We start from the raw sequence: 125,346 nt of genomic DNA, 5'->3' as shown, positions 1-125,346 counted from the left end.
GACTTGTGATGCGAGATCACAACAAATAAGCTGTCTGATCTTTAAATGGCTTTCCCTTGAGCACATTTTCTCCAAGATAAATTATGCATATGCTAGCACTGAATTGTAGTCTGGCTTTGTCCTTTGTTGTAAACCACAGATTAAAAATGCTTCCAAAAATTTCAGGTTCTAGATGGTATTACAATTTGTATTCTTATTCTATACAAATTAGTCTTTTCCAGTCCTCATGTCCTGAAACCCTCAAATGTTGAAGGAAAGAACATACAAAGGAAGTACATCTATATATAATACATTCTTACACCTTTAAAACTAAGGTCTCTTTATTGTATATATATTTTTTATATATGTATATGTATCTTTAGAACAAAGTTTCTTATTCTTACCCAGGAAATTTCACACTGCTTGTCAGAGGACTCATGTTTTCTGATAAAAGCATAAAGATGGCTAAGCAAATTGAAACAATCAAAAACCGGTGTATTCAGCAGAGAGGGAAACAGTTAACGTGTGTAAAACTTTGTATAGAAGGTTCTGGATGACATGTTGGTGAGGGGTTCTTGTTATAGCTGTACAGGCATGATTATGTAGCAGTTTCACCCGTTAGCTTTCAGTGTGCTGGGGCTGATTGCGCTGAGAGACCATTAATACCAGGATGCCATTTGGCAGCTGCCTCTCCTGCTCCCAGAACAATAGCAGACGTTCCCCGCATTGTACACCTGACACGGCAAATACTCTTTCAAAGGGTTTGCTGTTCCCTGTCTAGCATGGAGCCTTGTCTTGACTCATTCCTTGAGTCCCTGGAAGGAAAAAAAAAAGGAAGAAGGTGATAAAAATAAAAGGCACCCCTGTTGCACAGGAATAGAAGCTGCTGGCACCTAGAGTAGATGCATAACACCATCTTATTTCTCTGTGAATCTTTCCTCCTGCCACTTTTGTTTTGCCATATGACCTCCTGGACACCACTGTGAAATGGAGCAAGTGCAACCTGGTTTGAATTTTAATTTAGACCAGAAGTGGGACATCTTGGATAGAACATAGAACTGGAAAAGTGTCGGAGAGGCACAACAAAGATGGTGAAAGGTGTGGAACAGCTTCAATATCAAGACCAACTAAGTAAGCTAGAAGCCTTCACTCTACAAGAGGAATGGCGAGGGGCAGGGAGGATTAGAGATCTGTGCAATCATTAGCAGCCTGGAGTTGGCCAAAGACCATTGGTTTTGTTTACTCTCCCTTCCAATACAAGTATTTTGGGAGCATCTAATGAAACAGAAGAAGCCAGATCAGAAAAAAACAAAGACAGTAGCCCCTCACGGGTGGGTTGTTGAGCTCCTTGCCAAAGGATGTTGTAGAACTGTAGTAAAAGTTGAAGTTGATTCTGATGGTGTTTGGACAAATTTAAGGAAGAGAAACGTAATGCATGTAAATAAGTAGCTAGGTAGGAATGAAATCTAGCTCTGGATGTTTCTGAGCTGACAGTGGTTGGAAGCCGGGAGACTATGATGCAGATTTGCTGTGTGTGCTTGCCCTTTAGTCTGTCCCAGTATGGCTATTCTTAGAATTTTATCAGTATAGTATTTCAAGAAGCACACAGAGAAAATATCAGTTGCTGAACTGAGTTGAGATAGCCTGGTCTGTCCAGCAGAGATGTCGAAAGGGCTATCAAGGGCAGGATACCCAAATGGAGAAGCACAGCACAGATGGAGGAAGTGAATTAGTGAAGGGAAGCAAGAAGAAAGGGCTAAAGAAGATGTAAGCTGAGGAAACATCAGAATGCAAAGTTTAACACTTGGTACATTTCTGGCTAAAAAGTGGGAGGCAGAAATGCCACTGCTCTGAAGTGTCACGTCCTTCACCAACTTACCAAATCCAGCACTTCCCGCAGCTGGGCTGATTGTGCCAAAGCAATAAACATTTTAATAAGCAATGGACTTCTGTAGCTTTAACTCTGACTTTCCATGGCCGACTTGTATTGTACTGAGCAAGAAACTCAAAGACCTGATAAAAGGCAGTAGTAATCAAACTGGTGATTTACTGAAAGTTAATTGACAGGAGGAAACAGGAGCTGCCATGCTGAACCTGACCTGATATCAATCTACCTCAGACTCTCATCTCTAAGATGGTCGAGCACCAGTCCTCTGGGGAAATTATAAAAATGCAGTAATGAGATCTTCTGATCCCAAAACTATGTATAGATACTTTTGATATTGTTGTAAGATCTGAAGTAGACAGTTCAGTATTTCTTCTGTTTTATGTTACTGGAAACTAGATTGCTTAATTTACCATATGATAGTTTTTTTGTCCCATCATGATAAATTCTTGGCTCCAATGACATCCTCTGAGAGTAAATTTCATGATCTAATTATGCATAGTGCAAAACTTCAGTTTGGTGTCAGTTTTAAATTTGTCATCTTCTAATTTCATTATCAGCTTGCTTGGTTTTATGTTTGAAGTCAGGAGAACAGAGTTTCCAGTCTTTCTCCTCTATGATATGAATTTCTTTATAGCTTTGCATCATCATCTGCTTCCATTTTTGCTCACACAGGTAGAGTCTCTTTATATTGACACGCTGACAGTAGTGGACAAGTCATCTGCCATTTAATTAATTTATGCCAGACAAGCAGACCACAAACTAGCACCTCAGTAAAGCATATTTCCTTGCCATCGTATTTGTCTGGAGAGAGAAATCCTTGATTACCAAACTGAAATGTATCAAGTATGTAACATAACATTCGCGCTGCATAGTCATACTACTTTGTACTGCGCAAACACTATTAGCAAAATACTTTTGTAAGTTATTCCATGATAACGTCACCTTTTGGAACCATGTAATAGAGTGAGTACATGGGTCTGGCAGAGCCTGATTTATATGTGAAGCCAAATTGAATGGTGTTTTTGTATTCTCCACAGCAACCTCATCACAGATGTAACTATAACACTTTCTCATAGCACTTAGACCAGACATCTGCACAGCAAACACGATTAGAAGCTGAGATAAATAAATTCCTGAAATCCCTTGATGGAATGACCCTTCATTTGGATGTTCTACACAGATTTTTCCAAACTGACAGATTATAAACCCTGGTCTTTTTCCGGAAGAGGCAGAAACTGAAGGTTTCGAATCCATAGTCCAGGGGTTCTGCTGAATTGGCAAAGTGAGCTCTCCTACACACTTCAGCTGGCTCTAAGAAGGTCACAGTGCTGATAGGAATCCCCGAGGTACATGTTACCTGTGCTAAGACCCAGTCTCTGACAAAATAAAATAATCCCGGGGTAGGGATGCAACTTTGCTGGGCAATATGACAACCTGAACAACTGGGAGTTCCTTATATTCTCTCACTGTATTCACAGGGCAGTTATTGAACTTAGGTCACTGAATATTTGGGGTGTCACACAACCTCTCATGTAACATGCTTGCAGAACTGAAAGCAGTTTTCAAGTTAGGGAAGGGGCAGGGCACAGAGGGTAAGAGCCACAGGGCAAACCCAGCAATCAAAGTTCATCAGCCAATAACAAAGCCCCAGCACTCTGGTAAGTGTTTGTAAGACATCAGCGTTTCCAAGGCCCATAGAGGCAAAAGCTTTGGTTGGAGATGAAAATAATCTCTGCATTGTTTTGAACTGCTGTGCAACAGGGCTCCTCCCCCAAATCCCACCCTACCCCCCAACTGAGGCGGTCAGACTTCTTGGAATACCAAACACAATGGGAACAGCTGAATGACTTCCTCCACTCTGGTGGCAACTGGACAGTTAGATGTATCCCATCTGAGCAGTTCATTTCGTCTCCAGTGAAGGCGCATTACTGAATTTGTCATTGGCCTGGGCATTGATTGGTGATAGGAAGTGCAAGTGCATAGTACTAAGTCAGCAACCTCTCAACTTCTAAACAACATATTTCTGTTTCCCTCATGCGTTTTGATGGGCTTGCCAACAATCAACCTCAACATGCCTTACAGGGCTTAATTAGTCAAAGGATGGATATTATTAAAAAGCTGTTTCTCACTGTCATTATGCAATCTAGTGTAGAAAATTTGGAAATTTTCGCTTGGTATTCCCCACTTCATTGTAGATGCTTTAATTATATCTTTGGCTTTTGCTTCTTTTGTACACCACGTGCTACTGAACAAACAGAGGAATCAACAGGTGGTGGTGTGAAAACCAAGTCAGGCAATCTCATGGATCACTTGTTGTCTAACTGAGCTTGAAAAATTATTTTACATATGGAAACACCCACTGGGTAAATTTCTCATGGAGTCTGCCAGGTGTATTCTTAAGGCAATGCCAATTGGTATCAATAAATTTGAAAGAAAATATGAAATAATTGCTGCTTGCATAAGGGATGGTTTGCAGTCCATGTTTAAGGTGAAGACCTTTTACTTTAAAAGACATGGGGTTTGGTAATAAAGGCAATAACCTCTGGTCTGCTATCAAGAAAGTAACTTTTTAGTGGAAGACAAAACATACGCTTAGTTAGCATTCAGCTGAAGCAATATAACTAGAGAGGAAAAGAAAAAACCAAGGAAGTAGGAAGCAGCAAACTGCTGGCATTCAGGAAGAACTGAGCTTGTATCTTCTATTTCTGGATCTAATATTTTAAATAAGGCTATCTTCTGTGGGTTTTTTAAGATAAAAGAGCGGCATTTTTTATTTTTATAATACTGGTTTTCTTATGCATGCTGCTTGTTACATTATAATTGGCACAATTTTAAGTTTAAACTGTCAATATAACAATGGAGCATACGTGATTTACAACATCACAGCCTGCATATGAATAATAGATACTTCAAGCACACCTATCCTAAGCTTTTGAGTTCAGGTCAGGGTTGCAGTTCTGGAGTGGACACTTGATGTCTTACCCACCATACTTTGCTTTGCATCACAGAGTTGTCTTGGAGCACATGGATGCGAGTCCTTTCATGTGAAACAGAACTGCAAGAGGCACTTCAGCCCCTAAAAGAACACTCACATAATAGGACAAGCTTAGTGCTAGTCTGAAATTTAACTCCAAAATGCAACATAGGTAAGGTAGGTCTCTAAATGCTCCGTCTCAAAGCCATGAGCTAAAAGATTTGGATTCCCTTGTGCAAGCCAAGAAGCATGCAGGTAAAGCAGAACAGGCAAAGCAGGTAGTTCTACATAGCTAGGCAATAGGTCTAAACGGAATTATGGTTGAAATCTTTATCTTTTTCCATTATGGGGTCATTCATTTAATTTCATGCTGTGGGAAGGCTCCTCCATTCAGCAGCAGAGTCCAAAACTCATTTCCCTGAAGCAGGGACACTTAAGTTGCGAAGAATGAGTTGGGCATGCTATGTTAAAACTTACTCAAAAGAGAACAGATTGGGTGGTTGAAATTCTTGATTAATTCTTTTTATATGATCCTGATGGCTGGAGGCTACATGAGTTCTGACTAGTGATAAGAATAATTTAAAAACCAACAAACAAACAAAAAAAAACCCTACAGAGAGTGTAGCTAACAACTGGAAAACTTACCAGGGTGTGTGATAGATTCTTCATAACTTAAGACTTTAAATCAGGGAAAGTAATTTGAAAAAAAGATGCTGTAACTCAAAGAATTGTATCAGTTTGAAACAGCAGGTAGCACATCCTGCTCATGACACGAGAGCATTATGCCTTTGAGATCAGAACAGAAACTAGCAACACAGACATGGGGTTGACCTCAAGGAAATAAACTCAGCCAGGTGTGTCCTGATTTACCACATGAACCGGGCTGATGAGGCTTAATATTGTCACAGCTGCCTAGTGCACAGGGCCCAGGAGGCAGAGGGCAAGAGGCACCAAGACAAAAAGGTCAGAGTCTTAAGGATCCCTCCTCTTGTCATTAGAGACCACACAGGACCCTCCAGAGCCATTTCTTTAAAGCAAACAAGCTCCAAGTGTTGTGTTTACCAAAGGCGGGCATGCCATTTCTCTCATGTCAGGAATCCCATACACCACCAAGAGCAATCCTGTGGTAAGGAGGCAGTATTAGTCAGGATCTTACTGAGAGCCAGAGGAGACAACACCCACCACTTACCAACCCTGTACTTGATGGGCTCCTGGACAGTTTGCTATGAGTAGAAATATCAGTGCTTATTAAACCTGCTCATATAAAGGAATTAAGTAGGAGCTGTGATTATGGATTTCCTGTAGTTTGAATTTAATAATTATGTTCTCTTATTGAGGCACATTTTTAGGGTAAATTCTGTTTATTTTGTCTCCATGTAGAAGGCATTGCACTGTGTTTAATGAGGAAAATAATGGTTTTGGAATGCAGTTAATCACAGGGGAAAAAAAGCATCAGAAAAATTAGTGGAAAACACATGTAAATGGAGAGGGAAACATTACTTTCTGTGGTTCATCAGTACTTATTTCAAATACTGATTTGTTTACTCTGTTTGCATAGAGGAAAGTAGAAACTAAACAAAATTCTGGTACTCAACTCCTTCCAGACAGGACCAAACAAGTAATACAGTACATTTTCTTTTGAAAAAAGCACTGAATGCATGCTTAGATAGCAGATGAATTTAAAGAATCAAAGTTGCCTATGCTTAATTACCTGAGCAGTTTTGCTTCACAGCACCACTTTAATCCAGAGCACAAGAGATTAGACTGAGCAGCTGCTCAGTGTTTTGTTCAGAGCAGTGCTTGAGTAATAGTAAGAAAGATGTGGGGCTGCACTGAACGTGCTCCTTTCTTCCTGGAGTTTTCTATGGGGTTGGCAATGTAGAAGCCCGTAAAGTACTCTCATAATGTCCTGGTCACATAAGAGAACATTATTCTTCCCATGATAGAAATATGGACCTAAACAGTAAAGGATTGCATCTTTTTTCTTCCCGGTCTAAGATGTCATACCATTATATACAGCCCTTTACATATTCAGAATGTATTTTCCACTGACTTAGCAGTACTTGTGAGTAGCCAGCACTTCAGCAGCAGATCAGTCCTTAAGGCTACCTGCATGATTGGAAATCGTTAAGGATTAACGATTAACGATTTAACGTGTTTAAGGATTTCATCAGCAGAGAAAATAACCTGTAGCCAGACCAAAAAAGTCAACCAGCAATGCTTATTTAACGATGATTTTATTTTACAGGATACAAATTTCTTTTAAAGTACTCAACAGGAATTAAAGTGCTTAATTTTTACAACTCTCCACCCACCTTATGACCAAATATACATATATTACAGAAAATATATACAATATATGCAAATTTTTTACATTCATATATTTCTTGTCCACTTGCATTTGCACAACTTACAATGGCATTTATATTTCACCTTTTTAATATTCCTCACTTTATTGCAAAACCAGAACAAATTTACACCTCTTCCAAATATTAGCATTTTTTAAAAAATAAGTGTCGTCTTAATTAAAACCAGAAATGTTTCCCTAATGAAGGGGAATTACAGCGTGTAGCCTATAATTCTGATGTTGAACATTACAGCTGTTCTAGCTCCCACTAAAATTAATGTATTAATCTGCTTTGAGGGCTACAGAATAGAGAACGTGCCAATAGAAAAAAAAAACCCAATACTTCTATTGCAAACTGTTCCCGACGTGCAACAAATTTGGCTTCTTTCTTAAAAACACTAGGGCACATGAATGCAAAAATGCTTTGACACAGTTCCCTCCTTTCTGCACGTCTTCCCCATAAATAGTTAATGAATCTACAAGTATGAACTATAAACTGAAGAAGGTTGGTGTTATGCAGTGGCTGAAAACATGTTTTATTCAATGAAAACTGCCTGAAGATTTTAGTAGAGAAAAAACACATTCTACATTCACTTGTGCTTCTAGTTTCTTAGATTCACTTCCAGGAAGAGGAAGGGGTCAAAGCAAAATGCCATAGTCGAGTCTGGGAAGAAGCTTAATAATGATGTTTTAAAGGAAGCAGACTGAATGCCTTACTGAATTTAGCGTGTTATGGTTTTGTTTTTTTTAAATTAGGCTGAAATAATAAACATGCCACAAAAGTAGATCTACTTCTCTCGATTTTTTCTTCTGAAAAGCATACTCACCCCCATCGATATACATTATATTTTGAATGCAGCACAGTGTATTTTTTGATTGTAAAATACTGCTTGAAAACAGGTCATCTGATTTATAGTCTCAAATATATAAATACACATATATACATATACACACACATACATATGTGTATATATACACACATATGCAATCATTAATTAGTTATTTCTGTTAAAAGGAAAGGATAGAGGAAACAATCTGACTAGCAGATTAAAACTCCTATCCAAGGAACGTACTTCACTACAGTCCCATGGGTCAGAACCAGCTAGGTAAACTCCTCATACCAGTAGGGCCACAGACTAGAGGAAAAACAAAAACCACGTAACTCAACATATTTCATTTCAGATTTCAAGTAACAGTAAACCACAGACTAAGAATGATGCCCATTTCACCAATGGATTTATCTTAAGGATCATCAATTCTGCCACAGAATTATTTCTCTTCAGCCATTTATTTTTGGATTATGTATTTCCAAGCTGTTTACGTTCACCCCTACATCAACTATCTCCAGCTGAAACCCCTGTGAAGTGCAGCTGAGCACTGTGATTCCAGACGAGACATAGTATGTCAGCAGCTCTCTCGCTGGTGAAATCTTGATTTTCCACAAGTCTCTTTATATAATGTAAGGCAAACTCTACATGAATTTAAATTGCTAAAGGTGTAATAGCTCCAGCAGGTCTATGTTAGTTTATACCAGCTAAAGATCTCTAAACAGATTTATGGAGAAAGCTCCTTTTTTATTGCTTATCTTTACATGGAATGTTTATTTCTTTCTTGAAAGCCTTTCCTTCAGTATACAGAAGCACTACCTTGTGTTCATGCTATTTAATCTTGTCTTGAAAAGCTGACCAGTTTTTATATTAGCAATGTGATTGGATGTAGGTTCAAAAGAAACCAACAAAACCCAAAGAACCTTCTTTTCCACATCTTTCCCACTTATTTTTATATATGCATCTGTGTTTTTTTTCCTCCTGACTCCACTTGGAACTCTTTAGAGCATACTTCTATAACATCATCTAAAATTTACTCAGGTGGTAGCACATTTATTCTACATTTAATCAGTTCCTTGGCTTCATCCATAATTTAAAAATATGAAGAATAAAAATCCTCTTTTCTATTAAAGGGATTTAGAATCTTTGACGAGCTTTGTAAAGCACTTTCAGATGGTTTTGCTTAAAAAGGTGCCACTAGACATTACATGCAATTGAAGTGGTTTAATAGTCTACGCCAAATAGAAGAGAATGTTTTCTTTTCTCAGTATCTATTTTGCACGTAACAATTAAATACATTTTTGAATAAGCAAAACTACTCAGTGTAAAGGGATTTGAAAGTATTAGATGCTATAGATTTTACAGCAGTTCTTCAACCAAGCAGGAGTACCCGATACCAGAAAACAATTTTTAGAGGGTCTGGAAGAATGGTGCAGACACGCAGATGTCACGATAATATTTTTCCCCTATCACGGAAAAAATAGTGTAAGTCATTTTGAAATATATATTAGTATGTTCCAAACAAATGTCATGATAAAATTAAACCATTGTTCTGGTTGAACAGAGATAAAAATGCCAAAATAACTTTTGATCTGCTTTGAACTGCACAGAAGACCCATCACTTTTAAAGTGAGAAACAAGCATTTCTTAAACACAAGAATGGCAAAGCTTAAATAATTCAGGAGAGCCATTCACATATGTTCATGTTTTATGAATGAATGCTCAGTTATAGTTTTATTCCTTACACACAGCTTTATACTAATACATTTAATGCCTTCTAACAAAAATTTAAAAAAAAAAGAAAAAAAGAGGATTTAATAGCTGAAATGGGAACAGCCCATGCCTTGTTAGAATGATGGTTTTAATGTGACTGCTTTGGCCGTGACACTTATGCCACAGCAGTTACTACTTTGAATTTGTTCCTCTGTGGTCATAATTCACAATTTAAAGAAAAATTTTTGGATGCTGTAAGAGGAGCTTGTCTGTGGGGAATGGAGTGAAACAGAGTGGTTAAATCTAGAAGCAACTCCTCCATCTTCTGATTTCCTTTAATATTGGCAGTACATACTTTTCCAACAAAATACACAAAGAACCATACATTTGAATGCCAAGAGATTCTGACTCAGAAGAGAACAATTCCAACCAACCAAAGAATTGATTATGAAAACATGAAATAGGTTTCACTAGGGTAAATAAAATATCCCATGCTATATAAACTTTAACGGCTGAGAGCAAACATGAGGCTAACATTCAAATAAATAACTCCCAATGCTATCTTCATTTCAAATTTTTGTTTATGCCCAGATGCAGGGCTTCGTCTGGGAGATGATGAAATCACTCAAGCAGCTTCAGATACTCAATACCACTATAACAACAAGGCAGCCCAGACATTGCTTCTAATTGCTTCCCTAATCATTTAGCTGGAATAGGTCTTCCTACTTGGCTCAGAATTAAGTTTGCAGGAGCTTAGAAAACAGAACGTACTACATGATTACAGTCATACCATATTGCTATTTTCAGAATAGCTCAGTCTTATCTGGGGACACTTTTAAGGCAACTTCTCCCCTTACACTCAACAATCTGAACATGGAAAACAATGTTTTTATATATTAGGATGTGGTAAGATGACCCTCAAGATTCCACAATTGCACTTGAGGCCCTTTTAGATGATACCCACTTTCAGGAGGTGACCATGAAAGAAAGTTAGCCATGGAGAGTTCTTCTTGTTCACTTGAATGTTCCCCTGTCCCTCGCCAAGGTATAGACAAAACAACACGTACTAGCTAGGGGGACACATGCAAAGATTTGACGGTACTCACCAGCATAAATAAAGTGGGCTTGAGCCCATGAAGATAAATATAGCTGACCGTGGAAATAACTTAAAATCTCTTAAAGAATTACAGAAGAGCTTGCACATCAGATAAAAGTAAAACTAGGGTTACACCCATAATAATCTGGACACATGGAGCACCCAAGAAAGAATTCAGAACTGACATGCACAAAGTCAGTTGTAGAGTTAGTACTCTGCAATGCCACATCCTGATAATTAGTAACACTAGCATTAAGCTTTGAAGTCTAAAGGTCATGGTAGGCTGGATTTGTGCAGATGAGAGCAAAATCCAGCCCACTAACATTAAGTTGCATGACATTCTTCTTACCGAAGAATGGTAGACACTGTGTACTCACGTATGCTTGACACTAAAAACCGGGGTTACTTTAACAATCTTTCGTTAAATGCTACATAAGTATTTTTTTTCCCTTATAGTGTCTCATAAAGAGTAAAGTGGGAGTGGAGTTCAGCAAATACTTTGTCTAGAAAACTCATTACAAAAAAGTGGCAATTTAAATCTGCCCTCCTGTTACTAACAAAACTGGACTCGAACCCGAGCTCTTCAGCCTAACATGATTTAAAACACAGATTGCAGTTATATTGAGAAGTAAGACTCCTGAGTGTTCTTACGACAAGTTGGTTGTAGAAGTTACATATTTTCCTTCCTTTGAGGGGTCAGAAAAGGAAAGATGGCCCTGATTTTAATTGTCTGCTGGATAGTAAATCACTATCTCTGAATTTGTCTTATTTCATCCAAGGATGTTACAGTAAAAATTTTAGGGAGGTCATTTGCCTCTATGTATAAAAACCCTGATAGTAATGGAAGTTTGAAAGGGACTTAATGCTGTAGAGCCCCCAAGTCCTTATTCCCATAAGTGGAATGTAAATAATGTCAGCTAATGCATCTTGAGATTTGCAGGCTCAGGCCTCGTGCTAGATTCATGTAAAGCAGATACCACTTTACAATAATAATCCTTGAAGATTGTTGTCATACGTAAGTATTACGGTATCTAATCTGCAAAAGTTAAAAGATTTAAGTTCAAAATGTTCTTTTGTTCCAATAACCATAGCAGCAACAATGCACATTCCCAGAAGGTTACTAGAATCTGTTGCTTTTCTCAAACCACATACTGGATTTTAGGAATTAACTACTTTGCTGTTAAAAGATAACAGTGATAAGATACTGAAGAAAAGTGACTACTCTTAAACACAACTGGAACTTATTTGTCCATTGCATGCCACTCATATTACTGCTATTTTTTAATGCATCAAAATATCAAGATCATTAAGTGTCAGCTGTTAAAACAAATCACTGAGCAGTATTTGTTAATTTAGGACTGTGTTTAATTTCAAATAGAAAACATGCTTTTAAAATAAATTATTCACTAATAGGAATGCAGTATCATGAAAGCAAAAATCAGGTACTGTACATTTTTAATACTGTACATATATTATATATTGTTTTGTCATATTTTAGGTATTCATTTCTAGATTGAAAAATCATTAGATTGTTCCCTCGATGAACTGAAACTTTAAAAGCCAAAATACCTGTGAAATCAATTTGCATTAGAGACACATGAATACAACATATGTACAGAGCTGTGGAATCCAATCTATAAACTACATACATTAAACCAAACTGTCCCTGCATACTTAAGTACAGATCTATTTTGGCAATGTGGAGGTATATCTTTTATCCTGTTGCAAGTCCTAACATTTAAGTAGGAAGCTTCAGTATTTGCATTCTTAATGAAAGTAGCAAACGTTAAACAAAAAGCATCTGGATTTAAAAAAAATTGCATCACAACAAACAAGTGGTACAGTAAAGTTAATTAAGGATTTTTAATAGCATTCACATTTTTCTAAAAAGTCTCTGAAATGGACCTGTACATCACTTTTATTGACAGAACATAAATATAAGAAAAAGATCCCTAAAAAGACAAGAATTGTTCCGAAACATAAAGTGCTAAGATGTGTATGGTAGTAATAAGTTTCTTTTTTTTTTTTCCTTGATTGAACAAAGAAAGGTTAACACAAAGGTTAACCATAAATTCAATTGAAATCTTTTAAAAATACCATGTCTTCTTGAGCTTCAGCATTCAGATGTTTTAGAAGAGGAACTCAAATCTTCTAAATTCACTTGCAGTTCATTTTGACATTCTGGTGTCTCACCTTTGACAGCTAAATGGATAACTTTTAGCCATTTCTGTTTTAGTTCCTCATTGTCTGCAGCAAAGCTGTGCACAGACTTAGACTGGGTCAGTTTGAAGCTGTGTGGGAGGTCAGCACTTCTTGGAGCATCATCTACTGTGTAGCCCAGAAGCGGAATTGTAGCCAGAGCTTTAACATCCTAAGAAGGAAAAGTTCTTGATTAGGAAGGAAAAAACCACTTGGGTCTCTCCTCCATTCCCAAGCTATTTGACTTCTTTTCCTCCGATGTCAGTGACAATAATTACTAAAATCTTTTCCGTTTTCTCTGTACATACCTGTGGAGCACCATACATGTACAGCACAAGAGCTTCCTGTTTAGGTATAACACACCATGCTTTCTGCCAGGGCTTTGATTTTTCCATGTACTGAAGAAAGCTACATATGACACTATTTCCAGACACTTCCGCAGATTCAATCTAGGAGACAGTATAAAGCATAAAAAGGAAAACAAACTTTCCTTAAATAGAGACTAAAAACATACAGAAGAGAAAAGCAGAAGTTCATCACCATTTGTATCAAATCTTGGATAGCATCTGCAAAAACGCTTGAGCAAATACCCAAGTAAGATCATGAAGGACTGGATTTATGGACAATATTTATCTATTACATACATACAATCACAACGTGTACTCCCTTAACATGTGTAATCTGTTCCTTCTTTCATGAGTAATTTTGGATTATATACTTTTAGATCACTCAACTTCATTTTGCCACCACAGCTAGCCTTTCTCTGTATCTTAGAATCTACAAGTGTCTGATTTCTAAAACAACATCATGTTAGGCATCCAAGTGCTACTGACTATCCAGTATGACAACTACTCTATTTTGCCAGTCAAAATATTATGACAGAAATGTGTTTGCATCTGATCCTAAGAATAACATTAAGAATGCAAGCACTAATCCTAGAGAAAAGGTTAGACGAATTGCTTAAAATCTGAAGACAGAGTGACACGCTACTCGGGTTAAAGAGTGATCCTGAGAAGAACAGAAAGAACACAAATTGATTATGTGTTAAAATTTCCTTGCATCATTTTTTTCCCTCTCCCAGTAGTGATGCTGTCTGGATGCTGCAACGTGGTACCAACCACTCCACTGTCAGGAGATCCATCATGCAGACAGACATAAGAGACACTGTAGCTCCTTCAGCTACCTTAAGAAGGCCACCATGCCAAGAAACAGCAGACTCTTGACTATAAGGTAAGCTAGTGGAGTTCTGTGCCCCTTACTCTTTCTCACTGAAGAGAATGTAGTCAAGTGTAGTCAAGCCAACATGGATTACAAACTGTATATGGAATTACAATCTTATATTTGCGGACTCTTTCTGTTGGTATTTAGCTCAAGGGTCAATCCTTCTGTGCTACATCCCAAGATAAATACATGTCTGGACAAAGTTAGGATGATATTTCTCTACTGTATGTCAGGCATTTTAAAAGGGCCTAAACAGGAGAATTTAAGAAATGTGAAGGTTGATTGCATTAATAAGATGCCTATTTCTCCCCCGATCATAAGAGAAACATGGATCTTTATTGTCTGATTGAGACCTTGAATTTATAGATGTAAAAAGCTGAGAGCAACTTGAGGACTTAAAGGTACATTGTATACACTGATCAAAACAGCATCTTGCTACTGAGACTCTGAATAGCAAAATTCTCCCCCATTCCCCCTCTCCTCCATCCTCAGTTCTTTCAGCTGGGGTATATGTTTTCAAGAATCATTGTAGTAGCAGTGGATTTTGTTGCTACGACAGCTTAAGTGCAGAAGAAGAAAACTGAATATTTATAAAGAAAGGTAGTGTTTTATCCCGTTAGCTGATATAACTGGAAAGAATCAAACAAGCTAAGGTTCATAATTCCCCCTTTAAAAAAAAAAACTGTTGAAGTAACAAAGTAGTGTTGTAACAGATGAATGGTGAAATCCAAAATCTATTTGATGGTATGAATTTGGTCCGCATGCTTTTTATTTCTCAAACAGAAAACAGCCTTGCAAGAATGCTACCATTTTTCACCTACTGATGAGCCAGAATTGTTTGCAACTATGCACAGATAGTATTTTTAATTGACATACCTCCAAGATGCCTTTCTTCTTCTTTTCTTCACTGTCTGTACAACCGGTTATAACGTGATAGCAGTCCTTACAGACTTTGTTCAGTTTATTGCCGTCATACTCGAGATGTGTCTTATAATCAGAACATTTCCAGCAAACCACCTTAGAAACAAAAAAGATAAGCAAACATATGAAATTTAAGTATTTATAAAACTTTATGGAAACAGAATTTAATTTAAAAATAATAATATATCTAATTGCTAATATTTTGTTTAATTATACAGAACAGGAAAGATAATTGCTTTATGATGCTATTATGTCAACTGTAACTTATTGAAAAATAATTATTTTTCCAGATTTGTGCCACTGCTTCTTACCTAGAAGTGCTTTTTACTATTTACCTGGTGGGAACTTTGTACAAAAATCACATTAGGCTTTCAATTTGTCTGTAGGTTGAAGTTAGGAATAGAATGAGAATATACCACCAACCATGCCACAGGAAGAAAATCCTCCAGTTTCTTTAGATGCCAACCTGAAAAGGTACACTTACCATTTTGTTTTCTACAAAGCCTCAGAAATGTACAACTGAGATGTACTTTTAAAGATTAAAGAATTAATAAAATCAGAAATTGTTAATTTTTTGTAACCTAAGAAATATTAAATTTACAATTTCAGACTCTGTTCCTGAGTACACAGAATACATAAGCCAATGTCACACTGTCTTTTGTCTTTTCACAAAATCATAGATAAAACAGATATGCAAGAAGAGCTGACAGAAGTTCTTTCATTAGAAGTATTTTTCCACAGAAATGTTCTTTCAGGGGAAAGAGATGTCCTGCATAAAAAGTGTAAGTGCAATTATTTCAAGAAAGGTAGACAAATGGACTTGAACGACTCAAGCACCTGAACAAAATTTTCTGTGGACCAGGGCTCTGCCGTACTAATCTAGATCACTACCTTCAGTTAGTATCTCTAGAGAACACTGTTTAAGTATTGCCAATTAGTCACTGCTGGTAAGACACTGTCATTGACCCAAAATAATTCCCATGAAAAAAAAATGTTTTAAAATTAAAGTGGAAAGAGATGCAATAGAACTACAGCAAAGTAGTTAGGAGTCTAAACAAAAGGAAGAATAAGAAGGAAGGGCACGATCTTAAGATTAAGGGTGTGATCTTAAGATTAGTGGAGTTTTAAGACAAAATGATGGGGGGGAAAAAAACCCCAGATGACAACTGTATAATCAATACAGAGCTTCTGAAAAAGTCTCTAGTCTCCTGCAAAGCACAAAAACAGTGCTGTGAATGCAGTAAGCGTTCATACCACATAAAACCATTAGAAATAATACAAGATAACCTGTAAAACAAAAATTAAGCCTGGGCTTGCACTACCACCTGCTGGAGAAAGGCATAGCTGCTGGATGGCAAGTAAAGCAAGCACAGTATGTTTGCTCTTTTACTAATTTCTGAAAACTCTCAAGTCATACCACTGCCTCATAGTCACCTGCAAGTGGTACACGTTACCACACATGGAAAGCAGCCATAATATCCTCTCCTCTTCCTAACCTTTGCTCCTTCCCTGATGCTTCATGCATGTTCACACAGTTACACACTGAACCCAGCTGGGAAGAGCTCCAAGTTAACCCATTTAAAAAGTTTTAACTGCAGGTCTTCGTGGTCTTCTCGCAAAGAGGAGAGAGAAGGTAGCAGGACAGGAAGAGGAGGCAGCCAGTGCCACCGGAGGTAACGCTGGCTTATGCCAGTTTAACATGGTCTTGGAACTTGAGATCAGTGGAGGCTGCTTAGGAGTAACAGGGGCTGCTCTGTATGTCCAGGGGCTTGGGACACTTCACACAAACATGCATCGTCCTCTGCTGTAAATTACTTCCAAATTTACCATGACAACTAAAGCAGACAGAGGATCCTATGTGGTATGCCATACACAGCTTCTGCTTTCAGCCGCAAGCACAGCAACAAACTCTGCCGCATAACAAGCGGCCACCAGCTGTAGGTGCTTACACCCGTTCCCAAGCCTGCACACCAGCTACAGCAGCTAGGGTTTTGCACTCACATGGCCACATGCTCGGCAGTGGTGCCTTCTCCTTGTCAGCGCATTAAAGGGCTCCTTGCATTTCATGCACATGGTTACTTCGTTGTCTCGTATCCACCTTGGCGCTCTCTTCCCAAGCTCAGCATTCTGAAGGGGAGCAGGGGGAGGACGGGAGGATTAAAAAAGCCAGTATAAAAAGTTGCACAATGCTTTAAATAGAGAAAATAATTATTCTCTTCCTCTGGAAAGGAAATGGCAAAACACAGCTCAAGATGCATTTTGAAATCTATACAAGAAATAACAAAGAACCCAGTCAAAAATCATTATGCGTCACTGAAAGGGTAATCTGTTATGCATTTCAAGAAGAAAAGAGGCTTGTTTATAAGATTTGGCATTATGAAGAAAAACAATTACCAACAAGATGACTATTTTGTAATTCTGCTATAAGAATGATGAGCTGGAAAACAAAGCTTCTGTCAAATGTTTTCCAGTTATTGAAGAACAAAATGGCTACTAAGAAGGTTACAAAGGAATAACAGCAACTTACAGAAACCTCAACAGGCATGTCTTCATATTCTTTAGCAATAGCGTTTCTGAAAGTTTCATTCCTCTGCTGAAAAGCTTCTATAGTATTCTGAAGCGCCTGAGGAAACAATGGAGAAACTCCTCAAACCCAGTACACTTAAAACGGACTGTCTGCATTCCGACCATTTATTGATTAGCAGAGACAAGCTAAAGCCAGAAAATACAAATTTTACTTCTTTTGATTGCTTCAGTGAAAAAGTATTTATAAAATAAAGAATGTAGAATAATTTACCTTTATCCATTCTTCCTTATCTTGTTCAGAACTAAAAGAAATATTTGACACATTAGTCTGGTACGCATAATCTTACTATCAACAACTTCTTGCAAATGCCAAGCTTCTGAAGTAAATCTTAGGAATTTTAATTAAAACAATACTAACTTTAACTCTCCAACTTAAAAAAAAAACCCAAACCACAAAACAAAACAAAAAACCCACCAAAACCAACCAACCAAAAACCAGCCCAAACCACCACACCAAAACTAAAAGAAAACCAGAAAAAAAGCCCCAGAAAAGCATGACTTCAGGCGTTACAAGATTGCAACCACTAAGCAGTGAATTCAAGCTGAAAGGTAAATGTAAATGTATTTAAAAGTAGTAATAATTTTTGCATTGTTAGCCTTTTTTTTTTCCAGAACAGGATAGAGAGGAAAAGACAACAATGCAAAATTTAGGTGTAGGTGGTTTTTTTTCTCCTCTCATTTCAGGCACTGCTAAGTTCACATGCTAACACACATTTCTCTTGCGTATATCTTAGATCTTCCTCCCTCCCCAATAAAAGTAATTTCCTTTGTTAGTGGTGGTGTTTAAACTTATGTCTAGTGGCAAGAAGAGTATCCAATCAAAACAAAAGGAAAAACATGATTTAATATTATAAAGCGAACAGCAGAAATTTCCCTTCTGTGCATTAGGGCAGATACAGATGCCTTAAGTACAGATGAGATACACAGACAAGATACAGACAAGACAGAGATAAGAAAGGAGGCATATTCAATTCTGATCTTGTGTGACAGCTTTGTCTTTAAAAACGTATCAGCAGGACTCTGACATTCCACTCTCTGGAAAAATGTCTTACATCACAACTAATAGTACTATTAGAAACTACTGGCCAGTGTTGGTAACAAATACAGTTTATCTGCAAACTCTAAGTCAGAAAGATGAGAATTAGCACCACAGTATATCTGGCTCTTCAAACATGGCTCCGTCCTTGGATCGTGTTGTGGAAAAAAACCCCACAACTTCTGTAGCCATGCAATATCACCTGTGCAAAATTTTATATTTCTATGGATTGCTGTGAAGGATGTGAAACAGAGCTTTTACAGCATCTCAATAAAAATGGCCCCTCACATGTTGTTTTACAGTATTAGTATAACTAAGCAAGCAGAATCTTAAGCAATTATTTCCCTTTCCCACCTACCATCTGCATATGAGGCAGAAGAAACCTGTCTAAACAGCCAAAATAATTCTCCCTACCTGACTACATTAAAAAACAAAAGTTGGGCTACTAAATGTCATACCAGACGAGCAACCTCTCAAATAAATAATCTACCAGCTGTTTAAAACCAGTGGTTGACAATGTACTCAAATAGTGTTCTGAAAAATAATTCAATAGAAGCCTACTAGTTAAAAAAAACAAAACCCCAAGGGTAACCTAAACTTTACAACACTGTTCACACAAGCTCATGAATCAAGGACATTAAGGTATAGGGTACATAAAATAGTCATACATTAATCGAGATTATTCCAATATAATTGAATAAGATCTTGTTTGGTACTTACTCCTTCACAATTTTGTACAAACAATGTGTTCTAAAAATGTTTGTAACACAGAATACAAAACATGAAAACATGTTCTTCTCACACCCAAAATAAACTAATGCAATAAATTTTTAACTACTGATAATTCAGGAAAGTTGACAGAGTAAACCCACTTTGTTGCATCATTTTTCTTCCAATTAAAAAGTACTTCACAAACAGTACAGCAAGACACCACCTCTCACCATTAAAATGGGCATATGGTATAACAACTTGCCAAATACTTAGCAAGATATCATACAGCAATTTATAGTCGATATCGTTAATAGCTAAAAACATGCCCCAAAAGTCTTGCAGAGCTTAGCTGAAAGCTTTTTCTTGACATTTTTCAAAGTATATATTTAATTTCAAATTCAATGATAGTGGAGGTAAATTTCCATATGCTGTTATATTTCTATATTCACTGCTGTTACTCTCATTAAATATTACAAGTTTTTTTCCATAAAGGAAAGCAGCTTGCAAGCTCATTCGCTAGCAAGCTTTGGTTTGTCCCCGAATACGTGGTGTCAACGCAGAACTGTATCTACCATGGACATCCTCCTGCTTACTTAATCCTTGCCTCTCCGCAATGAAATCCTGACTGTTAACAATAGGATCTTTAAGCAGGTCCAAACGGAGAGGTGGAGCACCCTACTTTACTTGAAGTGGGGCAGTGTACACAGGGAAGGTTTAGTCTAGCAATGCAAAAAGCAGCAACGGGAAGGTAACCCAGCAAGAGATGGATAGGAGGACTAATAAGGGAAGCAGAAAAGTGCCAGTCAGAAAAGTGCAATTGGAGGAAAAGGACCCAAGAACTAACAGGAGAACTTGCCTTCCAGAGTAAGGTTGATACCTGGGACTGGAAGAAAACAAGTAGACTGGAAACAGGCCTGAGGGACGGAGGAAAGCAGGTGCCCATCTAACACTGTAGAAACCTATTTTCTGTGGATATACCCCCACTGGGGGTGGAGAGTTTTGTTGGGTGGACGTGCCCTGAGGTAAACAGACCCATTTTTACCAGAGTGGCTCAGGTACCAGAGGCAGCAGCACTGCCCAGAGATTAACACACTCAGTGTCCCAAAACACGTAAGTCGGACAGACTGCTTTTGCGTTAGTTAGGTACGCTGCTTTCAGTTTTCCAGCCAGCCCATTCACCGCTGCCTGGGGTATTTCTGCAAGGTAAGGCAATGCTCTATATATTGTAGATGCATATCCTATTCCAAGAGATTCTTAGACTGATATTTTATGGTTTTGGCAGCCTAGGCTATTTTCAAAACACTGGTATTAAGATGAAGCCCACTCCCACTGCATCTTTCTCCAAACCTATCAGTCCGATCTTTTGTTTGCATGTATATCATCCTCCAAAAATTACATAAAAAGACTTTGCTTACCTGGCCTGCAATTCCAGTGTTCGCTCTTTTCCAGACACTTGAAAAGTGTGTGGATATTCTTCATTATGGGTTTCTATAATCTTCATACCATCTATGCCAACCCTGGTCCTAACTGAGAACTTCGATCCTACCAAGCTGAATTTGGGGACGCAGTAGAGCAACATATTGTTAAACTGGAAAAAAACAAGCAAACACACACACAAGGCTTTGCGTTAACAAAACCACAGATACAGAGATCTGAGACAATATCACTGAGCTGGACTCTGGGTGAGAAAGCAGGTTCTTTCCTGCTTAGCTGATGTATGAGAAGACCAAAGTTCTCATGCAAGACAAATCCTTTTTCTTATTTATTTAGAAATTACATTAAAGTATAGCTTTAGTGGATATAAGAATAATTGCTCTGTTGATACAGCAGTCTTCACAGCGTTTATTACCAACTGTACTCAGACTGGATATTGTAAACCTTCTGTTAGGAAAAACCCCATTCTTATGCCCCAATTCTGCAAAAACTACTCTAAATGGCAGAATAAGAACTCTTTTATTCAGTGTATACATTTATATTTACCCTGTACCAAAAACAGTTTTATAGAAGTTGTAACTAATATTATTTGAGGACATTATTTGTCTGTTCTCCAAGATAGAACGTTTCTGTTTTAGTTTTCATTCACAGAAACCCTCAATATCGGGGCGGGGGGAGCCCAAAACATGAGCAGGACAAAGATATATTCCTTTATTAAAGATTAGACCTTTAAATAATGTTTAAATGTCTAAAGCCCAAGCCTAGAAGCAGTTATTAGATCTATAGTGTTTCATTTTCTTGCACTTTTCCCCTCAGATTTTCTCACAATTTTGAAAAAGAAACTCACTTCAGTTAAATCATGTTTCACAGAAATCCTGTCTAGCCTACTGTCTAGTCTGTATCACAGATATAGCACATTTGAACTTGTCACCTTTCATATGCAGTGCATATCATGTTAATCAGCTGCCTAGTCCCATTTGAGGTCTTACTATTCAGTGGTTTCTCCTTTTGTTTGAAGCACAGACAAGCAGGAGTTGTGCCTCAACAACCCATTACTACTCTTTATTAACCAGAATACATGCAATGCCAGAGGCCCATAAGCAAAAATTTATCAGCAATTTTTAATGCACGGAACTACAACAGACCTTTTTCAAGGGAGTTGTACCGGGGCAGAGCTGTAGATTGTTAGTTCCAAGACACGGGCGCCTGACAAGAGGATGACCTGACACAATAGCAAGGTCCCCCAGGACTGTCAGACTTACTGGAACCTCAACACACACAATCTATCAGGACTAAAATCCTAAGCTTTTACATTTCAGTTTCATGAGAATGTCAAAGTTCTTGTGCTCTAGGACCTGTATTTATAATCAGCAGCCACTTATTTAAAAGTGAGTTGCTGGCCACTGGTTCCATTTATTTAAAGACTTCTTCTAAATGGTGTTTTCAAGCCTTCCTGTAAGCCGTATAAGGTTTACTCATGCTCTCATATCACTAGTGGAAAGGCACTGACACCAGCCAGAGAAGATTTGTCTCTTTCTTTGGTAGTTCTTGCAAGTCTGGAAAGGTACACAACCACTCCTGCAAACACAGGCCACCATACTTACTAGGAAAAGATACCGTTCTTGAGCAGATGTATTGCGAGCAGCAAGTTTAAGGATCTGTCCTTCTTTTATCAGTTCATTTGAAGGGTTCACAATGTCTTCCTCTTCTCCCAGCATCTCGTATATCTCTAACAATTTCTTTAGATTCTCCTATAAAGTGAAAAAACAGTTATAAACCTTATTAATTAAAAGCATAGATCTTTAAGCATGTTTAAATGAAATTATGGGAGCATGCGTAAGCCTGGAGAATGTTAGCTTTGAAAAGTATATATACGTGGTACGTATGGTCAGCCATGCAGGTTGATTGACATAGTTGATACAGTAACAAGTACTTTTAGAAATGTTTTCTCCATGATAATTTAAAAAATGGAGTTATACATACAACCTGCATTATTTTTTTGTCCAAAATATCTCACCTACTTAACGAAGGACCTATCATGCCAGCCCAATACGGTAAAGGAACAGTAACTACTCTCTACAAACATTAACTTTCCACTGACAGAAACATATGAAACAAGGTTAAGAGTCCAGCATAGGGTCAGCTATTTGAGCCAGGAGAGGAACCTAGTCTGTCCCATTTTCCACTTGAAAGAATTAGGTGCAGTGCCAAATTTTGTCAGTTGTTCCCAGGAACTGTATAAATACATTAAGTAGGAGGAATTACTTGGACCCAGGAAACCCATTTTTGCTATTTTAAGGAAGATTTGCAATTCATACTCCTAGCTTCACCAAACACTCAAATATAATATGTTAAAAAATGAACAAGGGAACAAGAATCATTTACCATTTTTCTTATTGCACTATTGGAGTGACTTGCTGCGGTGGATATAATTTCCAGGGATTCTAGACAGAAGAAAAAGAACAAAGTAAACCCAAAAAGTTGCGTTTTTACATATTTATTAATTCCACAGAAGAAAAATGGATCATTCTACAAAATTATATTTGTCATTTTTATGTAAATTACAACACTATAATAAATGTCTTGTATTAGCTATAAAAACTAACCAAGGTGAAGTGGAAAGCATATGAAAGTCAGCTAGCAAAAAGATATTATAATCTGGAAAAATCAGAAGAGAATTATCACGGATTACTTTAGAGTTTCAGCACTTAGAATTTTTTGTGACATGAACAGTCATGGTTCTCTCTCCTCTTTTCCCCAAAGTAGTCTAGTATGTTATTCTGTTTTTTAGTTAAAACAGCTCACATTACAAATATTTACAGTAATGGTACTAACAATTAAATATTTCAGAAAATTATCTGGCAAGTAATTTTGAACAATCCGTGGAAATAGTGTGAACTGTTATTGCGTAAATAGAGAGGGGAATGAATATTAAAATGGGCTGTTCTTTTTCCCTACAGGAGCTTAAAAATACAGTAAACTCCACTTTTTTTTTTTTGTTTTTTTTTTTTTTTTTACAAGAGGCATACTTTCCAACAAAAATACCAACAAAAAAGGAAAGAAAAAACAACACAACCCCCAAACATCTGCAAAGCAAACAAATCAAAACCTGTGTGCTCTTCCAAAACTAAAGTAAAACCTATGTACTCTAGGAGGAGAATACTAAAGGTTTTACAGTTTTTATATTAACTTCATCTCTATTCAAAGAGATTTTTTTCAAAGAATCCTGCAACTCCACTGAAGAAATTCTGTCATTCTTTTCAGAGGCACTTTGCTTCTTCACTTTATTTTTCCTGAAAATATCTTTAATTTACAGTCTCCTCTTACTAATATCTTATTGCAGCTCTTTTAATGGCTAGAAGATACTTACTTTCAGCATCTTTCCAGTCTAGGGAATCCTGAGGCAATTTCCTTAGGTAGTCCTTTAGAAGCATCTCATAGCGTGGAATACGTTGTACTGGTTCTAGCATGTGATGTTGCAATGTCAAATTTCCACACACTTTTTCTTTCTAAAAAATTTAAGCATATTTCAATGTAGTAGGCAAAAATGTTGTTAGAATATAGTAAAATAAAAAATATGATTGATAAAGCAGAAGTAATGTAATTTCAAACACCCATGATAGAGCTTCTGAAAGAAAACTACACCAAACCCAGTAATTAGAAATTCTTTCCTAAAAATAATTGTAAAAAGAGTTTTCTAAGTATCCAGTAGAATTCATAAAGTCCTACCAAAAAACCTTCGTTTTGTAATAACTCAGACAAAAGCATTACAACTGAATTAACAAGAACCATTCATGACCATGTATTAGAAAACAACTCTTAAAATATATCTCTATAGATCGTTTATCTATCTGAGAAGGGAGTGCTTTCTTTGAGTTTCATTTATAATGTAAACCCCCTCAACTATGTTTTAAGATGCACATTCGTTTCCATAGTCTTAGATGCAATTAAAAGATTACATTAAAATACACGTAGTTGTCTTCCCTGGCTTAGAATCACAAGATCCTATACAGCAGTAAAACTTAAGCAGAAATAACTTATCCTATTTCTAAGCTGCTCAGTCTGCAGTAGGAAGACACATACCTGCCAATTCACAGAGAAACCTACAGGAGCACTAGAGAGTATAAAATACACCTTTGAAAAGAATGGTGCATTGCTTATCTGCTAAGCTTTCATTACCTTTTGTGGCTCAGCTTTTAGGATTATATACTCACTTCCAAAGCGTAGCGCTCTGCATAACAGCACTGGTGTGAGCCAGCAGAATACTTACAGATTCAGTGCAAGGATCTATAGTTGCACTGATAGGTCACTTTAACTTAAAACAGTATTTATTTCTGGTATCTACAACAAAACGTAGTATTCTTTTAGTCTTCACACATTTCAATCTCTATACTTTGGTCCTCTGTGCTACATTGGAAAGGCTGGATTTGTGTGGGTATTTGTGCACATGTGAAGGGAGAAGATACAGAATGCAGTATGAAGCGGACAAAACCAACAACCCTCTGTTCTAAGGGATTTGGTATTTCATCTTCTCTTTAATCCTTTTTTTTCGCCCACAAACCTACATATTTTTATACATGCTTGTATTACTCGGAGATCTACATTATTCTCCCCATTACCTGAATGTCCTGAATAATGAATTTGAATTGAGGTGACCGTTCAGTCCACGTTTTCACCAGTTCCATCGCGTTATCAAAATTCTTCACATACTCCCCGTACATCTTGAGGAAAGGAGCCAACTTTTGCAGAATATCTCCAATTCTGGGGGTGGTAGTCCTGCAAAGTAAAAGGGTGGAATCTCAGAGCAAACAGGAAAGAAAAAAAGTCACACAAGGTCGTAAAACGGTTTCAAGCGTTTAACAGAGAATCCTTCTGTTTGGGATTGCCTCATACAGAGTTCCGACGTCACCATTAAAACTGACCTGAGTTAACATGGAAAGATTGTTTGTTTCCTCTTTGATCAGAATGATAGGTCACGTAGAGCACTAAAGAAAGAAAAGCTATCTATAATTAAAAACTTGAAAGGCTTTGTTTACAAAACATGACAATTTATTTGCAGTTTCTTAGAACTACATTATCTTCTTCTGAGCTCTCTAAATATCTAAATATCACTCTCTAAATATCTAACCTGTAGTTCTGAGGACTAAATCTGTACTGTAGAGCTTCCCTTCTATGCCTTATATAAATAAATGTATTCAAAACTTTTAAAAATAATTTCTTATCTAAGAAAAACCTATGAAGTAGGAAGAATCCCTTGGATTCTAGTCTTTTGTGAGAACTTTCCCACATCTTTCCCAATTATTGATAGCATCTGCAAATAAAACAGAACAGTAAAGAAACTGATGGAGAGGCAGAGAGAAGCTGCACTCTCAATGCACACAAAGAAGGTGGAACAGCACACATGCATCTCTGAGAACTACAATATGAGACGCATTTCATTTTCAAGGACAGATTCAGAAACTCAGTACCTCTGGATTTCTGAAAGTCTGAAAACAACGTTGTGGTAGTAGTCTAAAGCAAAGCAATCTACTGCAATTACTTCAGCAGCCTACTACAACACACCACTTCTCCAAGAGAAAAGCTGTGCAGAAAGGAAAAGTTATTTGAATAATGACTATTACCAGGAGTAGCAAAGGCTGGTCCAGCTCCAGCTCCCTCTGGGGGCAGAAGGTACCTATGTACCACCTGACAGAGGTCTGAGCTACTGCTGGGCCTGGCAACTAGACAAGGGGACAAGACAACGTGGGAACTTGGTCTCCGAAATAACCAAGGTTCTCCACCCTTAATTAGCTTGACGTATTTGTTCAACCACTCTACATGCAAGCAGACGCACACACTTTCAAAGGCAAGCTAGCAATTTAAAACAAAATCCCACTCCTTTGATTCACTGAATGCTATTTCCCTGGATTGTCATTTTATTGCAGTGTAGCAGCATATTTTTCAACTGAAAATAAAATACAAATCATGCCAATTCCAACAGAACCGAAGAAAATGTGAATATATTTTTAAAGGTCACCAAAAAAAAAAAAAGCCCACAGACATTAAAGTTTTCTGATAAATTTAACAGATAATTATAAAATTTTGCAATTAAAAGAAAAACCAAACCACCTTAAAGCAGAAAACAATACTTCTACTTAACTGTTTCACAACTATTACCAGAGAGCCATTAAAAGAAAAAAAAATCTCGCAACTTTTGTAAACCGAGAATTAAAAACAGTTTGCTATGCCTGCTCCTTGGATACCTATGGCTGCTTATTCGCACAGAGCACTGCAATTTCACTGCCTCTGAAGATTCAAAGTTTTCAGAACTACTTTTCATGCAAGGCCCTTATATGTCCAAAGACTTTCAGGCTGTAAAAGTGCAAATTCATCATCATTTCAGGTAAGAAAGAGAAGGTCCACGTTGCACAAAGAGCTCCAGAAGAACATGGAAGACACGGGAAAGTCTCAGAAAACAGAACCTTCCGAGAACAGTGTCCTTCCTTGATGGACTTCAAGTATAGATAGTTAGTTCATCTCATATTCAAACACTACGTGCACCACAAGCCAAAATACAAAGTTCTACTGAACGCCATCAGGTCCAGGACAGTTACTGTTCTCTTTGAGAGACAATGAGAGAGAGAACTATTACCATGGACTCAAATCAGCACTGCGCTACTGCCGGACAACAAAGATAGCATCATTACATGGGCCAAGAAATAGGACTTCACATTGTAATGTAGGTACAGAAACACTTCATATTTCTGTGTTATCAGACCATGAGGGTATTCATATTTGCATTCTAAAAACTCAGCGGTGAAACAGCTGACCTACTAATCATGATTTGCAGCATCTTATTTAAAAGTGTCACGGCTGCAGAAAACTAAAAAGGTCTGTAAAAATCACAGCACAGCAAAGGTGACTACAGAACAGCTGCTTTCTCTTCCAATATACAAACTAACAGGCATCCAACAAAACTGAAAGTTGCAGTTGCAAAGCAAAACAAACTGTATGAGGAGGTCAGCTCTGTAATTGCCACAGATTCCAACAATTTGTCTTGAAAGAGTGAAATAATTTCTTCACCAGCCCCACCCCCGCCACAGGTTACCACACTGTGTTCTTCTGTTCTTCCCCAGGTATCTGCTATTGGTCATTCTTGGGTGAAAAAGACAGAGCTAGATAGGTATTTTATTTGTTGCGGGATCATCGTTATGCTCTTTTCATGGGAAATATATTGCAACAAGGCTGTTTCCAATTTTTTCAAGCCATATGTTTTAAAAGAGATATTCAGCTCCAGCTGTTGCTCAACTCATTCAAAATGCATCTACCAGACGATTTCATTTCTACCTGATAAACTTAGATTCACGCTGCCTTTTCTTCTAAGAAAGCAGAATCTGCCTCTGATTGGCTTTCCCAGTTGTGAAACTATATAATTTTCACCTTAAGTTTTCAAAACAAACCACAGCTCAGGGAACGTGTCAGAAGTTTCTAATCCAACTATTTTTACTGGAAGCTCAAGAACAATAGAAGAAGTGCACAAACCTACCAATAGAACATAAACTTAAGTATTTTCTATGTCCAATTAAGGGAACTGCTGAAGAAAGTGAACTCTCTGGCAGAAGCTGTTGTGCCAGACAGTTTCAGAGACTGGTGATGGGGACAGAAAACTATCCCAGATTTTTCTTCCAGCATTGATCAGAAATTGTTCTCTCCAACTGCACCCTTTCTTTTAACTCCTCCCAAAAGCATAACATTTTAAGGACGTTTAATCAGGCTGTCTCAGGTACAGCACAAAGGTTGTTTCCAAGCAATGTGGGAATGATAATGTCCTTATAATGCAATTTATTAGTTTTGCACTAAATAGTCAATGCTTATCTGCAAAAGCACTTTTCAACCTTTGGAGCTATGTAATTATACACACGTTGTTAGTGTGCCATTTAGCATTTTGCAAGTACATAAGGTAGTGCAACCCATCTGTGCTCTATAAAAAGTGTCTAGAGCAAAATTTTAAGAGCACAACACAAATTTAATTTCAAATATATACAGGACCGACTTAATGTAGTGTAAGCTGCTTTTTAAACGTCATTGGACTAAGTTAAACTCCACTTCTTATGAATATGCACTCTATTTTAATCCAGGCGTTCGTATTTCCTATCAGACTTTTTCAACTAATCAGAGGAAAAAGGTGGATTTACCTTACACAGTTTTTCTGCAAGGAATATAAGTCAAGGTATGAACTTTGCTACATTCCACGATGCTTCATTTTTATTTACTTTCTTGCATTATAGACTATGCAGGGCTACCATGTGTTTGTGCATGGTAACGATCCTATTTTAAGAGAATTATCATTTTAAAGGGGAATCATCCTACAACATCAGGAGGTACATAGCTTGTCTAAAGCACCACTGCGTGGCCTGAGATTTTTTCATATATGTCACAAGAATACATAATTTCTTATTTTTTAGTGTGATTTTTGACAGTTAAGGTGTTTTATGGAAGGGTAACTGGAAATGATATCTAGACAAACACTAGAATTCCTCACAATAAACCCCTGGTAACGTGGAATACAGCAACCAAACAGGTGCTGAGAGGGAGCAACTGGATGAAACAATATTCATAAGTTTTTATTGTTCGGGTTTGGTTTTGTTTGTTTGTTTTTTAAATGAGGTTTCCTCTTTTCCCAAGTAAATTAGGGAACCAGCAATGGTTTGGGATTTATTTTTTTTTTTTTTTGAGAATTACATCAGAGACCAAAATACATGGCTGTGTTTTAATATCTCCAGAATAGTATACACCAAGGCAGGAGAAAGATACTACAATAGTACATGGTCACTGCAAATTATATTTACACCTCAGCTATCCTTGCTAGCTCCAAACAGAGGTCCTATCAAGAAAAGCTGAGGAAAAGATGTCCCCGAAACATTCCTGACCTGGGTGTGGATTTCAAATAGAAAACCAATACACAGAAAAACAAAAACATATCCCACCTTTTCACAGAAACCAATAATGACAAAGGTTACTGTGCAACAAGTGTAGCACAAAACACATACGTGTTGTTTATCTTGATTTTGTATTCTGTGCAATGTAGCATGTAATTTCAGTCTGAACCCTTAATTCAGCAAGGGATTTAATCGTGAGTAATCTCACCAGCTTCAGCAAGAGTCGTGTTCTTTATTTTGAGCAAATGACGCAAGTCCTCTACTGAGTCAGATCCTGATGAAGAGCGGAAGAGCAGATGTTCTCCTTCCCACAGTACTTCCTGGGCCTGAAGCACTTAATTATGAAAGTACCTTCCCTACCTCAACCCTGTGACAGAGTTTCTACAGACATGGTTTTAGTAGTATATTAAGCAGGGAATTGCCTCTTACCATTCTTGCATTCTTTTCTCAAGTTCTGGAAGTAAGAATTTACTGTGGAAGGCATTAATCGATGAAATATTAGAAAAGATTTTGTTAATCACTTCAGCTGGAAATGAACCTCTGTTGGCTTCTTCAAGGAGTCTGGAATAGAATACCTGCAATACAGAAGAAGAGCCCCAAACCTATCAGCCTATTATCTTTAATCAGTGGAAGACCACCTATCCACCCCTCCTACTGCAACTGAGGTAGGATTAATATTTCAATAATACAGACAGGTAATGACAAACTCATTGTCTTTCCCTCACCAGAAGTTAAAAGCTTCTCCTCCCCTTACACCCCAATTTTTTTTCTCTTGAGCCAGGAAAGCACTGTAGGTGGAGCAGACATAACGAAAAGTCAAACTGGAGTAGTGCCATATTGGGATTGACTCCAGGCATCCTGTCTGTTTTAACAGCTACATCATCTCAGCTTTCCCAGTCTTCCAGTTGTATATTTCACTCTTGCTTTCTCTTCAGTTAGCAGGATGTCTGATCAACATTAGCCCAACTGTTCTCCTTGTACGCTCTATCCCCTTATCCTTTTGAAACGACTGTAGTTGGCAGACTATGAGTGATCTCCACATACCATTTAAAGCACTAAAGGGGCCTAGTTCTCACTGGACTCTACTATGGTCTCTTTAAAAAATATAAATTCTTTCCTCATCAGTGGGCTCTACCTGACAACGTGCAGCTATAAAATGGCTAGAGACATGTGAAGCTGTTAATATGCACATCACGTAACAGTGCTTATGGGGAGCTTTGGTCCCTCTATCTCTTTCTCCCATGCTTGAACAGACTGCTTCTCCCTAGAAAGGGCTTCAAAAATTTGGGAAAGTGCTTGGGAAAAAGAAAAGTCTCTGAAGACAAAGTTTAATAATCCGAACCGAGACATAAGTGCCTTAAAAGGAAAAAAGCCATAGACTTTCACATATACTTTAAAACATACTAACTTTGCTGCATCTCGGAGAGGACTGTTTGTTAATTTTGACAAGTTACTTTGAAGACTTCAAAGATTACATAACTTTTTAACCAACTTGAGAAATGTAACAGTCCCTTCCCAGTCTTCTGCTTTCCTCTCATTAGCAGCAATTGAGCAGCTGTGCTTGAAACTCATTTTTCAGAACTGTCCAGGTATTCGGAAAACGGGCATAAGAGCAATGCACTTATGATCGCATCACAGAAAATAATTGTACATTACCCATCAGAAAAACTTATGAATGATGTTTACCTTTTTTATTTTTAAACTTATCTAAATCAAAGCCTTTTTTTTTGTTGCAATACTTTGTCTTTTGAAACACACTTCACACCCCTCCCCACGTGGGTCAGCCAGGTGAATCTGCTTTCATGAGGATGATTACTTAGATCCCCAAGCAATCTGAACAGTTATTATATCGTTTCAGGCTTCTTACTTTTTCCTCAACTCTTTGTACAAGCTTTATGCATTAGACATGAGAAATTTAAACAGCAATGTCTGAGAAAAATATACTGGAGTAAGGCAATGCATAGCTATAGGTATCCTTGCAAAATGGATGTAGGTGTTAGTGAGAAAGTAAACAAGGCTTAAAAACGAAAATCTCAAGAATTACAGATTTTCACATTTAAGAAATATCAGTCTGAGTCTACAGAGCACAACAATTCAAACCTTTCCTTGCAGAAAAGTAATTTCTGTTCACTTCAACAGGGTTTAGTCTAAACATACAGTGGGGAAAAGAGGACATATACAGTTTAGAACGGGCATCTTTCTAGGTTCTTTGGCACTAATTTAAAATTCTGTTCAGGTGGCTCAAAGATTTGAAAGATTTAGTAATTTTCTAGTGGGCAGGTGATTTCAATATTATAAAATGATACTATTCTTGTCCCTGTTTGCAGAAGCCAAGAAATGAGTGAGCATCACATTTCCGTCCCCTTTGTTAGAAGGGCTACTAGCATGAGGTTTGCATTACTATTGCTTACGGTAACACTTACACACAGAGAACCTATTGCATTAATATCCACAATGTTCTAATACTTTTATAAATCTAGTGTTCTTAAAATAGAAACATAGGCAAAGTCATGTGGCAGCTGCAAATGGCTGACTGAAAAAGTCAGCAAAACCTGAAAAAAATATACGACCTTTTTATGTAATTTATATACACCCTTATGCACAGCCATTCAAGTGAACTCAAGGCAAGAAAATAAAAACAAATTCAAGAAAAATGTACCCCATCTAGGAGGTCAAGTCGGCTAACATAGGCTTTTTCTGTTTGCAGAAGTTCACTGGCAATTTTGTGCCGTTTCTGTTCATCTGTCTCCTGGAGAAAAATAAGAAGAACTTTTAGGTTACTGGAGAAAACATAATTCAACACTTAAAAAAAAAGTTGAAACACCATACGATTACCTTGCAGCCCAAAATGCAACTGGAATCCAAGTTTCACATTTAGTAATAATCAGCCCATTTTGGAAAATAAAAACTTTCCAGTGGTTTAATCAAGAAATACATAAGTCAGGGGAGGATAAAAATCAAACTGCTGACTAAAACTCAAAGCCTAAACCATTTAGTATTTCTCAGTTTTTACATGTATCTTTGCCAAAGCACCAACTCCCTACTTAACAGCTCAGCTCACATCCTGGTAATTGAGTACCACTGACCTTTCAGAGCTGGAAGAACTGATTTGCAGAATAAGAGGGAACAGATGGGATTAGTCAGTGTTCACCCCCACCCCCGTTTCAAAAGTTATTTGAACTGCATGTTCACTGCATGCCAAAATTATTGAAAAATACTGTACAAGATGTTTTATGTTCATCAATACACTCATTGATGATTAATTTTTGACTGCCATTAGAAGGCTCCTTCGCTAGGTCTTTATGGAAGTCACTTTTTAGTCTTAAGGGAAGTTTTAACTTGAAAGTCTTTCATTCCGCAAAATCTCTTTTTGATTCTTCTGCTGAATGGAAAATTAAAACGTTCATTCAATTTTCAATATTAAACTAAATATGTTAGAATATAAAATTGTGAGTCGCTATGAGAAGTTACTGCTAAGTGAACAATAAGAGCACAACCTTCTAAAAATATTAAAACATTAGGGAAATGCCTCACGCTCACAAGTGTCAGATTCAACAAAATGACACTTCCGTTACAAGATTTTTCTTCCAGATTTAGTGCCAGTGCTGAAAAGTGTTCACATCTGATGCCATTCCTAAGTAAATGGCAGTCTTATCGCGGCACTTATGGGAAAGCGGTAATTTTCTAGACAAACCGTAGAAAGCCTTCCTGAAAAAAATAGAGGGTAGAGCTTGAAAGAGTTATTTCTGATTTCAAATCACACACTGCTTTCCACAAGAGTACGATAAACATTTGCAAGTACATTGATAAAGATGGTTTGCAGAATACTGAATGCTAAAGTACAGGCTTTTCATTGAAAGGACTTCAGTGGCTTTTTTCCCCTTTTCAGTATTCAATAAGTATTCCAGATCTGAACACATTTCAGCTCTAATCGGCAGTGTTAACAGTCACACTGCTATACGGCAAGCCTCCTCCCTAAATACAGGCTTTCATTAGTGACTTCAAAGCTGTTCATTACATCTGTTTAAATCAGCATAGCAACCACAGTAACCTCCAGAACAGCATTTTTAAGTGCTGTCAAGAGGTGTTGCAGGGAGCTGAAGGATTAGCTATTACTGTGACAGCAGACCATTTAGCGCTAGCCGTTTGCAAGGGATCTCACATGTGGAATTGAGGCACAAAACCATGGAGGCTACTGATTCCTCAGCAATTTTTTTTCTCTCTCTCCCCAAAGCCCCACTTTCTCCCTGAAGCACTGCTACAGAACCAAGCCATAGTTTTCAGAAAATTACCTGAACTAATCAAGAAAGGCAAAAATCATGCATAGCAAACTTTAAGATATCACACAAAATGAGCAATTCAGGAAAAGCATTCAATCCTTGCTCCTGGGTCAGGGCAAATCCCTCTTACTCTCCCACTACACCCCATCCCCAGCTTTCCCATCCTCTCAGTATCAACCTTACACATCTTCCTAATTCTTGAACCTCAGGCTCCTTTCTACATCAATCACACCACCTGACTCAGGAATCTTCTATATGGGAAAAAATACATGCCACAGATGAGTTATCTTTTAATCACAGTAGCGCGTTCCTATTCCACCATAAGAACACCCACCTACAGGTTTAGATCAGTGCAAGAATAACACAAAACGGTATTGCTAGTTTTCTTTTAGGGAAGCCCTCAGTTTCCCACCTCACCAGCTCAATATTTGCCCAGCTGTGTTTTCTGCTCCTAGCTCCATCCCCCACCCTACTCATTCTCCCACTTCAATTTCTTATCTACAGTCCCATCCAAAGAAAAGCACCCGGTTTCCACGAGGTCACTCCAGCTTCCTTCCTGCTGGGAACAGCAGGTCACAGGCCATTTTGCTAATCACGGCATCTGTGTGCTGTGGAGCTTTCCTTGACGGAAGTGGCAGCCACTTGTCCTGAGCACATAGGGCAAACTGGGACCAGATGCATGCGTGGGCATATGGGTCCTGGCAGCACCACGCTACGCAGCAAGGCATATTTGGTGGAAAGACTCGCCACTGCAAAAAGCCAGTGCTGCAGCTGGTGTAAACAAAATTTCCTGCTGTCAGGGGATTCACCAGCAGCCATCCCAGCTCTGCCATGGCACACACCATGCTGCGCTGCTACTTTACCCCCAGCTGCCCACCCACCCCTCTTTGGAGCAGGCATTCAGAGAGCAGCCAAGCTACTGGCTCAGGGCAGGCAGACCCTGAGAAGGGGATCAGGTCCTGCAGACCAAATTTGGCTATTCAGAATAGCAGGAAGCAACTCTTATAATTTGGAAATAAATCTGAATGATGTTTTGAGACAGTGAGAATGAGATGGAGCCATTTGTTATTAGAGCTGTTCAACAAAACAGCCTTGAAAAACCTTGTAGAGATAATGGGGGCAAATTCTTAAAAGAAAAAACTTTAAAATCCATGGAAAACGTTAAGTTAGTATTCAACTTCTGAGAACTTCAGTGCTTCCCTGAAGAACTACTATATCAAATCTAATAATTAACAGTAAAAAGGGATTTCAATTCTCTTTTAAGTTACAAGTTAAGCTTTATTTTCATTTATTAACCATAAATGCACACATCTTATCACAAGTAGGATAATAAGATAATAGAAATGAAAGAAATGGGCACATTTTTTTCTGGAGAAGTTTTAAATTTATCTCCTACAATTTCTTTATGCTTTTAGTACCTCACTATTTATACTGGGTTCTTTGTAGTTAACAGAAAATACTGAGAAAAAAACTTCCTACAAGCTATACCTGGACACCTACTCTATCACTTTAAGCATAACTTCTCAATGATTTCAGGGAACATTTCAAACTTCTGTGACAATCTGTACCACGTAGCAACTCAACATACATACAAAACCAAACAGAAATGATCAGTGTGACATACAGAGAACGTTCACATTAGAGGTGCAGGATTTCAACTGCTGGTGAAAATACCACAAGTGTGAGACAGCAGTAGGTGGATCGGGCAGGACTGCAAACTTGTATCTCTATATGGGTGCCTGCAGTAAGTATTTCACCTGGGCCTAATTACATATTTGTTAGCAAAACGCTGCACATACTTAGACTTATTACATTAGTGTGGATGCTTGAGAAATAAAAGCAAGTAATTTTTACTTAAGTTGTTCTTGAACCCTGAAATTAAGAAGAGGTATGAAAAATGCTGCTGAGAGCATGAACTTTTTGCATCTGTGTTCATATTTCCTAACATTGTTTTTCCGTTGTCCTAAACTTGCAAAAATTATGCTAATTTAAAGCAAGTTTTACATAAACCTAAATCCCAATATAGCCGTAACTTACTATCCAAACCTAACAGGAGCCATCTCCTATTGAGAAAGCTATACCTACCAACACAATAGTGATGCTGTATATGATTCACTCCTATTTAGGTATAGCCCTTGCGTAAGGGGCTTTTCAGTAATACATTAAGCAACACAGACAGGGAGATGGAACAGTTCATGCTGGAGATCATCTCCAGGCATGTAGAGGAAAAGAAGGCTTTTGGAAGTAATCAACATGGATTCACTAAGGGAAGATCATGCTTGACCAATCTGATCACTTTCTACAATGCTGTGACTGGCTGGGTCAATGAAGGGTAAACAACATCCACTGCTCTCCTCAACTTCAGCAAGGCTTTCAACACTGTCTGCCATAACAACCTCATAGGTAAGCTTCAGAAGTGTGGGTTAGATGAGTAGACAGCAAGGTGGATTGAGAACTGGCTGAACGGCAGAGCTCAGAGGGTCATGATCAATGGGGGAGAGTCTGGTTGGAGGCCCATAACTAGCGGTGTTCCCCAGGGGTCTGTGCTGAGGCTAGTTCTGTTCAACCTATTCATCAATGACCTGGACGAAGGGATAGAGTGTAATCTCACCAAGTTCACTGATGATACCAAGCTGGGAGGAGTGGCTGGTACACCAGAAGGCTGTGCTGCCATTCAGAAAGACCTGGACATGCTGGAGAGCTGGGCTGAGGGGAACCTCATGAAATTCAACAAGGGCAAGGTCCTGCACCTGGGGAGGAACAACCCCCTGCACCAGTACAGGTTGGGGGCTGACCTGCTGCAAAGCAGCTCTGCTGAGAAGGACCTGAGAGTGCTGCTGGACAGCAGGTTGATCATGAGACAGCAATGTCCCAAGAAGGCCAAAGGTACCACTGGGTGCATTAAAAGGAGCGTGGCCGGCAGGTCGAGGGAGGTTATTCTCCCCCTCTACTGCACCCTAGTGAGGCCACATCTGGAGTACTGTGTCTAGTTCTGGGCTCCCCAGTTCAAGAAAGAGAGGGGATTACTGGAGAGAGTCCAGCAGAGAGCTATGAAGATGATCAGGGGACTGAAGCACCTCTCTCACAAGGAAAGGCTGAGACCCCTGGGTTTGTTTAGCCTAGAGAAGAAAAGACTAAGGGGGCATCTCATCAATACTTACAAATATCTAAAGGCCGGGTGTCAAGACGATGGGGCCGGACTCTTCTCAGTAGTGCCCAATGACAGGACAAGGGGCAATGAGCACAAACTGGAACACAGGAATTTCCACCCGAATATGAAGAAAAACTTCTTTACTTTGAGGGTGACAGAGCAGTGGAACAGGCTGCCCAGAGAGGTTGCAGAGTCTCCTTTTCTGGAAATACTCAAAAACCCCCTGGATGCATTCCTGTGCACCTTGCTCTGGGTGTGCCTGCTCGAGCAGGGGGGTTGGACAAGATGATCTCCAGAGGTCCCTTCCAACCCCTACCATTCTGTGATTCTGAGAGATGTAGAATATGAACAAATATAATTTAATCAATGTGCTTGGTTGTTTGTAATGATGAGTTTCATCTAAAGTAACAGAGTGGGTTTTTCTTTTCTAAAATTATTCATGTCATAGCTGCTTCATGCTTTCTTCCCTAAGTATTGGGAATATAAATGTAAATTTCCAGGATAATTCAAGATTTCCTTTAGTCTCTTAAGCCCTCAGTTTCTTAAATCAAGGAAAGCACTAAATTTTGCAAGACCTGCAATGAAAATCCTGAATGCTACCATCACCTTCTGGTATATTAACTCTATACAACAGTCTACTGCACACATGATGGGTGAGTTTCTTGCATGGCAGCCAAGAAAAGCAGTAAAGATACTGGTATCCCTAAAGATGCATTAGTTTCAAGAGGATTTAAACATTTATATCGGGTGCTAAAGATATAAAACTTTGTCCATGATTTACTGTTGCTAAAGACAACCATAAAATTGTACAGCCAGAAAGAAGCTGGTAGAACCTCGAGTGTTGCAACAGTAAAAAATTTCTTGGCAGAAAGTCAACTTAGCAACAAAGGTTCACCCTATCTAATCAAAACTTCACCTTACATTTAGAAATATACCACCTCCACCAAGTTTTGCATCTGAAACAACAGAGCACCCAGTATTGCCATTAATAGGAGACATGAAGTAAGGACTTAAATAAAGATGCGTAATGGAATCTTCTGCATCTGCGACATGCATGCAGTCTATATCCTTATCTCCTACCAGTCTCACAACAAATACCGAAGCATTTGTCTTCTCATCTTCAGTTAGCTCTAGCAGCAGATTTCTCACAAGATGTTATTCAGGAAGTTAATTGATTGGGATGTTCTTATACTATTTAGCCTCCGCATTTTAGGCAAACCAAATTTTATAACAGAAGGTGCTTCTGCTGCAAGGCAGGAAACTTTTAATTGTGTTTTTGCTTGTGATATTGGTGGTTTGTGACTTTCAAACTAGTTCAGTAAATAAGAGGAGTAATACATACTCTACTCTGGTCATTTAGGGAAAAAGTTTCCAAACACTGCCAAATTTAGTAATTTCTGTCTCAGCTTTTCCAGAAACTGTAAAAATCTGGCTTTAGTCAGATCTACAGTGATAAGGGGGAAAAAATAATTCTAAGAGCAACATTATTTCAAAATAAGCTTTCTTTTCCAAGTCTAAAAAGTAATTTCTGCTCTGGTTTTCCATCATTCATCAATTCAATTCACCTTTTCCAGCAGTGGACTTAATTCACTTCTGCTGTAGAAGTATGCATTTACAAAGAGAGAGCACCACTTTATTCCTTGAATTAGGGAATACAGCATGCAAGAGACAAAGAAGATAGTTTGCATCAGTATAAATATATATATATATATATATCGGACGCATAATTTAAAGTTTGTCTATGACTCACATGCATCTGCTCCTATTGCTTTTACTCAATTGTACCCACACTTGCTTAATTAAAAAGGGCAGGAGAGTACTGTTAGCAGTGCAGTGAAACTTCAACTGGACTGCATCCCAGTTTTAAGACTCTTTACTAAGTGGGTGCTTACCAAAATCACAGACTGTCTAAATGCTCTTCTTTCCAATGCCTGCTTGGTCACAGAAACAGCTTAAAGCTCTACCTGTTCCTCATCACCCTCCCCCTATTCCAGACAGCATGGCAAGCAGCTACTTAGAGCTCCACAGGACTGATTTCAATCTATATGTTGTATTAATACAAACTAAATCAGTGCTTGATTTTGCAAAGCGTGGCCCTTAGATCAGTCAGTGGTAGACGTGCTTCTTAATCTCACTAGGCTAAAGGGGATGTCCTTGTATTGCAATCAAGCTGGTGCCTCAGGAAGTGCTGCTGTGACCCAGTTCAGTTTTACAGGTTCAGTTCTCCACCGATGCTGACTTAAGAGTCATCCTGCATAGGTTTGGGTTGTTCCGGTTTTTTTACCCTCCAAGCACCAGCAAACAATGCATCTAGTAACAGTTATGCTATACCTCACAATTTGACTCCTGGTCAATACAGGACAGATAACACATGTTGGTCCCAGCAACTCAGAGACAGATTTTGATGAGATGACTTCCATTGGCATTTGCCCAGTTCCTTCCTGGACTTTACAACAGGACTCCCTCCCATTTCTGCTTTTTCCTGAAAATCCTGCCAGCACCTTGCCACATGACTTGGATTCAAGCTTAACACCATGGCCCACGGAGCATTCTGCGCTTTATTGGTGCAGAGGGGGGAAACAGGCATTACCAAACAGGAGACAGAAACATAATGAGAGGTGTGGCAGGTTAAAGTGCCTTGGATCATGACCAGGCTTATGTTTAGATGGGAATCATAACGTTCATTCATGAACAGCAAAAACAACTCCTAAAACAACCAAGAAAACCCCCACACCCCAACACCTTCTTGTTATTACCTGGGATATTTTACCCTGTAATACACAAGAATCTGAGACCCACCTTTCCCCCACACAGAATTTACCCTCAAGCATGTATGTTTGTGACCCCTAGCTAACCAAACTGAAGGGCTTGGAGCGGTCTGTAGTTAACTGACGCAGGTGTACTCCTGACAAGCAGTGAAGGGCTTTATCAGCGCTAAGCTGTTTGGCTCTGCAGTGAAGAGAAAGGCTGGGAGGGTCCAGCCCAGCCCCCTCCGCCACAACTCACACGTAGCATGGCTGCACCAGAACTGTTAATGACGTTCACTCGTCATCAGTGCTTCAGTACAAGAAGGCAAACTGCACAATCAAACTTTTAGAAGTGGAAATATGCACAATTTTTCAGCAATTAATTTTCCCAAGATAGATTTTCTTCCACCCACTTATTTCCATTAATTATTTAAAACCTTATAAGGAAGCTCAAATTCATCATGGTCTAAGTTCTCCTTGCTAACAAGGCATATATTTAGCATACCCCGAACCTTGCATCTATCTGATAGCTAGCAGACTGCCACAGCTTTGACGTGACAACTACATCCAAGTTAAGGATTCACACGATGGTTCTGCGTGAAGCCCTATCGCTGTAGTTTACTATACATGGAATTTTATTTTATATACACCACTGACGTGTCTATTGTAGTCTGGCACAGCTGAAGCATAGCGCTAAACACGTACACATATTTCAGATTTGCCTTGTTTTTTTTAAACCTCAGATAGTCAATGGGAAAAAGGAAACCAGATGGGAAAAGGAAAGCAAAACTTTTTTTGCTCCTGTCTTTTTTTCAGAAAAAAAATAGCCACAAGGTTTTCAGCTTTCTGACCTGCTCTTATTTTTGTAAATAAAAACCTAGAGAAAATACACAAAGTAGTAATATGGCAAGAACAAGACCATTTCTCTTTTTACCTTTGTTTCTACAGGTTGATCTTGCTTACTGATTTCCTCAGCTGGTTCTTCCTTCACATTAGTAGTAATTTCTAGAGTTTCATTTTCAGACGGGAGCAGTGTATCACTGCTTGGAGTCCTGTAGCAGCTGTTAAGCATCTGTCCTTCACAGGCAGTCATACTTTGCAGTGACTCTCCAGAAGTACTTTCTCTCTCCCCATTTATCAAGCTGCTGTTGACGGCATTATCCGGAACCAGGGTGGACATAGCAGAGCCATGATCAGGTAATCTCCTGTCCTCATCTTCCGTCCGGTTTTGTGCTACGACTCCATTGGCCGTGTGTAACGGTGCAACCTGAGTTTTGTTGGTATTACTGTTTCCCTGTTTTTGTAGTGGGTGCTGGGGAAGGAGTTTTGGCTGAGGTGATGGTGTTGACCCATATATTCCTTGAGATTTAGAAATGTGGAGAACAGAGGAATCTTTCTTCAGATCACTAGGATTTAATGGGCTACAAATACCAAACGAAACAAAAATGAGAGAAAAGTCAAACACAGCCTTATAGCAAATCCCTGGTATGGGGAGTAGGAGAGTTGCACCATATAACCAACTCCTCACAAACCATTTTTTCCTGTGTTAATATTAGGAAATTCAGGCCATCAAGACTTGAACTGCATTATTCCATTAAAAACATGCAAACATGCATTTCTTACTAGAAACCCAGAGTGCCTTCCACATTGATTCATCACATACTCTTGTGTTGAATCTCATTTTTAAAATGGAAAACAGTATGATTAGCTACATGCATCAGACAAGGAAACTGAGACACTGATACATGAAACAACTTGCCCAAAATGTCCCAGAAGATTATTGGCAGAAATGGAGAAAGACTCAGAGTCTCTCAAGTCCCAGCCTAATGCTTAAATAACAAGCAGCCTGTTCCCTAATTGCCCTTTAATTATACAAAATGCATGAAACACATCCAAGAACATTTAGCATCCCTTTCCTTAGTTCAGCATATTGCAGGAGCTTTAAGCTCTTATCCCATTTCTTCCCCCAGTTTCCTTATTTAGCAGTGTCCTTTCATCATGCTGCATCTTTTCTCAAGGTTCTTTTCCCCACTGTATTTTATCTGCAGTTAAAACATATGTTATCCCTTGTTTGTACCTTTCACTATCTCTTCCTCTATTTTATTTTTGAGATTTTGAATTTTAGATTAACATAAATGTTAGCCTACTCTGTAAAAGTGTTTGGCTTCATTACAGTTAAAAAAATAATAATCATTGGAACCAAAATAAAACCTATACATTTTTGTCTGAAGTACATTTAACAAGCCATATTCAACTTGAAAATGATACCATGACTATCCTCTAACATATCGTTCCTGGTATGGACCATTTATCTTCTGGGAATATGAAGACTGCTTATAAATTGTATGTTTCCACAAATATTGTAAGCATATTCTGTACTTTCTCACACAGAGCTCAAAAATATCTTACACTAGTTTCAACTTCTTCCATAGTATAACAAAAAAATTAAATTAGTTTTCCTTTAGTTGTGTAAAGATTATGCCTTTTTTTAAAAATAAGCCTAACTACACAATATAATTAATTTACATTTTTCTACTGCATGCACACAGCAAAGAGGTTTAACTAACTTTTTGCCATGCCTACATGTTTGTGGGCTCTACAGACTAATGAAAATATGTTATCATAATTGACAATCACAGTTTGCCGTTCATGAACGTGCTACCCAGTCATTTGAAGACCAATAATTACAAGTGAAGGTCACCTTCACGGAAGACACATTTTGTGAGCTGAGCTCATTTAAAAAACAGGAATTACCTTCACGACCACAGCAGGATATTCCAGAACTTGGCGTGCTAATTATGGAAGCTTCTAATAAGCAGAGATCATCAATTTGAGAAGTTAATAATTGGGCAAATATTGTTGGGTGTATTTAATTAATTATGTTGGCCAAAGAGCAACTCAGCTTCCCTTACTCCCCCCAAAACAAAAATGCCTTTAGTTTTAGAAGTCTACAAATAAGGAAGTTTTCATTGCTCTCTCTATAGTTTCCTTTATTTGCTTAATATTGAAAGAGTTCCTGTACAAACCATCAGGCATGCCTAGGAGGTAGAAATGGAGGACTTATTTGTGTAGGGCACAATGAACCTGAGAAGTTTCCTTTCAGAAAGGAAAAAATATGTTTTTCTAGGGATATGACACTGTTAAAAAGACTTGGATGATGCTTTGGAGGAAGAATGGCAAACAAAGTGATAACAGAATGGGAGACCTGAGCTAGAAGAATTCACAGGACCTCCAGTGCTGCAGTAATTTCTTTTTCCCATCTTTTTGCAGCTGTCATGACAGCAGTGCAATTAAGTCTCTGCCTAATGACAGAAATTTCTTGCAGAGGAAGCTTTGAAATCATTTCTATTCCACTAGACAAACGTACTTTTGCAATGCTCAGCTGCTTCTCTATGAAGGATTACATTTCCCCCATCTTGAGGGGAAATTCTTTCAAAGAAATTTTAACACTCTGGCTCCTCAGAAGGATGTGCTCTGTTGTACATCATGCATTCATTCCCACAGGGGGCATCCCTTCAGAACATCAGTATCCTCAGGAAACACAAGAAAGCCACATTCAAAACTTGCAACACTCAACTGCCGCTGGGCTGTTTCTTGAGCTGTTCTTCTGTCATGGACTTTCTGGAAGGTCACTCTCTTTACACAGTGCGGATATATTTGTAAGCTCTGTTTCAGAGCTTATAATGCTTGTCACACACATCTAATAGAAGACACACAAGTAACACTGTTTTGTGAAAGCACAGTTCACTGTGGCTCGTGTTTATCAAGGTTGCAAATGTTTCCTGTAAAAGGCAGTATCAAAACTTAAAACCATCAAGCTATCCCACCAAAATCACTAAGGACCACAAAGCAAACACTTCACTGAATGTATGCCATACCAGTACAAATAACTCATACCATTCACCCTCTTCAGGGGAATATTCTGAAGAGGTTATGTCAGTATAAAAGGAAAAGTTAGTAAAAACGGAAATCCTATTTGCTTATAGAAGTAAATGGGCTTTTTTTGCAGCAGTGAAAGAATTCAAGAGTAGCGCCAAAATTTTGTTCTAAGAGCAGCACTTACTTCAAATTGTCAGCATTTTTTAGAATGTTTTAGAAGTGCTACAAGTTATTTTGTTTCTTGGGTTTTTTGTTTTTTAAAAAAAGTTAAGACTAGCACCCTATGAAAAAGCACACCTTGTACAGGCCAAATACACAATCGACTTGCACTGTTTCAAAATACGTGCAGTTTTGCCATCAACTCCTCTGGCAGGGATCAGTTTGAGCCCTACCTCAGTATCAACTTTCTTCCTCACAGGTTCAAGTTCCAATAATCCACACAAAACAGAGTGACAAACCAATTCAAATTCTATTACATACCTGCCTCCCTCGAAACGATTGATGAGATCTGACACTTTACTGGACTTTTCCTTTGTGACACTAGAAACAGGGGTGTGTGTCTCTTCCTCCATTCTTGGTTTCTGATTTGATAAAGCTTTATGCCTAGGGGTTTGGTATGTAAGAGGTGACACCTTCTGCAGATAAATTGGCTTTGGAGGCACTGCAAACAACAAAAACAACAACAATCAATCACTCACAAACTGTTTCTTTGAACTGCCAGAACATATGTGATATTTCTGCATAAGAACTTACTACAGTAATGAAGAAGAGATGCTCTTGGCTTTACTTAACCTTAAAGTTGTTACATCAATACAAGGACTTCACACAGTTTTTTATGCACTGTCTGGTATCAGGCATCTTGTTATATTTCTTGGGTAAAAGCTGAACCACATGCTACTTTAACAAGCTAGAAAATTGGGGGACATTCTTGTTTGGCTGTTTTTTATAGTGCATTGTAGTAAATGCATACGTGTAAATGCAGTTTTTATCGTAAAAAAGAATTCAGCATAATCAGAGGATCTAGCCGTGCTGCGGAGCTCAAGAGAGATTTAAATTGCTGCCCCAAAACTCTGCTGCTCTCATTCTTTACCTTCTCCCTTGTGACTTCAGTAATAACAGTTAGTAGAAAAGGTATTTGCCTTCAGCTTTGAGCATTCTTTACTCACTGAACCTTTGTCAGTTTATACTGCTAAAAACCTTGCCCCTGTAAATATTTTTTATTCTTCTGGCTTTCTCCCCATTCCTACCATAAGTCCTGCTAATCAGATTGTTAATGATCAGCCACTGTTTCATGCAGCAGTGCCTAGAACGCAAAAGACAAGGTGACACGTAGAGCAACTAAAGTCAAAAGTGCTGGGGGATCCTTAAATTAACTTTTGTCCCTTTAGGCAACCACGCAGCATTTGTTGGCAGCAAAAGCACTTCACAGACAGGCCCTGAATATGTTCCACTATCAGAGCAACATAATTCTGGCTGCATCAAAAAGAGAGACTTAACAGAGTTGTGTTCTTGGGAGTGAAGGACTTTTCCATTCATCCCCACACACGTTCCCAAAACATATTGTGGGGAGAAGTGAAAGCATTTGATATGGAAGTGGAAAATAAAGACTATATCTGTCCTTTAATAAAAGGCAGGCACAAATGGGCAGCAGTAGGCAATGCACTGCCAGTGGAACCGGTGGCCGCAAGGGCTCGGCCACTGCTCCACAGGCACCCTGCTCCGGTGTGCCATGGGCACTGGACTCTCATAACTACACAGACCTGCCAGGGAGCAAACATGAAGGGAAGGAGGACAGGAACTGACATTAAGAATCACATGCAACTCTCACGGTAGGGAAAAAAAAGAAAAAAAAGCACTAGTACAGGATACACAACAGATGGATGTGAAAAAGCCATGCTCCTCACATCGTTGACTCTAGAATAGCTTCCTGACTTACCCCAGCAAACCTGTGCACCACAAGAGCTAACTTAAATCCTATCAACTGACACTTGAAGGTGTTGAAAAAATTATTGCAAATATACTATCACAGACTAGGACAAACTTGAAGGACCACTTAGTTGATTTAAGATGACTTTCCATGTCTACTTTACATTAAATTTATAGAAGGTAATATTTATCAGTGCTTCCAATAATCTAATTGCACTTAGGAGGGCTTGTAATGATAGCTGCAGTCTGAAATTACCATGAGCAATTCTATGAAGAAATGAATGTACCACAAAAAGCTCAAGACTTCAATCGCATCAACTACAGTTGATGATAAATGAAATAACCAGAGGGAGAAGGAAGAGAATTACTGTAGGTCAGATGCTTTTACTCTGTTTATGTTTATCTTTGGTCCTGTCAAACTTTATGTTACATATATTAACACAAGAAAAAAAAGCAACTTTGGGGAAGGATGCAGTGCAGAAAGGACGACTTAAAATACTGAAATTTTCAAATAGCTACAATGCAATCCTGAAACAAGCAGAATATTAAATTGTGTAACTGCTTGAGTATGTGTGGTAACTGAAGCCTCTCCTGAGAGGCCGCATACATTTGCTCAGCCACAGCTGCAGTGCGGTTGAGCAGCTTTCTCTATATTCCCTCTTCTCAGGGAGTTCGGAGAAGGTCTGGCAGAATTAGGCCAATGAGCATCAGATAATTGTCCAAGCGCTGAATAGCTTGCTGCACTGACAAAGGCGATGGGACAGCTGAAAAAGGCGAGACAAGTGGGCTGGGAAAAAGCAGGCCACATAACTGAGCGTGGGCACTGCTATTCCCTCAGGGAGGAAACGGAAAGAAAAGGGATGCTGGGTGGATTTACTGACCAGCACTACACTATATGGTAGAAACGCTTCTTGCTCTTAAAATAGATTTTGTATAACCCACAGTGTTGTGAATTTTCTTATTTAATGGACTCATACCAAAGATTGGAGAGATGTATGTCTCATAAAACGTTAATATCCTCACAAGGATACATTAAAACTACTAAACTTGAGGGAATTAACATCTACTGATAAAGCAGAAGGAATTAGTTGGAAGCTATTTTTATATAGGATCCACCGGGACAAAAATAAAATTCTAGGACATTCTGTGGAGGTGGGGCACACTTTTGCAGCTGTTACTGGGGGAAAAAAAAAAAACCAAAACCAAACCAAAAACACCAGCTTAGCAGCCAGTAGGGCAAGCACAAGAAACCTGGTCAAACTGGACAGTCCCATTATATTGAAAATCCCTGTAATATCTTCAGAGAACCACAAACCAAACACAGCCATACCAACTCACTAATGCAAGATATTTTCTTCTTTACTCCCTATTACCATCTAAAAGACAGCATTTCCCCTGAGCAGCTTGCTGCTGTAGCTAGCGTAAGTTTTACAAATAGAGCAACGGTGAAAGTACAGTCACAAGATCAATGAAAAGAAAAGAATCAGTAGTTAAAATAAACCCGCAAACCTTCCTGTAAGGTCAACCTTGTTAACAGGGATTATGGAAAAAAAATTCCATTAATTCTCCCCCTCAATGTACTTCTGAAGTGTTTTGTTTTAATCAGATTATTTTTCAATGTGCACACAGCAAGGATCTTAAAAAAAAAAAACCACAAAAAAAAACGATAAAAGACTGGCCCATTGTAATAGCCTGCATAATACAGACCTCTGTGAGTCTGTAAATACTCTTGTCTCTATACTGTAGAATTTTGAGCTCATTAGGAGCTATGAACTGCATATTCTGCTCAAAGAAAACCCCGCAGTATACTCAGGTAGCTGCTAGTGTATAACACTTGCCAAAATAGCTAATCAAGATTTAAGCTGCAGTGCCTAATTGTGTATTCAGCTTTGTACATATACATAAGGAAATGGGTGGTAATGCTACACATGGATCAAAAGCTGCAGCCACCTTTTCTGACTCCAGAGCATATTTAGCAAAGATCATTTATCTCTTCTCTTGGAAAGTACAATGTGTTCAATCTCCCTATACATGTTTAACTCCTGCTGGTTAAAAATGCTGCTATGCTTTGATTCAATGAAAACAGAGAGTTAAAAATTCCTGAGGTAAGCAACTACAGGTCTCCTGGCTGAGTCATCCTTCCTCACCTCCTTGCATGCTTCTTCACCTTCAGGAAGGTCAAATGAACACAGCTGTATAGACACCAGAGATTTACACTCACAAGACCAGTACAAAGTAACCAGTAACCTAGACTCAGCAAAGAGAGAAAAAGTCATCCTCCTCTCCGGGATGTACATTTCCATATTTTTATGTCACATCAGAACAAGTATCTTCCAATAATATATTAAGAAAGACAAACAATAATAAACCAGATGTACTTTATTCTTTCATTTGTCTTCTTCCTGAGATAATGTTTGGGATTTAGCAGTTTAGTTGATAAAAGACATTGCTACAGGTTTCTTACAGCGCCACTGAGATTGGAGAAGTCTAGCTAGAAACAGCTCTCAGTTTTAGTTCAATTTATCTTTAACTGAAAAAGTTTCATTTGCCAGGGAACCACAGTCTACATCTCAGACCTTTACGAGGTCTTTCAGTTTTTCTGGGCCCAGACCACTGAATACCTTCAAAACCACAGACTATATTATAATTAATTGAGGAAGGGGGACAAGATTGATGCTACACAGTAGAAAGTCAGCTAAAACTGACTGCTGCAGTCTACACGTTGAATGCTTTTCGTCCAAACCATTTCACAGTAGCACAAACCAGGCCGTCATCTGGAGTGGAAAATCATCTCCAACCCAAACAAAAATGCCTCTTCAGCCTCAGCAGGAGACTCACAAGCACCCTAAGCACTCATTAGAAAAATTTAAATGAGCAACTGATGCACAGTCTTGAACTGACAAGACACTTAACTGCTTTGAAGAAGTGTTGACATTTCAACATATTTTCCATCCTACAATAAAACTGCCTGGTACAGACAACAACTTCAGTGCCCAGTATTTAGTAATTGGGCATCACATAAAACTCATGCAAGAGGCTCCAAGAGCAAGGAACAGAAGAAACTAGAAAAAAACTGGTCAATTTGTACATGTCACTGTACACGCATTCTGTTATTGCTAGGTTCAGATTGGTGCCCAAGTATTTGCAGGTAAGGCAAATTTCAAATTATCCAACAGTTTGCTTCATCTCTCGTGCATCACATTTGCCTTGGAACTCAATAGCATATTTTGCTACTTCCACTGACTATCTCCAGCCTGGATTAGTCCACTTTATCAGAGAACACACCGCATTGATACAAAGGCAAAGCACCGTGTTTCACAGCTGGTACAGACTGCCAGCACTTTTCTGCACAGTCCTGATTCCTTTGCTTAACTCCCTTATCGGCCTTTAGTCAGTTTCAAGCTTTGTTCCAAGTTTGCAAAGGTTTTCATGAATCAAACTGTACTCAACACTGAAATCTGACATATGAATTGCTGAATTGTTGATGGCAGGAATTATTAGGGAACAAAAATTGCCTTTTTACCATCAGCATATCAGACAGCTAGTTTGTTTTCTCCTTGAAATGCCGGGGGGGAAAAAATGGCATTTAAAAGAAAGAATTTTATATTGGATTCTGGGCAGAAATTTATTCACTTGATCTAGCCACCCTGAGTGATCTGTTTCCAAATATTTAAACTACTTCTCAGAGACCAAGTACAGGCAGAACAGGTTCAGAGTCCAGGGTTCACTTCAAGTGCAAGATTTTTGACATTTTCCTCTATATTAAAGCTCTATTTCCTCTATTAAACCTAAGTTTACTAAAAATAGCTGTACCCCACTTGTAACGCAACGTTAAAGTCATCTTTATAGCTCTCATTTTAATTATATACATTTTGGTAGGTTAGATGAAGGCCGTTTTGCCGTTAGTTCATCAGCAACCAAATACACTGCCATTACAATTTGGGTCTGTCATCTTGTTTCCTTTCACTATAAGAGGACACTTAGTATTTGCACGACTAGAACAACCATTTGGAAACACATTTACTGCTACTATAAACCAAAAATGTTTCTGTACGTGAAAAGCTGTTAAAAAAAAAATTAGCAACCACATCTAAACCAATAAACTACAGCAATTCAGTTTGCTTGGATTGTTTGGATTCCCAAATGCTTATTTCATTCATTCTATTTTGTTTTGCTTCAATTAAATAAAAAGGCCAAAAATATAGACTGTATAACTTCAAGAAATAAATGGAGAAACACATAGGCCCATGAACAAAGCAGGCACAAAATACTATTTACAACAGTATCATGAAATATAACATGCACAGCTGCATTTCTTAGACTACAACACTCTTCCTGGCTATGCCACATTTTGGAGCAAGCAATTTTGACAAACACAGAAGTCATGGCTAGGAAAGAGCAACAACAGCTGTGTAACTACTTGAATAAATGGGGTCCAATAATATACAACTCCTAATTTATCTACCAGCTAAAATCTGTAACTAGTGGGCTGGCTTTGTTTTTGAAAGACTTAAAATCTTTTTATTGATTGCCCATTTCTGTTTATCTATTAACAGGTTTCTAAAATATTTTGCTTACAAAGAACAAGTGTTCCCTTGTTAACTTAGCTTCAGAGAATGCATTTCAGAGACCTAGGGACTGGTGCAAAAAGACTACTCAGATAAGTAATGTTTACATATGACTGAAAAAACATCTTAGTTTAGTGAACAATAATGGCAAAAGTTCTAGAAAAACAAACAATACAAAAAAAACCCACCAAACCCAAAACAGCTTTATTTTGCTCTCATTCTCCCTAAGTAAACAAAACTTTCTTGACACCCCAATAATTTTTTTTCCTTCCTTAACTCCAAGATGAACTCAGGACAGATACAAAATTCTTCAAGATGCATTTTCCCATTGACACGCAGCTTGTTAATCTACTACGTGATGACTCTGTGTGATTCTAGTTTCTATACATGATTTAGATGTGATCTAGTTTTCTATAAGTAATTCTAGTTTGTCATATCAGCACTGTGTCTCAGAATCCGACTCACTGAAAAAGATCATTGTATCAGTCTTCTAAATTCACTCTTTTTTTTCCACTGTTGAGATGAATGAAGTTCCTATTGCACGTCACTCCTAAAAGACATCAGTCCAGATTCACTTCGAGTCCAAGATTTCCAGAACGTACTGACTCTTTGTTGTGATCAACCTGAGCAGAATCATCAATATTACCGAGACGGCCACATAAAAAGATAGTTTGAGGTTTAGATATATAAAGTCAACGCGTAGGTTGACTTATGCAGCTTCTAAAAGTGAAGATACTATTTGTGGCCAAAAGAAGGGAAATCTAATTCTACTCTGCAGACATTATTGGTCAGCTTTAACTGCACAAACATTAATTTCCCATCTTTACACATAGTCCTGCAGGAGGGCTCCTCTGCTAGAACCCCAAAGGCTCTGAATATCTTTCCCACCACCCCCACCTGAAAGCCATCCTGCCAAACACTCCAATAAAAACTAGTATCAAAACCTTCCAGGTCAAATACAGTAATCTTTTTGAAAAATAAGCCCTGGCAATAGTTTAATACAAACAAGAGGCTTACGTGCATTCTCCCTTCTCTACCCACCAGCCACTTTCTTGAGCAGAGAATGAATGTAACACTTTGCTTCCTGGCAGTAAATGCACAGAAAAGTACTAGACATTTGAGATAAAAAGTGTAGGTAGACCTATGTGCTTGTAACATATTAGTAAGTCCAACTTTCTTTCTGAAAACCTTTTTCTGCAAAATATTATCAGAAATTACAGATTCATAAAGCTTTTACACAACATTTGTATTTCAGTAGCAAGCTTTTACCCCACTATTTTCTTTCTGACAAATACAGTTCTTTCAGGGTGCTCTATTTCTCTTGAAGTCTGGGATGAAGAACAACTTCCCTAAGAAAAATATTTCAGACTACTTACCTTGTGGCTTTGGATTTGAAGCTGAACGTGGGGACTGTTTGACTGGCACACTTCCATTTATTCCCTGAGCCGCTTCATTGTGTACATTCTGCTCAACCAGCCTGGTTGTGGCACTCGCTGTACAAGATCTAGGAAATATTAAGGACTTTGGACAGATGCTGCTGCCTGAAAAAACAAATACATAAAAAAACCCCAAGAGTTAGAAATCAGATTAAATAAAAAGTAGAATTACTATAAACACATTTATTAAGTGCTAATGCTTCTCTACAGAGAAAATTAGAATACTCATCTTCCCTTTAATAGCGTCTCATCCTAAAAATATGCTTTGCCTTTTGCTGCAATCCATTATGTTGTTTCAGCTTTGAAGGGCTGGATATAAAAAGACTTCCAACATGACTAGCCTAAGTTCTTCTATAGAAAGATTACATTCTCTGACAGATTTTTTCCTGTCTGAATTGTTCATGTGTTTGTTCAACAGAAGAACTATGGGAAAATACCAGCATTTTTGTTCAGCCATTCTATTTGTGTACTCTAAGTGTTCACAAAATACTATACATTCAGAAAGTTTACTTTATTACGAAAGGTAGGATCCAAAAATTAACTAAATGTATTGCAACTTTCCTTGTAGGAAAGAGCTCCTATTGTAAGTATTTAAAAAAAACAGTGCGCCAAATACAAAGTCAGCTAGTTCTTCTATTTCACTTCTTCCTACCAGAGTGGAATTTATTCTGATTAAGAGGATCAGTATGATGCTATTGGTAAGAAAGCTGGAAGAAAATGTAAAGCAAAACATATTCAAAAAATGGAAACAGTAATAGAATCACTTATTAGAATGTGATCACACAATCCTAAACCATGCACTTTTGTTTTGGGGTATGAAAGCAATTGGTCCTGTAAACACAGTCAAAATCTTGAAATAATAATATGAAGGACCTTGAGATATCACTTAAGTCAACATTCATTCATGTCTGAATGCAAAAAATCCACAACTTTTTGTGGGGAGGAGCAAGGGAAAGGAGGAAGACATATTTATCATTTATTGTAGTGTTGTCATAATTATTTTCATTTTTAACAAAATTATTATTGGCGTTTGGACGCTTCAATTTCTTGTTTGCCATCATTTTACCTTTGCTTTCCTGTACTAGCAGAAATGCAAACAAGAGTGGGGTTTTCTCTGAAATTTTTTTTTAAAAAAAAGGCAAATCCAAAACCTACTCAACCATTTCATAATGTGATCCTCTGATGTCTTCTGAACAACAATTGTTCTGCAGAGACCGGACCCTCTGATCTAATCCATCTCCTTCTCTCATGTCAAAATCCATCATATCAAGCCATTCCCAGCAACAGCCAAGCCTGCTCTTAGAAGAGCAGTGCAAAGAGACAGCATAGCTATTGCTTAACGATTCTTCAATGCTTTGTTGATTCCAACAGTATTTTCAAGTATTTATGCTTTATTTCTTAGAAGCTTCTTTTTCTTTTTAAACACTGAAGGAGCCCTACACCAAGAAGCTGCCTCTACAACCATGGAGACTTGCAGAGGTCCATGATGAGATCAACCACCCACGCAACCAAAGCGCCAGTACTCGGATCACACACGCAAGACATGGCATCTTTCCCTCTTCCATTTCATTCAATTAGCAAAGGATCTCCCAAGAACTTAAAGGTGGCTGGTCACAGAACAATGCGGATAATCTAATGATTATGGAAGCTTCTCTGACATTTGTCATCTTAGGCAGAAATTCCTCTTGTTTCCTTGGGTATCACTCCACGCACAAAAAGTTCTGTTGTACTACAGCAGTTGGAGCTCTGTCCCACACCATTCCTTGATGCCTAAGAAGGTACCTTAAGTGCCATTGCTGTCTCTCCTACAGAGGTGGGAATACTGAAAGCTCTTAGAAAGGCCAAGGTGACAGTACAGGAGGTCGTACCGGCAAGTCTTCCTTGTCTCCAAAATGCTAACAGGCTGAATTTCCCTTTCCTACAGGATCCCACACTATACTGCAGCAGTCTACACTCCAGTTGGGGATTCCCCAATTCAGAAACAAATTTAAGATCCTGCAAGATCAGTACAATGCATGAGTCAGGTAGGCAACTGCACATAATTTATAAGTCTACATTCAGATCACTCCTATAACCTTGCAACGAGGGTGAAAGTGTGAAGTCTTAGAGCTTTCTGAAAACTATTTTGCCTGCAGATTTCACAGCTAATATGCTTCAAAGCCTCCAACTCCCCAGCTGCAGTTCAGTAAGGGGCATTGCTGCTGTCAGCTGCTCAGGCCAAGGCTGGAAGTCTCCATCAAAATGGTACCCTATGTATTAAAAGGATTCCCCAAGAAAGCAAGGTACTGCTGAGGTCAAAACAGGAACTTATTTTACACACACAACTTTATCAAAGCACTTACTCCTGTTTAAGGTTATCACTCACGATCACTTTAAGCCGAGGCAGATGGAGAGCTGCTGCGGAGAACAGGTCAGCTCTGTGGTCTGCCACTCCTCCTCCCTCCTCGTCACTATCAGCTCCAGCTTTTGCTTCTGACTACTCCTTCCCCTATGGCAGCACCAGCTCTTGTTCAACCACACAGTGAGATGAGCAGCAGAAATTATGCAATTGAAAGCCAGAGTATGTTTTAGATTGGTTTGATCACCCCAGGACTACTGCTGGCACCAGGGGACACCCAGGAGGATGGCTGGAAGGGGACAATACAGCTCCTCTCAGCAGCAGCCCTTACTTAGATCGGTCTGAAGCAAGCATTTAAACACAACCCCAGTCCCTCAAGTAGATATTCAGACTTGGATTCTACTTGGTTTACACATGCACGCACACATCCTTTATACAAAGTCCAACAAAACCAGCAACAGCTGAAAACAAACCTTTAACGTGAAAATGTTAGGCTGCCTTTAGAATCAATTTTGTTGTCAGCATCCCATGCCCCCCAGTAGATTGGCAATACTTGTTGCATTCAGTAGGCAAAAGCCATTTTGTAAAGCTTGTCCACTGTAATACAAAACCATAATGCAAGCAACAGAAAAGATTGCTTCTCTATAGCAGGATCTTTTGCAACTACTTACAGAAAACAAAAGCTATGAGATGTGTTCTGACCCAAGACGTGCTCTGGCTTCCTATGTGTAATAACTCAGCACATGAGGGGTGCAGGGAAACAGAATGTCTTCGAATTTATTATCACTGTACAAGCTATTACACAAATTATTCATCCTGTCTGGAAGCTGTATTTGCTGGAAATGGACATGCTACAGACATTTAACCTGTATTTCAAGCTAGTAATTCTGTTAATCATGTCACATCCTCAAGCCATATGTTTTGAAGAGTAATATCGCCACATCAGGTTGAACAGCTTTCTTCACATGTAAAGCTGGAATGGAAAAAGGTAATAGAAATCTAGCCACACCATCCTTCTATGCAAAATCAAGCAGTCAAATTCCCTGGATAAAAAGCGTCATTTAATATCCATGGAATTCTGAGCCCTGGTTTCTAGCCAGGGAAAGATACTTGCTCCACAATCAGTTGCATGAATTTCAGTAGGACTGCTCAATTCTGTCCATTTAAGCAAGCAGTTGCTCAGCCTACGTTTTAGAAATGCAGTCGTTGCCCTGTAAGTACAACTTAAAACTCCATTATATATGTGAAAAGTCAGACATGCTGCAATAACCTAAAGCTTTTACTGGGCTGAAGTAGATTCCCATTGTAATTATTTCTGACCTGATTGAGGAACCACTTGCATACTACTGCTATTCCTGTTCATTGTAACAACTGAGAAATTTTACTTGAATTTTACTTGAAGTCAGAAATGCTATGGGCAACAAAATACTACCAGCGGTTACTGTGTTCACTAGATTAATATAACCTCTTATAATTGAGGATGAGTAAATACACTAAAGAGGAGAGAAAGGTGGGGAAAGATTTAAAAAAAGTTGAATGGTGGCAGGCAAGAATAAAAGCGAGAAAGAAGAGGTAACAAATAGCTAATAGAAAAAAAAAAAAAACACCACTGTAAATTTGATAAGCACTTAGTTATTTTGCTTATCACCTGCAAGAAAATGAGAAGCTAGAATGCTTGCAAACATGCCTGCGTCTGTAAGCACGTTCGAAGCTAGGTGATGCATTTTCTATTTTTGCAGAGCATTCTTATTAGAAATAACTTGGAGCCATGAACATTTAGACAAATATAATCAGCCAGCTTAAAATACCAGTAACATTTTAAAAATGGCTTATTTATATTCACAAAAAATTAAACTAATGTTTTAGTATTAGATAGGTCCTCCACGAGCAGTTCCATAAGCTTCAGGAAGACAATCTCAACACCAATAGGTCTTCTGTTACGTTTATTTTCAGTCCCACTTATCGTGGATAGTGCTTTATACTTTTCCAGCACTGTAATTTTTACTGCCATTGTGATCCCACTATTGATCATACATTCTGAATCAAAGAAATGCAACATTTCTGGATGTAACCGAAGTCTATGGGAAAAGGGTTATTCTCTTGTGACTGCCAGGACTGAGAAGCAAAATTTAATTCTCAAAATTACTTCTCTTAACATATTAGGTATACATAGCTATATAATGTTAAGTCCCAAGAAGACGTGCTATAATGGTTGTGGGTCTTTATGTTCTACTGCTAGATCTTTTCATGGAAGATCAATGCAGAGCTTCACCTTTCCTACTCATCCCTGGACATTATGAAGGTTCAGCTAACAGTCTAGCTACCAAAGCATTGGTTTAGCCACAGTAGCCAAGCCATACAAATCTCCTAATCAATTCAGAACAGCATTAAGTAGCACTGACACTACAAGAGACTGATTCAACCCTTTCAGTTATTCACCAAACACTACAGGCACTGTAGCAAGGGCAGGACAAGAATAAGCAGCTTCCTGAACACAAACAAGAAGGCAGAAAGCAGCCTCTTGCTCAGGCAGTTCCAACAACAGATTTATTGAGGCCTGAGCAGGAAATCTAGTAAATCAGGTCATGGATTTTGCCCACAATCGTGTCCAAACCTGCCCTCAAAACTAAGTTTCTAGTAACCTGGTACCTACCCTTCACAGGTTTGCCCTGTTCGTGAGAGGAACCAACATGTTACTAAGACTCTTATACTGCTGGCGCACACCCAAACATGGTTTAAGAAAAATTGGACTAAGCCCAAACTATATGAAAATTAGGAGTATGGAGGAGGAAAGTAGGAATTCAAGGTCCAAGTTTCTCTGGTGAGAAAAAAAACCAAACAAACCAACCAACCTACCTTCCTCCAAATTCTATTAAATGCTACCCGCTCAAGGTAATTACACATTTGCGTTTTGATATATCTTCACCTCTCCCATCACAGAGGTGATAGACTAGTGAATGCTTTGCAGCTGCAAAATAGTACAAAAACTTCATACTGATATTCTGTGCAGATGAACTCTAAGGGCTAAACATCAGGCCAGCCTTTACTGTGGTGAGCCACTGCTGACATACTGCAAACAGCTGATAAACCAAAGCTGTAAATAGAGGGGAAAGAAACACCAAACTTTTGCTGAAGTCAGGAGGTCTATCTCGCTGAAGAAATTAGTTTCCTTCCTGCAAGAAGGTGCTGGCCAAAAAAAAATTAAAAGGCAAATATCAGAAGGTTTAGAGTTATCTTTGAGAAGTGGAATCTTGGCAAACTGTTGGACACAGATCAGGTTCTATTAAAGGATTAGTTCAGATAGATATACTGGCAAAAATGCAAAAATACAGGGAGTTTTACTGCAAAGTTATTCTCCAGACACAAGTGAAAATATTTCAAGTTCAGCAGAAGAAGGTAGACCAGTTCCTGGGAATAATGAAGATGTAAAGCACATAAGATTATTATTTCTCACTGCATGGGAACGTTCCTAGAACTACCAAACAAATATTATCCTCCCTCTCATAGCATTTACTGCATGGACTAAATAAATCTTCAAGTAAATATGGTAGCTATAAATTGTAGATAGCAAGAAGTGTATTGATACTCGTCTTTTAGTTCAATGACCCCTGTGAATGCACTCACATTTGATGGTGAAGTTAAACAGATGAAACAATACTTAACTTAGAACTGGCAGGCCAAACAGTTGCTACATGGTACTTGCTAAGAACTAGAAAATATTAAACTTCTTCACAGATATGCTACCTTGCATAGCAACACAGAGCAGAGGTTTCCAAATTGCGGTATGCATAACACTGAGTGTATGAACCACTTAGTACAACACACAGGGCAATAATACAGAAGGAGAACCAAAACAAACTTTGGCAAGTTTACCTGCCCACAACAGAAAAGATATTCTAAGAAGAGAAAAAACTTACTTTCAAAATAATTTCATTTCTAATAATAATAATAATTTCTAAGGTGGGTTATGCAGAGCGTCAGTGATAGCACCCAATTCAATGTAGATACAAACCCGTATCTGGTTTAAGATGAGACATTACTGCACTGGTTTGGTTTGGGGGTATTCACAAGACTGAAGCGTTTAATGTTGTCTCTCCTATGTTTCTATGTTTTGTCAAGCTTTATAGTTGTTCTGGTTGGAAGAAACCATGCATCTTTCCAACAGTAGTTTTCATTTTTAGTCTGAAATAGAGCTTATAGTAACGCTACTGCAGAGCTACAGTTTGCCAAGTCACCAGCTATGGACGCCACCACATTTAAATAGGTTACCTGCTTCAAGATTATAAAGTTAGAGTTTTAACAGGAAGTACTGAAATATTAACAAAATAAGATTTAACATCAATAATCTGATCTCAGTTTCAGTATGCCGTACATCACTCAAAATAACGGACAGAACAGTGAATTCCACATCCACTACAAATGTCCTGCCAACACTGGCTACAGCAGGCAGACTCAGCGTGCCTTCGTCTGTTGTCCTGTCTGGCTGTGATCTTTTTCTTTTGGCTCTGATCTAATAGTCATTTCCATGTAGGCAGACCTGCGCATCTGCTGCGAGTCTTAATAAAATGAGTAAGTCAGCAATTAATGGAATTATCTTTCAACATTTGTCTAAATTTTGGATGAGCACAATAATATAACATGCGCTGCTGGTGATGTTCCAATAAAACAAAAAGCACTGTACAGGACTTCAAATGGCTTTTTTCCCAGACTGAGCCCAAAAAACTATTTCCTTAGAAGTAATTATGATTCGTCCATGCAACATGCACTGATTAAAGTACATTCCTCATCAGAGAGAGGGCACATTCTGGAATTTGGAGATGCAACATGAGCGATGGGAATACAAAGCAAGTAAGCAAAAAAAGAAAAACCACCTTCAACATGTGGAGTCTTTAAAATCAAAGTTAATTTGATGGAAGTCCACGTGGTATATAGTATGAATGTTAACTAGTCGTGTAAAATTAGATGGAAAAAGAAACAGCAAACAGAACAGCTTTTTAAAACTGTATTTAAAAGGCACAGTTTTGAGCCTTCTGAGAACAAGCACCCCTGCAGCCCCCATCTTCTATACCTTTCCCCTGCTGGACCACTGCTTTCATACTGTTGCCTACAGTCTAGCAGCGCCACTGCTCTCTAATCACCCAGGTTTTGGAGGCTACTTGGTGGCAAAAATCGGTGCCAAGTCACGTTAGGGGTAGAGGAGCTGGAGGGATCCTGATGACCACAGGGGTGGAATTAGAGCACTGCTCGCAGACAGGATGTGGAGGCTGCAAGTCACAGAGATCGCGTGCGACCACCTTACTCCTGGCCATTGCTGCGGTGGTTTTCTACTCCTACCTCTTCCCCCATTGAAGGGAGGGGAGGCAGCAAGCCTTTGGGCCTTGTTACTGACTGAGCAGCTGCTTCAGCTGGCAGGACCTCCAGAAACCTGCCACTGCTGCTCCCCCCACCACAGGGGAGCAGGGCTGCTGGAGGGAGCAGGCAGAACTAGCCAGCTCGGTGGCTGAAGCACACCAGTGTCTCCCTTGACTGGAAAACGCTGATTTAAAATAGGCTGCCAATGCACAGCTTGTGGTTTGAAAGTAGTAGCTTATGACTGAGGTCCTCTGCCAAAAAACACAGCATCTGTTACACTAAGGTTCTTATGAATCACCTACACTTGTACACACTGGGACAATGCCTTTGCTGATGGTGGTCATTCATCAACTCTTTAATGAATAATGGAAGTTTCTTATATGAACAGAGACAAGCAACGTCCAAGCCACATTACCAGAAAGACATATCATTGAAGGGAGAGCTCCGAGTAAGAGGAGTTCTGTTTACAGGAACCAAGGATTGCTCTTTCACATACTTAGTTCCTGTATTACAAAACATTCCCTCAAACCCTTGTTTTCACTGTGGTCTTTGAACATGTATTATCAAGCTGAAGAGAAAGCATGTATTATCAAATCTAAAGAGAAAATATGCAACAGCATTCTTTTACTTGCAGAGACTTTTCATGGGCTCTTTTTCATAAAATAATGTCAATATCTCTTTCAGCAATTTTGGACAATACTTTTTCTTTCTTTTTATTAAGTCTATCAGCAAGTCTTAAGGTTGACCACAGTTCCTGACCCTACAAAGCCATGTACCATGAGCTTCATGTAGTCAATAACCAAAAGATTACCATAAAAACACCACCAAAAAAGAAAAACGGGTACAGTAAGTAGCAGCAGTTTCATCGCACCAGGAGAAGGCAGGGTAAGTTGATCCTGTAGCCAACGTCAGCTACCCTGCTGTTACCGTCTCATTTCTACACAGGGTAACTTCAGGTAATTCCTCCCTCCTTGTCAGCGCCATAACACGACAGCAACTCTCAGCTCAAGAACCACTTCTCACACGGCCATATTTCACAAAGTCACGGAGCTCCCCGACTGCGTACTTCAACCTCTCTCCCTGTCGCGATCATGGGAACATTGGTGAGCCCTGTATCTGAGGGTCACTTCCTCCCCTCGCCACCCCATGTGCTCTTCACAGCTTCCTACATGCTTGACAAAGGAAGGGGTTGAGTAAGACTGTGTGGCTTTCTTGAGTTCCTACTGCATTAATAGCCATTTTGATTATGAACCCTACCATGAGAAAAGATGAACAGGACACACTTCCCCTGAGTTTTTCCCAAACTATTTTTTCCTTTTAGTTTTCTGTGCAGAGCTGTGTGAGGTGAGTAATGTCCCCTCAACTACGGTTTTACTTGATGCTAAAATTTTTTCCACTGAGTTTTTAATTGACACCAGCATATTTTGCACAGATGATAGTCATCATTTTCCAAATGTCCTGAGCTCCTCTTTACTACATAAGACACCCCATTTGTATAAGCAGGCTCACTGATCACAGAAGAATCACTTGTCTGAGCAAGGACTGTGGCACCAAGCCCTAAATGTTTCTTTTGCTTTATTTGTCAAGTCTTAGGATTATTTATAGTCTTCCTGTTTTTATACATAAGATAACCAACATGACGCCATGCTGGGCAGCACAGTCTAACTTCATATTACAGAGAGCACCTGCACTACTGGGGTCATGTGAGGAAAAAAATGCAGCTGATTGTATCTCATACAAACCATTGGAATGATTCAAGATATATTGATATATAAATACTATGCAAGTGCAGTGATAACACAGACTGACAAAAAGACCTCCCCTTCTACAATTGACAAGCCATTATGAAATAACAGTGTGTTTAGATTTTTAGACAAATACTAACAAGTTTTTTAAAAAATGATAAATTTGATCTAATTACACCATTTGCTCAGTATATACTGCTTCAGAAGACTTCTCTAACAAGTCAATCAATGACATTTTCATCTTCTACTCTGCCCAGTTATCTCTGCAATTATTTCATATTCATCTCAACATACAGCTATTTTAAAAAAATATCCATATGCTTTGAGACATGAAATCAGCCACCTCTGTTGATAAAAGGACTGCTAAGAGAAAGTATTTTCAGAAACAGGATTGAGGAAAAAAAACAAAACCAAACCAAAACCAAACCAAAAAAACCCACAGACCCAAAGAGGGGGTGGAGGGTGGGTATGTGAATCTAATTACAGAAGGTTGAAGCTGTAACTAATCTATTATTTCAGAAGATCTGAGCAGAAGTTGAATGCTATCAGTGTGTATATTTATACAAATAATTTAAAGGTATAAATACATAATATAACATATGCAAAATGCAGAACAGCCAACAATCCAAACAGAAGTCAATTATCTAATACAAGCCAATAAATTTATCACTCATAAATGGAAATTGCTTTCCACGTACAACTGCTGAGACAGTACGTGTGTCCGGACAGCATCTGACAACCCAAAGCCCATCCAGCAGCCAGCTGTCATGGACACAAGTTGTTCCACCCACTCCCCTCCCTCCTGCTGGCTGCCTGCTCCCACCACTTTCTGTGCATCCGTGCTGGCAAGCATTTAGCCCCAGAATGCTGTCCGGGAAAGTTAAGACATCAGAAATGTAAGCCTGCCAAAGAAAAAAAAGAAAAAAATAAAAAGGCAGCCAGCTTCACGCATTCGTTCACCTTAAATGCACTGGACCTCAAAGATACAAATTCAGTGACGGAAAAAAGAAGACTAGGGTCCCTTTCCAGAAGCAAGTAGCCACTAGATAATGTTAATTCTACTGAATCACATCTCAACAGGGTTGGAGCAAACGGTAGGGAAGGAAAAGGAAAAAAATAAAAAAATATTCTCTAAAAATGCGTGGCTTGAGATTTAAAGCGATATGCCCTAATTAAAGAACAGGCTGCAGGGTATTAACCGCACAATAGCATCACAACAGGCTACCAGGCACTACTCCCTGTTACGTGAAAGATTACAAGTAAATACAAAATTATGAGCTTGCTAAAGGACAAAGTGTGGGTGGAGTGGAACATGTGGTTGCTCGTCCCTTACAGCAGCACGAGCCGTGCAGCTGTGCAGCACTCCGGCTGCTCAGTGGCAAATGCCTTTCCTCCCCGAGGCTGGGGCAGGCAGCCCGCTGTCAGGCTCCCCAAGCACTTCAGTCTCCCTGCCAAGTAATTAACAACCATCACCTACGAAACACAGAAAAACAAGCAGCTCCCTGGGAATGCTCGCTGCACCAAACCAGAAATACAAAGAACCCAAAGCTGGACTTTTCACAAGAATTCAAGTGCTTCCTGCTTTTGACCTGGTTGGAAAAAAAAGTAAGAATAGCCACAAAAACCCTGGTTTAAGTATATTTAGGGCCTTCCTGTGAGGTTATTGAAGAAGGACCTTCCTTGTTCAGTCCCTTTAAGGCCTACTATAATTGTGCCAGCTTTTACATTGTCTCTTGACCATAAGGAAAAAGCGATATCCCCATCTCACACTAACTCATCGGTTCATAATCATCCTTACAGAAGGAAGTCAAATACAAGTGTCCTGGAATCCAAATGGGGAAAAATTCCTTGGCCCTAAAGTGCCAGAGATGACCACTGTGCACCCTGTCCACAGAATTCACTGGAGATTAACAGATCGGCACATCAATACAGTTGCATCTTGGACATTATACAGATTGAAACAGCTTTACATTTTATGCAGTGAACTGGCCGAGGGATAGAAAGTAAGAACAATTCTATTGTTTAGTCCTCTCTTTTCCAGGTCCCTATTTAAAACATACTTTAAAAAAAAACAAACAAACAAACAAAAAAACCCACCAAACTTATGATGAATTTAAAATGTCATGTCACAAAACTTCTTAAGTTGGAGAATTAAAATAACTTTTGATGCAGACTTGGATGAATATTTACCATACTGTTCCAAAAAGCTTAACAGTCATATGAATATTTACCTTTGAGGGTACAAATGGGTAGGAAATGCTTTTAAAAAAAAAGTCATGCAATGTAAAAATACATTAAACATTTCAGGAAGAGATATAATTTTGTAATAGCTCAGGTTTTGTCCAACACATCTGAAGGATGTGCAACCTCTCACTTCACAAACATTTTGAAAATGAAAATGTTTGAATGCCCCAGGCCAGACCAATAAAGGCGGCTCAAACCCAAACTGCGGCTGCGCCAGAGTGAGACAGTCCCCTACCAAGAAGAGAAAGTTTTATCCCCTCCATCCCTCCACATCCCTGTAGCTCCCACTGCATACTTCTTACCAGCTCTGACACTCACTGTGCTTCTCTCTAGGACAACAGTGAGCCCCTGTAGCTGGCAGGCAAGCAGATGCTCGATATATCGTGGGAGTTTTGTGCTGTGTGAGTGAGCTGAATTGGCTCGTGGATGAGACCAAAAGTCTGGGGAAGTCCCAGGGAGGGACTGGGCAGCCTTTTGGCAGCAACTGCCCGCTGGATCACTTGAGCTGTTCACAGCCCTGCAGCACACCAAAATGTTGCTGACTCCTATGCAGTATTTACTGTTTTCCTTAGAGTCTCAGTTTCTGGCATCAGAAGAAAGAGTATCACAATATTCATTAAAAAAGCTGATGTCTTGCACGTTGGGAAAGAAGGTTTTCCAAAACACAGAGCAAATAAAATCTACGAAATTACTCTTAAAATATAAAATTTGTTTAAAGTTAAGCATTTAATTTCTTTTATAATACAAGGTCCGGCAATACTCCAATCCCTCTACATCTTACTTGACTTAATCCAGATGCTGCCCCTCCTTATTTTTCTTTCTTTCTTCTTTTTCTCTTTTGTTAGTCACAGGTCATGGTTGCGCCGGCTTTTTCATAAGCAACCAAGAGCGGTCATAATGTGTTAAATAATTTATGGCAATCTAAATCAAAGATTGTGTTTCCTAACTACCTACTCTTCTCAGGGTCAAGCATTGCCTGTCAAATGGTAAGGAACACACAGGCACAAAATTTCCAAACTCTTAAAGGAATTTAATCCTTTTATGTAATAATAATTATAAACCCAAGGCAGGGTGGAGAGAGGTGGGGAAGAGCAGCATTTAATAGCTATTTTGAATTTTTAATTAAGACTCAAGAAATTCACTAGTGATGCTTTCACCCTATAGTGAATACTCCTACTACCAAAAAAAAAAAAAATTATCTATAAAGTTCTAGTCTTTAAAAGAAAAAAAATCAAAGCTCCAGAAAAGGTACATTCTATGTTTTCCATATTTGCTATGGGCCTACAGTACTTGGAAAACCTGCTTTGCTTAGGCACCTGGACAAACTTTCAGTTGCACATTGTGATAGCAATGAATAAACCGCTACGTGAATTTATACCTTCCTATCGGTGCTGTTCCCCTCTCGCCCAGTCCCAGCAGTCAGTACTGGAAGGATTTCTTTCTATTTCAGACTGGAGGCAGCCAGTGCTTCAGCAAGCGACTCACTGCTTCTTTCAGGTATTATTGAGGAGTGTCCAGGGGTATTTGTCCACTCAATTTCAAACACACACAGACTGGAACTACTTGCTGTCACTCTTTCTATGCATGCTGTCTATATCCATAGGTCTTGTACACATTTGTGAGAAGGTGATGGTAGGAGCTATCTATATGCTATTCCACAGGCTGGTAGAAGCTCACCCTTTCTTACCCGTCAAGCCAGATATTTGCACCATAGTCCACTCCTGCATTAACTGCTTTCAAACAATTTCTAACTGGAGTCTGGGAAATACACTGCCTGGAAAATACCATGATAGTATAATCTACGTCACCTTAAAGCACATACAAATATATTTATATTTCACATATTTGATATCTCAAAAAAAAAAAATCAAAGCTGACAGCTTCAGCAATATATTTGGCATTCAGACTGTCACTGGGACACGCAAGTATACTATAGGCCTCTGCAAACTGAAATAACCCAAAGTAAACCAAAGGGCAAGAGGGAAGATGAGCTGTAATACCGAAAACAGTAGTTATGGCACCACATTGAGCTTCCTGAAAATCCATAATGGTTTAATGTCACATTTACAGGAAAAGAATATGCATTACAGATCTCAGAAAATAGCTCAAGAGCTAGATAAGCGGGGGGGGGAGGGGGGGAATCCCCTACATCCACATGTAGATTCTTCTCAAGATACAGAAAGAATAATACATGAACAGTGGGAGGACAGGTGTGATTCCCATTCTTTTGCTTGATTATCAAAAGCCAGAGGGAGAAGGACAATTTCAAACCTGATCATAAAACAGATAAGGAGCCAGCAGAATGTTTTTAAAAGAAGTATTCTTTGTACCCAAGAAAAATCAGATGCCCACAAGTAATGAAATCAGGAGAGCTGGGTTAGAGTTATTTGCATGCCTCTACTCCAAGCTTCACTAGCAAATCTCTCAAACTCACCCAGCCAGTGACTCCCTTCCCTCTGTTTAGTCTCAGAGGGCTTTCCAGGAGACCACCAGCATTCTGAACCCAAACCTTCCACAGATATGTCTCATCTATCTCTCTGTGGAAAACTTAATTCAGAATATTTACTGTCTTACATTAAGCTGTTAGGGTTGGGTAAGCCTTTTAATTTAATTTGCCCTAAGCTGAACTTTTTTCAGAACTGAAAAACTCACTCACAAGTAAAGCAGTATTTTCAATAGTACTCTTAAAAATTCAGTTACGAGCATATTTGCAATGGAAAAAATCCAAACCTTTCACTGGATGGTGCAATAAAAGAAAACATTCTTTAATTCTGGAAGCCAATTCTGTACATTAAAAGTAGCTTAAGCATCAGTTAAATAGATTACTGCAACATTATACACGAAAAGCTGAGCATAAGTCAGAAGCGTACACCTACTTCCTAAAACAACGAGCGATACAGTTCTTAGAACCAATGCTGACCTATAGAAGTGTCCTATAGAAACCTTGCAGCTATAAACAGAGCTCCATGAATCTGGCAAATAAGCCAGAAAGAGAAACCACTTATAAACAATCACAGAACTGATTTGCTTTTAAAAAAGTCTCAAGCTGGTGAAAGCAGCAGCAAAACCAGCCAAAAGTAGCAGAGTTCTTCATGTGGCAGATGTATTAGGTAAAGCTGAAGAGACTGCAAGCTCATTTACTGACAATAGGAGGAAAAAGCCACCAGAGCATTCCAGCTGTATTGCATCACAAGGCAGCTGGATGCTCACCAGTTTGTTTGCTTTAAACTAGAAGTTTAACTCTTGGAGTCTCTGGACCCAAATAAGCCCCAAGTCTTGAAGAGATGAAGGGTTAACAGAAGCACCCCGTTCAGTCTTACCTGGTTCAGAAGACATTGCTTATAAATATATTTCAGTACCACCGCACAAGGAATTGATTTTGCAATGGTAATAACCCTATGACAAGCTCACATATATCCTATTTACAAGACCTATAAGCTGCCAGAAAGGACTTCTCAACAGATATTTGGTATATGCCGAGAGTTTACATGCTGGGTCTTTCAGTTGCAACTATGCTCCTCCCTCTTTGAAGGCAAGCCTGTTTTGAGAGGAAAAACGTAAGCATGCAAACCAGTCCGCTTAAAGAAGAGAGTGAAGTCTGGCCACTGTTAAAGAGGAAAAACAAAAAAATCAGCTTATGTAACCTACAAACTGCTGGAGAAAGGAGGAGGACAAGGGGGAGGAGGGACTACTGTAAGTTGTTTCGTCTAATGCCTCAGCTACTGTGAAAGTTTTGTCACTGTTAATGGCATTGCTCTGAAATTAAAGCAGTATTGATGTTAAAGGACAAGTTAGTACATTTCTCTGGTTGGTATTTCGTTCTCCCTTTATACTGCACAATGCTCATTTCTAATAATCTTTTTCATTGCATAATCTATATTTAAATTTATGCCTAGAATGCAGTAAATACAACATGCAGGATACCACAGCAGTGATCAAAAAGAGTCTACATTAAAGAATTGTCATGAAAACATTAGCTTATTTGGCACAGATTAAAATTCACTTACTTAAAATCAACTTTTAAATGGCATAAAATAGATATTGTGCTCCAGGGTAGAATACAAAGATATTAGAGTGAAATCTGAACTGTGAAAAATGCACATTTTTTAAAAGTGAAAGGATTAACTGAAAAGAGAAGTTACTGCAACTAACTTTCTTTCGTAGTTCACAGCTCTCACCATGTGATCCCCAGCTGGCACACTTTCATCGCAGCAGGAGAAAGGAACTTGGATTTAAAATCCAGCCCTGTCAGTTCGGATAATATGAATCAGAATATAGCAGCCAGCTTGTCATTCACTGCAGCTGAGGTCATCTTCAGCCACGGTGTTCGCCCAAACCACAGCTCTTTATAGCCCCTTCCGCCACTGGCCACTCATAGGGCTCACAGTCAAGGCTACAGACAAGCACGCCACTGCAGAGCTGCTCTGAAGGACAAGTACCAAGGGTTACGGGGTATACACTTGCAAAACAACCCGTTGTTATGAATATCTGTTTTTTACTGAGGAGACAGTTCTCTGGAAGAGGGCAGCTAATTATTTCCTTTCTATTACAGATGTTGAATAGAGGGGGTTTTGCCAAAAAAAAAAAAAACAGTAAAAACAACTATTTTCCTCCAGTTATTTCAAAACTTTGGTGCATTTTTCTACTTGAGATGCACAGATGCAAGATCTGAAATCTAAATGGAACTCATTTTTAACACTCTGACCAAGATCTGCATGTGTTGTTTTTGTTTTGAGCAAGTGAGTTGCAATTACCCATCCTTTGGTACTCCCAGCAAGTAATCCCAGGCTCCTTAAAAATACATACAAATTTTATTCGCCCAGGTCATCAATGCATCATTAAAACAACAGTAACTGAGTTCCATAACCAAACTAGGAACTCCAGGTGCATAGGCTACATTTCTATTTTGAAGTTCACCTCCATGAGTTCAAAACCTGGGCTTCCACATGAAGTACATCTACAACAGAACACCTTCTCTCTCCAGAAAAGCCTTTGCAAAGAAGGTAAACTTTCTGCTCGCTTTCCCATATATGAAACAAACCACTTTCCCCGCCAGCTTCGTTTGTCCACCTGCCAGCGAGGCTTTGTAAGCCCTTCTTCAGCCTGATGTACTCTTCCTAACCCAGAAAAAAAAAAAACACTGATAATGCCTGACATACAAGTATGTAACAAATTTTAAATTCAGATGGGATCAGCAATAAAGTTTTCAATTTTCACACAAGCAGCATAGTAGGTTGGAAAACTGTAATAAACAACATAATACAAGAAGCTGGTTCAGATAAGCAGCTACATTATCATCGTAAGCCAAGAGAAGGGGTCACACAAGGAAAAGTAGGGACCTGATGGGAAATTAAGTCTCCCTTTTGGGGAAACGTGTATAATAACTGTTACAAATTTTGTCATGTGACGCGTGTGGGAGGGATGACATTTGAGCTACCAGACCCTGCTCTCATTCCACCCCTGCCATAGAGGACAAGGCAGAGACCAGGAGAGAAGTCAGAGCTCCAACCAGCCCCGAAAGGTCCACCTTGGGCTTCACAGGCAACCCCCTTGCCCAGGGAGAGTAACCGCAGCTCCGCTACTGCTCAAGGAGAGAGAAGGAATCTTATAAGCCTGAAGGAAACTGGATTTTATGTCATTTCCAGAAGGAGCAACATTAAAACAAGTATAAAGATGTCTCCAAAGCCCAGCTTCAAAACACATGCTTAATTCATCCTTCTAAAAAAAGGTAGAAGACTGTTTTATCTCTATTTGATTAGCTAGCAGGTAAAGGGATTTGGGAGAGATTAAAACTGATACAGTGAGGACATCTCATTAACCTATTCCCCTGGTTCAACATGAGTTTTTATACCTAACTTTGCTTACTCTGAGAGCAGAAACGTGCGAAGTATAAACTGCACAATAAAGCTATATTGGCAAGTATAAGTTGGAAACTCAACAAGAGGTACAGCTATGTCTGACCTGTCACCAGAACATGCCTGTGAACTTTCAAGAAAAGTCAGTTAAAAATAAAGTTAGTTTGATTAGATTTCTCTAAAAAGCAGATGAAGAGGCATAGAGAACAACTAGTTAAATAAAACATTTGCATTGGTGGGTAATTAAAGTCATACTACTAAGACAAGTAGCTGCTGTCATTTAGTGTGACGAAGACAGCTATTCAAACTAAAACCAGCATGTTCTTAGTCCAGAGACTTGCACAGCAGACTAGTTAAGTTTTATGAAACTAAGTTATCTCCAATCAAAATTTTTGGCTTATCATATCACTTCAGCACTCCAGTAATTAAAAGATTTTGTAAGTGCCTTGCAGTAAGTATATGGCACGGACTTTCTTCTCCTCCACTGTGCACTTTTCAAAATAAACATCACAAGCTTTCTCTCAGTACTTTCCCTATTTCACAGATAAGGAGACTCAAATTATGTACCTGACTCTCATGAATATTCTTAAGGGACAAAGCTGGAGTTAAGAGAAGGAAGTCACATGAGTATCAGCACTGTTAGGAAACCTGGAAAGCTGAACTATTACAGAACTACACAGGCAGCATGCCACACTGACACACACCCCCGAAAACACATTAGCTCATGTGACAGTGAATCACAGCCCGAAATTCAGTATGGCTGTCTTCAGCCGGCTCCTTGTCACCACAGACTCACTTCAGGCACAAAGTGTTTGAGGAGGTTTGCTGAGGATGCTGCATCAGGACATGATGCGACGTTTCTGCAAGGCATTGATGGAGAAAGAGTGACTTTTGACCCATCCAAAGAATCAGTAACCCATGTGTCACCCTAGCACAGAATGCAGCATGAGCACTTCTGAATTTCAATATATCAGTGCTTTGCACTGAAAGCAACCCCCAACTTTTATTCCCCTGTGAGAGATCTTTAGACACCTCAATGAGTCCAACAGAAATGTAAAACCACAACAACTAAAAAGTCACCTTTCACAGGGCTCCCACAAAGTAGGTGGGCTTGACTCAGCGTGTTATCTATCCCTCGCCCTTCCCCTGTACACCCCAGTACTTCAGGAGCACAGCAGTTTGGTCCTGAGCAAAAATGAAAGCATGCTCTCCCCCTGTCCAAAAATAGTTTCTGAGGTGCTGTTAAAAGCCTCTCTCAGAAGCCCAGCATTAGTCTGCAGAGGAGTTCAACTTGGCTCCCAGCTATTCTTAGGGCAATGGGATTTGCTACTGAGGCACCAAACACTCTTGTCCCAAACCGACCTTTGTATCTGTCAGACCTTCCATATGCTGCCCTTTTCAAGATTCCTGGGACAGTCTAAAATCAATAACAAGTGATTTTATGAAGAAGGCTGGATATGAACCATACCTTAAAAGAAAAAAATCCAAAGCACACAACTTACTAAATACTATTCACTGGAGTTTTGAACAGATACTTCTATAACAAGGCAAAAAAAAGTCTGAAAATTCACTTGGGGTGCAGGCACACAAAACAAAGGATGCCCTTGGAACTGCAGATATGCAGAAATGTACACTGGCCTAGGTTAAAATTTGGGAAAAAGATGCAAGGCCCCAGGCATGCTAAACAGAGGGTGACCATCTGCCCCTCCTACCTGCACCTTCTTGCTGTACTGAAGCAATGACTATCTTCTACTTTCTTTCTGAGCACTGTGCAGGAGCTCAAGCAAGGCCTACCACTGGTGCTTCGTGTTTTCTTTTGACTGTACCAGGGTACATGATGGGGGCGTCCTGCCTTCGATAACCATGAATAGATAGCAAAGCTGCAGACCCTAAACATGGCACCAAAGTAAATGGCTGAAAAAGTCAAGACGCCAGCTACCAAGAGCTACAAATGAGAGAAATCACCACATGGATGTTCAGGTGTTTCCCCTCTCTGCTGAGGATGAGGAGATGAAGCCCACAGGGAGGTGGTTAATGTTAGATTTGCATTTCAGTTTAATGTTTCTACTACCAAGGTTAACATATCCCAGTCCCATCATTCCCCCTTGGGGCTATATCACGTTCCTCCCTCACAAAAATGCCCAGCCCATGATAAGCCAATGCAACCTATCAAGCAAAGCAAACTGGTTTGGTTCCAGGTGAGCAAGCTGAATCTGTGTTTTGTGCAATGTGACAAGCTCCAGGATGCAAGTGGTGGAGACCACAGTGCAGTATAGCTTGGCACAGATGGAAGGGACACGATGGCCCTTTCCAATGCCAGGCTGCCATCTTAACTTAGGTCCAACATCTCATCCAGGGACAGCAACAGAGGTCAGCCTGAAGACTGCAGAGGTTAACGATGACTGAATGCAGTAGCTGTGAATCACTGACAAGAACCCTTGAACAGGTACACAAAGGATGAAATTCATGTGTGGTTGCCTGATATCCTCAGGAGAAGCAAGGCAGGAGAGTCTGTGTGCAGCCCAAGAGCTCCCTTATGTCAAATCAGTGGCTGGCTACTAGCAAAGGAACATCCTGCTCTTCCTCTCCTCTCATTGGGTCTTGTCTGGCACCACAGCAAGCCACTTCAGCTCATTGCTCCTGGCAGACACATATTCATTTTCTTTAGGACTGTTCTGTTAACTTAGCTGGCTGAGGAGGCCCATGGGTCAGATGAGCATCAGCGTCAACAGAAGGAGAACAACAAAATCTGCCCAGGAAGCAGACCTAGCTATTTGCTGTTCTGTTAAGCTGCATCCTTCAAGCTTTGCCACACAGGCACATGAGGAAGGAAGAAACAGCCATATGACAACTTGAGATTTGCAGGTATATCATGAATAAAAAGATGGGGGAAAATTTTAAGATTAAGTAAATGACCTACAGAAATAGGTGACCACCAGGAAAAGAGGGAGGAGGAAAAGTCCAGACAGAGGTGAGCTGGCCAGGAACAGACTTCAGGAATGGGTATTCAGGACTGCTGCAACAAGGAAAAGTAACAACAGCACCTTAAAAAGATGCATAACTAGCCCCATACACGGTGAGAGATGCTATGGGAGATTGCAGCGCAAACGGAAACAAGTTTGTTGTAAGAACTACTTTCTCCCTCAGTTCTGAAATGAAACACTCCTCCACCACTCCCTCCTCTAGCTCTTCTTGTTAACATCCAAGGATTTGGACTTAAGACTAACAATCTCAAGGCAGGTGTGATGAACAACTACCATACCATAATTAGAAAGTAAATAGCAGTATTCTTCCGTGCTTTTTTTCTTTTCTTCCAGCTCAGCTGTATCACATGGCCCAAAGGGAAAGCCTGTGGCTGCACAAAACCCCGAAGGACACACAATAAAAGTTCTTTGGGGAAAAGCCTGCCTTTTTGTCCTAGGTTTGTACAGCATTTGTCATTGTAGCATCTTGGTGTTTGCAATTTAGTCCAAGCATAAAAGTAATACAAACAACTACAAAACTCTCCAAACAAGTACTTAAATGGTTGTAGTTCTACAAAAATCAAAGAACTGTATTAAAGATCATTGAGCTCCATGTCATTGACATCTATTCTATTAGCATTTACAAAAGGAATGCTTTTGCTATGGCAACTGTATGTTTTACATTAACCATATAAAGCTGTTTTTCTGTAGCTTAAAGTATTTCCCATACTTAAAAGAAGTAAACCAGGAATCTGAGGTTCATTTTTCTATTAATCTTCTCTAGCAAAGAAAGATCAGCAATTATTAAAGAATTTTTGGTTTTTAGATGTGGGAAGTGGTCAAAGGCTTTGCCTTTATCAACTGGGTTTGATTTGCCAATTCCCCTGTTTAAAAAAGTGGCTTAACAGTTCACTAGTTCTTGTACCTCCTGGTTTTACATATCTATAAATAGGCAGATATAAAACCAAATTGAGAGAAATCTTCATGTTATGATCTAGGGAAGAGGAAATTACTATTTATAGTGTTAACCATTCTGTTACACTAACACACAGTTAGCAATTAAATACAAAGAGAAGACCCTCTGGCCCCGCAGCTCTGCCTTTTCTCATATCATCTTCGCTGCTTTCTCCTTCCCATGCCTTCCCCCTTGAGAAGGCTGCTTCTTCAGGCCTCCTGCCTCCACTGCAGCTGCTGCCCCTTCCCCAGCAACAGTATTACCTCTGGCAGTGACGTTCCTGCTTGCCACTGTGCTCTCCTGCCAGCCAGGACATACAGCTAGACCAGCAGAGCCGGGTGGTGCTAGTCCAGGGGGGCAGCTCTGGTGCCCCACCAGCTGGGGACTGGGTCGCAGTTGTTACCACAGAAACCTATACCTTCTTTAAGGAAGGATGGAAAAGAGGGAAGAGGAAAAGCTTGTGACCTACCCTAATAGTGTTGTGCCACCTGTCTTTATTCACCTTCACAGATGAAACATAATGCTTATTTAACCTCTTTGCAAAGCTGCTTCAGAGCACAGACTCTCATTTTCCAGCTGATTTTGCTTTTGGTCACACACACACCCCCCAAAAACAACTCACACAACCCAAGCCAGGAAGACCACCACACAGGATTTCCCTTAGATTCAGCAGTACAGTGAAAGGCTAAATCCACAACTTCAAAATTACCCCTGCCTCGTTAGAAATCCAAACAGTACAATGACTTGTTAAGTGTCATGGTTCCAACTCATGCAGGTCAGAATGCCATACGGCAATTTTGCTTCTGTATAAAAAACAAGTTTGGGCAGTGATAATAATAAAGATAAAGTACAAATTACTCTTGGTTTGAGTTAATATAAAACAGCTTGGAAGATTCACAATAAGCTCCAGAGTAGAATACATCAGTACATTCCTGGAGTAGATAAGAGCATATGAACCATAGTCGGGAAAAAAATAATTTAAAAAAAAAGATCAATCACTCAAATATTCTGTGTCTGAAAAGAAGCAGTAGCAAATGTTTGGGTAACCTACAGTAGAAGGCAGCAAACACACAGTGATCTTTCCCTCAATCCCCACGGCTTCCAACATCAGTTGTTTAGGGATCACCCATGTCAGCAGATGCTTTTGTGCAATTATGTTTTCCATCAGCTGGTAAAATACATTTATCATTAATTTGTTTAGCCTTTTCCTGAAACCCATTTATATTTCTTGCATAGAATACGTGACAGTACAGGCATTTTTTATCTATTCTACCTTAAGTCTGACTCCATGCTTTCTAGGGAAAAGAAACTTGATGGCAAAACACACTTGCCCTTCCCCTTCCACCTTTCTCTGTCCTCCCTGTCACATTATCGAAAGCATCAGATTAACCTTCTCCAGGACACATCAGTTCCTAAAAATCAAAGAACTATAAACGGTTTGGGTGGGAAGGGACATTTAAGGATCATCCAGTCCAACCCCCTTGCAGTGGGCAGGGATAACTTTCACTAGGATCAGGTCTCAAGACAAAAAAATCCACTATCTGTTCAAGACATTTTCATTCTGCCTTAAATATATAGACAGCTTTAGTCTCCTGACTTTGTCCTGTTAGGGCCAATTTAATCTAGCACTAATAGGATAGTCAGCAAATCAGGACCTGCTTTACGGACCTTTTTCTCCCCTGCCATTAAGTCATAGTACTGCTTTTTTCCAGTCTATCCAGCCTTGCTTATCTGAAGCATCCAGAGAAAAGTGATCAAAACGAAATCGTCAAATCAAAGTCTTTCAAAAACAGACGGTAACAATACAGACAATGGTGACAAATAAGAGAATGCAGAGGCGTATTTCAGCTTTTGGTGCAATAAGGGTGCAAGATCACAGACACTTGTGACTGTTTTACATAGCAAAGTTGTGCTGACAGTTAAACACAGCCTTCACAGAGACCATCAGCACTAATGAAACTTTAATTTCCTTTAAATTATTGCTCTCCACACCCCAGACCTCATCAGCCAGATGGTAATAGCTTTTCATCATTTATTTTAACACAAAAGCAATCAATAAGCTTTTCCCCACAGTTCTTTTACTGCTATATATGAACTCTAAAAACCTAGAATCAGAGAAGATGCCAGCTATAGAACAGACAGTCAAGTTTCATTGTTGTCTTTCTTATGGAAAGAGATTCTAAAAAGCCACCTGGTTTTGAGATAAACTGGATTAAAGCAGTTTCAGTGATCTACAAATAAAATCTTAATCCATCAAGACACAATGAATAGACTACAGTATCAAAGAACTAAGTAGATCATGTTGGATTGAGCAGCTTTTCCCTCTCGTCACGGCTATGTCCTGGGCATTGTTTTGCACTGAAAATGTCTAATATCAGATTGCAGAAATATCACACTTCTGTTAGCTTCATTGATCATTCACAGAAGCTGACGATGTCCCATAGGAGACACACATATACACAAAAAAAGAAAACCCTTAGCTACCAACTGAATTTTTACTCCTGTGTTACGCAGCAAGCAAAAAAGCATTCTACAGTTTTCAGAATTTTTCAACAGTAGAAAAATTTTGGAATATTATTTCTCTGGTTTGACAAACATAGGCAATAAGACAAGTAACATCAGCAATAAGACAAGTCTAGAAAATTTAAGTCAATTGTTTAGAAAGGCTATATTTTACAATCAATAAAGTCAGCTTTATAAACACACACACATAGACAAAATCAAAATGTAAGCAGTAATTACTTCTTTATAGCAGAAGACAGGCCACAGCTTGCCGAGCAAGTGGTAAAATGGGGAAAAATTGGTGGGAAAGGTGCTTTAACTACGGCATTCTAGACTACGTTTTTAAAAAGAGCATTTACCCAAAATAACAGGATGCTAGCAGAAAACAGAGGGGTGCAGCGTTGCCAACTTTACTAAGGGCAAACAGTGCTCACACTGCTAACTGTGAATATGTCATCATATTAGATTTTAACTGCTGTGTTTCAATTCTTAGGCGAAGCTCTAATTCCACCACTAAGCCTTCCATTTTATTTTGGCTTATAGCAGCTATCTTTAAGAGTTTGTTTGTCACAGCTTACATAGTTAAAACTGACTCACACATAGAAATCTTGACAAGCCAAGGGACAAAAACACTTGCTAGTTGCATTACAGTGGGTAGCCAAGTCATAACAGCAACACAGGGCTCCAAGCAATGGCATGAACAAGAGCTACTGAGAAGAACATCAAAATTAGTCATGGAAACTGACTTGGCAAATAGAGCTGCCAGAGAACTATTACAGCTGTAAAGAAAAGTAACATAGAGTGTTTAAAGAAAGGTTATATAATATTACCTGTTGGCTACAAACCCTTCTGATATTTTAGGAAGCTTAGCAAGAGGTATACAATACTCGACCACGTTGAATGCAAGTAACAATAACATCAAATGATTTATTCTAGGTAACAGGTCTCAATGTAACTGCTGCAAGCATGCTATGGGAAGCCATCAAATTATTCTGAATCAGAGAAAAGACACTTCATGCTTCACTTCTCTTCCTCAGCATCAGTTACCTCCTTAAGAAAGGGAAGGGGAAAAAAAATTAACTCCTGCATGAAATGGAAGAGAACTGTAGGAGCACACAAGATATACTGGAACTGAGGAGGAAACACTAGGAAGAAAAATTCCAAGTGGGAAGTTCAGGTCATGCCCTGCAGGAATAACTCATTACAGAATCAACTTGTTCTTTCAAGTAATATTACAAGCTCTTGAGCTAATTTTCCCACTACTACTAAAACAGTGGCTACGTTCAACACCACTCCAGAGAACACACCACACCACCCATGGTACTACTCAATGCCTGCAAAACAAAACCCTTACCTGTAGAAGAGACAGGAATTCAGGTCTGCTGAAGCCTCAATGCCCAGATCATGAGCCTTTGCTAAAAAGGCTTGCATGGTACTTTGTTTTAATTGTAGCTATCAAATCTAAACCTGATACTATAACTACAACACTACTTAACTGGGCAGCTGAACACAGATTTTTTTTTTTTTTTTTTTCAGTAAGTGCTACTGCAAGTGGAACAGAGAAGTTGCAACACTGTTTAATACCAGGGTTAGCTGCATCTATAGGGTATTCATGAAGGTAAGGTGTGGTGTGAAAACCACAGCATCAAAGTACAGTCCAAAGGATGTCTACAGATAGTCAAGAACAAGCACAGAAAAACTGCAGCGAAGGATCTTTCAAAGATCAGCAGTTGGAAAAGCACTTCTACTAGCCATCTGGCAGGAGTAGAAGACTCTTCTTCCCTCCGATTCAAAATTTAGTTGCTTTGGGTACCCTTTCCTCTGAAGCACTGGAGACTGGTTTTGGTTATTGAGTCCAGGTAAGCATCATGGTGACAGCAGAGTTCATTTCTCAAATGCCTGCTTAAGTTTTCAGCTAACAGGAATCTCATGACATTAGCAATGACTTCAAGCTTCCTTGCTCAGTTTGTGAAGCAGAGTAACACTGGCTTTTGGTCACTTACTACAGTTTAAAGTTTTGTTTAAATTTGGTTTCCCATAGCCAGTAACAGTCTGTGATTTTCATTGTACCAGAATAAAAGTCTACTAAACATCTAAATGAGATGTGAGTTATACAGCTGCCTGTGACTGAGGGGGGCGGGGGAAAACTCACACAAAAACCCCTCAGTGACCAAATGGCTCCTTCCAGTCCTGAGCTCCACATTCCCAAATGTACTCAAGTACTCACTTTGGTCCTCAAATATTCATCAAAAAGTAAACAATTCCCATGTCTCTATCAGTCCAAGTCATACTTTTATACTTAAAATGAACAGCTAATTACTGCATATAGTAAGAGCAACTGGATGAACAGGGCTGGGGTGGGGGTGGGGTGGGGGGAGCGCAGGAACCACTTAGAAATAATTCCACTTCAAGATATTCTGTTGCTGGCATGCAGTCATTTATCTCCACCCTATTCTTCTCCCAGCTGTGAATAAGGATTACCTGGGAGTAATGTTTTCTTGAAACCATCTGCCGAACAGGTCTGAGTCTTCAGGTTCTTCAACTAGACACCTCAACAAGGAAGGACAAAAGTAATTCTGTACTAAATGCAAGCCCCTCTGGAAAAGACTAAAAAATCCTGCCACAACTCATAGGCCTATCATTAATCTGCACATTGCCATCACATTTAGTTACTCATACTCTCACTGCACTGGTTTAGTACTGTGATCTGCTTTAGAACAAACCGGTACAGCTATTTCTAGCTTTGTGAAAGAAGTGTTAATGACTACATTTTGTCCCCACCCATACAAAGCATAAAAAACGCAAGCAATTTTACATGCCTAAGGCCCGGCAAACAGACCAACAGCAGCAGTGCCTGTGTCAGCAGGTTTATCCTCCCACATCCAGCATCCCGAGGACTCCATTATTTCATGGAAGCTGCAGAGACAACAGTTTGTAAACAGGCACCAGGACTTTCCAAAACAGCTGGCCCTTCAGAGGGAGCTGCCGGCTTTAACCTTGAAATAGCCATGCTGCCATAAGGAGACAGTACAGAGCCTGGGCTTTTTTGTTTGCTTGTTTATTTTAATAGTCAAAATACACAAGGAAGGAGCAGGAAAAGAGTGTATTGAAAACTAAGCATGTTTAAAAAGCTCTGTCAAGTAGCAGCCCAAACACAATGCATAAATAAATCCAAGTCATGTCAAACAGCATTCCACAGTCATGTGTTAAGTGAAAAGCAGAAAGACTTGTCTGTTTGAAGGAAACAATTGTGATCGTTTATATGCAAGCCGGCTTCCTATATATTGGCTCGGGATTTTACCATTTAATGACGCGTTTCCCAAAAGATGAGTACATACAGACATTATAAACACGATTATGATGAGCCCACTGGATACTAGATTGTATTTCTAGACACTGTTTAGTCAGGAGTTAATTCAAAGTATCTTTTGTTGTTGTTGTTGTTTGATGATGTACCTAAATTGAGCTCACCCTCTTAAAAATAAAAAGCCATATCACTATTCAGTATAACTTGTCACCTCCAATGGCCTCCAAAGCCTGTATTTTAGAATAAATCTCCTTCAAGAAATCATGTAGCAGGTTACACAGACCCTCATTTGTTCGCATTAAGCATAAACATCAGAGCCACTTGTAATAATCTACCAAAGATGGAAAAAAAAATCTTCAAAAAAACCCCAAAACATTAAATTCAAACTGACATTTAACAGTTCCTCTGCTACATGGAAATGGGATGTCTACTATGAAAGGCCAGATGCTGAAACGGATTAAAGAGCGTCTAGCCGGTAAATCCTGCATCCACAAATCAACACTGACCCAGTGACCTAAAGTAAAATCTAATAAGAATTTTAAAAAGTATTCAACAGCCACATATAGACCATTCAAGAAGGAAATTATAAAATTATTTGCTCAAGACTATTTGGACACTTACAGAGTGATCATCAGAGAGTATAATAAGAGCTGGAAAATGCCAAACATAAAGTCCTCTATTCATAGGTTTAGTGAAAGCAGTGGAAAAGCAAGCCTCTCGGCACACCACCAGCTAGCAGTCAGGTGAAATCACCTCCAGAAAGGGTATACAAGCCGTTACCTTTATGTCGACACGATGTTGCTGTCTGAAGACTGGCCAGTGAGATGGTAATTCACATCCACAGCAACAGCAAATCCTGTAGGCAACAGCTACCTTACTAGAAACAGACCAGGGAGCAGAAACACATCCCACTCCAGCTACAGAATAACCTTGGGGTGGTTGCCCTGCCCTCCAGCTAGCTTCAGCATAGCCTCTGAAGGGTGAAAGTCTAATCTCTTTTCAAGCACAAAAGCCAATCTGCCTCCTGCGCTCTTTTTAACACTACAATTACAGACCTGCAACTTGCACAGGTGAACGAGTCCACTGCAGCTCATTAAAAGCAAGTTTTGCATGAACCATCCACACTTCAATGGCAATATAATACTTAAATTCTGGAGAAGGAAGGGATTAAAAAAAAGTCTTTTTTATTACAAGATGATACAGCTTCCGTTAAGAGCGCTCACCCAGTTCCACCAACATGCAAATGTGACACGATGTCTGAAAGGACTTCAGGCACATATACCATGCTCCCACAAGCACAAGAGAAGCTCATATGCCACAAACAGTTAAAGTACTCAAAGAAATAAAAACCCCCTCAACCTCCCACACGCACACTTTTGTTAGGCACCAAGACTTGGAGAACATCTTGTAGGTTAAAAATTTATCCTAGTCAAATATGTTGCAATCGTGACTTATTAACCCCATTGCTAACTTTCCTCCCATACTCCAGTGCACTGACATTTTAAGTGCATAAAAGCAGAGGGCAGATCAGTGGAATTAGGACTGGCACAATTTTAATTAAAAGCCTCTAGTAGTATCCTCCCCTGTAACAAATAAAAATGGCAGTCCTGGCAAAAGGGATGCAGCATAAGAGCTTTATTTGAAATGGGAAAGCCCATATATGACTAAAAATATCTGCTGAGGTAACATTTTGTCCATTTGGGGCACAAATTAATTTTAATGCCCCTCATTTAAGTCAGTAATTTGACCTGCACACAAACGTTCATCATGCATTTATTATGAAAAAATTTAGTGCTCCTAGAGCACAACAAAAGATGTCTTTTATAGGACACAAAAGCCTTACAAGCATATATTTCTAATTTTATTTTCCCCTTTAAATGAAATCTTGCCATCAAAACAATCACGATATTTGCAGAGCATCCTGAAAACTCCCATCAAGTCTCCACACAATTAAGCTCTAAGAGAGAAAGAGTCCAAAATGTTTGGTCAGTTGGTGAGTTGGAAACAGGGGCAGAGGGTGGGAACGAAGAGTGGAAAACCTGCTCCTGCGTTCTGCCTCCCTTAACGCTGCTTCCTCTGAGCAAACTGCATAAAACACCCTGAACATCCATTGTATCGCCAGCTCTGTTTGAACATTTGCCCCTCGTCTCACCCTTCATGCCAGCATGAAAACCAAACACGTATCGCATCCAAGAAGAAAACACTCAGAGAAGAAGCAATCAGCATGAAAAGGCATGTAAATCAAACAGATTTGGCAGCAAAGAGCATTTCATAAAGACAAGAGATATGGATTGCTCCATTTGTGTCAGTTCGGCCAGTTACTGTTCTGACTTACTACTTTAACGACCCCAAATAAAATTGCTTGAACTGAAACAAAGATCTTTAAAATACAATTCCCCACACACACCCTCCTAACAATAAGCGTTATTACCATGGTACTACCAGCCTTAAATCATAAATCCATTGCACCAATTAAAAATTACCTGCATACATGATGAATTTAGTACTGACCTTGCAAAAAGCTTACTCCACTTGGCTAGAAATCATTAATAGTTTTGGTAAAATCCTTTTATGTGCTCCTCCAGCTAGCTAATTCCAGCCTTCCATTAACGCACTCCATTGCAGATAATTGCCGACAGCACATGCTCCCCTGCTTTTGCTGGTTCCCAACCGAGAAAGGATAATCACATTCCAGCGGGGAGCGAACAGATGGCAGCCTCCATGGTAACCAGTCCTCCCCAGCTAGTGGTAGCACTGGGAGGCTCCCGGGAACTGGGCAACAAGCACTCTTTGTGCTTCAGTTTTGCAAAGCCGTAATGAAGGGAGAGCCAGCTCCTAGCGCTCACTGGGCATGCCTAGCAGGTGCCCTGCCTTAGCAAGCAGGCAGAACACCTTAACAAAAGCTTGCAACCAGGTTTAACCTTGATGCTGCCTATTTCTGCATCGCATGAGGGGAAAGGGGAGTAAAACACACACTAAGATGGAGGTGAAGGTAGCGAGAGTTTTCAGTTACCATTAAAACAGAGGGTTCAGAGAAATTAGCTGAGGACTGGTTTTGCCCCTGACAAAATTATTGTCTGAAGGCAGGCTTATTTCCCCTGAATGGCTTTCATTTCATCGAATCACAGAATGGTTTGGGTTGGAAGGGACCTTAAAGATCATCTAGTTCCAACCACAGGCAGGAGCACCTTCCACTAGACTGTTACCTCATGTGTGCATATGTGTGTGTGTGTATATATGTATGTATATTCTTCTTGGGTGAAATGGAATAGCGCAGGAGTTCCTAGTAGTTAAGAAAGGATCATAGTTAGGAGTAGAAACTAACACCTGAGAATTTTAACAAGAAAATAAAGAATGCTTAGGCCAGGCTAGAGACTATTAGCAATCAAAGCCCCATGGACAAGAACCTCCTAAAAGAATACAGATCAGTAGAACTTCAAGGACTAACAGTGGGAACATCCTGCTACAAAGAAGGGTGTGAAGATAGGGGAAGGCCACAAATCAGTCAGCAGTGATAGCAGGGAACATCTTGGCTCAGAAGGTGTCAAAGCGGGGAAACCAGGGGAAAGGTAATGCTGGCAGGGGGAGATTGTGACCGCCGACTCAATAAAGGGACGAAAAGACTACCACACCCCACACCCCCACTCCTCTTGACCACACGCAGTGAATTAAAATCACACCATACCTTTAAACTTAAGCAGAGAAGACGCTGACCAATGGAAGAAGGGGATGCCCAGTCAGGTTAATGATTATGTATTAGATAGGCGTGGTGTGTTAACTGTCATGTATAAATGCAAAAAGGAATTATGGTAGGCATGCACGCTAGGAGGAATTATCCCCCATGCACCCAGCACCAAATAAAGTAATGTTTGCTCGTTTATACATCCGGTGTTAAGGCGTTTTATTCCCAGCTTTCGGTGACAAGACTGGGTGGCTCAAAGCCCCATCCAGCCTGATCTCTCTCTCCTAGACCTTGTAATTGCTCCCCTCGAGAATACTATGATGTCCCAACCTGGGTTTTACTCCACAAGAACTGCACAGACCCTTGCTTTTGGTCTTAGAGCTTCTGCCAGGCTTAATTGCTCCGCACCTGCCGAGACCAATGCCAGTGCAGCAACGGGGGAAAAAAAAAAAAACCACCGTGCCTCTCCACTGCACAACCAGGCTGCTGGGTGGGCTGTATATAGAAAAGCCTTTTTTTCACATCAAAGTTGTGCCTGAAACCACTGCTCTCACCAGGCCAGATCCTGTGCAGCTACACACCTACACCGATGGTGTGCATCACCTCGGCGAAATGCCCACCGACATTATCTGGAGGGGAAAGGGAAGGGGCTTTTCAAGACCAACTGATAATGATTTTGTCTGCAAAATAAAAAGAGCTTTGGAATAACTTATTAAGGCTTCAAATACTGATGAGTTGAACAGCACCATGTCTCAAAATATTTAAGGTTTGAAAAAGCCAACAGCATAATCCATGGACTGACTCTGTTGACACATTTAGACTTTCTCTCCTTCACTCTCAAAACCATGCAGTGCTTATGACTAACAGTGTGTCAAAAACGTGGGTAATTTTACTTAAAGCCAAATTTGGACTTCAAGTTCCTACATGCTGACTTAGTTCTGCTGAATTATTCTTTTGAGGAAGGAAAAATGGCTTCCTTTCTCCCTTAATGGCACCTTTGATCTTGTAGCTGGTCCTGCAGGGCAGCATTTGTTCCTGTAAGAGACTGAAAAACCCTGTGCTGGAACCCACCATCACAAAAACACTCGTCTTTTCATCTGGGTGGCTCCAGGCATGGAGCTCAGTAATTTTCTTCCCCGCCCCAAATTTTAAGTTTCCCTTATCCTCACTGTATGAGGAAGTTAGTTTTGTTTCACAGAAAGCACAGCTAGATTTTTCTTACATTGGTAAAGAGACACCACTATAAAACTGCCAGTGCATTAACACGAAGCCTCTCAGACCACTGCCGACAGTGCTTGAGCACCTGTAAGCTGTACAAGAGTTCCTGCCATGGAAAGCATGGCAGCTGAAAAGGATCCAGACTTTGAAGGGGACTTGCAGAGCTCACAAGGGCACCGCGGGTACTGGTGACAGGCACGGGATGAAACCCAGCTCTGCCACTACCCCTCAAGAGCTAGTAGATCATTCTGACTCATGCTGTTAATTTCAAACCCTTTTCTTCCTCTAAATAAGCAGTCTTTAGATCACCAAAAATTTCTTAAGCAACCATAGAACCCAAACCTAATCATCCATCAGCAACAACAGTAAAATAATGGAAGGAAGGAAAGAAATTTCCTATTTAACTTGCCAATTGTTACTAATAAAAATTTTCAGCATTTAAGTATTATGAAACACACCAATAGCATTTCTTGTTTTGCCTCTAAAAAAGAAAGACCATGGCTCAGAATTTATTATTAATATACTAATAGATTTTATGTATTCATGCATTTCTGGAAAAAAAAAAATTGTAGCAATCACATTCTTGGCAAACAGACTGACTTCAAAATTATGGGGATTCAAGCTCTGTTTTAGTTTTTTTGGGTTTGTTTTTTTTTTTTTTCCTTCATGAAAGAGACCTCCTAAAAAGTAATTTTCTATACTGATGTTAATGCTAACTTTGTATTTAAAATTATGTTGTTTACTGAAATATTATAAGCAATTTTGGCATTGGAAAACCTGTTCCAGACACTGACAAAAACCCTAAGACCGTCTGATTTTGAACAAGTACTAGCTGTACTCATTATAGGAGGACTGCTGGCAGAATAAAGGGCAGTGACAGTCAGAATCCATTTCAGCTTCTTACTTGAAATTCTTTAATTCTTAAGTCTGATTTTACACAGATACAATGCAAAGACTTGAATGAACTACACACAGCAGCCATCACACAACAAGGCAATAGGATACACTACAAATTTTGGCAGAAGTGATAGATAAGTTACATGGAGCAACACCAAATAAGCATCCCCTGTATATGTGACAAATGTTTTATTCAAACTACTTGAAAAGGAGAAAGGAAAGCAGCACATCCAAAATGCTTTTGAGAAGAGGTGGATAAGGGAAAGAAAACTTAGTCAGGTACCCTTATTCTTTGGCCCAGTCTCAGCCAGATAAGAGTTTAGGAATAAACTGGTTTTACCTGGAAGATATCAATGAAAAATAAACAACATATGGACATCCTGTCTCCTGAATTGATTCCACTGAAGAGATTGTCTTTTTATAATGACGACACCCTGTGCTTCAGCTTCTTCCAGTCCCAGCTGCTATCCAGTAGACTAAGACTTTGTTATTTTACGCAAGTTGACGGAGACTCAAACTGGACTTTAGAAATGTATGTTTTTCAAATTGGATATGGGTTTGGCTTTTTTTAGGTTTGTTTGGGGTTTTTTTTGTGTGTGTGTGTTTTGGGGTTTTTTTTTGTGATGACCGGCTTAAAAGCTATAGCTGACAGAAGTTAGTCTTCTATTCTCTGCATAAGATTTGAAAGCTTTATTTATAAAGCCAACCACAGCATCTAAGTAAGCGACACCAGGCCTCACACATGCATGGTTTTGAACTTTTGCTCATTTCTCACACCTGTTTTCAGAGTTCTACTAAAACAACCTTGTAATTCCTGACAGTTGTACAAATGGATTGTTACTGCCAGAGATAAAGCCATACAACAGAACGTTGATCTGCTCTATTATAGTATGACCTTCTTTTTCTAAAAAGAAAGTAGCTTCAATATAACACGTAAAGATTTCTTTTAACTCTACACCATCTGGTATGGGGAAGGTCACTTTCACGGAAACAAGATGTTTAAATTTTTAAGATTATAAGAAATATTCTTTAAGTAGTTGTAAGGGCTGAAATTTGCAAGATTTCCTCTTACTTGTCCAGAATCCCAAGATTTAACATTTTTGTGATAAGCACAGAAGGGCTAAGGCTTCCACCCTCATCCTTTAAGATCCCTTTCTATGACAGAGATGCCTTTCCAGTCTTACCTCAATTGGCTGTTTTTCTAAATCAAAAACTTCCTACTTTGCAGAAGGAAAGCAATAAATTAAAGCCCTGCAGACAGTAAACACTTCCTCAGCAGCACCTCCACAGGTCTAAAGTCAATGGAGATCTCATGCCTGGGAGAGACGCACTCCCCTTACTTCCCATCGTTTCACACTGGCATAATTCCTCAATGTCACAAGAAACAAAACTATGGAGTTTCTTCTTTCACAGGGTGCCCACATAGGCTGGGAGCACATGTATGCTGGATGTCAGAGAAGGGGCAGCAACTGTTTTGCTCTTGTTCTTTCAGCTGCCGTTTGATTAAGTGATGTCAATGTTTTGAGCAATAAACCTTTCCCATCTGAACTGAAACTGCTTACAAAAGTGCGATTCACAGCAGGGAGACAAGCTATCTCCTTCTCACTAGTTCAATGACATGGACTGCCTCCATCCACTGCAGCAATCTTTCTTCCAATGTTACAACAGCCATTTCTATGGATGCTTGGTTTTGGCAACTATCATTAAAGGACAACAAAGAATAATGGATGGCGCTCATACTAGGCTTAGTGACCTATTTGGTGTACAAGCCTGAAAGTTATCCTTCCTTCAAAGGCAGTCCTCCAGAATAACTTTCACGGTATGAAATTAAATTCCTTACAGAAGCAGAAAAACCAAGACTTCTACTGTTATGTCTACAATGATAGTTATTTTCAGATCAGGAACAGCACCAGCCCAATACAGTGGAACACTTATTCCATAAACTGGAATTACTTTAGTTTCCGAATACTTTATGGTACCTCTCCCACTGAGTTTTATCAGTAGTGCCTCCAAGTTAGCAACACCTGTAGAAAAGAACATCGTTTTTTCTTTAAAGCCAACACCAAAGCATATATAGAGTTATCCAGGCACATTGATTAATATAATTTTAAAGTATTATGGAAAGTAAATTATGTAAAATCTATCAATCCGAAGGCCCTAGATCAGAACTCCTTTCTCTAGTAAAGAAAATCCTCTTGGAAATTGCTGATCACAAAGAAACAGTTAGCTAACAGGATTTTTTTTTTTAAACATTGAGTTATTTTTATGTCGCTAGTAAAACATAGTGCACGAAAGAGTTTTTAAGGAGAATGTACAATAGCACAGCCTCCCTGAAGAGGATGCTCCAGCTCAGGCCTTGCACATATAAGGCATGAGACAGCTCATATTGGTGGTACCTACCCAGAATCAAGAGGTCTGGAGCTGGTTTTGCAAGATGTGCATGAACAGAGAGAAAGGGAGAGTCAACATCAAGGGGCTTACATTCCAACAGCAGAATAAACTGTGACACTAATGCTTTTCAATCCTTCTGCATTTAAAAAAAAAAAAAAAAAAAAAAAAGAGAGAGAGAGAGATGACAAAAGCAGGTCTGGGTTTTAGCTGAAAACTCAGTTTGTCAAGGTAGGACAATTCAGTTCAGTGTCTGGAAGCATCCAACAGTAGGGCACAGCAACCACCAGACATGCCTGATTATTTCTGTATTGGCACAGAGCGTTTCCATGGAAAAGCAGCAGCCTCCTAGGTTTGACATTCAGCATCTGACAGCTGAGCCAGCCAAAGCTCAGACATGCAAGCCTCAAAAACAGATCACAGACAGCTCTTTGGACGTGGTTCTGAGCAATGCAAGAGTAACACCAGCTCTGGGGGACAGACTAACCCCAGGGGCTCTGCCCTGTGCTCTTTATTTACCAGTTAAGATCCCAATGAAAGCAGAACAGACATCAGAGTAGCACATGGGTGGGAACTGTGGCCACGGGGCTTTCATTTCTCTTTATGCTTTACTAAAGAGTTTCTGAGAAGTCTGGATGGGAACTGCAGGACTGCTCTTCTACCCTGGCTTGGACAACTCCCGACAGCACTTGTAAACAAAGACAGCAATGGTGTCCCTGGAAGAAGAATAGCCTGGTACATTCCCTCCTCTATAAAACATCCTTCAGTAAAACCCACAAACAATGACAGAGTAAGGAAATGTAGAGAAAATATGCTACCATAAAATAATTCAATGTTACGGGTATTCACTGTGCTAGTTTCTTCCATGCAGATACGGGAAGTTCTCATACTTCAGCAATTAAGCTTGGGAGGAAAAAAATTTGTTATAACTCCAGAACTTTAATTTATGCCTCATAGAGGTAATCTGAGATACAGCAGGACCAGTGGTATTTGAGCTATACTAAATATTACATCAGCATCCTTGTGCTTTAGCCCATTGCAGGTGGTGGCAAACCTATTAGTGGCAAAGAACACAGAAAAATTCTGAAAATGCATTTAGCAGATACACTCACATAATAGACATTGGTTCGATTTAAATTCCTCTCCAAACTTGACAGGCACCACTTTGCCACAGATTTCTAAGATCTAGAAACACCTGTGTCAGATCCAACACAAACTTCTGAGCAGCCTGCAAAAGTTTTCTGACCAAGCAACAGATTAATTTTTACAAAACGCCTTGCTTTTCCCTAACCCGAGGCCCCTTCAGCACGTTGACCGATCATCCAGCAGTAAGCAGTCTAAAGAAACCAGGCTTGGGTATTTGATCAGGCAGCCGTGGAGCATGCCCCATCCATGCCCACAGACAACAGCTCCGCTGCCAAGAGGAAGAAAAAGCACAATTGCAGGATTGACAGGTAGCTGGCGAGACCACACCAACAAGAGCTGGCAAGACCACATCAACAAGAGCTAAAAATTCCACCTACCCCCCATGCCAGTTTACACAAGTGAGTTAGCTTTTTTTACAACTCAAATTTACAGTACCACTTAGGCTGACAGTCAGTATGTGTTCCACTGGAGTCACCCCAAATATTCCTGTTTTTATTTTGCATAGATTTCAATGGCTCAGAGTTCTTTTTGCAGTCTACCTCCTCCCAGAAGGATAAGCAACCAGTTCAACACCTGCAAAAATTTTGCAGGGACTATTTAGAAAAGTCTGACGAGTACTGGAGGTCTTGGTCACAGCTGGGGCTTCCAAATGGATCCATGACAGATATATATGGCATTAGAGGCATAAAGCAATAAACCACAAGTCATCTCTATTTCAGATTAATTTCAATATAATTAATAGGCCCAGTACAGCCTATTACTGCACAGCATTTCACTTACAGTAAGAATATCATGGAGGCTTGTATTATTATTATTAGCATACAGTACAACAAAGAGGGAGCCATGTCTTTCAAGGATTTTATTCTTTTGCTACAAGGGGACAGGGAAGGATACTAGCACAAGGGTCACTACAATACCTTCAAAAACCTAGACTTTTCACAGTTTGTCTTTAATTGCAGGAGTACTTACTACATATGAGGATAAGGAAAAAACAAACAAACAACATAAATCAAGACATACCTACAAAGAAAGGCTCCTACACATTCTGAGAAATGAGTAATGACTGACATACATACGTACAAAGCTGAATTAATAAACTGATCCTACTCACCAACAAAATTTTGGAAACACTTTTGAAGTTTTGATTGTCTTTGCTATAGCACTGGTGAACTCACCAAGTTAAAATCACACAGTACAAACAGGGATGAAAAGTTAACAGCATGTCTATGTCCCTCAAGTAATACAATACAGTGTAAATGTGTATATATAGCGCATATATACACTAGAGTGAAATACCCTCCATCCACTCTGCCTGTACATACATTTTAAACAGCTAGAATATAGGCATGCTAGTAGATAAGTATTATGTAAACTTAACTTTTAAGAAAACAGAACATTTGGCAAAGCACTGCTAGCTAATGATGTGGGTGGGCTGTAGTGCCACGTACCACTTCCCTCCTATCCATAATCTCAAAGATCATCACTATTCTCAGACTGCATGTGACAGAAAAATAGGAAGGAAAGATTAGGAAAGTGTCAGAAAAAAAGTTCAAATTTGAACACAAATCCATCGTGTGCTGTGAGGAGGGTCACAAGATTCAACTTCTCATTGCCCTGGATCAACACATTCATATTTTGATTCTGCCACTGCTCACCCAAGCAATGAGAATTCAGTTCAGTCCCACTGCCCTTGGTTGCCAACAGATGACTTCTCCTCAACAACAGCAAGAAACATACTTTCTCACTGATATTAGCAGAAAAACTAAATCTAGACTACAAAATGCACTCCTGCATAGACAAGTTTGATCACAGGCTACTAAAGAACTTACTTGACTCCTGCCATCTTCTATAAGACAGAGATCTATAAGCGTATCAGCTACAGGCCAGGATGAGAAAATCATGTATACCTTTATCTTCAAATATTTCTGAGTCTCTCCCACAGGTCATAAATTTACTGTAAAACCAGTAAACTATTAAGAAAAAAAAAAAAAAGACAAAAAAGAAGGTCTACTTACAGCTACCCATGCCTTATATAGGAACGTCATTACTGCAAGCAGAAATCCTTACATTTCAAAACCTTTGTGCAAGTATCTCTACCCATCTAGGAGACAGTCCTTAAACTGGGCATAGAATGAACATTATAAACTCATTATATAAAAAAGGAAGTTCTGAATTTCATAACTTACTGACACAGCTCAGGAAATAAGCAACAAGAAATATTTCAACATATACTAAGAGCAGATTGTGTGAGAGGGTGCTGGAATCAAAGAAAATGTTTCTTTAAAAAGAAATAAAATCCTTACAGGTCAAGATTCACTTGACTCAGTGCCATTAATAAGGAGAACTCTATAGCTATGTTCTATTCCACATTATATAAGCTATACTCTAGACACATCCTTAAGACCTTCTCAGAACCCTCACTTCTTCAGAAAATAATAGACAGCTCTGGCAATGCAGAATAGCTGTCACTCAATGTAGAAGAGCAGTTCCATGTTATAGTTTGTGAAGACCTAGAAACACATGAATAAATTAAAAAAAAAAAAGCATTTGTATAAATTACTTCCACCTGTAGTCTCACTACTCTTTTCATAGTATTAAACTGTCTAGTAGTGAGTTATTTGTTATCTTCCAGTACTAGGAACCTCGTAAACATGACAATCTTATGATTTGCATTTGGTGCTTTTCCATTTTTGCTTCTCATCTTTGTGGTCTTTACACCCAACTTCAGCAGGTGGCCTCCGAGCCTTCTGCTGCTACATGTTTCAGCCATACAAAATTCTGCATAGAAACACGTACACAGTGACTGTCAAAAATTCTGACTCTTTTCTGTGTTCACTATTACTGAAGTGGTACTAGAGAATTTTCAGGCAGAACAAAAGACTTGACATTTTCCAGCATGCCAGTTACGAACCCTTACAACAAAATCCCATGGCATCAGGCAGAGATGATGCCAGCAGCTTTCTTCAGAAAGTTTTCTAGATAGCCAGATACTCACCTGCCACACTACCCGCTCCATGCAGCTTCTTTAGAAGTGCATTAAATACTCCACTGCTCATTTTATGTACATTACATGCAGAAGAAAAAAGCCTTTTTCAACACATTTTCAAAGACATAAGGTGTAAGCTATGTCATATGAACCACTGTGTGTAACTAACTGCCTCCTTCAGATAGTCGTCTTCCTTTGAAGTTGTAATGTGTGAATCCCTTTATAAGCACAACTTACAGGCATCAGCTGTAGAAAAGGATTACTTGAAAAACCAGGTAGTATCATTATCTCTCAGAGTTAGTCCCAACTCCTGGCAACAGAAGAATAATTATAGCAGGGCTGAGGTGCCACACGGAAGTTTCACAGCCCTCGTACTGGGAAAAGTTTGAAATCACAAAAAAGGGACAAAATTAAGCAAATAAGAAGATGGAATCTTTTACTGTGTCTTTGCAGGGTTGGAGTCTTTTGGTGTCCTTTTCTTTTGAGAAACTATTAAAGACTTTGATGACTTTCATAACAGTAAGATGCAACCATCATGCAAAGCAGAAAAACAAACGGATAAATGCTTGCAGAGTCAAGACAAATTGCCCCATAAATGCTACATGTCCCCGCAAAACAGGGCCTTTCACGAACAGCTGCGCTAGGAAGACTCCACTGCACTATGAGCTAAAACAAAAAATGGAACACGTGTCCACTGCACTATTGCCTCATAAAGTGTGAAAATTTAGATTTCAGAAAGTTGTCATTTAATGATCGATAAGACAGTTCTACAAATACATGAATGGAAGAAATACTACGACACTACATAGTCCAGTGCTCAGCCCTGAAGCATCCTGGGAAGACAGCTGTGAGAAGACTACATCAGCAAAAGCACACACTTCAGCCTAATAGAAGAGAAAGAAAAATACAGTGCAGCCAGACAGTTCAGCTAATTAATTTAGGTATTGTGTTTAATGGTTCTTCACTAGAAAGCCATCTGAGGCTACTAGCATAAGGCAACCACTCTCTCATTTTCTCCTAATTACTAGCTGGGCCAAGATCCTCAGCATTCCCAGAGAAAAAGGAGTTTAAACATCACAGTCTCTAACACTATCTACTGTCTCACCCAGAAACCCTCCTCACCCTTTTCTTCAAGCCCTGAAGCTAGTATTTGAAAGCTCAGTATGAGTTATAATGATCTTTTTGGTCATGTTATTTCTATCAACCTCCTGCAACTTTAACAGCAGACACTGAATTTTCACACACTTTTTCTTCCTGCAATTTCAGGTTATAGAAGGAAGTGATAGCTGAACAGAAATGAACGAAACAAAAATTTTGCTTTTCGTTTTGCAGAGTTACATTTTTTTTTAGCACCGTAAACATTAGGAGCTGTCATCAAGAGGAAAACACCTGCATCCGACAGTCTACAAAGAGCTGAATCCAGAAATGAATCTACAAAGATTAATCTGGACCACAGTTACATAGAATACAGTAGCATTATATCATATATGATGCTTCCATTTACTTAAACTTCTGTTATTTTATTTAAACTTACATTAAGCCTTTTATGACAAATAATTAAGGCTGCACTGTAAGACTGATTTTGTCTCTTCAAATAGTCTATTTCCATTGCTTAGTAAATCGTAATCAAACTTTAATTGATTAATCCCATACTATGATGGGACACAATACAGCAAGATCTCTAGTGTAACAGGTTTCAGATTCAGCCATTAATCAGTCACTCTGTTCCATAACAAATATAGACTTTAATAAGTTGTGACATTAATACCTGGAAGGTACAGAACGGAGATAGAGAACCCCAGAATAGATTTCTAATTCAGTCCTACATGATCCAAACAAATAATCTCCAAAATGCATCAACTCCTCAATTCAGAGAAGATTTAGCACATCGTATTGAAGACACTCGGCTGTCAAACCAAAGGCATCTACATTTGGGATTTATGAAGTTATGCTAAAAATAGATATAAATACTTCAGCTGACTCAACACAACACAGAAGCAGTGGAAGACTGCCAAACCAACCACGAGTGTCTTCCTCTGAACACAATATACATCCTGTACACATTTGACCACCCTCTAAAGCAGCAGCTGGCACCTAAAAACACCTATCTTGTTTACTGACTGGAAGGATAGAATGCTCAATATTTTATTTTTATAAAGAAAATTGAACCATTTTGTTTTCACCAAGAGCTCAGGAAACACTGAAGAAATAGCTGAAAGAGACTCTAGTCACAGTTATTTAGACTATGAAGACACTGTAAACCACAAGAAGCCTTACTGTCTTCCTCAGCAATCTCTCTGGAGATTTGAGGGATTATGTTGTTTAGATTTAGGAGCAGAAAGATGTGAGAAATTCTCTAGGTATACACAGGAAGCCTACATAAGTACTGTATGTGAGGGCAAACATCCTTGCTATTTTCCCTTTCCCCTTCGACAGCATATATTTTAACTGAATATTGAAACTAAAGTCTGCCAAGGACTTGTATTTTAGTAAGACTACCAACACCTAACCCAAAAGAGACAAAAACGTTATGTGTGTTCAGAGGAATTTTTCCATGTTCACCCCACAGTCTCTCCCATTTCCAGGGGAAATAACAAAACAATAGCTATGTTTGATTATATTCAATAAACATTTTTCAATAAGCAACATAAAGATGAACGAGTATTCCCTTTTCAGATTTTGTTGCTCATACACTACCTCACAACCAAGGGACAAATGCCCAGGTATTCTGGGAACAGTGGCGTTGCAGAATTTTAGACTCATCTACTCAACATCTAATTTCAGTAGAATAGCCAATAAGAAAGTGAACTCCTTGAAACAGAAAATTTTGATAACAAAATCTGAAGCTCACCCAGTCCATCATTTGACTCAGATTTGCAAGCAGGAAAGCTAAAGGAAACAAGGAGCTGCTAGAGAACACTGACATGCACATAAGCAAAGAAGTTTGTTTTTATTTAGGGGAGGTGAGGCCTTGGTGGGGGGGGAGAGGGAAGGCTGTTTGTTTGCTTTTAAGCCTATAAACAAGCCAGGCCTGCAGAGCTATTATTTTCATCATGTTCAAATCACATCAGCTTGCGGACATCTGATTGTCCTTATACTTGTACATTCCGTACATGTCCTTCTGAATTAAAATGGTAAATTATATTAATCAGCAGTGGCAGCACTCAAGACTTTTTCATGCGGCAAGAGCCAAGTAAACTGGAAATAGTTCACAGAGCTATTTCACAAGCACAAAAACTCTTTAAATTTACTTCATGCCAAAACATCCGCGCTATCTACATTACTATTCAGCAAATATACACGGCAAAATTTTTTAAAATTTATTTTTAAATACAGAAGCATTTAAGTGATCAATGCCATTTTTAAAAAAAAAAAAAAAAAGATACCCAACTTTCATTTGGATCCCTCTCCCTTTACTGCAGATTCTGAACAGCTGCCCTGCATTTTGCCAGGTCCATGGCCACATACACCCATGACTCTGACTCACCATTTCAGAGTGCAAACACTGTTACTTATTCTTCAGCTGCTTCCTAATCCTTTTATGGTTTAGGACATCCTCATCATGACAATCAGTTGCACATGGAAGGACATACTGCAGCCAGAAGAGTTCCATGTTCTACACTCACACATTTAAAAAATAGTAATTAAAAAAAAAAAAAGTCAGCATTGCCTTTTCCAAGGATTTCTTTGATCTTTTCTGTGCAGGACAAACATATTTATGGTATTGCAATATGTCCTAGGCGTTTGTCAGAACAGATTGTTGAGCCTTTCTGTCAACTACCCATGACTGGCTGCTGATGGGGGGGTGTGGAAACAGTGACTTTTTACCTCTTAGAGAACTGAAACTATTTGTCTGTATGATGCTATTTTCATTAAAGACTTTCAAAGCAGGTGCCTGAAGTTGGGCAATCAATTCAAAACTCAAGGCACTAAATGCCCAGCTATAACAGACATGAGTATTTGCTACTCCCATTTGAGGAACCCACTTCTGCAAGATGTGAATCATAGAGCCCGTTACCATCTTATCCAGCATTTTAAGATGTACCTGGACACCGAGAAGAAAAATGAAAAATGAAAAATGACTGTTCAAGAAGAAATTTTATATTAAGTCTACTGTTTCTTCAGGACAGATGATCACAGTAACTAAGAAACCAAGGAAGATGTCTCAGGATATATCATCATATACTATATGATATATTCAATGAGTATATACTTGAATAACTTCTTACAAAATGAAGGCATGGATGGCAAATAAAATGATGCACTGGAGAAAAGTTCTTGCAGCTAAGGTGCTGAACTAGAGGGAGCATGAATCATGACTACAACACTCTGCATGGTTTCTTCTGCTATCCAAGACAAAGGAGTTTGTGCTGCTTTCTTTTCTGTAGGAGGCAAAACAACTACTTTATCTACCTTACACAGAACAGCAGTTACTGACAAAGACTATTTCAGTAAGGGCTTCTTCAGTGATGCCCCTCCCATAATACATATTCTTACTGTCTTGTTGCTGTAAGACAGTCACTGCATATTATTGCAAGAAGAAAGAAAAAAAATAAAAGGAAACCATCTGTATGTTTTGGGTCATCTATATTTCCAGCTAAGCAGTCAGGCATCTACAATCTTACAGGAACATCTGCAGATCATATTCTAACAAGTGTTGTCACACCCGCCTGGTTCAAGCCACCCTCCCCTCTACCTCAGCTCATGCAGTAATTGAGTTTTGAAAGAACCTCTGAGGTCACCTGGTCCAATGCCCTGTTCAGAGTAGGGCAAGCTTCGATCAAGTTGCTCAAGGCCTTGGCAGGTGAGCTGAGTGCCTCCAAGGATGGATATCCCACAGGCCCTCTGGGCACCTCTTCCAGTGTTTGACCACTCTGATGCCAAATTTTTCTTCCTCCGATGTGTAGTTGGAATCTCCATTGTTGCAGTTGCATCAGTTGCCTCTTGTGTTAACATTGTTTATCTCTAAGAGCCTGTCTCTGGCACCTCTGTACCCCCATTAGGTGACAGAAAATAGTAATAAGTCACTCCATAGATGTCTCTCATGGAGAAACCCAGTTCTGTCAGGCTCATTTGTATGTGTCAGGCCCTGATCATCTTAGTCAACTGGACTTTTTCCAGTTCATCAGTATCCTCCTTGCACCAGGGAGCCTAGAGCTGGGCACAGTACTCCAGATGTGGTTTGACAGGTGTAGAACTGTCACTGAAAGACTCACTTTCCTTGACCTGCTGCAGCTGGTCCCGTTTCACCACAAGGGCACACTACCAACTCACATTTCTCTTTTCATCAGCTCTCCATGTCCTTTTCTGCAGCACTACTCTCTAACCACCAGCCTGTATTATTGCAGAGATTTTCCAACCCAGATATTAAAACTTTCATTTGCCCATGATGAACTGCGTGAGGTTCCTCTCAATCCAGTTTTCCAGCCTGACAAAGTCCTTCTGAAAAGCATCCCTACCCTACCTGCACCAACTGCTCCCACCCCACTTGTGGAAGATGCCCCTCTTTCCATTGTCCAGATAGTTAACAACAATATGGAACAGTATCAATGCCGGTATTAGCCCAGGAAAAAGTAATTCCTCTCCTTTCCCTGTCTTCAAGGCAATAACAGTAATTTGGCTGGCCTATCAACTGACCAGTGTCCTCCAGAGGACTACTAAAATTGCTCTGGGAGCCAGAGGCATCCGCAGGATCACTGTCTGACCATCCTGTCCCTACCTCCAAGGGCAACATTCAAAAAATATAAGTACAGTGGGATAAGGTGGCTCCTCCTCCAATCTCAAATACCACAGTTTAACACTGTGCAAATTGCTTTATTCTGAGTATAATTTAAAGTACCACAAGAATGTCATCAGTAACTGTTAGTCATTATCTTTCTTCATCTACTGAGTTTCAAGTGGTTTAAGTTTTATCCTGCCCTGAATTGTTTGTGTACGTGACAGAAAGAAAACATGAACAAGAGCCAAGAACAACACTGCAAAACTGTTTTGGTGGGTTTCTTTCATAAAAGGTCCTTTGAAGACTTTTAGAGTTCAGTAACATTATAGAAGGGAAAGAATTTCTACATTTTTGGTGTATGAAAGCATGGCATAACTATTTGTATAAAAATAAATGATCATATCAAATGTCAGATGAACATATTAGGTTTAGGTTCTTTGGCTTTTATTCAGAGAGGGGGTTGGGATTAGGAAGAAGCAGGAAAGCATAAGTAATAGAAATATCAATTTATCATTATTCACAAAAAAATAAATTTGCAGTCAATTTCCATGGATGAAGTGTACCACCACCTTGGACCTTAGCTGAAGTCATAAGCAAATTCCCTGGAACACCACATGTGTCATCAATTTGGAAACTAACAATACTCACAGCTGCTAAAATATCCCATAAAACAATGCAGTTCATACCTCGGGAAAAACAAATTTGGACTCTTTCACTCATCTGGAATTCTTACTTACGTCTAACTATTAATTCTTAAATAGTTTATTTAGGGTAGAGAGGAATATCTTACTCTGGGGCAATAGAGAGATCAAACTTAGACAAGAGATCGTATATTATCAAGACCATACCACAAAAATCATGTAGACATTACTTTAATAAACCCTTCAATTCAAAAAGGTGGCTTTACCTTCTATGAGATAAATGAGCTCCACTAAAAACTAGAATGGAGCACAGGACACATTAATCCTTTTCAAAGAAGCAAGCTCACTACACCACTGTGTCGTCCTCACATTCAAGTGCACAGCTTACAGATATCTGCATTTGTCTTAGAGATGCTTTGAACCAAGAAAACAAAAACTATCCATGACAAAACCTGGGAAACACTGTAATCCAGACTGGAATCAGCAAAAGAATTACTATATTATATCCTACATGGAGAACTTAAAATGTCAAAAATTCCATGACAAAAGAGAACAAGTCTGACAGTAAGCTACTGAGTTACTTTAAGAAACCTAAGTTTAAATTCTTCGGCTCCACAATGCATTTTTCGTCCTCAACATATTTCTTAATTCTCCGTGCAGACTTCTGTGTGGGTAACCATAGCATGAATAATCCCACTGACTATGAACGTACAAGAAGGAAACAATCATTAATTATAAATATCTGCGCAGCCTCAAGTAAAGCAATAAAAACGAACACAGAGCTCTGGGTGGCACCCACGGTGCTTTTAAGCAGCTACATGAAAGGAGGAGGAAAAAAAGTGACCCAGAAATCAAAATAAAAGTCAAACTTTGTTCTAATACGGGATGGAGGAAACTTCTTTCCCATTACAGGACAAGTAAATATCATCAACTGCCTGACACAAAGGGAAGAGGAAAACAACAGGAAAGTTTGCCAGCTGGGGAAAGCAGTAGTCAACTGCCAACGATCATTTTAGGGCTGCAGCTGCTTGTCTCTGCCAATTAAAAGAGTTAGTGTTCTAAAAGTATATTAAAAAGATGCCACTAGGGAGTTTAAGTACTGACCTTGTAAGGAAAAATTCCATGGAGAGCAAATTTCCAGGATGCCAGGGATTTCATTAAAATCATCTCATGATTTCCCAGGTTAAGCATGAAAACAGCTATTCCAAAAATGCAACTGATGTTGCTTTTTTCCTGCTCACATCCCTACCCACAGAGTTGCCAGTCTCCACATGCCCATCTGAATTCAGTTCTGTACATCCCACTCCAAAGGGAACAACTTCTAGACTGAGAATGTTGCAACTACTATATCATCACAAATCTATTTTTACTGGGTGAGCCATGGTGCTTCTGGGAAGACAGCAGATACAAAATTTCTCTCAGTACTTTAAGACTATTCACATACAGGGCTCTCAGGAGTGCTATCTCTTGAGAGTTTGAGAAACATTGGTGACAAGCATATTTCCAAATATTTTAGGACTTAAAAGGGCTAAATATAGCAAATGAACAACCCAAGAAAAAATATCAAGGTTTTCCCCACATAACAGAGTGCTTGCAACTAAACTATGAAGTACAACTTTTTTTTTTTTTAAACACAGAAATCTGTTTGTATGCATAGCATTGATATCAGAAGCGACATGAAGGATGATCAAGTCACCTCTGTGATATTTCCGAGAGCTTAACAAGAACCCCTTCAAATAGATGAAGGAAGAAGTGATGCAAAGGTGCTCAAAACAACAAAAAAAGTGATTTATTATATAACATCTGCACTTAGATTTCAAATATATCACACACAGCATCATCTGGAAAAAGCAAAGACAGGTGCAGGAAGAAGCCCAGATCCACAAGCACAGTGTCACATCCTTTAACAACTCCAGAACCAGCTGACACTTATTTTAACCACTCAGGGCAATCAGGAAACACTTATTCCAGCCTATGAACTTGTAGCCAGAAGTTTCGTTACTCATTCTCTTGAATCAGAAGCAACTGAGCAATCCAACATTTACCAGTTTTTACAGAACAGGCAGATGTAATTTTGTTCCTCTGTAGCTACAAGGGTGACCAGTACCCAACATGTGGGTACTGGGTACCACAAACATTATACTAAAATTAGGGTAGAATTCTACTACTGCCCTACAGTTCATTATTTTATGGCATTCCCCTCCACCATTATCACAACAGAAGCAATTCAGTCATGGCTATTGTATTTCACTGCTGTTTCAGAGCAAACAGCATGGCTGTTACTTTCAGTGACACTCAGACAAATCTCTAATTCAACATACACTTCTGCTGAAAAAGCAGCCAGCCATGTACTTTTCTGTTTATGGAACAAACTGGCCCACAAAAAAGGAACCTCAAAATCCTACTTCAGTCTCAAGAATCATATCTAGGGGCACAGAAGGAGAGAAAAAAACTAAAGATAGAACAGGACACCAAAGAGGTTTGTCTGAAGTATAGAGTAGCTTGACTACATTTAAGAGCAATTTAAAAAAAAAAAAAAATTTTAACATTCACCCTGTACAGGTCAGTTAAAAAATGCCTTCTTAACAAAAGATCTGTTTCTTAGCCAATCCTTTCCTCTGCTACACATACCTAGACAACAATATTTAAAAATTCAAGTGTCAAAATGAGTAAAAGTTCAGAGAAAGTTTATCAAGTTTAGAGTTCTCTCTCAGACACTCGCTGTATCTTCTGGAGGCAGGAAGATAAGAATACGTACCTGGAATACAGTCAAGACAAAGAAGGAAGTTTTAAAAATAAACCCAACTGCCCACAGTGACATCGGATCACCAGTTTCATTTTGACTATTACAAGGAGATAATTGAAGAACGCTTACCCTTTTTTTTTATTTTTTTTTTTTAAGAAAAAAAACTGGACACAAGTTTCACAAAGGAGCAAGCTGTTCTCTGAGATACGGAGGTGATCGCTCGGAATCCCCACTACATAAAGACTGTATTTCATCAGCATTGATTTGCATTGCAGTTAGAGTGCTGTGTACCACAGCCTTTCTGCTCCACAAATCTCATGGTTACAGCGCAGTCTGATGCCAAAAAGTGACCATGAGCTATTTCTAGGCAATGTCAGGATCCTAAAGTCAAGGATGAAACTTCACAGGAAGATCACATAACGCAGCAGTAGGCAAAAGAGTACAGGGCTAGGACTTCATGAACTATGGCAGAGAACTCAAAAGGACTTCCAATGACAGAACCACCTCAGCAGACTGATCTTTCTGGAAAGGACGTCACCAGTAGGATGGGAAGGCCATAGGCTGCACAGAAGGAGCCAGCAGGCTGCTTTCACGTCTTCTACAACAGCCTGGGGAAGGGCTCAGCAGTAGCTGAGGGTGAGCATGGAAACTGAAAGGTATTGAGCTGTAAGTCTAAAAACCAAAGAAGCTTGGCATGTTTCTCATTGTGTGTAAACTAGCTAGAAAGATGAGCTCATGATTCCCTTGGGTTCTGGTAATAGTGTGCAAGCATGTTTATCTGCTGAACTCAAAGCAGAACATACATATGTTTGTTTCTAAACCAAACTGCAAAGAACAAAACTCATTCTATACAGAAAGCACAACTGATAGACTGCCTACCTTCTTACCTACTCCACTTAACCTATCTCCTCACACATAACCTTCTCTCTTCTCTTTTATCTGTTCTTCCAATCCACTCTACCTTGATAGGCTCGTTTCCCTTGATGCATGTCTGCATGAGTATCAGCAGTCTCCTACACATACAAGCACATGAACACACACACATATTACATCCTACTCACACTACAGTTCCCTTACATCTTCCTCCACAGCATGCAGCCCGTGGAAGAAGTACGGCAAAAGCGACACTTAAGCCTCTTGTGACGGCCTTGCTGAGCAGATTGCAGATAGCACCACCCCCAAAGCAACACAGGACCCTTAATTTACAACCGCTTAAAACCTGCACTCTCCATTGGAAAGACCTTGCATTCTTCCTTTCCCTCCGTTTTCCTTCTTAAAGCACATTACGGCTGCAAGCTTCAGTTAACAACTGTGTTGCTTACGGTTTTACCCGAGACCACTGCAGGCCCTCGGGTCACATATGCAACTAATGCTGAAACTGGATACTTCTGGATTCTCTCTCAAAGTTAATGCAGAGGAAATAGGTGCTTACTAATAAGAGTTCTGAAGTCTCCATTTGATGAAGTTTACAAAAAGAAATGAGTATAGGATTGGCACAAGTGGACATTTTTACGATTTTCTGAATGTAGGTGGCTTGGCTTGTCCTGGTTACTTCAGACACACAAGCAGCAGCTTTGGAAGATGGGAAAGGTTTTTTTAGTCGGTGATAAACACCACTTCATCTAGAAACAATGAAAAGTATATCAGTCAACTATGCTTTGTCCTTTGTATTTACAAAACCAAAACTGAACCCCTTCTCCTCCCCCTAGGCCTGGCTTCTGTAAAATTTACAGAACTGGAATTAGCAATATAATTTTAATACACTTTCTTCTAAGCAAACATTTTCCTTTGAAAATGATATCTCATACTCAGAACATCAGTTCTTTCCACTGTGTTCCCAGAATTCCTACAAGAACACAACTTCCCTGTTTAAGGCATAATTTTCTTCCCTCTTTACTTCAAAGCACACACAGCCCATCGAATGAGGACAGACTTCATGGTTCCTTCAAGGCAGCAGAGAGGAAGCCTCTAAATCTAAATAAGGCCTTTCATCTGTCAAACAGTACAAAAGCAGATAGACCCAATATAGCTTATTCTTTAGTCATACAATACTTGTGCTTTGAGGTTATGCCTTCCCAAATAAGGCCCCAGATGCACTTTAAGTACTGTGAGCAGGTTTACCAGAAAGAGTGAAAAATAAGCCTGCACTGCAACATTCAATTTTGAAGTTCAGTGTACTCAAAAGCCTGAATTCCTACCTTTTTTCCTCTCCCCAGTCTTACCAGTGTAAAAGACACTGCCCCTCCTGTGGCCCGCCTGGCTGAGTGCATAACTCTCCATGAGCACAGAGGCGGTATCTGGAGTAGCCTCTGCATTAAGATCCCACCACACTGAGGTTAGTGCAGAAAATGTAAAGGACTGTAACCATCTACAAAGAAAGCCATTGATAAATACAGGTCTAGAACGGCTTTCAACACACCAGCAGGTCGATCCCACTAAAGTTTATGTGGGCATCTTGTAAACGCCACAGCAAAGAAGTTTTAAATGTCCGTACGATTAGGCTGGCAATCTAAAGCCCACCACTAGCACCAGTGGTCTGTCATCGCATCATCTCGCAACTGTTAAGTTAGAGCAGTCCTGACAAAAATCACTTCCAAAAAAGGCTTTTCCATTAAAACACTAGTAAGATTTTAAGTGGTCATTGTTCTCATCATTAATTGAGAAATAAAATATTGTAAATATCTGAAGCTTTTTTAAAGAGAAAGACATGAATACATATACGCCTGCACAGGCTTGCATGTGATAGATTCAGGAATCACAAACACTGTGAGCCCAGGATTCAGCAGAAGGAAGGAACATTTTGCTCTACGTGGAGCCGCTCTGGAAGGACTGTTCTATATCATGACCTTACCAGGCCTGTTTATAGGCTGCTATAAAAGTTTCTGAGAACAGCCTCAATCACTACCAAATAATGCTACTGAAGCATGACAAACATGATAAATTGAAGAAACAGAATCTGGTTTTTGTACTAGGGTTTTTTTTTTGCTCATGGCAGCGTACCTACCTTGAATAAAACTGGTTTGAATGATTTACTAATGTTTCACAGAAGAATTTCCAGAAGTTCTCTCTTTCATTTACCTTGCTCCAAAAGGAAAGAAAGTAGCAGTGTTCCTCTTTCATGGGAAAATGAGCTGCACTCCACCTTTGGTACTTTCTGCTGTAATTGTGGAACTAAACATCATAACAGACACCTCAGTGACATGTTCTTCATATTAAGCCAGATTTAGAATAGCCTTAAAAGAAACACCATGCAAAGACTCATTTTCTAATAGAAACCCTTTCTCCATCTTTGATCCTGGCAAACTTGCTCCAACAGCTAAAATAAAGAAGAGGTTACTGCCACAAGTCGACTATTATGATCACCTCCCAGAAGTCAACATCCCAAGAAAAAAGCAGCAACACAATTCATGGGAACAGCACAAATAAAGGAGTGGAGAAAATGCAAATTCAAGGGCAGTACCATGCCTGGCTACTGCACAGGCATCCCATACAGCTAACAGAATTACGCGAAAGCAGTCTCTCTCAGAGAGGTTTTTATATCACTCAGAGAAGAATTTCTAAAGCTTGCCTGCCAAACACCTCATATTTCATTTATCCTTCCCCAGCAGCAAGCAGTTCACAGACTAAATGCCCCTCCTTCAAGTTACAAGGAATAAAATCCTGTTAGACTGATCTATTTAACAAACATCAAAGCTGCATTTAAAAAAAAAAAACCCAAACATGAAAATTGTTCTTAAAAGGCAGGTCTTTGAGCCTGTAAATCCCACCCAAAAAAACCTTGTAATTGTGCACATACATAACGTACCCAGACATACCCCTTGCAGACCTAAGTGTCTTCCATTTTTCTTGAACTATTTCCAACACTTTTGGAAAATAGGCTATTTATTCTTAAAGGATGCCAGTTATTTCATCGATGCAGGTAAATAAGGCACCACAGGAAGGTCAGCATTGCTTTGCTCCCCCTTCAAAAACAGATCACAAGCACTGGTATTGGATACCCTCTCCAATTACCACATTCTAGACCTCACATTTTCACTGCAGCACAAACATCAGCTGTCTGCAGATGCCATTTGCCCAGGTTAGATTTTGCTCTTACTGACAATTTAACATTCTGAAAGGGGTAGGCAAACTTTTTTAATAGATGTTAGAACTTCTGTTGGAGTTCCAAAAATAGCCACAATACCTAGAAATGTACTTACTGATACCAATCTTTCAAATTACGTACCCGAATCTGTTGGTTTGCATGCCTAGAGGTAGAAAACACAAATCCAGTATCTAGACTTATAAATTTGTGAACTGGTTTTTCAGAAGAGCTCAAACTCAGTACGTCAGGAAAACAGGCTATTTAGCTGTTACGTTTGTACAGAAAATCCTGGCTGTAGAACGGAACACTTTCAACCTTGCTCTCACAACTCTCTGATTAACCGCATTGAGCAATACTTTTGCTTTCCCTATGCATGATTTCAAAACAGACAGCCAATGCTAATTGACTACAAGTGGGAATTTAAAAGGCTATCTTAATTCTGAATAAAATTGTCAGCAGAGTAGAATACACTTCAATTTTTTTCTTCTTCTTCTATTTGCCCTTAAACCTTCCTAGGTAAACAAATCCCGAACTACTTTTTCCTTTCAATATCCACACTACATTAAGTATCTGCCTTAAGGAAAAAAGCTCTATAGAAAATGACTACACCAATAACATACCCTTACTATTCTGGAGCAATTCCGTCTCATCAATTTATTCACTTACCAGTGAAGAGATGTAAGAGCATTTGTTAGGAATTTATGGATTCATTTCTTCTCCTTTGGTCAAAAGGTATTTCTTTTGACACCACGCTGACTTCCTGCTCACATCCTCAACGCCGACACCCAACGCTGACAGCCCTACACGCTGAAGGGCTCGCTGTCTTTTACTTCCTTTTGTGGCTTTCAAGGCCGCAATGAGGGAGAGCTTTTGTTCACCAGAATATTGCATTTTTACAGCTACTTTATGAATATGCTGTTTTTTTCAAAGTGAGAGCTTTACTCCGACCTTCTGATATATCTTCTCATACTAATTCACTCCTCTCTAGGGATGCATAGGAAGATGCCAAGAATGAACACAAACTCAGAACACCTCCCGTTCATTCTTACTGTTGCACTCTGCATGTGTAACACATGCTCCAGAAAGCAGATACTTAAGTGAACATTAAAAGTCTGTCTGGATGAATGGAAAGTACACTTCTGTAGCTACCAGAAGAAGATATTGTTAGACTGCACTTCACCGTTCCTTACAGAGCAGTTTGGTTGCCCGTTGAGCATTGCCTGTTACTTCTACAGGAAAGCCTGAATTGGCATCAGTAAGTGGATTTTTTTGTCACCCATACCCAAGGGACATCAGGTGCCTGAAAAATACACCTGATCCTTTCCAGTTTATCTTTGAAACAAAGCATCCACACTGAAAATACGTATGAGATTGTTATACTTCATCCTACTCTTAGTTAATTGGCTAAAGGAAGAAATCATTTTCACAGGAGATCCATGACACAAGACACACCACAGCCTCCAGTAATGTCTTCCCAGTTTCACAAGTATTATAGTACTGAGATCATGTTAAACAGTTTCGGAATAGCCCTGCTGGTGAAACTTCTTGCATTCATTATATAAGATTAATGTTTTTGAAGGATGTCTCTTCTCTACAATGCTGTCAAAGCAGTCTCAGAATCAGCAAAGCAGTCCAAAAGCGATAACCAGCTAAGTACTTCTGGTTTCTCTAACTTGATAGTCTGTGCTACAAAAGCACCCTAAAAATATATCTATGAAAACATCACCTTCAATCTCGTGCACCATACTCTTTTTGAGTGGTTTATACAGCAACACGAAGCTTTAATACTTATTTGTCCAATAAGCTAGATATATGGATAAAATATAGTAGCTGCCTCCTGTTTTTTGAAAGGAGAGGGAGAACTACTACTCCTTTAAGGTTTCTTTTGCTTAGAAGACAATTCTGTAGGCACACCACTCATACAGTCTATGAAAAATAGATCAAAAATACTTTATCATATTAAGTAATTGCAAAACCTTTGAAGGCTGATGATTTGCTCCTGAGATTAAAAATACATCTACAAATGAGAACATGACAAACAGAGCTGCTTGAAAATAAAACCCAAAATTTAGGTATCATATTAGCAACACAGACCCAGTATCAGGTCAAAATCTTGGATATCTACAATAGGTTGCTTTGGTTTTTAAAAAAATTAAACCATGAAAAATTTTCTGTTTGGAATATCAAGACTTTCATTTTAATGAGATCAAGAAATACTGGTTTTCCATTTCACTTTAAAAATACCCCACAGTTTTCACTTAAAATCGCAGAAATCTAACAGCCAGACAATCTCCAACTACAGGCAAATGGAAGATTTCAGTCTTGTGAAATGGTCAGCCTGTGATGCCATTGATCTCAGATTGCTCCATGTCATCTTGAGAATTACAGTCACCGTACTGAGGGCTACTGCTGGTCAGTCGGTGGGATAACTTATTAAACCAGGACTGACTTTCCCAGTCAGGTCAATGATTTGAAGCGGGCAAAACGATATAGTTGGGATAGATGAAGTATGATTTAAGTGGCTTTAGTATAGCAGCACACTTAATTGAAAACCATGGGCCAGATGTTTTTACTAATTTTGGACACGACATAGTTCAGGATCCAGTGCTTTGGCCTACAATTTGATAAAACAGTCATAGGGATCATTTGTTCTTATTTAGATGGAAGCACACTTGACAAGTGTACCTACTTCTTATGTCCAAAAAAATATATAGCCATTAACTTGTATGTCATTCCTTGTTATGCTGCTCAGTCGTAAGCAGGAGGGACAGGAGTGAAAGCTGCTGAGGCAAATTTATTTTGCCAACTGCCAGCAGATTCACTGACAGATTCAGAGCAGGATTCACTAGGACTTTTGGAGCAGTCTTGGAAAGTAACTGTGAAATTATAAGTCACCTAAAGCTGGGGAACACGAGAAGGTTGCATTTGCACTTGTTCTCCTGTAAGGGGACTTCTGGGCATGGAAGCAGAAAGGGAAGCCGAGTTTTAGAAAGATTTCCCTATTCAGCATAAGTGACCACAATCCAGATTTGAAAAAGGATAGCACAGGAATTATAGGAAAAGGAATTCCGACCACTAAAAGGTTAAGGGTCTTTTTCCAGCAATAATAATCTTTATCCACTTCCATAGGGAGTTTATCCTCAGTTCCAAATTTTTGTCATTAATCTCCAGCCCCAAGTTAGCCACTCACAAAGAAAGAAATATACAAGTAAATTGCTCTGTCTTCATTCTAGACTTTGAACTAAGGATAGAAAACTAACATGCTAAGCTGCTGCTAATGTGACCATTTTATGATTAATCACAGATTAATCTGTGAAAGACATTTCTTTGAATGAAGTCTGTGAGAAACAAACCTATGTTCTACCTGGACATACTTCTTTCACCTTGAACATAAAAAAGACCAGGTCTGATTAGCTATAAATATACAGCTGATAGGGTAGAAATCCCCTTCCCTTTCGTATCACATGGCCAATTTCTATTGAATAGAATATTTGCAAACGATTCACAGTTAAACTAAGCCTTAGAGAAACCAAACCTGGATTGCTGGCTGTAGGTCAGTACTCTAGAGTTTCAAACAGTTCAAAAAAGTGCAATGTGTGAACATTCATCTGAAATGCAGTTCTTCTCCATGTCAGTCAGTTTTCTGTTTTGTTAAAAAGTAAACCGGGTGAGTAGCTTCATCTGAACATACATATAAACAGAAGCTATAGGGAAGTATGCAGAACATTTCGGTAACAGGCAGATGGGAGGATGACAGTACTCAGAGACATATGAACGTTTTGTAATCCATTAGAGAGCATGCTCATCCATGCACTCACACACACTCCATATATGACCAATACTGTTACCAGTCCACCTTTTCCACTGGGTATGAAAAGTTCAGAACCTCTAAGTAGCTTCTCCAGCTTTTCGAGTTATGCCCCCAGCAACAGCTAAATCAAAATCAAAACTGCAATCTGTAGGCCAGGCCCATAATCGCTAGTAGGAAGGAAAACCCACACCAACTTTGCTGAATCAGAGCCAGCTGGAAATGCAGCAGTAGCCCCTGCTGCCAGAACACAGCACTACTGCAACGGTGACGGTGGCCACTCCACCAGCTCCAGCCCGAAGAGTGGCAACAAGTGGCCACACACCTCACAGGTGGAAAAATGTGACAGTTTGATGTCTAAAGCTCACCTTCCCCATTGCTCTGTGTGTGTAGCTGCTGTGGTGAACACACTGAAGAGACAATAAACCAGGCAGCACCCTGTGCATTCTGGTTCCAGCAAGGAAACAATTTAGCGTTAGTTTTTAATAGAAGTTGGTGAAGAATGTAAATTAAAAGTGTGGGGAAAGGAAATAAGGTAGTTTTAAATTCAAATATGAAGTCAAATTACTGCACTGAATTTGCCTGCCTGTTTTGAGCCTAGTAAGTGCAGGATCCCTACTTAAGCTTGTGTACAAACACTAAGTTAAATATTTATCTGTCAAGACTTGCCTACATATTGTTGGATCTCATACAATGTTTTATTGATACTTGTCAATAAAGAGCAATATGCAGCTGCTCATATTTTAAGTTTCCATAGGTACCATGTACTAATATTGAATTTTCACATTTTCAACACAGCAAGGCACAATTCTGTGTGTAAACCAAAATGGCTGAAGTTTTGAAAGATACTGAAGTGGAATAAAATTAGTTAAGTATAAATTACCTTATTAACTTTATATTAAAATTACCTTAACTGATGTTGAAAGAAAATTCAGCTTTAGATTTCAAAACTCAGATTCTTGTCATATGTATGAGGTTAGCATAATAACATTACCCTCATTTTAACCTGTATTGTAAAACACAGGTGCGCTTTTATTTTTTTAAATTCAAAAACCTAAATTAGAATTAATAGGACAAGTCCACACCCGCCTCCTATTTAGTATCAGATAAGTGAATCAGAGGACATGCAGACATTCTCCACAATCCACTAATCAGGAAACAAACATGATGTATCTTTTCAGAAAGTTATTTTGCCAGTATATTCCTAAATGTCTCTGCTAAGTCCTAATGAGGGAACAGGATAATATTTTAAAAAATAAACAAAAACATACCAACCCACAAACCCAAAAACCCACACCTTCCGAGTTAGTAAGGAGCAAACAGTAACAGAGTTGGCTTTACTCTTCTTATGGTGTTTTTGCTAAGGAAAAGTAACCACAGGGAGTGATGAGTTAAAGGAAGAAACGAACTAGTCTAAGGTCACATCAAAAAAACCCTCTCATTGACTCAATATGCTGTGCAAAAAGGATCAACTTACTTCTTTTACATTATAATCACCGTAGGAACCACAATAGCAGAATCAAAAAAGGCAGCCTATAGTAGTTTGCTGCTAAATTAAATTCTTGGTAGTGAATTCTTTGATAATTTCTTATTGTACCCAGATAGATCTGGATCTCATGATGCTGTGTAACATATAGGCAAAATATGAGATGATCATTTCTACAGAAGAGATCCTTGTATTTTGATTATTCATTCCACTTGTTCAGGACAGAAGGAGCTTGCTTTCTTTTTACACCATGCTGAGGAGGCCAGGAAGACTGCGGGAACAGGAGGAAAACCCTGGTGGACAAGGCTCGAGTGCCGTGCAAGCTGCTGCCTCACGTGCTGGTGTCTCGAGACCCTGCGGAAGGCAGCAGCTGGGGCAGACACCATCCTTCAGATCGTCTGCAGAAAAATCAGCCAGCGAGCACGCTGCCAGCTGCACTGTCCTGATAAAAGCACAGCTGAAACGACCATTTGAAAAGGGAAAACTTCAACTTTAGACAACATTTGAGGGCCTCGCTATGTTTCTAATTCGACTGCTGTAGTAACAGACAAACACAAGTCACTGCTGAGTTATCGCAAAGATTTTTAATGAAGATTCCTGACTGCTAGAAACTTGCCTATTATCTATTAAATTATTTTACAATATCAGACATGTATTAACTATTACCTTCAACAAAGGAACTTCATTCAGTTTACATTTTCTACAAAGATTCAATATGGTATGTAAAACTATCCTTGTCATTAGTAGAAAATATTACAAAGCCAATACTAAAAAACTGGCAACTTCATTGCTTTTGGCCTCGTGCTTGCAGTGGCTACGCTGTGCTAACAGGGTAGGCAGGCAGCATTACCTAAGCACACATGAGGGCAGATAATCCTGAAGGACAACCTCAGTTTGTGTAGCCCTTTTCCCTGTTACTGTAAAGATGTATCACATACATGGTTATTTCCAATGCAAGACAAAAAAGCATTAACTGAAAGCCTCTGAATGAGCTGAAGTTAAAAAGATAAGTTAGATGCGGCTAACAGACGTTGCTCCTGGCCTTTACTTGCTAATATGAAGAACTATAAGCCAGGCTTGATGTCCTAAACATAAAAAGGAAAAAAAAAAAAATAAAAAAATCACATTATGCAGTTGAAAGTTTAATACTTGAAGGTATGAACCATATCCAAATGCTTATGTCTGAACCCTATCCATATCCAACTATATCCTAATGCTTCGGTCTGGTACAGTCTATCAAGTCACATTAGGGATTCAGTTGGCCCCCTGCTGTTTTATACACAGGGAATATTTTTAGATTACTAACAGAAGTGCCTTGGAAGAACCACCTATACTGCAACGCCTGTGACAAATCCAAGGCATTGAGCAATCAGTCCCTTCGCTACAACAATGCAGAACCGCAGCTGGCTGAAGCAGCAGCCTGTGCAGCAGAGCACTGTGAGCTGGCAGACACCTAGCATTAGATACATTCTCCTCAGAGACCTTTGTATTTTCTTAACCACAATTTTTAGTTCCTTATTTTCTACTTCAGCTTTTGAAGGCGTTCCTTATTTTCCAGGAACTTTTAAGTAATATTGTGTAGAATGCCATTATATCCCAACGGGTTAAACACTGACCCAGTGATCTTTGTAAAAATAAAAATCTTTTAAAATCCCACACCCCCCCCGCAAGTAGTTTCTGTCGGTGGCAAGCCACCTATAGCCTTTTGAATACCAACAAAAGAAAAAAACAAATGGACATCAGACCTCTTTATTTTACATACGCTTCAGACTCTCAATTGACCTGCAAGGTCGTGGTTACAGTCTCTCAAACTGACCTCCAATTTGCTAAAAGATTTTAACTCAACTTTTTTTTTTTTAAATCATGTTTTCCATAACAAGATTCAAAAACAGCCAACCAAAGAAAACTGCCACCCACCCAACCCACCATGCTACAATTACGGACCACACTCCCCAAATAATTAATTAAATCATAATTTAAATAGCAGATCCTTCAATGGTATAACATCTACATACAGGGGAAAAAAAAAAAAAGATAGGGGAAGAAGACAGTATACATACCATATAAAAACACAGATAATTTGCTTTATTTACTTGAATATATGTCCTTCAAGAGTTTATGGCAAAAAATGAAGTAGTTCATTAGCACAGGATTACCTAGTTTTATTCTATGTGGCTCATTAGCAGCTGCTGTAAAGCAGAAGTTTATATTTAAAGCTTAACATGCTTACCAGCTATCAGAATTCTCCCACCTTCTCTCAATGTAAGCCTGCACACCAAGAAAATTTAAAAAAAATAATCCTTAGGATAAAGAGTCCTTTCAGCACCATGCAGTCACCTTGCAGCTCTCTCTACTTATTTGCAGTACTAAATAGCTCCTGCTTTTCTAAGCCCTTGTGTAGCACACCTGGAAAAAAGTCCTTATCAGAAAAAGCTGATCCTGCTTCTACGCCCTGAGCCACTGTAAACATTGTATTTTGACTTCAAACAACTTGCCCTTCCACATGTACCAAAAACAAAAAACCAACCTACCTTTAGTACTTCAGATACCTCACCTCTGTATATTTCAGTTTCCAGCTCTGTTAGCCCTACCCTCGTTTAGGGTTGCCTATCATCTCACTGACTAAAATAAGCATGCAGTCCTTGTCAGGCTTAGCAAGGATTTCATATTCTCACATTTCATATTTAAAAAGCATTTTTCCTTCCTGAAACCGAAGCTAACATTTGACAACAAATAGCTACTTTGTTTCATTTCTTAAGGGGGAAACCACTTAGATAAATTCCTCTGCTTCCATCCCAAACTACAGATTCAGGGTGGTACATGGGCGAAAAGGCAGCCCAACAGTGACAGGAAAGACTACCTCAGAATTAACATATTAATTAACATATGGGAAGCAGAGAGGGGCAAGAGTGGGTTTTTTTCTTCTGATGTGTATGTTTGAACTAGCAAACAGAGCTGAGCAAAGCAAAGGACTGTGGAAAACAGAAGACTACTAAATACCTGCACTCCATAGTCTTCACAGAGCACAAGCCATTTACTTCTGCTCAGGTCTCTAATGGCCTTCCCTGGGACCAAAGGAAGGAAATAGTGAGAGATTTACTTTTTTTTTTTTTAAAGCCAGCATTGGTGTGACCAATAGGACTTTACACCACAGGGCAGCAGAGGGAATCTGATTCTTTTTTTCTCCCCTGCACTCTTTCCAAAATGTCACTCTAATAGAGAATTTCTGTAATTTTTCCCTGCTCTGTGGAATATCTCCCAAGCACCTCCAGTCAAAAGGAAAGAATCGTAAAGCCTGTTGCAGCAAAGGGGCATTTGTGGCGCTTATTGGGCCAGAACGACATAACTTGAGTTTTCTTTTGCAATGCAGTATATAGTGACTTCTCTACAAGCAAGGGTTTGGATTCTGTAACTTCACCAAATTTGAGTATTCATTACACCATGCCTAGACATGTTAACTTGAAAAGGGTTACGTTAAACTGCTGTGCCCCAGAGCCATTCCCCATGCAGGTATTTCGGCAGCGCTACCAACCCAGTCTTCCTGACACAGGCCATTTTTCTCTGTGTCAGCTTTAAAAACACTTTCCTTTTTGAAAGGACTATGTTAATATTCTCTCAGAAAATGATAGTGGAAGTCATGAATTTTAGAGTATGAGAGTCTGAATTATTTGTATTAGAGAAATTTTAGAAGACTCTGGAAGGCTTTCTGATGTCTCATAAGAGGATTGCGGTCCTGCTCACAGCTGTCAAACACCACATGCTATTTCAGATGAAAGCTGAACCTGTATGCCTTGACCCCAGCAGAACAGAAGGAATCAATAAGGACTCAGAAAATGCCTTTAAACATCACTGTTTAACCCTGTGGGGAAAAAAGTAATCTGACAATTTGAGATGCATGAGACAACCCTAGAAATACTCTTCAGTTTTCTAAATGATGTAAATATTTAAATCAGCAAATCATAAAAGACGTGTACAATGAAACTACTTAATCTGTTTTTTCTGTTTTTCATTTAGAGCCTATCGCCTTCCTATCTCAACATTTCCTGTAGGTTACATAAGGCACAAAAACCAATTAAGATTAAAACTACTCAAGATCCAGTCCGACAAAACTGCTGAATGGCATTTAGGAAATAACAAAGAGGACACAAATATGCACAGTGCTAAGGTTCACATGTTATTGTAGCCCATTCCAACATCCAATATTACTCAGATTTTAAAATGGTAAGGCTACTTTTCCATTACAGCTCAACTGCATTTGCTGAAAACAACCAAAAAAACCCCACAGAAAACTAGTTAACTACACCATTGGTATCAGCCACATAAGAAAAGCAGAGATTATACTGTTGAATTTAACAGTTGTTAAAACCAGGAAGTAATAATTCTCCACAGTCAGGATGAACAGACACTTGTTTGTTTAAGCTCTATCCAAATCCTTGGAAGAGGTAAATCATTTGGGTTTTGAAGTTCCTTTAAATTCCGTATTAATGCATGCAATGTTAATATTACTCTCATGTCTATAAACAAAAGGCTTTTAATATATCCTGTGCACAAGCAGTAAAGCCCTTATACAGAAAATAAAAAAGATAAACACTTAAAGGGGCAATTTTCCAGACTGAAGTTAAACACCAAAAGGGCAGCCCACGCCAATACTAGCCAGGTCTCTTGCTGCCTATATACAGTAGTTGGGGTGGACTTTTTTCTCCTGCTTTGACTGCATGTCAGGAATGTTATTCCGCAGATATCCGCTATGCTTAATACAGGACAGGGGAAGGATACAAGGAAGTTTAGAAATAGATTACGTACACAGCCAACCCACTTGGGTGGTTGTGTTTTGACTTGCTTACACCCTTCCATTCAACCTAACTACAAAAGCCACCACAGAGCGCTACGGCAATTACCTTCTGCTACCTAACATGCTTTTAGAGACTGCCAAGCTAGGTAACAGCCAGCTCAGGTGTTAGCATGCCCTTCATTTGTAAGTCTGGTGAGCATATTTGTCCACCGGATCAGATATAGATTAATAAAGAACACTGTTTACTGCATTATGATGCATAATTCAAGAGAGTGTGAAGCTAATTACAGAGCAGCAGTTGGGTCATATTACCAGAACTTATTGAAAGTCACCTTAAACTTCTGCATTAGCAACCATTTTATTTTCTAAAATGTACAATTATTTTAGTAGTAAATAGATGCAACTTGCTTTCAAATTTAAAATTCACCTCAGTAAAATGCACATAGTTCTATATTTAGAATTAAAATAAGCCAAAACACAAATGCTGAATAATTTTATGCACTGATAGCAATTCTTATTTTAGTGGGTATACCACAAAAATCAGGTGTTTTGCAGAGTGTCCCCTAGAATCACATTTTCACTTGAGAATGCTTTTGTTTTAATGACATAAAAGTCCTCTTCTTTAAGAAATAGGAAGTTATAGGCATTCAAAAGGCAAATAAAAAGGATCCCCAAGAACTCTTGAAAACCATCCTCAGGTGTCTGTTATCCCACATAACTTTCTTGAATGCTATAGTACTGCTAGCCCATAGGAGAACAGCTGAAGTACAAAAGGATCCTACCTTCACAGATGAAATGTAATTTCTTAATGATGAAAGTTAGCGTCAGACTGAATGAAAAGGAATGTACAGTATGCTTGTATTAAGATAGGGACATTTGGCGATATAATTGAATAAAACTGAAAAAGTTTCATTTCTATCCAAAAAATAGATTTTTTTTTTTCCTGTATCAGTGACTGTTTTGATTCTTACATCACCGGTTCTGAGGATGAATGTAATTAGCTGGTAAGTTTCAGTTCCTAACTCAATTACTGATGTAAATACAAATAATGCATATATTAATATTCACTTAAGAAACTGAAGTGTCAGACAAGATAGTGAATGGTGGCGTGTGAAAGCATAGAGGAAAACCATTCTCATAACCAACTGCAAGAAGTTGTCATCAAGCCCTTCTGATATAAGGCAAAAAAAGAAACTTGTCTTCAAATATTATTTGCTTTAAGAGTTTAAAAAAAACCCTCTAAAGTACCTAAATTTTAAGTCTGCTGTAGACCAAAACTTTGATTTTTGATTTAAAATACCTGTTTCACAGTGGAAGAGAACCTAGGAGTCTGAAACAGCTTAAGCAACTGAATGCCTCGGCCTAGGAGGAAGATAAAAGCTACCAATGTAACCCTTAAGTAAACGAATAAAAAGGTGCCCTACCCCAGCATACTAGCAGGAGCTTAAAGACTAAACGGTCTCCACAAGGAACGGAGACTGGTCAGGTCAGGATCCTCAGCCAGAACCAGGAGCAGTGGCACATCATCCCTCCCTCTTCTACCTCCAGCAGCCACCAGGTATGGGCAGGAGGATCTGCTCTCAGGTTTGCCCAGAACAAGGCCTCTCATGCTTCACAGAATTAGAAGATACATCTAAAGATGTTGTTAGTAAACTCTGTGCTGTCTTTTCCTTTGGGTGCTGCAAGGTCCCCAGAAAGATCATACAGGAGCCCTGTCAGAAATCCAGCTGGTCCAGAGAAAGCACGCGGCACTAAATCAGGGCCTAGGACAGCCGCCCGCAGAGGGGCCACCAGCAGCCCTGGTACTGCAGCACTAGGTCTCGGGGGCAGCTCAGACCCCACAGGTTTCATATATGTGGGAGACAGACAGAGTTACAACATAATTATACAGCTACAAGGTGGGTGCCATTACAGTAGCTGGAAGACCCTACCATGAGGGCTTGGTCACAACAGCAACCAACAAAACCAAAAACCTAGCATGGAAACATCACATGCTCAACCAATAAAACGCCAAATCTTTAAGAAGGCCAGAAGAAATCCAGCCACTAAATCAGTCAGAATTATTTTTAATCATTGGTCACCACCTTCTCTCCCCGATCCTCCTCTACATCTGGGCACGCTAGCGTCTATTTGGGAGGGAGGGCAAGTGCCTGCAGTTACCCACGAGGGGAAGGCTAGACCTGTACATCAGCTGCATTATCACTTCTGCTGCAAGCCAACATTTGTTCAGAAGTCAGGAATAAGTCACAGGATTTCACAGCTCACATTACAGTTCCACCACGCTTTTCCTTCTTTCCAGGCTATTTAACATATTTTACATTAACATCTGTGACACGCCTAGCATTAATACTTAGTAACTAACACTGTTTCATTGCTCTGCCCTACCTTCAACTCCATGTCTTCTGCCTCCAATTTTAATCCATTTTATGCTCCATTTTCCTGAGTTTCAGTGTATTCAGAGGTGTCAGATTGCTCTGAGGCTCATTAAAAACACATTTCTTTACATGTCTGGCAGTGCAGACTACCGTAGCAGTTTCCTCTTCTGCTTTTACTCATTTCTCCATATCTTCTGATATCACCTTACTGTTGTGTATTTGTGCACTAGGACCACATCTCTGACTTTCACTTGGTTCATCAACATTTCAACAAAGCCCCATCATCCCTTCCCTACATTCATTTCAAAAGTCATTTCTTCTGCTAAAGCCATCTCTGTTAAAATGCTGCTTCCAAGGCAGCTAGTTCAAGAATCCATTAAAGATTTCTCTTTTGATTTCCTCCTTTTACTTGCTTGGGTTAGTGACAAAATTCTCTCTCCCCTCGTCAGAAGTACAGGAGTTTGTTGATCCCGTTTGCCTGAATATATCGAGCTGTCCACAGCTATGCATTTGATTAAAATGTTTCAACCATCAAGAGCTGGAGGCAAAATTTATTAATAGATTTGACATGATGGCAGGGATCATTCTGATCACATAAGTGTAGCTATTCATTCTGGATCGCCCTATATTCTGGAGAGATACTACATACAGTTTCCCATACTGGAACAGAAAGCCATTTTCCCTCACAGAAACAGGCGTCTCAGCTACAAGATCAGCAGTCAGTAATTTGATTAAAGTATTGAATTAACAATAACATTTTGAAGAAAATCTACCCAGCAGTAACAGAACTAGAGGAAAAAGCCCACCAGTATCTTATTTTAAAATTTGCTTGCTTCGTATTTTTCCTTTTCTTCTGACAAATCCTTTGTCCTAGGAAGATAATTTTTTCTTACACAGCAAATGCGTAACACTACTTTAAGACATAACAGTGCAAAATACAGCAGTTGGAAAACTTCATCAGAGATCACACTGTACCCAAGACATACTGACATACAGCATCAAATAAAAATACTGCCCAGTAATAAATGGGATTTTGACTGAAATGCTGGGAGATGAGATAGTCCCTCACATGCCTAAAGAAGTGGGTGAAAAGTCTGACAACTGCAGTTTTAAGAAGCACAGGTATTGACAGACAAGGGTCAAAATAATAGCCAAGGGCAAACCATTACTCTTTTTTTTGTATGAACAGTCTCAATATTTGTTTTACTGATTGCCCAAAAGTAAGACATTCCTTGAGGAAGCTCTCCTTTTCCAATCAAAAAATCTCCCAATGATATTCAATCATTTATCTGCAAAAGCAACCTGCTCCTGTGATTTTGTACAAGAAACTGATCTGCATTGTGTGGGCACGCTATTACTTTCCCAATTTCCAGTATGCCTAGAAGTACTTCAGCAGTGGTATTTACCAGCACCTCCACAATTTTGCCCTCTTGCCGTGTATTCTAAAGAAGCCTTTCCAGCAAAGAGCAGACTTATGTTACTTTCAGCAAATTCATGTCACATTGTAACTCTTCGTTGAAACCTTTTGTGTATTGTCGTTAGCAAGTCAGGCAGTTGTGAATACAAATTCTAATTTATTTAAGGAAATCACCATCCTGATCACCAGGAAGTCAGTATTACAAGACCAACAATAATTATTGGGTAAAGCAGACGTTGTTTGGGAAGGGCTAAACAGCCTCACCAAGCCAACCCAAGATACACATATAAGAGCCTATCTGGATAGCCTATGAACCAAATAGTACACTTATTGGCCTTAAAGGGATTACTTTGATCCTAAATATTTGGAGGAGAAGTAGGGGAAGAAAGGAGTAAGAAAATAGTAAAATTATACTCAGGAAGCTAAGTTCCACTCCCTGGCACTTTCACACAACACATTTTCTTCAGTAGGAGGCACATGGGATTAATTTGGCCCACAGAAACAGGAAGCTCTCCAATAACAGAGAGGAAAATGTATTTTCATGCAAGTTCTGCATAAAGCAATTTTTGTATAGTTTAATTTCCCTCATTTTTTAAGGGAGAGGAATATTTAGAAGCAATTTCCTATACGCTCACCTTTCACTCTCAGTATTTTCCAGTATCAGCACTCCTTGATAAATCTCTACTTCAGAAAATTTTCAAAAACCCTGCATTCACCAGAAAAGCATGCAAGGCAACTAGTTCTCTTTTGCGGTGGTCTCTAATGCATCTACAGATTCCAATCACTGCTTAAATTAGTCCTAACGATCACATAGGTTTTCCCTGAACACACTGTACAGCAATCAGATTTTTCAATCACTGCACACCAGTCAACAGAATGCAGTGGGTAACACAAAGCCAGGAGCAAGGAGAATGATAGCCCCAAATTCCTCACTTTGTTTTCAAAAATAAAAGAAAAACAAAAACAGTTAAAAACAATCAGGCAGGGCATAGTTATTGTTCAAGCTTTTAAAGAATAAGCTCCTGAACAATAAAGACATTTTTCATAGAACAGCACGCTGTTAGAGTCTCATTTAGTTATCTCCCACCCAAAAAACTACTGAAATTTTTCTAACATAATTCCATAAAATCATATCCATTTAATAGGCAGAGATGCAACAGTAGCAGCAGAGAACTATTTTTATTTTCCTGTCAATGTTTGCAGATACCTTGCTGCAGTGAATGCTGTCCTGAATGTAAATTACCTCAGCTCCCTAAGAGGCACACTGCAATGTCTGAGACTGCAAATATATGGTATAATGCCAGCACACATATATTTAGGCAAAAGGGAACAGAAGGAAATAGTTCAGAAAGGGTGTAAATTTGCACTTTAGCAAACAAAGCCAAGGAATCAGTGCAAGATTTGAATTGCACAAAAAGTTACCCCAGTCTATGCGCAGCAAGGACAGAGGTGACTGTACTGATAACTGCAAGAAGCTCTTTCTTGCTATGAAAGCAAGTTACTGTGTCCTTGTGTTCTGAGCTATGTCTTCACTAGGCAGCTAAATCAAGTCAACAAAGCAGAGATACAACTTTCTAGGACAGCTTAATCCGATGAAGAATCAAAGTACTGCCATGCTTGCACTTTACATAGCTCTCGGCTTGTGAAAAGTGCTGAACAAGCGAGCAGTAGCCTACACGGGCTTCTAGGCAGAGAGCTAATTTTGAGTTAATGTGCATACAGGCATTTGAAGTAAAGATTTGTTCAAGTTAGCGTCAACTCTGAATTCTAATTTAGCTGAAAAAAGACACCAAATCCACATTAGTTTTTCCTTTCAAAATGTTTATTAATCACGCTACTCCACTGAACGCTCTTCTCTAAACTGTCTCCAGATATCAGCCTTGACATTTTCCAGCCATTTCAAAGTATCTCTGAAGATTCAAGTGCTCTTTAGTCCAAACTTTTAAATTAATGTCAACTTCTAATAGGAAGTAATTTTTGCTCTGTCCTGTAGGTAGATAAAACATCAAGCTTCTTCAAACTGAATCAGTAACAAAATTCAATTGCAATTTAGCATATAGCAACGAACCTGAATGACCTGGACTACAGTATGTTGAAGAGGGGAAAGATTTTTCTGTTAGAAGTCAGACATTTCGATTGCAATGCACCACGAAAGTCTGATGCTGTAACGGAAACCTTAAGTAGCTCTTTTCAGCATTAGAATTTTTTCCAAACACCACCAAGAATGGGAATACTTCCCAATCTTCTGTCTCCCAGCATAGAAAACCTATCATATTCCCTAGTTCATCAGGCTAACGTCAAAGGCTCTAAGGAAATTTTGAGTGTACGGGAGTTGTAATAGGTCATATTAAGTCTTCTTACTAATTAACATACAATTTACTAGTCTGGGAAGAGTTCTGATAAGCCTGCCATATACATAATCCAGATTTGTTTCTAGTGCATTTATAAGCAAATGTAGCTCATGTAATGCATCTAGTTTCTCCAGTTGCTTTCCAGATCTGAGACAATTGCCAGAGTCCCACCCCCAAGCAGTAACATAGGCAACTAGCATATTTCACGACACTTAGCAGAGGCAGGGATTGAAGGTGTGTGGGCTACACTAACTACTCCTTCCCCCTAAGGTTTTCAAGCAGGTCAAAGACATACTCCTGCATTAGAAAACCCCTTTAAAATCCAGTTAGCATTTCACAAGCCAGAAAAGTGTAAACACCTGATTTTTTTTTTTTTAATAGGTGAAAGAACACATCCAGCTTTATGTTGCACCTGGGGATTAAAGTTTATACTTTCAGAATCAAGGCAGTCTGATCGCCTTTTATTAGCAATGGAAGCAAGCGCAGTCACATTCTGACTACAAAGAACAGAGAGGGAGGCTATGAAGCTATCCTGGGATTATAGGGTGGAGCACGTGCCGCAGTGGCCACGGCCAACAGGAAGAACAGATAGGGAACCAAAGTCCCACTAAGAGAAAAGAAATTGTATACACAAGGCTTCACCTCATTTTCTAGGAGAAATGGATTATGAACAAAAAAAGGGAGGATTTATGTACCCACATGAGAAAAGCTAAAAATCATCACTGAGTCTCCAATTTACTTCCCATGCCTTTGGGATTCATTTCCCTATCTTAACTTTGTGAGTTTTTCATATTGCAATTATATTTAGCAATCGTAATGGAAGAAAGTTGGTTACCACAGTGCAGGGACATTTGATAAACAGTGTGTTGCTCTTCTCATGTCCCTCACAACCTTCCTGTCTGCCAAAGGCCACGAGAAGTACGCTCACACTGAAAAGCTACATATTGCAGATATGTTTAGTAAATAAATATCACCTGCTGGATTTGGTGCATACACAGACAAAAAGAGCAACAGTAAAAGATTGTAGATGAGTATGGAACTGTTACCCAAGAGCTTAAGGTAACAGCGATCAACTACAGAAGCCTACTGAAATTAAAGTAGAAACTAAGAGAAAACACAGGGTCCCTGTTGTTAGCGTACCTCTGTTAGAAGAGTTGAAATCCATTAAACCTACACACTACAAACACAACTGCCAATTTGTCTTTCCCAATGTAAACTTGTAGGTAAGCCTTGGGGGGAAAAAAAAGTCCCGCCACCAACAAAAAATCATGGATTCACACACTTAGCCAAAGTCACTACACATTAAAGCTAAAATAAAGCACACTACGAACAGCATCATCGTGGTAGTCTGTTCTTACCTGTGCATACTCATTGTTAACTTAAGCAGGCCTCTTGCCCAGGAAATTGTGAAAAGACAGTCCCCAAGCAAAACATCCCTGTCCTTACATTTGGCACGTCATTGTTCCCAACAGTGTAACAAGCGTACATCAGAGGTTTCAAGCTTTATTTCATCCACTTTAACCTTCCACATCCATAAAACCAGGCTGCTGTGACACCACAAGCACGAGCCCAGCGTCACACCTGCCGTCACATCACAGTATCACAGGGTTTAGACAGATAAATGGGTGTGGTGTTAACTTGCTCATAAGAAATAACCTTCAGAAAGTTTGGATTTTATGGCGGCTTATTTTTACAGCATGGCCAAGGTTATACAGATAACTGGTCTAAACCTACCGTCGCTTTTAATAGTACTGCATTAATGTCATAGCAGCTGCCTTCTGAAGCATAGCGTGTCAAACAAGTCTAACACACGTTTGTTGCTGAAAAGGGCAAAGAAAGAGGCATCGGGGTGGAGCAGGGCTCTGTCAGAGGAGGGAGACTGCTTTCTTGCCCGTCTAAGAGCTGTTAAAAGTGGAACTTAGGAACACTTAGTGCCGAGGGTGCGGGCTGAGCTGCGGCCGCCCTGCCAGCCCGGCCCGGCGGGCTCCCCCCTCACCCCACCTCGGCCCCTCCGAGAGGCGGCCGCCGGCGGGGGCGCCTGTGCCAGCCCTCCTCGTCACCCCACGGGCACGTACAGCAGAAGTTCACTCGGTAAGCCTCTTCCCTGGCTCCGAAGAGGAAACACAACCTTCTATTTGTACAGACCGCCCGCTGCCAGCCGAAAGCTCCGCCAGGCAAGGAAAGCCCACGGCAGCTCGCCGCAGGAGTCAGCCCAAACCGAACCGGCACGGCAGAGCGACCCGGGGAGCTCCCCGCTTCCCCCGGGGCGAGCCGGCCGCGGGCCCGCCCGCCAGCCAGCCCCCCCCCCCCCACGCCGGCGGCGCTCTCCCGCACGCCCCCGCAGCTGCCGACGGCTGCCCGACGGCGGGGCCGGGGGAGCGGCCAGGGCCGAAGGAACCGGTAGCGCCGTTACCTGCGGGCGTCCTGCGGGCAGCCGCCCCCAGCGGGGGCCTTGCGGGGCGGGTGGGCGCTGCTCCATCGACGGCGGGGTTGGATTTCCTGCGGATGGCGGCCCGCCTGAAGTGCCCGCTCGGGACCTCGCTCATCCTCGGGGCGGGGGAGACGCGCAGAGAGGCAGAGTGAGGGAGAAGCGGTGGGGCCGACATAGCCCCGACGGCAGCGCCGCCTCCTCCCCGTCCCAGCCCGCCCGCCCTGCGCCGGCCCCTCACCTGCCCGCCGCTCCCCGCCCCTTCCCTCCCCCGCCGGTACCTGACCGGGCGCCTCCTCCACCCGGCCCCGCGTTACCTGCGACCTACCCGGGGCGCGGCCCCCACGCCCCGCACGGCGAGCCCCAGCCCTCCACCTGACCGGCACTGGCCAGGGCCGCGCCGCTGCTTCCCCGCCCGGCCGCCCCCGGGCCGGAGGCGCAAGTTCCCCCCGCGGCCGGCGCCGCACCTGCTCCGCTTCCCCCGGGCGGCTCCGGGCCCGGCCGCCCGCGCCCTGGCCCTGCCGCCGCCTGGACCGTGGCTGAGCCCGCTGCGCCCCCGTCGCACGCAGCCCCTCCGTGGTCGAACGCTGCCTCCTCTCGCCGTCCCCCTCTGAGATGCCTTCCCTGGAAGGAGGCCCGATTCCCGTAAGTTTTATCGGTGCACGTAAAAGAAGTTGGCCCTGATGCAGTCCTCCTCTTCCAACGAGAAAATTCTCAAAGGCGCCTGAGTCCTAGCACATAAAAGTGAGTTTTGATGCCAGGAATGGAGCTGAAATACTTGCATCTATAATAATTCTAGCTAAAATGGTTCATTCAGGCCAAAACAGTTCCCCTCCCAGTTTTAATTAAATTAACTGAGAACGGCAGACAGAAGGCTATGCTGCTGTGACACCTGGGACCAGGTTCACTTACATAGCAACAGTGTCTGAAAGCACCTGTTTACCAGCTGAACTGGGACATGATGTTTGGAGGCAGAACATCTGTGCCCGTGCCATCACAAGAGGTAACAGCAGTCTGTGGTATGCAGGATGAGAGCTTTTGAGTCTGTCAGGGAGCTTGATGTGGTGCATTCAGAGGCAAACCAGTTGCGAAGTGGTGCTCCCGCTACACAGGGATTTCCTGGGATTTGGAAACCCCAGATTTTAGGGCTTCTTTAAAAGACGGCCACCTGTTTTGTAACATGCTGTCTCATTTGCCATCAGCCATACCTGGAGTGCTTCCTCATACAAGAGAGGGACTGTAGTCAGCTACGCTCCAGGGATCTTCTCCCTCCGGTGATGGTCTGACACAACCTTTAGCTGCCAGGAAGCCCATGGATTGCTGGGGCTTGGAATAATGTTGTGGGGAAGTACCACTCCGCACTTCCCCCGCTCTTATGTCTTTTTGGCCCTTGTCAGAGACAGGAAGTGGGCAAGAGAGACCTCTCATTTGACCCACATACCCTTACGCTCTCATATCTTCAGCAATAAGATTTTGTGGACTGCTCAGGGAAGCTGCTGAGTATGAGACTTCCTTGTCTCCCAAGGGATGAGGACGCCTTTTGCCAGCAGCCATAGAGTCATGCATGCAGCATGGCCACATCTGCATGGGGGAACCAAGTGGCAGGGCATCGCCCTCCTCCAGAGTCCTGTGCTATGGTGTGAGGCTCCTGCTGAGACTTTTCCAGCAGGCTTCTGTGACATGCAGGACCCGATGGTAAGACACTTTCTCCTGACGTCAGGGGGCCACCTGTGTGAGGCACCAGCCATGTCTGACACGTGGGAGGCAGGGCAGCAGAGAGAGGCCATGGAGGTGCTACCCATACCACACACAGAGCAGCAAAGGATCACGAGGCAGAAGTCAAACGAGTGGGTCTTCTGCTTTCAGTGTTAGAGAGCAGGACAGCAACAAGCACAGGGGGAACTGGTGTGGCTGGGACATCTACCACCACTTGCCAAAGATCTCACTCTTTTGGTCTCTGTGAAATCATTTTCTTCCGGAAGAGGGTTGATATCTTACAGCCACCCATTTCATTTTCCACAAAAAATGAGACAGTCAGATCACCTCCTGGATTTTATTTGTGTGCTTGCAATTGCAAACATTGG

The 125,346-nt window shown here is 39.7% G+C and overlaps 1 protein-coding gene across 6 annotated transcripts; it reads right to left on the bottom strand.

Annotated features, from left to right (window-relative positions):
* Window positions 1-12,167: 12,167 nt before the first annotated feature.
* On the bottom strand, window positions 12,168-123,473 carry FGD4 (FYVE, RhoGEF and PH domain containing 4). 6 transcript variants are annotated; one of them, XM_075116631.1, is made up of 17 exons: window positions 123,248-123,473; window positions 51,778-51,942; window positions 44,388-44,568; window positions 40,963-41,449; window positions 32,510-32,599; window positions 30,280-30,425; window positions 25,552-25,708; window positions 24,303-24,441; window positions 23,318-23,376; window positions 22,537-22,683; window positions 20,914-21,086; window positions 17,963-17,993; window positions 17,693-17,788; window positions 17,167-17,292; window positions 15,121-15,261; window positions 13,332-13,472; window positions 12,168-13,195 (listed from the first exon to the last, which is right to left on the bottom strand). In XM_075116631.1, the coding sequence occupies exons 1-17, from the start codon at window positions 123,438-123,440 to the stop codon at window positions 12,938-12,940; spliced, it is 2,730 nt and encodes a 909-aa protein (XP_074972732.1). In that variant the 5' UTR covers window positions 123,441-123,473; the 3' UTR covers window positions 12,168-12,937. The 6 variants fall into 6 exon arrangements, with proteins under 6 accessions (XP_074972732.1, XP_074972766.1, XP_074972747.1 ...); XM_075116665.1 differs by lacking the exon at window positions 123,248-123,473 and adding an exon at window positions 98,880-99,103; XM_075116646.1 differs by lacking the exon at window positions 123,248-123,473 and adding an exon at window positions 81,610-81,920.
* Between the last annotated feature and the right edge of the window lie 1,873 nt (window positions 123,474-125,346).

Source organism: Phalacrocorax aristotelis, chromosome 1 (assembly GCF_949628215.1).
Source record: "Phalacrocorax aristotelis chromosome 1, bGulAri2.1, whole genome shotgun sequence".
NCBI classification, from domain to species: Eukaryota; Metazoa; Chordata; class Aves; order Suliformes; family Phalacrocoracidae; genus Phalacrocorax; species Phalacrocorax aristotelis.
Note: the sequence above shows the minus strand (reverse complement) of the source record. Positions and strands in the feature narration are given on the sequence as shown.

Coding starts and splice junctions, on each gene's coding strand:
- FGD4 (XM_075116631.1), bottom strand. CDS start 123,440: ATGTCGGCCCCACCGCTTCTCCCTCACTCTGCCTCTCTGCGCGTCTCC. Junction 51,943..123,247: donor TGCCCGCAGGACGCCCGCAG/GTAACGGCGCTA, acceptor TTGTTTTTTCAG/GCAGCAGCATCTGTCCAAAG. Junction 15,262..17,166: donor ACTGCCGAGCATGTGGCCAT/GTGAGTGCAAAA, acceptor TTTGTTTCTAAG/GTGGTTTGCTGGAAATGTTC.